The sequence below is a fragment of the Pseudochaenichthys georgianus genome, chromosome 13 (assembly GCF_902827115.2).
Source record: "Pseudochaenichthys georgianus chromosome 13, fPseGeo1.2, whole genome shotgun sequence".
Classification (NCBI taxonomy): domain Eukaryota; kingdom Metazoa; phylum Chordata; class Actinopteri; order Perciformes; family Channichthyidae; genus Pseudochaenichthys; species Pseudochaenichthys georgianus.
In genome coordinates this window covers 13,725,231-13,869,409 of record NC_047515.1, presented here as the reverse complement: position 1 = coordinate 13,869,409, position 144,179 = coordinate 13,725,231, and the positions used below count along the sequence as shown (strand labels likewise).

General features: G+C 42.2%; 1 protein-coding gene and 1 long non-coding RNA gene across 2 annotated transcripts; one reads left to right on the top strand and one right to left on the bottom strand.

Moving 5' to 3' along the window:
• Window positions 1-41,482: 41,482 nt before the first annotated feature.
• nectin1b (nectin cell adhesion molecule 1b) lies at window positions 41,483-122,180 on the top strand. Its single transcript, XM_034098000.2, has 6 exons — window positions 41,483-42,673; window positions 98,893-99,264; window positions 101,221-101,520; window positions 102,141-102,258; window positions 106,825-106,976; window positions 121,522-122,180. The coding sequence occupies exons 1-6, from the start codon at window positions 42,622-42,624 to the stop codon at window positions 122,025-122,027; spliced, it is 1,500 nt and encodes a 499-aa protein (XP_033953891.1). The 5' UTR covers window positions 41,483-42,621; the 3' UTR covers window positions 122,028-122,180.
• LOC117457775 (uncharacterized) lies at window positions 119,736-127,495 on the bottom strand. The gene is made up of 3 exons (XR_004553358.1): window positions 124,914-127,495; window positions 120,280-120,412; window positions 119,736-120,140 (listed from the first exon to the last, which is right to left on the bottom strand). It is a non-coding gene; the product is annotated as an uncharacterized lncRNA (long non-coding RNA).
• Between the last annotated feature and the right edge of the window lie 16,684 nt (window positions 127,496-144,179).

Here is a 144,179-nt window from a genome sequence, read left to right as displayed (position 1 = left end):
CTCTGATAAGCGATAAGGATAATGAGCTTTTCTTCCTCCTCTGCCGAGTTCAAGGAAAATCACATTCTCTATGTTACAGATGTAAGTCTCATTATCTGACCTGAGTTTCTTCACTTCAATTCCCACAGTCTTTGCTCACTAAGCGCATCAGGCTGATTAAAGAACTTTTCCAGGAGACTAAGCCCGTTGTATGCGTGGGTCCAGCGTTATCACACCACAGCCCTGTGCTCTGGCAGTCAAACAGATAGTGTATCCTAAAGCTGGCTTTAACTCAGACAGCAGCTCATCACCTTCCTCCAGTCCTCAGGTTTCCTCGTCTTCAAACAGAAATACACACACACACACACACACACACACACACACACACACACACACACACACACACACATACACACACACACACACAGATATACACCCATCAAAGCATATGCAGTGAAATGCACAACACGTTTGCAAAGCTATACCAAACTGAATCACACAGCAGCTCTCGGATGTCTGGTTTGCTTGTATTTTCACTCATATGTTTAAATATTTTCTCAAGAGGAGCAATAAATGGGTTTGTGCTGAAACCATAATACATGTATCTCCATTCTGCAGACAGATAATACATTTGCATAAGAAATTTGAATCAAATAATAACAACGCATTTGTCAAACTAAATTGCAAAATATTCGTTGGTTCAAGTTTTTCAAATATGAGCAATTTCTGCTTTTACCCCTTGAATATTAAAGAAAAAGGGAATCTTTGTACGAACATTTTAATTTGTATCCAAGCCAATGAAAATAATCATGAATTAAAAAACAATGAATACAAAGATTATACCATTTATAATGTTTGGAACGTTTTTCCTCATCCTGAGGATGTTAATATTCTTGCAGTCAAAAACTTATATGTATTAGGATATTTCTGACGCAATTATCCAATTACAAGTGATTTTCAAAAGAAAATTACTTTCAAAGGCTCTGGCATTTTGATGAAGACAACTCTCTGCACTACTGGGCTTGAACTCAATGCAACAATTAATAATAATAATAATAATTCCTTACATATATTATTACACATATATCATACATGCAATGGTCAGGAGCAAGTTCAGGTGAAGTGTCTTGCCCAAGGACACACCGGCTTTACAGACGCAGCAGCGGCGGGTTTCACCCCTTGATCATTGCACAGCGTCCATCTTCACGCCTCGAGGTCATCGAGGCGCTTTTACAAGTATACATGTATACATGTACTGTGGACAATACCCACAGGAACAAATCCGGGTGAAGTGTCTTGCCCAAGGACACAACGGCCTGACGCAGTGGCGGCAGGAGCGGGTTTCGAACTGGAGTTCCTCAGCACTCCCCCTTGATCTGATGATCGGATGCACAGACCACTGCGCCACACATCTCTAAAATTACACTTTGCAGGCAGTACACAAAGGTTCTGTAGTTGTGTAACTGAACGATGACACATGCAAATTACTACAAAGCAAGCACCCTTAAGGAAACTTTAAATATATATTTTATGTTTGTTGTCATAGAAACATAGCCAAATAGCCAGTCACACAAGGCTGCCAGACGCTGATGGTCTGAGGCTCTTTTTGACGTTAAGCCGACCTGACAGTTTTTTCACTGTCCCCATGGAAGTAGGAAGAAGCCATCACACAGGCTCGATCAAACCGGATCTCCAACACTATTTCACTTAGGAACACTGTCCTCTTTGGAAGTCAGAGAGACATTTGCATAATGACCTTTCCAACAACAGAGGCCGCTGCAAGAGGATGGGTGTGGTATTTTGGATAACTACATTAAAGTATTAACCTCACTTTGGTGTTAAAAAAACATTTGTTAAAATACACATTCTTATGAAACGAAATAGTTTTGCTAATATAGTGTTCATAACTTCACAAGAAATCTATAGATTTTTTTAGCAAAAATACTCAAAAAAACGCAAATCTTGCACTGGTTTGTCTAAAAATGTTGTGGATAACAAACGTTAAAAGACATACATACTTAAGAGATTGATCCTCATTGGACTAGTGTGTATAAATAAAGGATGACATGAATACATCACATACACATAGAATATACAACACTAAAAGAGGTGCCTTGGGAGTAGCTCTATTTAAGGCTTGACTATGTTTTGTATTTGATGAATACATGCTGGAAAGATGATAAATGCAGCTATTGTTCATCTTCCCCACAAGGACTTCATTCCATCAATAGACAGAGTGATGTTTGTTTTAAGCAAAATCACTAAGTGCCCTATTATCATTCCAACTAGAGCAGTGCCCATGCAAAGCAGTTCAAGACAGGCAGAATTATTGGTCTGTGTTATTGCTGCTCTTCTCAAGAACAGCTCATACAAATAACTTCATATTCGACCATGGGCTTCCTCCAGTCCTGTGCAATTCCCCTGCCATGACATAGTTGCATCACACTAGTCTTGGTTACTCACAGTCAGAAACAGAAATGAAATGCACTCTGGTTCAGGGGAAAAACACACACACACACACACACACACACACACACACACACACACACACACACACACACACACACACACACGAGTCACAGTTACTTACTTTACAGTCAGAAACAGCAGTTAAACACACCCAGTGAAAGTAGTGATCAGGGCAAAACGTACACAATTTGAGTTGCATTGGCAGAGTGGTATTGTCCCTTAGGTTAACCGCTCCATGCTCGTTAATTTCAGGACGGCAAAGAAGAGTGCAGTTAGTGAATCGAACATCCATGTAGCGTTAGTGTTCCAACATCCATTTAACAAGAAGGTCCTGCATCAAGGTTAAAAGTTGATACAGGTTGAATATTGAGCTTGATGTGGGTATACCCTTTTGGCCTGACCAAGCACCGCTGTTGTTAATCACATTGACGATGGTGCCATTAGATTAAGAGTAGCAACCCATGTCAGTGAGTGAGCATGCATAGTAATAGAGCCCTGGTTCTGGCTCACCTAAATGGAATGCAGCCATCGTTAATGTTATTAATTTCACTATTACACTGAACAAAAATATAAACGCAACACTTTTGTTTTTGCTCCCATTTTTCATGAGATGAACTCAAAGATCTAAAACATGTTCTACAGTTGCAAGAAAACCCTGTGAACCCTTTGGAATTACCTGGATTTCTGCATAAGTTGGTCATAACATGTTTTCTGATCTTCATCTAAGTCACAACAATAGACAAACACAGTCTGCTTAAACTAATACCACACAAACAATTATATGTTTTCATGTTTTTATTGAACACACCATGTACACATTCACAGTGCAGGGTGGAAAAAATGTGAACCCAGAGGCTAAAGACTTCTTCAAGAGCTAATTGGAGTCAGGAGTCAGCCAACCTGGAGTCCAATCAATGAGACGAGATTGGAGGTGTTGGTTAAAGCTGCCCTGCACTATAAAAAATACACACCAGTTTTGAATTTGCTATTCTTAAGAAGCATCGCCAGATGTGAACCATGCCTCGCACAAAAGAGCTCTCAGAAGACCTACGATTAAGAATTGTTGACTTGCATAAAGCTGGAAAGGGTTACAAAGGTATCTCTAAAAGCCTTGATGTTCATCAGTCTACGGTAAGACAAAGTGTCTATAAATGGAGAAAGTTCAGCACTGTTGCTACTCTCCCTAGGAGTGGCCGTCCTGTAAAGATGACTGCAAGAGCACAGCGCAGAATGCTCAATGAGGTGAAGAAGAATCCTAGAGTGTCAGCAAGAGACTTAAAGAAATCTCTGGCACATGCTAACATCTCTGTTGACGAATCTACGATACGTAAAACACTGAACAAGAATGGAGTTCATGGGAGGACACCACGGAGGAAGCCACTGCTGTCCAGAAAAAACATTGCTGCACGTTTGAAGTTTGCAAAAGAGCACCTGGATGTTCCACAGCACTACTGGCAAAATATTCTGTGGACAGATGAAACCAAAGTTGAGTTATTTGGAAGGAACACACAACGCTATGTGTGGAGAATCCAAAGGGTTCACATATAGAATGGGCCCTATAGGCGTAAATGGATGAACGAAAGGACACAGACCATAGATTAAGGCAAAAAACAAGATTTAATATAATTATTTTTATTTAATATATATATAATAATAAACCCATCTTTATCATTCTTAATGCATTTATCTTTATACACTGAAGAAAAATATAAACGCAACACTTTTGTTTTTACTCCTATTTTTCATGAGATGAACTCAAAGATCTAAAACATTTTCTATATACACAAAATAACCATTTCTCTCAAATATTGTTCACAAATCTGAAAAAACATGTTGTGAATCGAGTGGCCCATGGTGGTGGTGGGGTTATGGTATGGGCAGGCGTATGTTATGGACGACGAACACAGGCCACTCGATTCACAACATTACCCTAACCCTAACCCTACCCCTAACGCTCACACCAGATACTGACTGGTTTTCGGACCCCCCCAATAAAGCAAAACTGCACGTTTCAGAGTGGCCTTTTATTGTGGCCAGCCTAAGGCACACCTGTGCAATAATCATGCTGTCTAATCAGCATCTTGATATGCCACACCTGTGAGGTGGGATGGATTATCTCGGCAAAGGAGAAGTGCTCACTATCACAGATTTTTTCAGATTTGTGAACAATATTTGAGAGAAATGGTTATTTTGTGTATATAGAAAATGTTTTAGATCTTTGAGTTTATCTCATGAAAAATGGGAGCAAAAACAAAAGTGTTGCATTTATATTTTTGTTCAGTCACAGTGTATATTGAATTCAACAAAACGGTAACCTACAGTATACCCATAAGGTTTGTCGTGGATCTGATGAAGGTTTTCCGATATATCAAAGCATGGGTTTTTAGACACCCATCTCTGCATCTGTGTACATTTTAAATGTTGCAGTTGCATATTCTGTTTATCAGGAATATAAAAACGTCGTTTTATTTTACTTGGCTGGTTGGATGGAGACATGGTGAATTAATCATTTGTGTGCAGATTGGTGGGACAGGCTTGGCTTCAGCTGGAGCTATCTGGGCTATGTAAGGGGAGAAGTAGACAGAAGTGTAACAACATTGGTACTTTTTGTAATGTATTATCTCTTCGTTTTACACATGGCATCTATTGCACGTCTGTCCGTCCTGGGAGAGGGATCCCTCCTCTGTTGCTCTCCTTGAGGTTTCTCTCATGTTCCCCTTTAAACTGTGGGGTTTTCTCCGGAAGTTTTTCCTTGTACGTTGTGAGAGTCTAAGGACAGATGGTGTTGTATTGTCATACTGATATTCTGTACAAACTGTGAAGTCCACTGAGACAAATGTAACATTTGTGATATTGGGCTATATAAATAAACATAGGTTTGATTGATTTTTAAGGAATTAATCACAACAACGAAGTTCTAAATCGATATTGTGATAAAAGTCTAGATTTTGTCTTCCTGATTTTAAAGGCTGCAATATGGTGATATTATTTTCTGACCTTACCAGACTGCTCTAGCTGTTCTAAAAATGTTCTTTACCCACTAAAGGTTTGTTGTAGCCACCTTATTGATCATTATTCAATATAACATTATTGTTAAATATATTACGTGAGCACCAATGGTCAACCGTATCGCTGCAATCTGGATTTCGTAAAAATATAGTGATATTTGATTTTTTCCATATGCCAGGGTGCTAACTTTGAACTCTGATAATACAATTATACCAAATACTTCCATTAATAATTTTTAGCGCTTCTCTCTAAATGCAAATGAATGTTTACATAATAATAATAATAATAATATATTTAATTTATATAGCGCTTCTCATCTGCCAAGACAAATCTCGAAGTGCTTCACAACAAGGGATACTGATACACTTACTACTGAGAGATTAAACAAATAATTGTAATAATAATAAGAAATCAAAAAATAAAATATAAAATAGAGTACAAAAATAAAAGTCGGAGATAGCGATAAAAATGGCAGTACTCCAGGTGTACCATGCTCAAAGTTTATTGGAAGGCCTGCCGAAAGAAGAGGGTCAAGGCCGGTTTCCACCTCGGTGGAAGGGGCAGATCTCAGCTGATCTGGGAGGGAGTTCCAGAGGCGCGGGCGAATGAGCAGAAGGCTCGGTCTCCCATTGTTCGGAGACGTGTGCGGGGGATGTAAAGAAGAGGAGCGTGGCTGGAGCGGGTAGATGTCTGGGTATGAATGAGGTCACAGAGGTATTTTGGGCTTTGTCCATTCAGGGCTTTGTACGTGAGGAGCAGAACCTTAAACTGGATCCTGTAGTGGACTGGGAGCCAGTGTAGTTTTGCAAGTATGGGGGTTATGTGTGCGGACCTTTTTGTACCGGTGAGAACTCTGGCTGTGCTGTTCTGGACAAGTTGCAAGCGGTCGATGGATTTGGCTGAGAGACCGGAGAGGAGTGCATTGCAATAGTCTAGTCTTGAGAAGACGAGTGCATGAACCAGTTTTTTGATGTCATCAGTTGAGAGTGAGGGCTTCAGTCGGGAAATGTTTTTCAGGTGAAAGAAGGAGGTCTTGGTGATATGTTTGATGTGGGCTTGGAAAGACAGAGTGGGGTCAAACCTTACACCGAGGTTGGTGACAACGGAGGAGAGAGGAATGAGCTGACCATCAAGGGAGGGGCTGATGTTGGCGGCCTTGGCAAGCTGGTCGGTGGTGCCTATCAGGATTGCCTCCGTCTTGCTGCTGTTGAGCTGAAGGTAGTTGGTGGTCATCCAGGAGCGGATGTCTTCCAGGCAGGTGTTTAGTGTTTGGATAGTGGTGGTATTGGGTTGTGTTTTGATGTAGACCTGAGTGTCGTCGGCATAGCAGTGGAAGTTGATGTTATGTTGTCTGATGATATGACCCAGAGGTAATAGATAGATTAAAAACAGGATCGGCCCCAGCACTGAGCCCTGTGGGACCCCGCATGTCACTGCGGTGTCGTCAGACCTGGAACCCCCCAGAGACACGTGGTACTTCCGGTTGGTGAGGTAGCTTGAGAACCACTTCAGAGCCGTGTCGGTCACCCTGGTGTAGGTCTCGAGGCGGTGGAGGAGGATGGTATGGTCCACTGTGTCGAAAGCCGCACTCAGGTCAAGAAGGACCAGGATGCTGGGTGACCCAGAGTCGGCTGCCATCAGTAGGTCGTTGGCTACTTTTATTAGGGATGTTTCTGTACTGTGTGCAGGGCGGAAACCTGATTGGAAGGTCTCATACATGTCATTGTCAGACAGATGAGACTGGAGCTGTGCGGCCACAACCTTCTCAAGTACTTTGGCAAGGAACGGGAGGTTGGAGATAGGTCTGTAGTTGGAGAGGAGTTCCCGGTCGATATTTGTTTTTTTTAAAAGTGGGGTGACAACTGCTGTTTTGAAATGGACAGGCACCTCACCAGTCTGTAGTGACTTGTTGATGAGTGTTGTCAGGAAATTAACCAGGGTTGGCGAACAGGCTTTTAGCAGCGGGGTGGGTATGGGGTCGAGGGAGCAGCTGGTAGGCTTTGATTTGCCTATGATGGCTAGCAGTGCAGATGACGTCACCTCGTTGAAGCTGCAGAGGGTGATTCCGTTGATGAAGGGAGAGCAGGTGGGTGGGGTCCGAGCATAGAGATAAGCCATCTGAAATAGCAATTATAGCTTAGAATTGATCCCTGCTGTTAATTCACATTGTACATTCTGTGTGAGGTTGACTTTTCCCTGTAGTTATGCTGTCTTCTAAGAGACTGAAAAATGTAATGCGATGGCTGGTTATCCCATGGACAATTATGAGCACTATTGTGAGTCTGTTCAATTGTTTCAACGGTGGGATGCTTCGTCAGTCATTCTGTCCATAGATGCAAGCCCTAACCTGTATAAGTTGTATTTGTAATGGCTGCCAGATTGAGTCAGCCTTGGGGTTGAAGTCTGAGCACCAGCGTCCCGATCATCACCAGCTTGTACGCCATTTCTAGGTGGTTGGAAGCCCGGGGGGACGTGCAGGGAGCAGCAGGGGGTCTTGCCTCACTTCCCCTCTCCATACATGTCAGACACATGCAGAGAAATATGCCTCCAGTGCTGGATCAGTCAGGGGAAGCCCCAGCACTCTCCTCATCTGGCTTTGGGGATCATAGAACATGAGTTAAAACGTGTAAGCACCACTTTTTTTGCAGCCATGATAAATATTTAGAGTGAACATTGAAAGGATTGCAGTGATAGCTGAGTTTTGTCAACTGGCCCTCAGCGCCCATCACGTCCCAAAAGTGGCCCTTGAACCACACTTTTGATTATCATAGATACAGGATGTTACAAGTCAACATCCATTCCTTTCTACTGTGTTGTTCAGTAGATTTCCGTTGGATCAGCAACATTCACATGCTGAGAAAAATTGGTTGTAATCAGTTTCAGCATCCTGAGGTCTTATCAGCTCTGGCAGGTTCCCTTTTTTATTTTTTACTCTAGCTATCTCCGTATTCTTAAATGGTGCTACCTCTGCTAAAAAAAACTACTTTTTCCCAACAACTTCATACTGGTTGTTACCGGGAGGTGAATGCTGATAACCCCATGGCATGCTCAGAGGGTATTATTCAAACTCACGCAGGCACACAGGCTTTAGAGATTGGCTGGCGGACTGTTGGTGTTTCAAACAGAAACCAACATGACAGGATCACGTTTTTCTGATTGAGGCTGTGGATTTATTAATCTGTGGCTGTTGACTGGGTTTTATTTTCTGTCAGATGACTTATATTCCTGCAGCACGCCTGCTCCCTTTGAATCAGATTGCACCTTATCAGAAGGAACAGACTGCGCCGTGCTATCTTAAGATACTGCGGCAGGCTGAGCTCTCGATCCAACACGCCGCTCGATAGGCACATTAGCCACATCATTATTGCAGGCCCAGTGACACTGCTGCTACTTTGAGGTAACCCCCTGTTGTCGGGCTTGCTAAATATCTAATTGAAAACCAGATGTTTCTCTCACATAAGCATTAAAGAGGATTGATCTGGAGCTGATGCCTTGCCCCCACTGTGATAATGCCAACATAAACAAGTCCTCCAGATACAAACAGATTTCCATCTCTATCTCTCTCAAACAGAATGTTTCTCTTCATCTTGTACGAAACAAAATGTTACACCTACTTGTATTACATCCTTCTGAGGTTTTACAGCAGCAGAGAAATGATAATCCTATAAGTTCCATGACTTATTTTACTAATGCTTCAGCCATGATTAAATATTATATTGAAAATTGCTGCTGCACACAGCTAGAATGTATTCAGACAGAGTAATTTTATCCTGTGTGCACCTTCAAAATGGTCCCTTGTTATGAGCCCTGTGTCACTGCCCACCCATTTGCTGATAGCCCACTGGTCATTCACCAACTCTCTCATTTTCTCTCTGCAGGCTTTTGAAGCCCAAGACTGAAATTAAAGATCTCCAGATATTCTCCTTTCTTGCAGCTCTGGGTTCTTCTTTCCTCTTCTTGCTCAGCAATTTAGCTCCTCAGACGCACAGTGACTTTTTTTGAAAAGGTAGGTAACTTAAATGCTATTATTTAATCTATGAATATATGAATAATACATTCATTTATTTTAGTCTTTCACAAGACAATAAAAGCAGATAAATTAAGCTAAAGTAGAAACAAAAAGAACATCAATCACAGTAAAATGGTAAAGTGATGAGAACAAATGTATACACAAATGTGTATAAACATACTGTAGCATACACATAATACATGAATGTACTGATACATCACCACACAAACCGTATATAAATCAACATATAGAAAGATGGATAACCTTGGGAACATGTACAAATGCTATCGAAAAGCTTTTTTTAAATAATCTGCATTACTTGATGCTAGTGTTTGTTTGTTTTTTGCTTGAATTCCCATTCAGTAAACCTTTTCTCCCTATTTTCAATAAAAATAACGCAATTGCAATCATATTTTTATTTTTTTTATTTTGCTCTTTATAACAAATAACTATATAATGTGGTAATGTGTAATTAAGTGCAGTGTATATTGCATTTCAATGGTTTAAATGGTGATATGTTCTTTTTGGTCGAATATCCATTTTTTAAATACAATAATTATAAGGCAGGCAAAACATCATTTCAAAATTAAGTTAATATGATAATGTTCAGGTTTCATATTTATATCTGCTTAGCTGGCCGGCTCTGTTGTGATTGATCAGGTACAACGTGTTTGACTGCTAGCCAATAGAAGTGCAGGGTATTACATAGTGTTGAAACTATGTAACAAAAGCAAAACAAAGGAGTCCAATCGAGGCGTTTCCCGCATGGGGGGTTTGTGTTGGAGAGAATTTTTGCTTTTGCAGACCATTTACATGCACACAAACCTATAAAACAAACTACTGGAAAGGGAAAACCCCCAAAAGCATAACATAGCCTCTTTAACTTATCATAGCTAAAACTAGGAGATCATTAACAGAAGCTAACAAGTCCAGGAAGGAGCAGTCAGGGTCAGAGCGTGCAAATCAGATAAACAGACCAACACATTAATGAATGACTAAAAATGTGTCGAGCTGATAGTAACACACAAGAGGATCTGGCAGGGACTAAGTGAAAGTGAACTGCTGAGGGGCTAATGAGAAAAATATGAGTAGCAGGTGAGGGGTATGAGCAGATTGCAAGTGTCGAAAGGAAGCCTGATCTTAAATGACCGGATAGTTAAAGATAAGGCAAACGCAGATGATAGCAAACTAAAAGTGGGTAGAATCCATGAAAAGCAGAGAGAAAAAAAGTTACATATTCCTAAACATTTTTTAATGTGGTGAGATTGTCGCCGCCAACTACAGATAATAATCCCACTCAAATGACAGAATAAAATATATCTCCTGCCTGCAGTGCATTTCCTGAAAGCTTAACATAACAGCTATTGATTGCATTTGGGTGCACATCTGATGGCTTTTATAATTGTTAATATTGATGGCACTGCAGAATAATACAATGAAATGTGCCAGAACACAAGCAGGGAAATTACTTTCTGTCTGCAGCCATGCTGTTAAAAGCATTAAAGTGTATTCATGGAGTGCAGACATGTCTGTCTACCTTATTACGAGAATAAATCAGCAGACCATAAAACAGTCAAATCATGTCTTTCCCTTACATCCAGCACCGATTGATTCACCTTTTCCTACTCTGATAATATTATCCTAGTAAAATGAGACAAATGAAAGGAAATTGTATTTTTGCTTTGATGAGCAGTTATGGGAAATGCATCTTATGTAAAGTGCAATCCGTAACAATCAGGAACAAAGAGTCCTCTCATGTAATTCATTTATAAATAGGAAGCTTTTAAATGACTGCACATCTCTTCATCTCGTTTAAATCGGTACAATCCTGTACCATGCCAACACATATTGCCACTACTATGCCAGGTACTATGCACCTTTTAAATGGAATGAACAGCAAACTTTCCCCAAAGTATGGTATTCCATTCAACTTGAAGATTTTTTGAACTATTTGTAATTCCTTATTTATTTTGTAGTTGTGTTTCTGTTTTGATGATTGTGTTCTTGTGCATGTGTCTTGCTCTTTAAAATTGTTACACTGGTTTACTGCTGCTGGTTTATAAAGCACTGAATGGTTTGGGGCCCAAAAACACATTTGATGTTCTTCTTCATTATGGACCCTCCAGAACCTTCAGGTGTTCTGGGTCAGGTCTGCTTTCTGTCCTTAGTCAGAACTAAATAAGTAGCCATCAGTTATCATGCTCAATATACTGTATCTGGAACAAAGTACCGGAAAACTGCTGGTCCTTTTATAATGTGTTTTTGCTGCACTATATCTGAATGCTCTTAACGTTTTCATTTTTTGTATAGCACTTTGATAAATGCCTTGTGTTGAAAGATTATTTTTAAATAAAAATATGCCTTGCCTCTGAGGTCTTTACGAAAAACAGATCTTAATCTGAAATAGAATGCCTGAATAAATAATCATCAAATAAAATAAATCATATGAGCAGACTTTGAACACATAGTTAGTGCGCAATGTGACATCTGTTATCTGATCTCTACTACATGTTGGAGCATTGTGTTTGTTGACCAGCTTAAAAATAAAGTCTCATACTTTGCTCTTACTTTGAACCGCCAGCCTATTTAATGCTTTGTGTTTGTTTGTTTTTGCAGTCTGGCCTTTTGTGTCACCCCTTCCAGATAAATATATGCTAATAACCCGTATGGTAAATAAATCATGAAATAAGCGAAAAGCATGTGTCTCTCTGAAAACACTTTTAATGATGTATTCCTTTGAAATAAAGAAATAAAATCACCCGCCACGGGCAATAGTCTGGAGTAGCCTGAGCATGATTGCAGAAAGCTTTTCAAAATGTCCAATCTAGGTTTTTGTACATTTAGTTTGCATTAATTTACATTGTCCAAAGAGGCACATACATGGCAATCTGTAATATGTATGGGAGTAAACAAACCCCCTTATTGCAATAACTGATATTTTGTTGCTCACAAACAGCACATTGGGGGTGCAGCAATCTGGAAACATTCACTCAACAAGGGGTTTGATTTAATGATTGTGTCGTAATTGACACAGCAGATGATAGACAATATTATTATAAACAAGCAATTTGGTTAATGCTGAGTCATCAAGCATCCCAACTGAAGGATTGAGACTTGTACAGTACCACAGTGGCAGAGCAGCTGTGTCACCTTCAGGTGTCCTACCCAGTCAGACAGAAGGATATTTTCTTCCCCGTTATTACTCTATGAAATCGCTGAATTATGTTAACAACATTGAGGAAGTTCTTTCCACATTGCGTTTTGACTTGAGATATTTGCATTAACTCTACCCACTAGAGGTGTGGTTTGTGGGCGTAGCTGATTTTAAATATTCCTGTGGTGTCTGAAGCCAAGGTAATGGACAGTCTTTACTTTCTACAAGGCGTCCCTGGGTTGTTTTCCAGCATGCTGAATCCTTGTACTGTATAGTCCTATATATGTCAGTTATATATTAGGCATTTTATCAGACTTTACAGGCTTGCCACATTTTCTGAAAAATGTGTGAAGCACATGTGCTTAAACCCTGACTTTGAATGCTGACACAAAGCTGGATTCAATCCATTCTCCATTCAGCAATCAATTCAGCAAAATGGATATTCTTTCAAATTCAAAACAGTGAAAATCTTTTGGCATGACAACTATTATATGGAACCAGGAGATATCTGAGAGAGTACTGAACCATTAGCAAATGAGGCAGTTTCTATTTACAATTGAATTGATTGGATTGAAAGCAAATCAACCCCGGCTGGCACATGTGGACATCAGTGACAGTAACCTGCCTTCCACAGCTTAAGAAGGAACAGCTATTCTAAACTACGTCTATATTTAGCCCTGATGAGTGAAATAAATATGGCTTAATGTCATCACGAAGGTACTGTGATTATGAAACCTTGAGTGATTTAGGGGTGGCTGATAGCACCCTCTGAATAATAATTCGTTTTTCATGTGGGGATATTTAGTTGCTTCTGGATGACAGTGGAGACATCCACATTTTTAACAAGGCAGCCAGTCAAAGTGGAGACTGCCTTGGTAGGCTATAGGATGTCAAAGTGGCTTGAAAATGAGCCCGTTGATAGATAGTTAAAACCATGTAACTTAGCAAGTGCTGCCATGCATGTAATCCATGTCATTATCCTCAGAGCAGAGATGTTATCCTGCTGTCGCTGCAAAAGCACCTCCTTGCTGAGATGTAGCTGTTGGATCCACAGTTTGCAAAGATAGCAATCATAACACTTCGGGATACATTTAAACTAGAGCTGAGAGTCGCAAAAAGCCAAGGGTGAATGGATGAGTGTAGCTTTGAATATTGGAAAATATAGCAATCTGAAAAGAGTAAATGTGTGTCCAGAAATTGACACATTTTAATTAGGATTGGACTAGATAAAGCTCTAAATTCAGAAAATCATATAATAATAATAATACATTTTAATAAGGAGCATTTACAAGTATACAAGACAAATAACAACATCTACATGGAGACAAAAAAGTGTGTGTGTGTGTGTGTGTGTGTGTGTGTGTGTGTGTGTGTGTGTGTGTGTGTGTGTGTGTGTGTGTGTGTGTGTGTGTGTGTGTGTGTGTGTGTGTGTGTGTGTGTGTGTGTGTGTGTGTGTGTGTGTGTGTGTGTGTGTGTGTGTGTGTGTGTGTGTGTGCATGTGTGTGTGTGCGCGCGCGTGTGTGTGTGTGTGTGTGTGTGTGTGTGTGTGTGTGTGTGTGTGTGTGTGTGTGTGTGTGTGTGTGTGTGTGTGTGTGTGTGTGTGTGTGTGTGTGTGTGTGTGTGTGTGTGTGTGTGTGTGTGTGTGTGTGTGTGTGTGTGTGTGTGTGTGTGTGTGTGTGTGTGTGTGGACAAAAAGAGAGTAATAAATGACTAAATTAAATGAGTAACAACTATAATAGTCATATATCCGGGGGGGCATACAAATAGTAGCATGACCTTAAAGAAATAGAAAGGGGTGGTGGGTGAAACCGGATTGAGGATTATTAATTACATTTTTCAATAAATGGGTTCCAGATTGCATCAATATCATTGGTTTATTTTTTTATGCCGGCAGATCATTTTTCCATTGAAATGTATTCTATAAGCAGGTTTTTCCAAATTGTGACATTGCTTTTGTGTCGTGATTTCCAATTCATGAGGATAGTTTTTTTTGCAATGATTAGGGCTATGGACAGAATTCTACTTGATGTAATGTTGATGTTCACATTGGAAATGTCTCCTAGTAAACAAAGGGATGGAAGAAGAGGGATGTGGCAGTCCAGCAAAAGAGAGAGGTTGTCGGTGATGTTATGCCAGAATTGCTTAACTGGTGTGCATTCCCACGTGGCATGCATGTAGGTGGCTGTGGTGTTAAGTGAGCAATGAGGAGAGATGTCGGAACCTACAAAACCCATTTTAAACATCCTTTCCCCTGTGTAGTGCACTATGTGAATAATCTTATATTGTAGGAGGTGCATGTTGGTGTTGGTTGATATGGAGAAGATGTTTCTGCAGATTTGAGACCAGAAGTCGGCGTTCGGGGTGATATGTAGATATTTTTCCCATTTATTTGAGGGGATGGACATTGTTAAGTCTGCAGAATAAATGAATTAATATATTTTTGAAAGCAGTTGATTTCGTTTGGAATATTTCTGAGGGGGGATAAGAGTTCAAAGTATTGCTGTTGACTTTGGTTTGAATAGAAGATTTTAAGTTGTAAATATTCTAAATATTGATGTTCCCTGATGCCGTACTTCTGGACCAAACCAGAAAATTGTGCTCATGAAATATATGTTGAAGGTGTGTGATGCCTTTGGCGATCCATGATTTGAAATGTAAAGGTTTTCTGTTTATTAGAAAGTCAGGATTGTTCCAGATGGGAGCAGTGGCGTAGCTGTGGGTGGGCCCGGGTGGGCCTGGGCCCACCCACATGCACGTCTGGCCCACCCACAGCCAATCAGCGTGTTATAGCGCAGAGCCGGGAAGCCCAGAAGGAAGTGCCACAAACTGCAGTTCCTCTAGTGGCCAACAGGGGATGGATGCAGAAAGCAGCAATTCCCATAGACCCCCATGTTCAAATGCCCAACTTTACAGCAGAAATATACGTTGTTTCTAGCCTGGATCCAATAAAACTTATTTTGGATATAGTTAGATTCCACCTTCATGACAATGGAATAGGGAGTGCATTTTTTTACCGTGAGTAAATTAGTAAGTAAAGTAAGGTTTGCCGCGAGTGACTTAAAGTCTTATTTCTTTTTGAGGTCTGCAGTGAAGCATGTACACATTTGCTGAATATGAAAAGACTCTCTCAGTGTGTGCCCACTGTACGACTGTCAAGGATAAACAACCTGTGACCGCCGAGCCAGTCATGTGTAGGGATGGGTACCGAGCCCCGGTATTAAACGGGCCCCAGGGCTGAATTATTAAATACTGTGGTACCATTAAGCTCCAACGTTATTGGTCGGTACTGGAGAGAGACATGTAAAAAATATCTGTCATATGTATTATTACTACACAAACATTATATTGCAGTTTTTGTGTCGCCAACTCCGTTTCTAATATGCAAAAAGACAGCAAAATGCGTCCATGATTATGTTTAGTATTTTAGATCTTTCCAATCCCCATCTGTGTGCGAGGGGGCGGGGCAGTTTACACACACGCAGCTGCTACATGCAGCAACACACACACACACGGAGGAGATGGCGGAGAGAACTAAGCGCTCCAAGGTGTGCCAACGTTACCAACGTTACCCGTCTCGATGTGGACAAAAGTGCAATAAGAGTTTAGCATGTAAGGGCGGTAACACGAGCAATTTGTCTAAACATTTAGCAAAAGTGCTCCACATCCAGACGGAGAAATGCACCGGGTTCGACTGTCTTTCTAGCAGCTCTGTAGCCCCATCCACGAGTAACGTTTCCACGTCAGGTGGTATGCTAGCAGCAACACACAGAGTTAACTACATTATACAAACATGGGCTAATGATTAGAGGTAAGAGTTATTTAGAGTTATTTATTTTGTTAAAGTTTCAGCTATTCTGTTTACAATTCTGTCATCACATTATTTAATACGATTTGTTAAAACATTGTTGTTTCTTTTGATGTGAAATACTATGTATTTAATTAAAATAAAAAGCAATGTTAGTTTTGTTCACAATTTGTTTACCTTCTTTTTTTCTCCAAAAGAACCGTTAAAGCACCAGATCGATAAGCAGTATCAATAAAAGTATAGTAGGCCTACCGTTAAAACCTTACCCATCCCTAGTCATGTGGATGTCAGTTTTACACACATTCTGAGGCCGCCGTGCCTATGTTTTTGTTTTCACTGCTAGTTTATGCTTATGTTCAATTAGTGCATTAAAATCATTAATGAAGTTTCAGCTCAGACGCCACACAAGTCTCCCCCTGGCCCACCTACATTTCTCCAGGCCCACCCACACAATAATTCCTGGCTACCCCACTGTATGGGAGTGTGTTCGGTGGGTGAAATTGTGTTGATAGTTAATTCGTTAAATGTCCACCAGGCTGTCAGAGTTGTGGCTATTGCAGGGTTTTTGAAGCATGGATGACGTATGATGGAGCGGCTTGTGAACGGTAAGACTGTAATATGAATATCTTTGCATAATGTTTGTTCAATGTCTAACCAGGAGGTGTCGGAATTATTAGGATTAGACCATTTGTAAATGTTGCTGGGCAATGAAGTAATGCCGAACGTTTGGTGCTTCTAAGCAACCTTGACTCTTGCGTTTTTGAATAGTAGATCGTTTTATTCTAGGTGTTTTGTTTTTCCAGTAACATTTTGAGATGGCAGAATCTATATATTTGAACCAAGTGGGTGGGGGTTTAATAGGGATAATTGAGAATAGGTAATTTATCATTGGGAGTATGGTCATTTTGACTGTTGCACTTCTGCCTATAAGGGATATTGGGAAATTCATCCAACATTGAAGGTTGTCTTCTATTGTTTTGAGAAGTGGGGTGAAGTTCAGATTTACTAATTCTGTCAGCCTGGGGGAAATGTTGATTCCTAAATAAGTAAAATTACCAGTGCGCAGAAAAGAAGGCGGTGTTGGACCGCCATCACACAGCTATTAGATGAGAGTGGAAGAAGGGTTGATTTAGACCAGTTAATAGTATAATCGGATAATTCAGAAAAGGTGTTTATGAGGCGGATGGTTTCAGGTAGTGAGGTAGAGGGATTTTGTAAATATAGTATAATGTCATCTGCATAAAGGCTAATCTTGTGGTGTATATTATTTGTTTGTATTCCTGTGATGTTAATGTGTTGACGGATATGAGCAAGTGGTTCAATGAATATAGCAAATAGTGATGGAGAGAGTGGACATCCTTGCCTAGTACCCCTGTGTAAAGTGACACATTGTGATATCAGTCATTGGTGGTGATTGTGGCCATCGGTGAAGTGTACAAGATCTTGACCTATTGAATGAAAGACTCACCGAATCCGAATTGTGTTAGTGCTGCAAATAAAAATAAAACAGTTTACCTTGTCAAAGGCTTTTTCTGCATCTAATGATAAAATGGTGAGTTCGTATTAGATGTGTAATGGATTATGTTAAAAAGTCTGCGTAGGTTATTGGAAGAGTGTCTTCCTTTAATAAAGCCTGTTTAGTCTGTGTAGTGTCCCGTCAATTATGTTAAGTGTTGTCATGTTTGTGTTCGTCATGTTCATGTTAGTTTAGTTTATGTTCCACTTCCTGTTTTATTTTGTACTCACCTTGTCTCATTCCAGGTCCCTTTACTTCCTGCTGGTTCCTTTTCCCGCCATGTCAGTGTATGCCCCGCCCCTAATTGTTTCCACCTGTGCCCACTTACCTCATGTATATTATTGTCCTGTCTCGCCTTGTTAGTTGTCGGTTTGTCTTGTTCATTGTCCCAAGAAGCCAGATCCAAGCCATTGCTTAAAGAGATTCAGTGTTTTGCCTTTTTCCCTCCATGAGAGCGCTTTACTTTTGTCTGTTTGTTATTTCCTCTAAAAGAGTGATTTTGTTTTTTTGCAAGTAAAGATTATTTTTCTTCAAACCTTTTTTGTCTCTGGGTTGTGCATTTGAGTCCTCCAAGCTATTGAGTCAAGGTTCCTAACAGTCTCAGGGAATAAGAAATGGCATTATTGTTTCAATGCGACTTGCTAATGCTTTACTGATCATTTTTGTATCTGTATTGATCAGAGATAGGGGCGATAGCTTGATGGGGAGGTGGGATCCTTATCAGGTTTCAATAATAAAGAGATAGCAGTATTCATGATATCAGGAAGTTTAGAATTTTGTTTGATTTCTACTGTTAATCTGTTGAAAACTGGGGCCAAAATACTCCAGAAGTGTTTATAGAACTCAGCAGGGAAGCCATCAGGACCTGGTGATTTTTTGTTAGGCATGAGTTTGAGTGCATTATAGAATTCGGTGATTGTAAATGGTTGTTCAAGTGTTTTTTTTTGGTCATCCTTTAGTCTTGGTAACGCAATATTAATTAGGAATGTTTCAATGTTTTCCTTGGGTTATTTGTTGTAGAATATAAATGACAGTAGAAATCTTTGAACGTTTTATTTATTTCTGCAAGTGCCTGAATGGTTTTCCCTGCTGCGTTCACAATTGTTGAAATAGTTGTTTTTTCTTTGTTTCATTTGATTTGGTTTGCTAGGCATTTTCCAGATTTGTTAATGTGTTCATTCCAATGAAAAAAACCCTCTGTCTGTTAATTCACCTTTCTGCAATAGCTCCATCTTTGTTTAACAGCACATACTCACTTATTAGTGGCAGCTAGCTAGCCAACAGAGATACATTGTATTCCTAATTACATAAATGTGGCAATGCAGTACACTGTGAGTTGTGTGTTCACCCATTTGCCAGCTTCCTAGTTAACTTGTTTTTGTAGTAAGTGAGTAACAGGATGTGACTACTTTATTAGAGTTTGATTTCCTCTTTAAATTGAGAATTGGCATTTTTCTAAATGTTCCCTGAAGGAAAGAATTAGCCAAAGTATGTCTCTCACTTACACACATACATTGCATACACTCATACAACCACACGCACAATAACATCATCCTCCCCTGTCTTGTAAGTGAAACACAGGATTCATAATAAAAAAACAGAATACCTGTTCTGCTCTGGATACATAAATTGCAATGTTGTAAGTGGGGTGAACAGCATGTCATCTTTATTGCTTTGGTTAGCCATCATATTTGGGTTTAAAAACAAAAAACACAACCGCACTGAACTATGGAAGCATATTACATTAGGCTTGACAGAGAAAAATCACTAGGCTTTCTTGCAGTAACAAGGTATTTTGTTATGATTAGGAAATATTTTCTCTACATGACTAAATCTGTTTCCATTCTTAAAGAAAAGGATCTATGTTTTTTCAATTAATTTGTTCTCAGTGTTAAGCTCCTATTTGGACCCTTGTCTTACCCTATGAAACATCAGTGCTTATCTTTAACTCCATTATACAGTTCAATCTACTGAATATCAATAACTTTGACATGCCTTAAGTTAAACAAAAGTATAACATTATTTTTGTTAAAAAACTAAATGCAGGGAAATTACACGTTTTCTTTATGGTTTTTAAGTATTTCTATAAGTTGATTTGTTTTGTGGAGAAGGAGAATCTATGGGAGACCACAGATGCCATTTAAAGTGGACCTATCATGCTATATTTGAATAATATATTGTAGGGCCATACATATATAAAACATGTCTGTTTGGTATTTTTTCAAAATACCAAACAGATCATGCCTCATTTCGCTCTCACTCTAAAAACGAATTCAGGCGACCTTTCACCTCCACTTAATTAAATGCATGGTTGCTATTAGCTTTGTTTGTTATTCTCACGTCTAGGAGAGAAGCTTAGGATAAATGAGACCAATGGAGTCTCTGGCATAAGGTTCAAATGGGTACTTTAATTAAAATGGCGCGGTAATGTTACAAGCAGAATATGGTTCAGAGAGAAAACAGCTGTGTTCTCGGGGTCTCGAGAGCCAAGGACAGAGACCCCAAACACGCACATCAGCTCCTTAAGTATCCTCCGATGGCCCCTCCTCGTGTGCCGGTTGGCGCTGCTGGGGGTCCGCCCTCCACATGTCTTCAATGTCCGTTGTTGCGCATAACAGAGGACTCAGCCATTGTACACTCAATACATAACTAAACACGACTTTTCTCCTCATATTCTCTTTCATGACTTTTCATTTATTGCATTTTAACGGCTGTAATTCATTACTTTAATAATACTGGAAATACTTCACGGCAGTTATCATTTACGGTAGTCCCGGATGTTGTCATATGCTACCCACGACTGTAAACAAAACTTATTAAAATAAACTGTACCTTCATTTAATATTCATTTCAGCAATAATAATATCTCGACATCTATAGATGTAGTTAAAATCAGTAGGTTTCGGTTTGCAACACTCTGTCATTTCACTTCTATATTCACCTCTGTAGGAAAAGGAATATTAGCCACATGCTAAATGCTAACCGGAGATGAAGGACTTTCAGAATAAAAGCTTGGCATTAAGATTGTGCGAGAACTTCTGGTTTTTCAGAATAAAACAGCATTTAAGCTGACGGTATATTTAAACTAAATTATGCCATAAAACATTGATTTTAATTTCTAACATTGCAAGATAAAAATGTGAGTTAATTGATTTAGATAAACATTTTAAGTTGCAAACATTAATTTATAAGTTGTGTTGACGTAATAATGTTGGTAATTACATCAACTTAATATTGTGTGTAATTTGAACTCTGATTTCTGTGTTAATTGACTTAAAACAAAATTCAAGTTATGCAATTGGCTTGATAACTTAATTGTTCTACACCTTGAGTTAAGGATTTCAAGTCCACTCCCACTTAACATGCCTGGAAAAGTTCCAACAGTTAAGACACATAGAAATATACAAAGGACATTTTAAGGTGAGTGTCATCTTTTGTCATTCAAATAGCCTTGTAGTTGCACTGTAGGCAAATTGCTGTTTGACCAAAATTAGCAGCCTTTGAACTGTGAATAGTTCTGTGAGAGGATACAAAGTAGTAGAGGCTACTGTGAGAGTAACAATACCTTGGTTACTATTGTGATATCGCTTTTTATTAAAAATGAATCTCGGTGAAGCAGACCAAGGACATGCTTCTTGAGGTAGGATCGTTATTTAGAGTTGTCATTGAAATGCAAGTTGTTGGCAGTCACCCATTCAGAATATATTAATTTAGGTAATTTCTCTTTTTTTTCTTTTTCAAAAATAGCACAATACAATTGAAGTACTCAGAGAACTATAGCCATCTGCCTTCCTTGTCGTGTACTTTGGAGAAAAGGAAGCGGACCTTTTCAAGGAGTTTAGCGACGTAATTAAAAATCTTGAAATAAAATAAAATCCATGGGCACAGTATAAAGACACAGGACAAAAGCACTCTGTCAGTTACATTTTGAAGCATATTGCACTTTTGGCCACACCCCAATCAATAATATCTTAGCAACGTTCAGCATGGATAGGTGTTGACAGCAATGGTATGGGAAAAGGATTGTGTAATATTTGACAAGTGGCTTCTGCTCTTCACTTAACCAGTTCAAGTATTGTATGGAACCTGCAAAACAGATGAGAAGATACACTAAAACTTGCACGGTTGTGAAAGACAAAATCTGTCCACATGCATTTAAACACTAGGCAAAGTACTCAAAACCACCTCTGTGTGTCTTCAGGACCACATTGCCATGACGACACACACATGCTGTTACGATTATTGTGTTATGTCACATTTTCTATGTCTTGGTTTGGGTGTTTTGCTGTTCTCCTTGTCATGTTTTCCTCTGGGTATATTGTCTGGTCTCTTTTCCCTGTGTTTTCATGTCTGTCGTTAGTTTCCCTGGTGTGTCTAATTTCCTGATTGTTTTCACCTGTCACTCCTTGTGTGTCTCCTGTGCTCATCAGTGTCAGCCCCGCCCCTGATTGTTCCCACCTGTGTCTAGTTACCCTGTGTTTAAATTCCCCTGTCTCCCAGTGTTCAGTGTCGGTTCGTCTTGTGTCATGACCTGGGTCACCGGTGAGTGTTCTGTCTGTCCAAGTTCTATTCGTTATCCTTGAAATAAAGGTATAATCAGTTTAATCTGCATTTGGGTCCTGCTTCCTTCGCTCTACCGTAACATTACGAACCGACCAAGAATGGACCCAGCGGATTCAGCTTTTTTGATGCTACAGGCGGCTGCTAAGAGAAGGAGGCGCAAAGCCAAGCTAGCAGCCATGCCTCCATGCTCCAGTACCGGCCCACGCAGCTTTGCGTCCATACTGGATTACCTGGCTTACACAGCCAGGGTCCAGGCTTCTGCGCCGGACCTTACAGCCAGGTTTCCGGCTCCAGAACCGGACCTTACAGCCATGTTTCCGGCTCCAGAACCGGACCTTACAGCCATGATTCTGGCTTCAATTCCGGCCCCCGCAGCCATGTTTCCAGACCCAGCTCTGGCCCCAGCTGCCACAGTCCCATCTCAAGTTTCCTCTTGAGTCCCCTCTCCAGTTCCCTCTCGAGTCCCCTCTCCAGTTCCCTCTCGAGTTCCCTCTCGAGTCCCCTCTCGAGTTCCCTCCTCTAGTCCCTTCTTTAGTCCCTTCTTTAGTCCCTCCTTTAGTCCCTCCTCTCGTCCCTCCTCGAGTCCCCTCTCTAGGTCACCTCGCGAGTCCCCTCTCGAGTTCCCTTCTCTAGTTCCTTCTCTAGTCCCTCTAGTCAATTCCCTAGTCCCTCCTCTAGTCACTTCTTGAGTCCCCTCTTCAGTCCCCTCTCTAGTCCCTGCTCTAGTCCCTGCTCTAGTCCCTCCTTTAGTCCCTCCTCTCGTCCCTCCTCTAGTTCCCCTCTCGAGTCCCCTCTCGAGTTCCCTTCTCTAGTCCCTTCTCTAGTCCCTCCTCTAGTCCCTCCTCTAGTCTCTCCTCTAGTCCCCCTCTCGAGTCTCCTCTTGAGTCCCCTCTCGAGTTCCCCCTTGGTTCCCCTCTCGGGTCTCCTCTCGAGTCTCCTCTCGAGTCCCTACTCGAGTCCCCTCTCGAGTTCCCCCTGTGTTCCCCTCTCGAGTCTCCTCTCGAGTCCCCTCTCGAGTCATGTCGCAAGTCCCTACCCAATGTCCTGGTCCGTTGGAGGTTCCGCTGAGAGTCCTGCCAACTCCATGTCCTGTCCCGTTGGAGGTCCCGCCGACTGCTCTCCTGCCGGGGGTCCTGCCAACTCTTAGTTCTGTGCCGTTGGAGGCCCCGCCAACTACTCTCCTGCCGGGGGTCCTGCCAACCCTTTGTCCTGTCCCGTAGGGGGTCCCGCCGTCTACTCTCGTGCCAGGGGGTCCTGCCAGCTCCTTGTCCTGTCTCGTTGGAGGTCCCGCCGACTACTCTCCTGCCGGGGGTCCTGCCAACCCTTTGTCCTGTGCCGTTGGAGGCCCCGTCGACTGCTCTCCTGCCGGGGGTCCTGCCAACCCTTTGTCCTGTGCCGTTGGAGGCCCCGCCGACTGCTCTCCTGCCGGGGGTCCTGCCAATCCCGTGTCCTGGTCCTCTTCCGTGGGGGATCCTGCCGAGGCCTGTCCCACCAGCTCCGACACCGGGTCCTGCCCGGCCTCCGGCGCTGTCCCGTCAGTGCCTTCCTGCCCGGCCTGCGGAGCTGTCTGGTCTTCGCCCTCAAGCCCGGTCCTCTGAGAGCCGGAGTCTTCACCCTCGATCCCGGGCCCCTGAGAGCCACGGCCTTCGCCCTCGAGCCCGGCCCCCTGACTTTCCCGGCCGCGGTCCTCGACCTCCTGCTCGGCCCCCTGAGTTCGCCCGCGGTGGCCTTCGCCCCTCCATAACCCCCACCTTGGACTCTGTCTTGCCCCCGGGCCGTCCGCCCGAGTCCCCCTTCTCGGCTTCTACCTTGCCCCCGGGCCGTCCGCCCAAGATCCCTTCCGGGTCCTCCGTGGTGCTCCTGGGTTGTCAGCCCAAACCCGTCCTCCTGACCCCCTCCACCCACCCTGGTGGACATTGTTTTTTTTTGGACGTTTATGGGACTGTTTTGGTGTTTTAGGGATGTCTGGAATCCGTCCCTTGAGGAGGGTGGGTTCTGTTATGATTATTGTGTTATGTCACATTTTCTATGTCTTGGTTTGGGTGTTTTGCTGTTCTCCCTGTCATGTTTTCCTCTGGGTATATTGTCTGGTCTCTTTTCCCTGTGTTTTCATGTCTGTCGTTAGTTTCCCTGGTGTGTCTAATTTCCTGATTGTTTTCACCTGTCACTCCTTCTGTGTCTCCTGTGCTCATCAGTGTCAGCCCCGCCCCTGATTGTTCCCACCTGTGTCTAGTTACCCTGTGTTTAAATTCCCCTGTCTCCCAGTGTTCAGTGTCGGTTCGTCTTGTGTCATGACCTGGGTCACCGGTGAGTGTTCTGTCTGTCCAAGTTCTATTCGTTATCCTTGAAATAAAGGTATAATCAGTTTAATCTGCATTTGGGTCCTGCTTCCTTTACTCGATTACTTACTAGTCAGAACAACTTAAGTAATCAACTTTTGAGTAATCAACTTAAAAAAAATGGTGTTTATGCTACCAATTATTAAGTAAGTGGTAATTAAAAACACCTGATTGTAGAGGAAAAGCCTTCTCCCCTAACTCAAATAACTTTCTTGCTTTAAGACAATTTCATTAGAACTTGTCTTAACTCAATAAACATCGATGCAAACTGTTGCGTTGATTTTTGTTGAGCCAAGGCATTTGTTTTTAGAGTGTATTTGCTATTCCAGCCCTGTTTTTGCAAGGGCTGTTCTATTTCGTATATGGCTTCGCCCTCTAAGGCTATCGCTATTGGGTTATCCCTCTGCGCCCCTGCGCAGCACTGAAACACTTGTAGTCCAAGCCCACCCGCTAGGTGGGCCCCACCCTCGGGCCTCCTTCCGGTATAAATAGGAAGGTGGCCCGGCAATCTGCTCCCTCTTTTCTTCAGCAACCAGCACAGTTACTGAAGCACAGAAAACAGTATGCGAATCCTGCCTGGGGTCAGAGCACGCGTACGCGGCTCTAAACCAGTAGGTAGCATGCACACACTAGCGCTCGTCTCCCCTCGGGCGACAGGAAGCGGAGAGCGGACGCTCTTGCTGCTGTGGCCGAGGAGGACGATTGGCCCATCCAGGCTTACGAGCCCACGGACGGGGCCTCGTCTCCCTGGGGCCGAGTGCCCCGCAGGAGAGCGCGGCTCACACGGTCATAATAAATCCACGAGCACCGTTATAACGCCTCGTGTGGACAGTATACACACACCTCTCATCCTCTGGGCGTGTACGCGCCGCATGATGAGAGACTGAGTGAAATGCAGCGTGTGGAAACTCCCTCGCAGCCCTTTTGCCTAAAAGTGCACAGACAACAGGCCACGGCTATGGAAGCAGCCTACCTCAATCGCCAGGGAGGAGTACGATCTGCGCAGCTTCTGAACGCAGCCAGGCGGCTGCTGTTCTGGGCGTGCACACACGTTGCTCTCCATCAGAGCAATGTATATTCCCGGCGAATTGAACCGAGGGGCTCGCAGAACGCAGCAGCCGTTGTATGCGAGGAGTATTGAGACTCAGACCTGTGTCACGCACACCCTGTGTCACGCCTTAGTGGGATTTGGCGTGGGTGTTACGCGCACTAAAGCAAAGCCCCATTTGAACCTGATCAAGTTCCCCTTAAACTGTGTTCAGCCAAAGTAGTACTACTTTTGGCTCTAACAGAGAAAAGGGTGAGTGATTTGTCTGCTCTCTCGGTGGCTCCGTCAGCTCTCCGGATCCATGATGGCAGTTCAGCCTGGCGCCGTTCTCAGCGCCTGTTTGTGCACTATAGAGAGCGCTCGATCGGGCAACCTCTGTCTGCACAACGGCTGTCACACTGGCTGTGTGAGGCTGTGTCGCAGGCATATGTCTCCTCTGGGGTGGAGCCCCCGGAGAACATTAATGCGCACTCCACCAGAGGAATTCCTCCTCCACGGCTTTGCACGGAGGAATGTCAGTGGAAGATATTTGCACTGCTGCATCTTGGTCTTCCCCCTGTTGATGTATTCATTTTTATTTTTTCCTCTCTGACACACCCTGTACTGGGTGTCCTGTCGGAGTGAGTGACGTCAGGGAACTAGCTGTGCGCCTCTCTCCTGCCTCTCGGCACGCGGAGAGCAGCCCTTTTCCCCTCGTATGAGAGGGATGTTCTTTTTACTCTGACACACTTCGTACGGAGTGCCTGATCAGAGTGAGTGACGTCAGGGATCCAGCTGAGCGCTCTCCTACCTGTCTGACACGCAGAGAGCGGCTGTTCCCCCTCTATGATCGCAGGATAAGGTGGGACCTTCGTCTCTACTTTCTCACAGCGGCCGTTATGTATTGTTCCCAGCCTTCACCCCGTCGGGAAGATAGGCATGTTTTGCTATGTTCCAGGGACGGTGATGCGCCATTACGCATGGCACAACAGGCAGGGGGGTGTTATTGAGCAGGTGTGTCTGTGCTTCTAGTGCCGGGCGGACCCAGTGGGGCGCAGACTACATCATGCTTCGCCCTTAACCCAATAGTGATAGCCTTAGAGGGCGAAGCCATATTCGAAATAGAACTGAGGTTACCTACTGTAACCCAGCTTCTATGAGTAATGGCACAGCCTTCTAAGCACTGGGCCCCACTGGCTCTACGAATAGCTGAAGAAAAGTTATATTGTATGGGAGCAGATTGCCGGGCCACCTTCCTATTTATACCGGAAGGAGGCCCGAGGGTGGGGCCCACCTAGCGGGTGGGCGTGGACTACAAGTGTTTCAGTGCTGCGCGGGGGCGCAGAGGGATAACCCAATAGCGATAGCCTTAGAGGGCTGCGCCATTACTCATAGAAGCTCGATTACAGTAGGTAACCTCAGATTCTGTGGAAAATTAGCTGCAGCTGACTACGCCCCCCTGCAAAGGAGGGGAGCGAGGCACGAGCGTCATGTTACCATGCTGTTACCATGCTGTTACCAAGCCACAGCAACCTCTCATTCCCCTGATAGGTGGAAAGTTGCCCATATAGGCGGAGCTCCCCGTTTCTGAAGTCAGAACAATTTCAAATCTGTATCAGTCTGTATCAGCTCCGTTGCAGCCCTGTTTTTAGAGATTTGGGTATGGAGGAAAAGAGAGAGGGTTGTGTTTTCTGACACTTGGTGAGTTCACACCGGTGAGTTCACACCGGGGACACATATTCATGTATAAAAGACGTACACAAGTGCATTTTGCATGATAGGTCCCCTTTAAACAACTTCAGATCAGCTACAATTGTGCCTTGAAAGCTGCTAAGTAATAAAACTGAAATTGCTATAAATATTATATTATAAAATACTGTTTGGTAGCACATTGTGAGTCACTATATCTTATTAAAAAAAGTACGCTCCGGTAACCCCAAATTCCAAATTTCAACTTTTAAAGCCTCCAACTCAACACACTCTCACTCCCTAAGCGTCCAATAGCGACGTTTGGTCAGTGTCCGTGGCGTCCAATTTTGACGCTCCTAGTCTCCTTCAGCGTCATAAAGGGACGCAAATAGCTTTCAACTGATTGCAATGTATTCCCATCTGCGTCGGGATTTGACGCTCATGGAAGCACGGCATTCGTTTATGCCGGCTGCCCTTAAAGGCAATGTGAGCATCCATTCCCATTGGATAACGGAGAATTTTACACCCGGAAGTAAGTACTCCTCTTACTGTCGATTGATTTTACAGTGATATCTGCACTACTCATCGACTAAAAACCATTTCACCATTCATTCCGATGGCTGGCGTCTATTGCCCCTTTCACACCAGCGCCTTTTCAGCTCCGGCTCGGAGCTAGAGCCTGAAAAGCGCCGGGTTTTCCTGTGCACACCGCAGCGGCGCCGGCTCTTAGCTCCGGAATCCGCTTCATTTCCAGCTCCAAAAAATTGTCGGTCCAGAGGCAAGAGCTTCGGAGCTAAGAGGTGGCGTCGCTTACGTCTCTCTTACGTCGAGGCGTGCAGGAAACTAAACCCACCTCCCCTGAACACTGTTATGCCTGCCTACAAGCAGTAGTGCCTATAAACACACTTTATAAAGTCAGGCAACACTAACCAGGCTTCGTGTGATTCTGTTTATTTGTACCTTACTTTGACCATCCGTTCACTGTTATCGATCATTGTGGAGAGAGGCAGACGTGTTGTTTTGTATTATTGGAGCTATCGGATGCAAGTAGTCAGTTTAGCTTCGGTTGCTATGCTAATATCACCCGTTTTATACCAGAGACACTTTCATAACAGCGTTGTGATACCAAACAGTGTCAATTCAGACTGACACACATTCACTTAGGCTAAGGGGAACTGGGGATATGCATCAGCTGCTTGTGTGAGTCGGACAGTGACTTTAGAGCGGCCGCTGCAGTGTGAGCTAACCGGGAGCTAACGGGAGAATAAACTCCTGTGGAAGAGCAGCACTGCAGCGGTCGGTAAATGCTGCAGAAACACATTAATAAACAATGAACCACGGCACTCTGGAGAAAAGTATAAGGTTGGAGAAGTCGTTATTCAATTTATTCTGGCTTCGTGTGATTAAAAGCAACACGATCATCGACCCGACGCAGTTGTTGTTGTGAGCGCCGTAATGGCTGCCGTTTGGGAGCAAATCAGCGATGTAAACGGTGACGTCATGACGCAGCAGGGGCAGCTCTTGGGCGCCAGTGGGCGGTGTGTACAGAGCGGGAGCTGAAAAGGGAAACCGGAGCTGAACCAGAAAAGCTCCCGCTCGGAGCTAGAAACTGAAAAGCGCTGGTGTGAAAGCCGCATTAGTCAGTGATCTTCAAATTTCTCCCTGCAGAAAAAGAAAACGAAATTCGTTTTATTCTCAGTAGAAAATGCCTATTTTAAAGTTAGTTTGGCCATTAAAATGCGTTTTGATGTCATTTGATGCGAGAAATATGAGTTGTTATTTCAGATTATGTGTGCAGTGGATGTACATGATCTTTAGTTTGCTAGTTATTACGAAGATTACTTCAGGAAATCGCGACGTTTTCATTGTTACCAAGGTGGTTGCTAGGGACGCTGCTATCGATATTATTTCTGTTATGTTGTGTAACTGTTTAATGGTGTTATCTTTATTGCTACCCCCTTCCCCGTCAATGTATAGTGTTGGTCCACAGCCTAAACATATTAGTTTAACAAAATCCGCATCTAAAGATAGCCTACGTTATTTCTCCCCTGTGCAATTCCAGTCTCACATCTCAGAGCACATCGTCATTAACAAATACCGGAAACAGACCAAAATAATAATAATACCTTATTCCGAGTGTGCTTGCTTTTCTCTTTGAAAGTCATCACATAACAGCATTGTAATACACGGTTCGGCTGCATTACATATTACATATCTGCCGTAGTTCTGTATTTATAGAGCCCTGATGAGAAGACAAACATGAGGAACGGAAAACGTGACGTGGATCATAAATATATCAGCCATTAAACAACATCTTACATTTCTTTTCACACAATGCGTCTCCTTGCAGTATCAACACTAATTCGGCTCACTTTTATATTTGATCCAATTGGTAGATAGACTGTATTTACACCATAAAGGTGCACAGCTGATATAAAGGGACACCTGGTGGTTAAAGCATGTTATTGAATTTCAATATTTTTATTATTAGATATTAATACGATCCCTATAAAGTATATTCATTACTCGTTATTCTCTACTAATTGTTAATTAAAGACTGTATGTAATGACTATTTTGCACATCCCGTTCAAGATTTCAAGATTTTCTAAGGTTTATTGACATATCATATAGGCCTACACAACTGTGGTGTAGTTCTGCACTGAATGAAAAACTTAGGTTGCAGGTTCCTCAATAGTGCATTACAAGACATCTATCAATATTTGTGCATACCTCCAGCAATGTTAACTATGTTGAAGCACTTATTTTAACTGATATTATACATAATGTATTACTCTTATAAGATGTATGTAGATATTTCATCTCCGGCCTTGTCAGGTATTGAACAATCAATAAATAAAGAACACAGAATTGTTGAATATAAAACACAGAATTTATGTGATTATACTAAATGATTTTCAAATAAACACAACTGCATATTTAACTGTTACACATGCTGATGTAACGCAAATGTTCCAACTTGGGATCAATAAAGTATATCTTATCTTAAGCTGATCGATGGCTACTGCCATATTTGCAAAATGTGCCTCTGAACCTTGACAAGTGCATGTTTCAGGCTTATCAATTAATGTAATGTAATGTTATCACAGGGGTCACACACATAAGACCAGCTGTTAAATAAAGCTCTTCTGACCTTAGCTGGCATGTGGGTATATATATTAATACTGCCCATATTGGGCACAAGCCATTTTCACCCATTTATTAATTATATGTTTTAAATGTGAGTGTTTCCTGTCCCCTAAACCTCCAGGGATGTACACAGTTTAATACTGGCAACTTCTTATTATGGGAAATACGAAAACGTCTTTTAAAACTACAACTCCCAGTAGAGACGTGCCATAGAGAACATGTTGCGAAACAGAATAGCCAGCGTGTGTAGTTCTGGGGACGGGGTGGGGGAGGGGGGACGCGGTGGACCCGTTCAAATCCAGTTTTGGACAGTCTGCCGTGGTTCCATCCCATTTCAAATGCTGTTCGAGAATGGCTTAACCCTCGGAGCACACTCTCCAATCACAGAGCTTGAGGACTATCACGGGGTTTGTCAAGAGCACATGGTGTAGTCCAAACGATAGCTGGGGATTCTGGGTAGTGTAGTGTCTTCTGCCATCCTTTACTCCTGGGAATGGACGCTCACATTACCTTTAAGGGCAGCCGACATAAACGAATGCCGTGCTTCCATGAGCGTCAAATCCCGACGCAGATGGGAATACATTGCAATCAGTTGAAAGCTATTTGCGTCCCTTTATGACGCTGAAGGAGCCTAGGAGCGTCACAATTGGACGCCACGGACACTGACCAAACGTCGCTATTGGACGCTTAGGGAGTGAGAGTGTGTTGTCCAACTACATACAGTATCAGCATCCACGATTTTTTTTACTTTTTTATCGTCAAAACTTGCAGAAATTAATATATTGATAGCAGCGTGTAGGCTTTGTTCATGTCCCTGCTCCCATTGATTTCCGTTGAGATCTGCTGGACTATCCAGTTTCAATAAAGTTATTTTTAACTACATCTCTAAACTGAATTTCACAATGAGGGGCATTACCCCTGGATCCTGTTGACACACAAAAGGGGAAATGGTATAGATTTAGAGGACCTCTGCAACTACAAAAATATATCCAATCTTCCCTTCCTGGCAAAAATGTTAGAATGCACAATTTCTGGGCAACTCAGGTATTATCCCTCGACACACTCAGTCATTTCATCCTACTCAATGTTCTAGACATATCAGGAACTGCACTGAGGCGGTTTTTATCGAACCTGAAGGTTATGTGTTGGGCCCACTTGTTTTCTGTATCAACTGAAATGTTTTTTTATCAAAAGGTGGAATCTGGGTGATACAAATCTGCTGAAATATATTCCTTCTAAACACATCTAAAACCTGTTGAATAGCAATAACTAACTCTTAACTTGATGAATCCACAACAAGTAGAGCTTAAAGTATTTGTATTATTTGTGTTATTTGTATACATTATACAAAGCTTATTTACATAGGAATGTCACTGGTGTTACGTGTTACCAGGAAGAAAAGTAACACCAGTGACGGTAACACCAGTGACAATTTGGAGAAAACACTACCATTTTAACAAAATGGCTGCCATGTGTCAGACCAAATATGGCTTCAGTCAATATCAAAATCGTTTAACTCTTCAATACAATACATTTTCCCATTCCAATGTTCACCCCTAGGGCTATGCAATGAGTAACACTAATGACAGACTTGAAAGACGCACGTACAATTTGAAGATAAAATGACACCTTTAACAAACAAAGTAAGAAGTATCTGACTTTCCTTATGTCTTTGTCCACTGCACTGCCTCAAATGATCTCTTGTTACAGGAGGCACTTCAGAGAAAGTTCATTATTTCAAAAATAAAAGTGTTTTGTGTAGCAGTAACACCAATGACATAATTTTTGGTGACTGACGTGACATTTATTGGATATTATTAATAATAATTAGCGTTTTTTGTTACCATTTCAGTGTTATAATCAATGTATGTAGCCTAATGTTATGTAAATATGAATGAGATTTATTTATTGAAACAAATTGTTTTAAAATGAAAACTATAGGCTCCACTTCCATGTATGATCAAAGTGACAAGGCAGTTCCTTGAACTTGGCATTTTAAATAAATAGCAATGTATAAAACAATTTTTTGAATTTTTGAATGTAGTACCATTGCAAAGACAATCTCTATTTATTCAACATATATACTGAATGTGAGTATATATGTAGGAGGCGTGTGATGTAGTGGGTTGTGCATTGGTGTTCGGACCAGGTTCAAACCCCACTGCAGTCAGCATGCTGTTGTGTCCCTGAGACACTTCACCTCAAATTGCTCCTGTGGGGATTGCCCACAGTATTGAGTATGTAAGTCGCTTTGAATAAAAGCGTCTAACAAGTGACATGTAATGTATTAGATCAACGTCATGTATTTTGGTGTCTGCAAAAGTAAGTGACAGTACTTCCACCTTTTCTGTAGAATGACCCTTAAGCGAACAACTTCAAACTATTAACAATACTCCAGTATCTCAATTGTCTTGAGTATGAAAATGTAGTGTCATGTTTAACATCCATGTCTTGTATTTATTATATATAACTCCATTGCAAAAATTAGGAGCCTTCTTGTCACCACCTAATGGTGAAAAGTTGGCTAATGCCCTTGTTGCCTCGAAATGTTATTACTGGAAGGCTTTGTTCTTCATCCTTCCATCAACTAGACGTCCCTATGTTCCAAACTTTTTTGCCCATATTCTCAAACATGTCCAACCAAATACAGATAAAGTGTACCACCAACCTTACACTGGTTTCTGTTCTATTCCGCTTTTGGAACAAAATCATAACACTGACATACAAAGTTGTTCACCACTCTGCACTCCATTATCTCTGTGACCCTTTTCATACTCACACTACCACCCACTTTGCTGAAGGCATCATTTACCAACAATGCTGCAATCTTAAAACTACAGACGACGGATCCCCAACTGTGCTCTGCATGAAGAGCTCGGGAATGCACTCTGTCTCCTTAGTGTTAAATAACTTCTTAAAACACACCTTTTAAAACATGTTCTTAGCAGCACTTGCTTTTAAGCATAACATTTTTTTTGTTTTGTGTATCACTGTCTCTACCTACATTGTTTGAGTGTGCTTTTACGCTTAGTGTTCTCATTTTGTAATGTGCTTCATGCCTAACTTCATTGTTTGTGCTTTTGTACATGATGTTTTTTTTTTATATCCTGTCTGGTGCTGGGGTCTAAAAACTAGATTTTTGAACAAAACGTATGAATATTAATTATTGTTCATTTTCTGATATTTGACAGGTCAAAGAATTCCGTTAAATATGCTACATTAAACATAACACAGAATATGATACATTTCATGTGTCGGAGAGCCCAGTCCAGATGTTTTCATTTGCATTTTCCTCCTTTTGAAGTGCAGAATGTGGGCAGAGGTCAGGTATCAAATGTATATTTAAAATACCGTTGTCCGCAGTAGATACCTCATAAACCATTTATCTTTGGCCACAGAGGTATTTTACCTCCAATTTGTCCAACACTGAAGCACCAGAGGTGAGAGGGGTACCAAGTTGTCATATAATCTTTTCTGGGATTTTCTTAGGACCCACTGACAGTTAATCTCTTTATACTTCCTCCTTTTTTATTTCGGTGATTTTAGAGCACTTGGTGCTACACTTGGTGCCAATGCCAGAAAACCAACAGATTGGATTGGTCTCTGGAGAAAGAAATAATGCTTTGAAGAAATCAGCTGCCTCAACCATTGCAGTATTGGATTTTTTTTCTCTAGGATGTGTGTTTCGGGGTCCATGACTGTGTCACCAAATATCTAAATGGTATTTCCAGTTGAGTCCTTTTTTTTTAGCATGTCTTTTATATTTATATTCATTGTCTGTATGGGTGGCAGGGGCGCCGGAAGCAGGGGGGCCAAGGGGCCATTGGCCCCCCCACTTTACCACCCTGCCCCACATTTTCACAGCGGCGGATGTCGCGGAACACAGTACATCCCGTTTCAAGAATTCCCCTCTACTCTAAAGTCGCATCTAAAAAGAACGCGATCTGATCTAGCTGTGTATATTTTGTTATTTTTTCAAATTGAGGGGATGATAAGACAATCTCATTAGCTACAGGCAGCGACAGAGGCTCATATATTGCATTAGGTAAAATAAAGCAGGCACACATAACAGGAAGAATTACATTTTAATCCAATCAAAAAGGACATTGTCACACCATTCAAATGTATCTATGTACATTACAACCAATAAAAAAGCTTAGATTTGTTTCTTTGTTACGTTGTTCTGTGTCAGCCTTGATATCGCAAACATGTCATAAGAACCAGCGCATAATTAAATAAAATACAGTCAAGCAAAACTGAACTTCAACAACTTCAATGTCACATCCCTGACATCCACAACTCCGGAGCCTGGCCCTTCAACCCTAGATCCAGCGCAGCCAGATGAACCCCAAAGCAGCAGCTCTGCGACCGCTGAGACTGTCAAAACCGTCGGCATCGTTGAACCGAAACAGGCTGCTTCAGTGAAATATGCAGATTTGCTGCTGTCAAACGGCTTGTAACTTTCTCCAAATGTGGAGATGACAGCTTTGTAAATTCCGGACTTAATAACTGGAAAAGGTGCCCAAGCCTCCTGGACAGCCACGAAAAGTCTCATTTTCAAAGAGTGTGTTAAAAAAAAGTGCATAAATTAATGTCGTCTTCTTCTGTTTGCTTTAATACAGGCTACGTAGTTATGCAGCGCCCCCCACTGCCAGTAAATGGAACTACTACAAGGAACCTTGTTAATTATGTGCAGTTATTTGACAACTTTTTGGCCCCCCCAATTCTGAAATGAATCCGGCGACGCTGACGGATGGCAGTATCACTCATAGGGCTTTCAGACCAACGCGATTCCCGTTCTAGCTCCGTGCTAGAGCTTTTCTGGTTCGGAACCGGTTTTTCTTTTCAGCCCCCGTTTTGTTCACACCGCCCAGAACCCGACTGGTGCTGCCGCTGCTGCGTCATGACGTCACCGTTTACGTCGCTGATTTTCTCCCCAACGGCGATACGGCGCTCTCTACAACAACAACAACGGGGGACTGCGTCGGGTCGATGATCATGTTGCTTTTAATCATACGAAGCCAGATTAAATTAAATAACAACGTTGATTAATGTGTTTCAGCGGCATTTACCGACCGCTGCAGTGCTGCTCTTCCACCGGAGTTTATTCTCCCGTTAGCTCCGGATTAGCTCACACGGCAGCAGCCGCTGTAAAGTAGGCCTATTCACTGTCTGACTGTCACACAAGCAGCTGATACATATCCCCAGTTCCCCATAAGTGAATGTGTTTCAGTATGAATTGACGCTGTTTGGCATCACAACGCTGTTTTCAAAGTTTCTCTGGTATAAAATGGGTGATGTTAGCATAACAACCAAAGCTAAACTGACTATCTTGACTACTTGCTGTTGCCATCCTATTGTGGCATAAGCCGTTTTATACCGGCATATTTTTCATTATGATTCTACTTGTGATAGTCGGACATGACAACCTGTGCAGCCCATGTATTGATTCCATCCGATAGCTGCTATAATCAGGGGCGCCGCCAGGGATTTTGGGCCCCATGAAAATATATCACATTGGGCCCCACCACCAGGCCCAGGCCATGCCAACCAAGCACAATTGCTGTAACCTCACCTCCAGAACCCAACCCACTCATTTATGCTTTAAATAACTCTACCTGTACAGGCTTGCATCTATCTTGTAGTCCAATACTAACTGCACAATATTTACTGACACTGAGCGGTGAACATATAACACTGCGCAGACGTGCAACATTCTACTGCAGTATAATTCACTATTAACACTAACATTCCTGACAATAGACCTCAATAGTCATCTTTTATGGTGTATGCCTTTTTATTAACATTTTTGAATGTAACATTCAAACATCAAAATAAATGTAACTTAAATATACATGACCTCTTAAATAAAAAATAAAGTGAACATTAACACCAATATTATCATTTATAAAATTCAAAAATAACATAAGCAGCAGATTTTTTTATTAAATATACATACCAACTCCTACAAAATAAGCTGGTATTAAAGTGTAAACGGACAACAAAATGGAAATGGAAGTGAAAAGGTCTGATGGTGGTGCTAAATCAGAGCCTATTACCTGTTCTCAGTCTTTTTCTCATCATGCATCTTGTGTGTAGTGATCCAATATCGTTACCATAGCCTTGCCCTTCAACAGTTATTACGAGCCCTGGCTCAGCCTTACTCACCAAGAGCCCAGCGCCTAGCCTTCTTACAGGCAAAGTCACTGATCAAGTCCTTAAAGTCCAGCTTTCTAACCAACTGGCTTTCAATGGACAGCATGGCAAGACTGCAAAGCCTTATGGGGGGTCAGGGCTGCGGAGCCTAAAGATGGATCTGTTGGTCCTGGCATCAGGGGGAGGGACAACTGATTTAGTATGAATAGCTGCTAAAAATGTACCTGCATTTATTAAATGTCAGCTAAAAGAGGAATGAAATGAAAAACCTCTGAATTTTCTGTGAAGATATTAACAGTACTTAAAGGTGGGGTAGGTAATTTTGGAGAAACCAGCTCGAGTGCTCTAGAATTTGAAAATACACAGCCGGAAAAAATCTGCCACTTCCTTACAGAGCCCCTCCTCCAACACACACGAACGCGCACATGACCAATGAGGGCACGAGATAAGTTTGTGCCCCGATGGAAGGCTGACAGGCAGGTAGGCCATCCAGTTACTTTAGCCGGGCCGGCTCAGATGATTGGTCGTGCTTTTTACAGTACTACGGCTTCCACAGATGATATTTTTTGATGGATTTTTTGTCAAAGCATTTAATATATTCATTGCTATCGGGATGTTAAGAGCATTCCATGGAATATAACAAAAAGTGTATCTCGAGCCGGTTTCTAAAACTTACCTACCCCACCTTTAATGTCAGCAAAACATTACAATTATTATTTACAATGGACTACGCTTAGCTAACAGACTAATTTCTACCACTCATGGACCACACGCACCTTTTCTTTTGAAAAACTGGGTGACATACTGTCGCCCTTTAGTCCCTCTTTCTTGTCTTTCTCTCCTTTATTTTCTTTCTTGAAAGCTTGACTTTGTTAGTCGTTGAGACATTGTACACACGTAAGTACTAGCATCAATCCTCACATGCTCGCACTAGTCTCTCTGCTAGAAAGGGCCGGTGCTGCACAGCGTTTGGAGGCAGGACCAAACCATTACATATAAATAGAGGGGGTGTTCGATGCTTTGGATAATTAACTTTTGGAAGAAAATAAGTTAAATGAATCATAAGTTTAGTGAGTACATCATCAATATGACGTTATATTAATGTTAATTATTGATGATTGATGAAAGGTTACTTAACATTTTTTTCTTAATGTTCTAAAACGTTTTGGGGCCCCTGTCAGTCACGGGCCCTTAGAATCATCCTAACTTTTCACCCCCTTACGGCGCCGCCGCTCCCCTGGCTATAATACAAAACAAAACGTCTGCCTGCTCTCCACAATGATCAACAGCGAACGGATGGTCAAAGTAAGGTACACATAAACAGAATCACACAAAGCCTGGTTAGTGTTGCCTGACTTTATAAAGTGTGTTTTTTTTGTGTGGTTGCGTTCTAGTCACTTTGCTCAGTGGTGCTACTGCTTGTTACAACTTGTATTTGCTGTACTCACCTTTAACTGTTAGCTCAGGTTAATCTCGCCCCCTCGACGTAAGCGTGACGTATGCAGTTCTTGCTTCTAGACCGACAATTTTGTGGTGCTTGAAACAAACCGGATTCCGGAGCTTAGAGGCGGCTACGCTGCGGTGTGAACAGGAAAAACCGGTGCTTTTCAGGCTCTAGCGCCAAACCGGCCCTGGAAACGCGTTGGTGTGAAAGCCCCATCAGTTAGAATCATGGTCTGGTTTGGGTTGGAGCTACTGGCCTTAACATTGTTATTCCTGTAATAGTACTTCAATCTACAAATCATATGATAACGTCTTTAAAATGTGACTTTAAAATTAACCATTTGCTAATCCTCTAAGTGTTTGCCTTTCAGAAAAGAAGACATTACCAGTCTATGTTTTGTGGATGAAACAATTACCATCCATTGCATCAAGTCAATACATTTGAGTGGTTTGCAACCATATAATTGCAATGTAACAATTATATACAATTATTAGGCGAATGAGGTAAATAAGCCTATAATTGCAATGTAACAAATTATTATGCTAATGAAGTAAATCAGCCTAGCAGGGATGTACTGTATGTTAATTCAAGATGTGAATATGAGCATTATGCTTTATAAAATATGTACAATGTGAAGTAAGAATATAATTTGTTCCAACATTATCAGATATTATATACAGTAACATTGATGATCTATTTCAGTTCAAAACAAACACAGTTTCTGAGGACACAGATTTCTCTGTCACTGTTCATTCATGCCAGGGGAAGTAATAATTTGGATCAAAAGAGTTGTCTGCTCTCCAGGGAGGAAGACTTGGGTCTGGCCCAATGCAGATGTCATGCTACTCTGGACTGCCAAATCCTGGATTGCGTTGCATGCTCATCAGCACTTTGCCAAACTACTGCCATTCTTTTTCTGCTCAATATTGACAGCTCATATTAGGTCACCAAAACCACAGATGCCATGTTTTATATTTAAGTCAGTTTTTGCATCACTGACAGAGGTGATGACAGAATGTGCGACTTAAGCAAATTAGGCTCACACCCTGTGCAACAGCAGTTATTGATATACGTTATGATGTAAATTAATTTAGTCGTTTTTCTGCATGGTTTGTGTTTATAAAATGTGCCTTTTGAGTTTCATGAGATCGATATGAATTCAATTGTAATTTTGTTCCTATGTATCAAGTGTGAATGGGATTGGAGAACATTGTGTATATCCAAAAAACATCACATGCTATCTGTGATCATTTTCACAGGTGTCTGATTTAACTGAATAGTCTATTTGTCTATTTGCTGTGGAAACTAAAAGTGACAACATATAAGTGCTTCTCTATTTCTTAATTAATGCACTAGTAATCATCATCAGCAAAATATCAGTAACTTTTCTCTCTGCAGTAAAATAAATGCAGCATCACCGTTTATTCGTAAGGGATGTGTTAATTAGTGAAACCCCTCATCTGTTACTTTCATTTATTTAGCCATCAGTACTTTTTTTTATGCATCTACAAAATGACTATGCAGAACAGTTCCTACATCTCCACAGTGGCTCTGTCCCGGCCTTGAGCACTGGCAAAAGCTAGGAGTATATCAAATGTTATCAGCTAGCCTGTAAATCAATCATAACCACAGACACTCAATAAAGAGGGCATCAGAGATAATGCGCCAAAGGCAACTTGTTAAATGCCTTGCTCAAGGGTACATTTAAGGCAGTTGTCTTTAAAGGAGTGAATTTCCCTTCCTCCCAAATTGCCCAAATCTCAAATCAGATTGAGACTACCTCATTTCTGCTGCGCTGACTTTTAAAGCTTTTTTGAGTGATTATCTTCTCTAAGGTAAATAAGTAGTATAACATCGAAATTGTAGATTCATACTGTGTATTTTATTCATAATCCTAGATACTCATGCTACCTTATGGGATACCATGAATGTCTCTTTTTCCATGTGTGCCTGTTTCAGCTGCACACTAAATAGCACATTCAGTTAACATGATTCCATTTGGCTAAAACCACCACTTTGGGATAAGCATGCAGAATTTCAAGTAGCAGTGGTTTCATTTTTCTTCGCAGTTTTTAATCTGGCAAAATGTGAAGTCTTGCAGCTTATCTTTATGCTCCCAGTTTGGTTGCTCTACTCTGGTTTTTATTGTGTTTAACAGGATTGTAGGCATGTTTATTAACCACACATCCTTCACTTAGATAGAGTGTGTCTCATGTGGTATTCCACTTTACACAGCATGATTTATGTTGCCGTACACTATACTGACCCTAATAACCAATTGGCCTAGCCAGCGCAGTGCTCATTTTGTCATGCCAGGTAATTTTTCTTGTTGTTCAGCAGATAATTCCGTGGTCCTGATAGTGAATTACAGCCAAAGACAGGATGTTGACCGCGTGGGAGCAAGCAAGATGGTATTGGCATGCTGTAATTATCTGAACTATTGTCCACAAGAGGGAAGTGTTATCACATTCATCCTCCCATTCATTGCAGGCAGTATACCTGCAAAGGACTGATGTTGTTTCTGGAGAAATGGATGAACTAGCTTGGGAGTGAGGAGGAAGGAAGGAAGGACATAGGGGGGTTAGTACTGTTTGTCAACTCCATCTTCCATGCACATACACACATAAATAATTTGAAAAGTAAGAACATTCCCTCCAAAAGCACCATCCAGTTATTCTTCCCCTATTTTTAATTGACAACGTTACTTCACTATGAGAACATGTAAGGATGGATCATATTTTAGCTTTCAGTGCCCCATCCTGACATGCTTGTCAGACTTGTGGATCACATGAGGTCTGGGGTGCTGCAGGGGTCATACAGGGTATCCCTGATGTTTCGTTGCAAATTAAAAATACAACACTTTCTTACTTGATGAAATAATGTAAAGGTTATGGCATAATGGGTGTTTTATTTTGAGTATATGCTTCTCTTTGTCTCTGTTTGCCGATGACATTTAAATTTCATAATTTAATATTTTCCTATGTTTTACCACTTGGGATAAAATGAGGGAAACTGACATAATAAACAAACAAGTTCATTCTTTCTTTGATACTTTTAACTTCAAGATCAGTCAGTAAGGGGTGTTAGGCTTATTCATATGAGGGAGGATGTTTTTTTTCTCCTTTAAGAAATTTGCTTCAGTCTCGACTCTCCTCTATGTCAGTTTTGGTTTTGATTCTCGTTTTCCTACAGTCTCACTGCATTTCAGGATTTAGTCATATGAACCGTATTTCACTTCTGCATGACTGTACACGCTGCTGTTGTTCTGTTCCCACTCCGTACCTTCAATGGATCTATTAGAATCCTCCTATAATTGTTTTATCCATTTGCGCACAATGTTATCACCTTCTGTTACAGATGGAGTCATTTTGACCTGCTAGAAAAGTTTGAGATTCACTTATTTAGGGGGGCTACCAAGGCTGATGTGTTTCTTTCTTTCAGACGATGCATTTGCTTTTTTCGCAGTACAATCCAGGCTCCTCCCTTGCACAACGTCACCCGATCCCGATCTCTCCGAAAGCGTCAGCGATAGTCAGGAACACACTGTAGAGGCACATCAGCGGGGCGGTGCGCATAGCAGGATAAAGCTACACTGTATTTCATCCACATAAAAAAAACGACTGAGGAAAGGGGGGTACATCCCACCATATTCCAGAGTTACAACAACTTCACCGGCCTGCTGTGTCTGATCACTCCGACTGTCCGTGTCTGCAGACAACCGGGAACTTAAGGAACTAAAACAGGGACGGTGCCAGCAGAATATCTGTTGGGTGCTCTGTCAATATCAAACAGGGAAGATCGAGGCGACATTTCCCCAGAGGAACTCTTCCAAGTGTTGGAAACTTCCCAGCGCAGCATCGATCGAGGACCTCCCGCCCACTTTACCTCTGATCCACAATCCTGGAAGGAGAGAGAGAGTCCTGCAGCCGCTGCAGTGGATGGAGCAACAAAGGCTAGAGCTAGATGGTTAAACTGCTTTGATAAGAACACTCAACACAAGACTCCATCACCTTATCGCCAAATCTGCAGCTGTAATTGGATCTCATTTTTTGGGAGATCCGGCCAGGTTCCACTTAGTGCAAACTCTGCTTCCACAAAAAAAGGAAGTCGCCGCAGACGTGACATTGATGCTTTGGTACGGAGAAGCGCAACACCGATCCTCTAGTTTTGCGAAAGTCTCATACTGATCAGTGAGGGACTAGTTCGAGCCGTAGTGGGATTTGCAGAAGTTGCATGCTTGGTCTTTGTCGTCTCGAGTGAGCCTCGTTCACCCACTCTCGGCTTATCAGACCGGATCCGGATAGTTGAGGTGCCATGGCGATGTGTGTGGGGATGTGGATAATCCTGCTAGCCCTGCACGTCCAAGGTAAGCCGCAGAATTTAAACAAGGAATCATTCGAGACATATGTGCATTATTATACCATCCCCTCCCTGCTTCTCGGTGTGTGTGTGTGTGTGTGTGTGTGTGTGTGTGTGTGTGTGTGTGTGTGCGCGCGCGTGCATGTGCAGCCCTGCATGAATTGGTGGATCGATGTAATGTGGTCTAGTTTGGAACAACAGTGGGAAAATAAATGAGAAAATTGGAAAGTGTGCTGATTGAAAGCCACTCAAAAAAGCACTGCAGAATACTTATTTGGCTACAATACAATGAAGTAACCCCGGCAGCAGGCAGATGGCGATATGCGAACCGTGTACTCTCCAAGTTTTCCAATATCTTATTGTGATGGCAAGTCAGAGTGCTTATGGATGATAATTGAAACTTGTGGCCTGTTATCATCTGTTCTTCTCTCTCAGATTTATACTACAAACTATTAGAATGTAAGTTGATGATGTCCAATTCATTCATGTGAGAATCAAATCCTAAGGCCTTTGCTGTTTGTTTTTAAATTCAATCTTGGTATTGTCTGTGACTCATAATGTGGTGACATTTGTCTTTCCAGTTCTCTACTTTGCCCTGAATACATAATAGATTATAGCAGACGGAGAGAGATGGAGTGTGTGTCTTCTGGGGGCGCAGGATGAGGTGTTGAGGGAAACACTGGTGGTTGATAAATGGAGTGATAATTTGACATTGATCATCCTGACATTAAAGCTTCCTCAAGTGGGCCTAATCATTTAAACGCTCAGGAGGAGTATTTGACTATTATCAGAAGAATAGCCATTATTCTTATTCAATTTGACACCCTTCGAATTGGAAAACACAACAAGCCAACAGTAAAACATCATGTATACGGATAATACGCCCAACTGTGTTTGTGTGTGGGTGTGTGTTGTTTGTCATCCATTATCCAGAGGCGTTTACAGGCTTACTCTAAAGTTTACTCGTTTGTTTACATCATGGACAAGTATACTCGGTCTGGTGCCTCTATTTTAAGAAAGGAATGGAAGAGGGTCAAGTGTGGTCAATACATGTTTTGTATGTCACTGATGTCCTCATTTTCTCTGACAGGCTGCAGCTTGTACATGTTAACGCAATCTTACATTTTGGTGATTTTTTTCTAGTCGGAAAACTGTTTTCTAGGGCAAATGTTTTTCGTCACATCTCGGTTGTTTTGTTCCCCAACTCTTATGAGCCGGAGAACAAACCAAGATGGTAAATGGTAAATGGTAAATGGACTGTACTTATATAGCGCTTTATCCAGTCTTTAAGACCCCTCAAAGCGCTTTACATACTACATGTCGTTCACCCATTAGATGTTAACCTTGTTCGCAGCGAGGCTCCTTGTGGCATCATGTGTTTAAGACCGATTGATCAACAGCCATGTCTGATTTACATTGAGATGATCCCTTTGCTTGTGGAGAAGATCAGGATTAACTGGTTCCCTTGGGATTCATAGTGGAAATCTTTTGAAGCTGTTCAATCAAGGGAGTGGAAAAATATTTCGAAAATGGCTCTTAAAGCGTCCTGGAAATGTCTTATTTGAGCAAAGCAGGAGGTGTTTTTTAAGCCTAATTAGACATTGCATGAATAACTTTGCTCTTCTTTTTTTTATGGCTGAGGGTTATTTCAAACCAAAAGGACTGCACAATTCATGCTTTCAGACATCTTCTTTAAGGGAAGGGCTTGGAAAACGGTTTTATTGCAGCATTTGGTTTGGACCAATTTCTTTTGTGATGCAAAAACAAGAATCTGGTCTTTCACCCTGAGGTTAAAGGGCGTTGCCATAAATGCCCACCGTCTTTGATGGCCTAATTGATATACAGCATGTTCCAGACTCTTCCCTCATTACAAATGCACAAACAAGTGGTAAAATGGCACTAACAAATGGAAGTAGCAGCAACACAACCCTGTTGCAGCTATCCATCAGGGAAATCCATTTGTGCTTGTCGTGGCAATAACCATTTGTAGAAAACACAAGAGTGCCAAATTCATAAACAGAAAATATTCCGAGCTTCTCGCCAAATAGATTATCAAATAAAGGGAACGTTGAGAATAATGGATCTGTGAATAGTAACAGCCGCTCTGCTTTCTTACATTATCCCTCGGCCTCTCCAGTCTGATATTTAATTGAGTGCGAATTGAGTTTGCAACCAGGTGGTTGTTTATGGCATGGCTCCATCCTGGGGTCCTGGTGCTGTGCGAGCACATATAGATATCACTCTCAGCGGTGGGATGAAGAGATTTCCCAGCTCTAATTCCTAATTTTAGTTGGCTTAAACATTTGGGAAATGAATGCTGAATGGTGGAGAGCATTAACTTTGAATGTAGTCTGTTCTTCAGGAAGGGAAATTATGCAGTTGTGTATTATAATCTTTGTAATGACTTGGCAGGCGTAACTCATTCGCCTGGAGACCCCTGTTGTTCAGTTCTGTCAGTCACTCAATGCATTCTCTCATATGGTGCATTATCTTTTGTGTCTCTGCCCTTTTCTGTGTTTACTTGACTCTTTAGGGTTAATTGCGCAGCTAACTGCCTGATTTCTATGCACAAGCTTGTCACTGTAAGCCTGACGCACATGAGTTCATTTTGACTTATGACAAGCGGCATTCACATGGTGTGCTGCCCCAGTGTGTATGTGTTGTTCAGACTCCTTTTAGCAGCACTGAAGTCTACCTTTGTGTATGAAATGTCACATACTTCGCTAGCATTGATTGATTGAACAGTCAGGGGGTCTGAGCTAGGGATCGACCGATATGGCTTTTTCAAGGCCGATACGATTATTAGTAATTAAGGAGAACGATAACCGATATTTGGAACCGATATATACATTAATTTTGCAGTAAAATCAGAAAATCTTGGTGTCAAAATGTAGAATAACACAAACTCCAACACAACTCAACACAACTTCTTTGAAATGCATTTAAGCATATATTATGTTTAATTAACTTTTAAACATCTTACAACTGGTTTCCTCTCTGTGCCCTTTTCTTTAGTGCACTGCAGTCATCTGCAATGAGTTAGAGAGAGAGACAAGAAGTGGGGCTGCAGGCTGACATGCTTAACTAACAATAATGCTTAATTTATTAGATCTGTCTATCTAGCATAAAATCCCAATAAACTGCTAGCAACTGCAAAACACTAGTGCTAGCTAATGTTTTGCAAACTATTAAAAGTGAGGCTATTACAGTCGACCTAACGTTAGTCTAGTAGCCTCACTTCTAATATTTTGGCTAAACATTTGCTAGATACATGTTGGCTAGCTAATGAGCTTCACATATAAAAAAAACTGCGTTTGAGTCAAAAACTGTGAGGCTCCACTCGCAGCCCCTCCCCCCCCCCCCCCCCCCCCCCCCCTCCGCACCACAGTTACGGAGCGTCCACACTACAGCTTCAAAAAGCTGGAGCTGGGCGTGTCTGAAGCTTGGGGATTTTATTTAAGCAACGCGACCAACAACCAATCACATGGATCTCCCGCCCCCGACATACAAAGCAAAAACCCCCGGGGATTTTATGGGAGCAATATATATATATAAACTCCCCAAACAGGCGAAAACCTACCAGTTTCACCCACTGTCTCTGCCACCTCCCTCCAGGCCAAGCCGATTATCGGTCGACCCCTAGTCTGAGCACAATGGTTGGAATGTTCATAAATAGTCCTGAAATAGATGTCTGAGGTTGAACATTGAAACAGGCAGGAAAATGTTTCCTCCGATTGGGCATGGAGCGATGACCGCCAGACTATAGTAATTATCATTTGGACTTTCTCTCTTTTGAAGAAAAACTGTAATTGTCGGTCCATGGCATTTCACATTTCCTTTGGATGACAGTTGTGATATAGTGAAATAGAAAGAGTCACTGTGGGATTGTTGGGCCTTGATGGTTTGAGTGTGAATGCAAATTGCTCTGATCCTCGTGCCTTTGGGGAGTCTCCCTTTGGTCCCTGTTGAGGTGATGGATGGGAGAGAGAGCTCCCGAGTCCTGGGAGACTAGCTTGAGGGGAGCTGACAGGAGATTAAGCTTCGCTTTCGCCGTAGAAACTAATGGAGCTACTTGGCCACTAAAACTTCATCTCTTTGAGCATTTAGCTCATTGTGGTTCTGCTGTCAGCTCTTTAGCAAATCCTCCCCCAAACACTGCATGAAATGTCTCTGCAAAGTGAAGTGGCTCTTTTTTTTGGAAATTGCCCTTCATTATTTTCATTGATTTCTTTGGCAACATTTTTAAATGAGCTACGTTTTGTTGCGGTTGATCCAAAAGACACATTTTCAGCTCTCTTCATATGTTCACAATCCTCATTTTAAGCCCCTTTGGTCTCTGCATAAAGGCTGCGTATTACACAAAAGATGAAAACACGAACATAAGCACTGAACCTAAATAATGGAAAGGTTATGACAAAATTGAGTGTTCTCTGCGTGAATAAGACTGCACAAATACTATGTAATGAGTGGCCTCGAGTGAGGTGCTTACGGTATGTCTCTGTGTTGATGAAATAGTTTGGATCTCTGAATAAAAACTATTTTAGGGGATATGAACAGATAGTCAAATATCAAAGTACTGTTTGTCCCAGACATTGGCTGTCTAGGGTTACATGATATCTTGTTTTGTCAGAACATGCAGTTCAGTATCATATGTTTCCATCGGGTTGTTATTTTGGCGTATAGTGTCTGTTAGGTGTCCTCTCCTTCTCCTCTGATTTCCTCACACTACACTGTCACCATGTTGGATCAGGATGGAAAACACGTTTATCAGGAAGCGGCAGCTGCAATTTTCTGCTTTTAAATCCCTGAAATTTGTCTCTGTTTCAAGTCGAAATGCAGGATTATCTAAGTAAGGAAAAAGGAAATCAATAACAGGGCTCATATCTCGTCATGAGCTTTTCTGATTTGGCATTAATCTGTCGGGTCGGTTTCTTTCTATTTAGCCGACCCTTGTTAAGGGATTAAATGGTTAAATTCTTGTTCTGCTCTTGAGAATGAGAATGTCATAGACTGAATACACCTTGTTCGGTATTTTCATTGCAGTTTGTCAGATAGCTGTTCCAACATTGGAGGATAGGTTTATTATGGTTCCTGAGTCAATGTAAATCTTCCTTGAAGAAAAAGTAAATAATCTCACATGTCGGAGGGATTCTGACAGTCCGCACTGTTTCCATGTGACTGCTTGGCTTGCCAATAGCTTTTTGAGTTTATTTGCACTATTCTTCCCCTGGAGCTCCGTTACTATAGTTTGTACTTGCATAAGTCATATCAGATAAAGGCATATCATAATTATTTCTTTACAGGAACTGCATACGTATCTGTGTCTTCCCGAGCCGTTAAGCTGCTTTTTTAATGCATCATTTAGACATTTTTATGCAGTCGTCTTGTATTTTCTGCTTCACCGGTTTAAAATAAGAAATCTTTTGGGAATAGCATGCTTTGTGTCTGGGTTTACAACTGGGGCATTTAGTCACGGGTGGATCTGGGATTGAGAGAGTGAATAATTCCTTGTCTCTTCACTAAGGGAGTTTGCCTTTAAAATAAAGCAGATCTGATCAGTGCAGCTCCCATCTGACTGCCTGAACAAGTCAATTTACAACAGGCAGCTGGGCTGATGGGCATCCATAAAACAGTAAAGGAGTGCTGAACTTTTCTGTGAACCACAAACTGAGGATGGTGGTGGAAAATGTATCCTACGATGTAGAAATAAAGTTTACAAGTGCTGAGTTTAGCACATGATCATACTCTCTCCGGTCATTTAGGAGTCCGGAAAACCTACCAGCGGGTTCTCCGTTATTTTTTCTGGCCTGGACTTAAGTCAGATGTTGCTAAATTCTGTCGTTCTTGCCATACCTGTCAGATGTCTGGTAAGCCAAACCAGGTGATTCCAAAAGCCCCTCTTAGACCGATCCCTGTCATGGGAGAGCCGTTTGAGCATGTTATTATTGACTGTCGGGCCGTTACCTAAAACAAAATCCGGTAATCAATACATTCTTACGGTGATGTGCGCTGCTACTCATTACCCGGAGGCGGTACCGCTGCGTTCGTTAAAGGCTCGCTCTATTGTGAAAGCGTTGGTAAAGTTTTTCTCCACGTTTGGCCTCCCAAAAAACATCCAAAGTGACCAGGCAGTGTGCGAAAAAGTACACGTCCCACCGTCCGGGACGTGTTATTTACAATATCGGACAAGTAGATCTTTCAATTGACTTGTCCGGCGGACAAGTGACGCTTTTCGCCCTGATTTATTGACAAATTATTGATACATTCAGTTTACAAAAGGTAGAACTCATTCACAAATTGTACGTGTCCGCCATTGTTCGTTTAGAAATGTTAGTTTCGGTTCTGCTTGTCGATTCTTAAGGAAATGCATCTCGCCGCTTTCTGTACAGTTAGACGGGGGCGGGGCGGAGCGGGGTGGGAACAAATAACAATTGTCCGGTACCGGGATTAATAAGAGTTGTGAGGACAGGAGGCGAGGCTGAGCCCCGCGGACCGCAGCTCTCTCTCTCTCTCTCTATGCTCCGTATCAGCTGATCGCTGCGCGGTGTAGCTCAGCGTCTCTCTCTCTCTTTCTACACACAGCGGATCCGCAGCCCGTTTAACAGCCTCATCTTTGTCAAACTTTCTTATGTTCTTTCTCTAACACATAATGAAGGTTATTAAGCGTTTTAACTCCTATGTTGTTAATATTGACCGCCATTTCCTTTATGAAGTAGCCTTCCTGTCTGTGTCCTCGCGCTGTCCTCACATCCCCGGACCCCCAGACTCGGAGGAGCACAGGGATGTCAGTATTGTTTATGAAGCAGGGTATAGAAAGTACATTACTGAAATGAAAATACTATTTATTTACTTTTACAAACAGTGAGCAGCTGGGCAGCTGCAGCATGTGTATTGCAGGCAGGGCCGCCCCTGGCCAGCTTGGGGCCCCAAGCAACATTGTGAGATGAGGCCCCTCCCCCAACCGACAGGAGTGAACTTTTTTTTTTTCTCTCGAAACAAAGTAGGCTAATATAAATATAATTCCTGTTTATTATTATTATCAACACTTTTTTATGCAGTGAGGTAAATGGTTGTGCATGTATGTAGTTCAGTATGCGTTTACAGGTGAATACGTCTGCATTTCCTGCCAAATACTATTCTCAAAAAGATTAAAATATAATTAATGCAAATAAACAACTTCTATTAATAATAGCGGCCCTGATTGCAGGACATGTGTAAGCGTGCAAGCGTCTTTGAGTTGTAGAAAAGCACTAGGCCTCTAGGCTATACATCTAATGTGTCATTATTATTATTGTTATTAGGTTATGTCCTATGTGTTGGACATGTGTGGTTGGACTCTGTCTCACAGGCAGGTTGCAGTGTAACATCAAAGGACACTGGGCCAACTGTACATTCTCAAACTGCACCACTTAGAACTAACTAAACAATGCAGAGATTATTTGTATACAATTGTATTCAATAACTGAAATAAATTAAACAGTATGAAGTGTAAATAGGAATACTGATTTGACTTAATATTTTCATAAATATATTTTTCTCCCAGTTTTCATGGGACTTATTTACCCTCTCAAAGAACCGGAATCGAGAAACAAAAATAACCGGAATCGAAAAGCAGAACCGGAATCTTTAAAATCCAAACGATACCCAACCCTATGTGTGATACAGTAAAATCTTACCGCTCACTTACGTTATCGGTGTCGTAAAAACCGTGGGAAAATGTAAAATACGATGGCGAAGAAGAAGATTCCAGTGGCCCCACATTTTTGTCCATTCTGGACAAGTGAAAAATGTATTCGGACAAGTAGATTGCCAAACTCACTTGTCCATGGACAAGTACTCTCTAAAAACTTTTTCTCACACTGCCAGGGATCAAATGTTATATCCAAAGTATTCACGCAGGTCATGTCAGAGCTAGATATCGGACACCGTACGCCAAGTGCGTACTATCCAGAGAGTCAAGGCGCGTTAGAAAGGTTCCATCAAACGCTAAAAAGCATTCTTCGCAAATTTTGCACCGAAAATAATCGTGAGTGGGATGAGGGGTTTCCGTTGTTATTGTTCGCTATAAGAGAGACAGTACAGGAGTCTTTAGGATTCAGTCCGGCCGATTTGGTTGTTGGCCACACTGTGCGTGGCCCACTGCGTCTGTGGAGGGAGAACTGGCTCTCCGATAAGTTAAAAAAAAAAGACAACATTTTGGACTTTGTCAGTTCATTTAAAGAAAGGCTGCATCATGCCTGTGATTTGGCCCGTGAGTCTCTCCGGACCTCCCAGTCTAAGATGAAATCCCAGTATGACAAAAAGACAGTTGTGCGGGAGTTTCAAATCGTTGACCAGGTATTAGTTCTGCTACCCGTTTTAGAAAGAAAACTCGGGTGTGTCATATAAACTGTACAATTAATCGTGAAAGTGGCGCTGCTCAATCTCCGATGGTAGCGCCTATCGCCTCTGTGTCTGTTACTCAACCACCTTACAGCCCCAGTGATGACGGGCTGAGTAACAGGCGCACTTCTGTTTCCTGTGCGCCTCGGTAATTCAGCCATATTGTCCGATCTTAATGAACATCTAAAACATCTGCCTTACTCGCCCCGGGCTGATATTCGCAGGCTCATTAAAAATTATCCGAGTTTGTTTGGGGATACTCCTACTCAAACGACTGTATTGGCTCATGATATTGAGGTAGGCGATAGGGCTGTACCCGAATATTCGACTATTCGAATATTCGTTCGTTGGCCAACTATTCGGGTTTCAATTTCATTATTCGGATATTCGTTTTTTTTTTTTTTTTTCAAACAAAAAAATATTTTTAAAAATAAAATATTTTTCAAACAAATTTAATATATTTTTCTAAATGTATGCTATTAATAAAGGCGACTTGCCATATTCGTATACTATATTTATACTTTTGAATTGCACTGTTAAAATGCGGAAATATATACAATCTCAGCCTGTGCACAGTTCACAGTCACGAACGCAAACGGCACGCTTCACCTCGCTTCACCTCGTTTCACCCATAAAATGCCGAAGACTTCAGCTGTGTGGGACCATTTTAAATTGGACGACGGTAAAAAGAAGGCAGTGTGCCAAATATGTGATAAGAAACTGGCCTACCACGGTGGCACAACAACTCTGAAAAGTCACCTGGATGCTGTAGCCTAGCTTAGCTTAGCTGTTGTGAAGTTGCCATGATGAAGCTGCTTTATCCGCCGTTTAAACAGTAACGTTAAACATGATAAAAACGTGCACTTACTTTGCTTGGAAAATAGTTGCAAGCAAGCAACCGCATTGTTTTTTTATATTAGTTTTTTAATTTTATCAGCATAGTGAAAATAATAGGAGTAATGTGGGAACATCTGGGGCTAAGGCAATTATTGGCATAAAGTTGAGTAGCTCAGCCTAATAATACATTGTGGCCATAGGTGCATCCCCACGCATCCCAGCCATCAACATCCTCAACAATACAGCAGACCCTACAGTTAAAAAAAACGATAACGGAGAAAAGAAAGATAGAGATAACAGATGCCATAGTACATTTCATCGCTATGGATATGAGACCCATTTACATAGTCGAAGGCGAAGGCTTCAGAAAATTAATGAAGAAGATGGAGCCCGGCTACACTGTCCCCAAACGCTCCAGTATTTTAGATGCCATGTCTCTGAAGTACAGTGATCACCGAGACCAAATTGTAACTCAGATTGAAAACTCAACTGCCGTAAGTTTTACAACGGACATTTGGACCACCTCGGTGCGTATGGAGGCGTATATGGCTGTCACCTGTCATTTCATAACTCGCGAGTGGAAACTCTGTAACTTTGTTTTGGAAACCAAAGTAATGGAAGTAAACCATACGGGAGTAAATATTGCAGAACAGCTTGGAGAAGTGGCGGACGCCTTTGCCATTCCGAATTATAAGCGAGTAGCCGTTGTCCACGAGAATGCCAGCAACATGAAGCTGGCAGCTGAAATATGTGTTTTGTATCTTTGTTTGACTGTTCAGGTTGTAAAATGTTATAGACGGAATGTGGAACCAGATTTGGTCCCCGGGTGCTGCGCTGGGTTAAATGCAGAGGACACATTTAGTTTTAATGTTTGCGAGTACTGATACAATAAATACATATAAATCGTAATAGTATGCTCTATCTGCGCTTCTGCTTAACAGCGTGTTGTCAGGTGTCTCGGATTCGGAGCGTGTTATGAAACCTTTTGGGAAAAAAAAAAAAATGTGAAAAAAAAATGTATTAAAAAAAAATACAAATCTCTCCGCACCGAATATTCGAATATTCGCTGCTGATTACTACCGAATATCCGGAGCCCGAAAAATGGTATTCGGGACAGCCCTAGTAGGCGAACACAAGCCTATTAAGCAGCATGCTTATCGTGTCAACCCGGCTAAGCGAGAATTGATGCGTCAGGAAGTGAAGTATCTCGTTGAACACGGTCTCGCCGTTCCAGGCAATAGCCCGTGGAGTTCACCATCGCTCCTGGTCCCTAAGCCGGATAAGACGCCGCGTTTTTGTAACGATTACCGTTAGAGATGTCCCGATCCGATCACGTGATCGGAGATCGGAGCCGATCACGTGATTTTCAAAAGATCGGGGATCGGGAGAAATTTTTTTTTTTTTTTATAAAATATTTTATTTTATTTTAATGTTACAAAACAAAAATGACCATGTTCATGTCTTAAAGTCATCCTGAGGACTTAGTTTTGGTTTCAAATTACACAACATCATGTATGTGTTGCTTTCTTTGGGCTTGTTTTCATAGACCTGGTTGCTTATTTCTCTGAAATCTGGCAACAGAGTGGGCAGGGCGCAGTGTCTAATAGTAGCAGTAAGCTAACGAGAGGCTACGTTCAGCTGGTGACTCGGGAGTCGGGACAGAGAAAATGTCAGGAGTTTGGAAGTATTATGAAATTGAAAGCGAAGGCAGTGTAACAGCCAGATGCAATGTTTGCAAGGCGGAGGTTCCGCGTGGTGGAAAGAACAGAGCTACGTTCAACACGACCAATCTAATACGCTACCTGAGAAACAAACACCAACAACAACACGGCGAGTACACAGCGGCCACTCAGGTAACTGCACTGAAACAACCGACACTTTCAGAGACTTTTAAAAGGAAAGAGAAACTGCCCCAGAACAGTGAAAAGGCCAAACATATAACTAGATAGCTGAATTCATCGCATTGGATGACCAGCCGTTATCTGTTACCTTTTTTTTCTCTTAATGCATTGCATAAAGATCGGATCGGGAAAAATCGGTATCGGCAGATTGTCAAAATCAAATGATCGGAATCGGATCGGGAGCAAAAAAAGGTGATCGGGACATCCCTAATTACCGTAAATTAAATGCCGTTACTAAACCAGATTCCTTCCCGCTTCCACGGATTGATGACTGTGTGGATCGTGTGGGTGCTACTAAATATGTCACAAAGTTGGACCTCCTAAAGGGATATTGGCAGGTTCCCCTCACTAAGCGTGCTGTTGAAATCCGTGCATTTGTCACACCAGACTGTTTTTTGGAGTACACGGTTATGCCGTTTGGGTTGAGAAATGCACCTGCCACTTTCCAGCGGCTGATGAACAGGGTTTTATGTGGGGTTGGGAACTGAAAAGTTTATCTGGATGATATTGTGGCCTATTCATCCACCTGGCTTGAGCATCTGAAGACTGAGTGAAATATTTGATCACTCAATTTGGCTAAATGTGAGTTTGGGACGGCTATAGTGACGTATTTAGGTAAGCAAGTGGGACAAGGTCAGGTCTGCCCTGTGGCTGTTAAAGTGCAGGCTATTATAGCCAAGACGGTAGCCACATTTTGATCCAATACCAATGCTACATAACCACCTTTAAGCAGGTTCAAACGTATATTGTATTCCTGTCACCTTATTGGCTTAATTCCTGTTACATTGGCTGCTCCTCTCTTGCGGCTCTACCTTGTGAACCAGTTGACATTGATTCGATTTAAAAACTTGATGGACTAGTCCAAGCTGTTGCCATGTTTTCTGACTCAGGTGAATTTTGTGCTGACTTGTGCAGCCTTTTGACAAGAGCTGGCCTGCAGCTGCCTCTTACGGCCCGTCCACACAGCAGCGTGCGTTGACGCTTTCCGGCGGGCGTGTCTGACACTCGACCAACAACCAATCACATGAATCTCCCGCCCCAGACACGCAAGCACGCGGTTTGATTGGCTTGAGCTTGTACTGGCATATGATTCGATTGGCTGTCGCGTCCGTCGAGGCGTCAAAAGTTGAACATTGCTCAACTTTTGAAGCGAGCAACGCCAGCAACGCTCCACGTCGCTTCCCAAAATGCAGTTCGGCTAAAAGTGACGTCACCCCATTCAAAGTGGATGGGCAGAAGCGTTGGAAGCTTCAACGCACGCCGCTGTGTGGACGGGCTGTTACTGTCCTGGGTCGGAATCATTTATCAGCTGCCAGAGGTATTGGGCCAATAAAGGCCTTGAATTAAACATGTAATGGCGGTTTCTCCCTGACAGCTGTCTATCTGATGTTCTTTGCCACTTTTATATAGATAAATATTATCAAAGTCAAATAAAGTTTCGAAAGGCAATAAAGTATTAAAAAAATATGTTATTGTCCGTTTATCTTGACATTTCTTGAACTTTTGACACTCGGCTGCTGAATAAACAGCTTTCCCATACTGTAAAATAAACTTCTGCTGAAATTTCAGACTTTGTGACCGATCTAAGAAGGCATTCTAAACTGCCTCCAACCGAGAACTTCCGTGCCGCCTTCACAAAACATATCTGCCTGTCAATCCCATTACATGCCTTCCAGCTCACCCACATGCCATCCAACGATAGATATCCTCCAGGGTGAGGCTTAAATGGAATATTAGCTTGCAGAACACATTTGAATGAAAATATCGAGCATTTCTATAATGTAGCAGCAAATGTTCAGAATCAAAGTCTTATCAGAATTTCCGTCACTGTTACAGAGCACCCGGGGTTTCGCGAGGCTCAGGGCTGATCTCCTGGCAGAACTTTACATTTTTCCCCTTTTACTTTATACCAACTTGGGTGAATTCCCCAGCATCCCCCTCCCACTCTATCTCTCCTCTCCCCTTCCCTCCTTCTCCTGTTTCCTCGCTATACCTTTGAGGACGCTGAGAGTCCGCTTGCTTAGCACTTGATACAAAGGGGGGTTTGTTTCATGAAATGTTTCCCTTTTTAATGAGTGATGGTGTTGACTCATTTAATATTCCGCACTGATATCTCTCCAGGAGCTGACTCTGCTTCAAAGCAACAGCGTGGTTGTAAATGGGAGAAGGGGGGGTTGGCTGCAACAGAGGTGGTGTGGGTGATCTAAAGGGGAGGGGGTTGCTTGGAAAACACAAACACAGGTTTATTTATTCTCTCTGACATATAGCTAAGCTTCCCATGTGCTGCAGCTTGGTGCAAAGCTCCTTAGTGCCCTCATTCTGTGCAGACAGACGAGCAAAAGATGACTGATAGCAGGTCAGCTCGTTGTCTGTCATATTCTGCTCTGTGTGCGTCTTTCATTCATGCCTGCTCCTTTCGCCCGCTGTGATCGACTTTAAAGATAATTGCTTAATTCAAAGGGATCTCAATTGCTCAGGTGTAAACATTTCAGAGAATATTTCAGCCATTATATGTCACTCCACATGTGCCACAGCTGACACCATAGTTTCCCGGTGCTTGCATTATACTGAGATTGAGGTCAACCAACAGGAGTGGTAGACATTCTCAATTTTTCACAATGTTTGTTAGTGCACATGGTTCAACTCTGCTGTGAAAGGGATGCATATGAACAGAGATCGACTGAGGTTTGGCATTGATCCTTTCTGTTTTGTTTGTGGCGTCTATTGCCAAAGCAACTAATGTAGTCTGCTATTGATTCCCCAGTTTCAAGCCTGGCTGAATTTGACTTCAATGTTGCATTGTTTTCAGAAAATTAGCTGTTCCAAATGGCCTTCTCCTCCTTCCTGTATGCCCCGTTTGTAAAAAAGTTGGACGAGTGAGTAATGAAACTACTAGTCCCACCTCCTTGCGGGGGAAAGGGTTTCTGTTTATCCTATTTATCTCGAGCTGTAACACACTGAGTCTGCGTCAGCACTGCCCCTATTTCAACTATTGACTCATGCTTCAAGCAGAGCTGTGGGGAATGGTTGTGCTGCGCTTAAACTACATTTACTCCTCTAAATGCAGTGCACTTATCACATACACTATCCTATATGCCAGGAAAGAGAAATAAACAAGGAGAACATGCATTAAGTTCACATAGAGAGTGCTCCTGCAGCATCCCTAATGCATTTGATCAGTGACAGGCAACGTCATGACCACCTGCTGCGGGACCAGTCTGACCTTTACAGTCCTTTTTATATTCTAGACCCAGTCCAATGTACGGTACAAATGTGTATAATATGTAAAATAAATTAGTATAACTTCAGCTGAAATATCTTGTTTTCTTATGAACAACTGCAACGTTATGTCAAATGAGTTGCAATATTGATGTGACTAAGGCAGGATATGTTACAGTATAGAAGGAGTTAGATTAACGTTGGCCATCCAATATGAGATAATAGTAGATTTTGGATTGCAAACCATAACACATTTATGTAAAATTACAAAGATTTGAAAATTACAAAATACAGGTCATGATTTTTGTTATATTATTGCAGTTTATGTTAATTTGCAACGGTTTTGCATAAACCCAATTTCCTAGTGTTCTTTAAAGTACCAGACAGAATGATCCAACTTTCCAGAATTACAAAATGTCACTGTGACATTGTCACTTGTTAGTGCTTTTATCCAAAGCGACTTACGTACTCAATACTGAGGGCAATCCCCACAGGAGCAATTTGGGGTGTCTCAGGGACACAACGACATGCTGACTGCAGTGGGGTTTGAACCTGTGACCCCCGGATCCCAACACCAAGGCTCTATCCACTGCGCCACAGCCTCCCAATTATAATAAAAATGTATGCTATATTAACATAAAAACAAAAAACCTTTGCTTAAGGTTATGGAATGACCTGACTTGGCATTGATGTTTTGTCGGTGTTACTTTTTCATATAAATACAAAAGTTGCCTATAAATGTCCAGCGTACCCCACCCATCTCTCTCCTCCTCGCTTCTTTGTGTTTCTTGCTGCTGAATAACTTTTACCATGGGTTTCCACATGGGAGCTCCCACCCTGCAGCACACGTCCTGCTTGGGATGCCGGGCAGCGTTTCCGCCAGGGGGGCGTCTTGCCGTCATTTGATAAATATTAATAATTCGAGAGAAGATCGAGAGTTTTTATCGCTTGAAATAACAAAAAGGAAAAAGGACAAGGACATCCCTCTGTTGGAGGGGCAAAGGAGTCTGGTGGGATTATTTTCGGAGTATTGAAGATCGTTTCCCCGACATCGGCGGTGCCTGCTACAGGACAACACGGAATGTGCGCGATATGGACGCGATGAGCGGTGCTAGCGGAGCACGCGTGTGATCTGCGAGCACCAGAGCCTCGCAGCGGCAAAACTGAGGCTCCGTGGTAAACTGTGGTAACATGAAGAGCCGTTTGCCGGAACAGCCGGCGCTTTAAAGAGAGCCGAGCCAAATGATCCGGCTCACTAACGTAAAAAGACAGTATCTATAAGGGACGGCTCAAGTCAAAATTAAAGCACCTCCCCCCCCACCCCCTTCTCGGGGTGGATGCCCTCTCAGCCCTGGTCTGGCGGAAACACTGGCTGCCGGTCTGCAAGGGGAATTAACCAGTCAGGAATCTGGAAAGGACTTTGATACCAGTAAAGGAATCACGCAGGGCCATTTTGTAGTTCACAGCATTTGTCAGGCCAGAGAAACAGAAGGTTGGAGGGTCAAGGGTCAATGTGAGTTACACCATTTGTACGATAATAAGTTATGCAGATATAAGTGGCAACAAGAACACCCACTCACTGACCCTGCACCCACGTACTGTAGCTCTCACCCACCGAGTGTGAACAGTGCAGTTTCCTGCCTTTATTGATGTATCTGAGTAAAAGATCTCCTGCTTAAACCATATGTTCTCGGAGAATGGTAATATTTATATGGGAACGGGAACTGGCATCTGTTCCCGGCACTGTGTATCTTCTTTGTCAGCATTAGAAAACTTAAAATAGAAGGTAAAGAGGTACAAATATTGGAATGAGAAACTTGATATACAGTCTGTTTAATACCGCAGCAAAACCCTTAAAATACTTTCCCTCTTCTGGCCAGCAGACTCGTATACCTCAGGATGCCAAGTTTCAAATGGTTCTGCAGAATGGATTTAAGGATTCTACTTTCCTTCCTAAGTCGTGGAAGAACATTTGCAAGGGAAAGTAACAGACTAAATGTAAAGAGGAAATGGATATTTACATGTAGACCATGAGGGGGGATGGGAGTTTGCAGAGGGTCATGCTGAATGAGGCTATGTTCTTGGGGTGGTGGGGCTTGTAGTTTGCCTTCAACTAGTGTTCTTGGCACTGAAGTTCTCTTTAGGCACATTGGGTCTGGTTGCTAGAAGAAAAGACTTGTGCAAATAAGAGTTCATTCAATTCTTTCCAGCTCATTAGGCCTTTTTTCTTCTCCTATGCGGGAAGCCGGTGGACCCCCGACACCAATTGATATTCTCCATTAAAGCTATCTTCAAACAAGCGCGTTGCCGGTTGCATAATTGAAGAATATTATGACACATAAAACAGTAAATTAAATTAAAAGCTCCGTAATGTGGGAAAGATCATATTTCCTCGGAATTAGTTTGAATAAAGCTTTCTAAATTTGAGTAATGAGTGATTCAGAAGCTCAATCAGATCTTTCAAAGCATTGGGGTTCAAGTCAACATTAAATTGAAGTTCCTTTTTCAATAGACTGCTCAGTATGGGATTGAAGTTCCTTTTTCAATAGACTGCTCAGTATGGGATAGTAGTGGCAAATTAATCTGATTGGAATTGCCCTTCGCCAGGGATGTTTCAACCCTGCTGATGGTAAAATGTTGGTGAAGCTAAAAGAAAAAAGAAGAAGCAATTCCTTCCAGATTGAGTGGCACTCCAGTGGAAGTAATTCCAAATAACTGGGGGCTGACTCTGTATGTCGTTATATGGGATTTGAAGAGTTAATCCTATTGATTGGGTGGTGGGATTTGCCAATGTAATTCTGGGGGGAAGTTATTCTGACTTCTCACCATGGAAGAGATTCATTGTGTGAGTTTCGAGGGCAATCCTCTGTCGCCCTAACCCCTCTTTTCATTCCCACACGGCTGACGCTTGGTTACTGGCGTGGGGTGGGTATTTGTTTTTGCTCCGAAGACTCTGGAAGGAGTTCACTGAGGCATGAACACACGTGTGTGTGTGTATGTGTGCGTGCATTGCAGAGTGCACACATGCATGTGTCCGTGCGCAGGCCCAAGGCAGAGGCAGCTTCACGTTGCCTGCCCTGCTCCCCCCTGATCCTGACCCACTTTCTTTCCCCCCGCTCCACGCTCCCTCTTTAATTGCCGCGCGGCACACTGAGGCCATCTGCTCAGCTGAGGCCCGTCGCCATGGAGATGCAGGGAGGCTTTTCGGATTTGCTCTGGACTGACCAACAGGGAAATAGAGGTCAGGGAATGGGGGTAGGGTGTGGGACAGTCATCGGGGCACCAGAACTGTCTGACAGAGACTCATCTGACAGTACAAATGTACAACTGTATTATTAAAATGAAGCAGTCAAATTAAGATTTTCTTAAAAAAGCATATTGTTATCGGGCAAAATCAGCTTTTCAGGAAGTGTGATCCAATGTATTAAAGGTGGGGTAGGTAAGTTTGAGAAACCGGCTCGAGAAACACTTTTTGTTATATTCCATGGAATGCTCTTAACATCCTGATAGCAATGAATATCTGAAGTGCTTTGACAACAAATCCATAAAAAAATGTCCTCTGTGGAAGCCGTAGCGCTGTAAAAAGCACGACCAATCATCTGAGCCGGCCTGGCTAAAGTAACTGGATGGCCTACCTGCCTGTCAGCCTTCCATCTGTGCACAAACTTATCTCGTGCCCTCATTGGTCATGTGCGCGTTCGTGTGTGTTGGAGGAGGGGCTCTGTAAGGAAGTAGCAGATTTCTTCCGGCTGTGTATTTTCAAATTCTAGCGCACTCGAGCTGGTTTCTCCAAAATGTCCTACCCCACCTTTAAATGGCATGAGAAGTCTCCTAAAATGCAGGGGCTTAAAATATTAGATTTAAGCCTGACACCAATTTGAGTTATGTCCTGAACATAAAACATGAACTTCTTCACATACAATTGTATTACTAAGAGTCGAGAGTGGGAAACACACTTTACTGCAAATTACATTTTCATTCAATTTTGCCGTGTTAAGATTACTGTGTTGTCTCAGTCCGATGTGTATTTAGCATCGTCTCATCTGCCTGATTCGATCATACTGAGCTGTGTTCCTTCATCCTTGTGAGTGTCTTTGTATATTTTGATGCCCGTGCTTATTTCCTTCCCAATGACACGCCTCAGTGATGAAGCTTTGTGCTGTGTTTCCAATTAACACTCAGGCGTTTTTCAGAGCCGTGGTCCGCACGGCTAGGCCGCCTCTTTCTCCTTCGACTGTCAGCTGCACTTGCATCAAGCCCGCTTCGCTGTGTGTTGTTTCAACATTCAGATATTCCATGCCTGTTCCACAGGATCATTTGGCCAAATAGCTAAATGTGGCCTTTTATTCCAGGAGAATGTTTTACTTAAATGGCTCTAATGGAGTCGTGGTTTTGACCTCGGGCACATGCACAGTGTCGAGCTTTGGGAGAAACTCCTTATATTTACTCCTCTTGTAAAGGTCAATATTGGTAGCTGTCATTTCTGAAGTGCCATTTATAGGTCAATAGCTCATTAGTATTCGGCAGAGTCAAATGCAGCTGCTGTCTTGTCTAAAACCAATTCCACTTTCAAGTTCAGAGCAAAGCCACAGGATTCAGTTGCACTGATCCAGGGCCCCGATATGATTAATATCACTTTGAAAATCTGGGTTTATAATACTCCAAAACTGTAACTAATGATTATTTCCCCAATGTTCCATTATAGCTAAATTGGCTGATATTCCATTATATATTTATTTAGCTATAAAACTGAAAGAAATAATGAAAACTCCAAATTGGAAACACCATTTTTGGTATTTCTTCATGATCACCCAATGTGTTGATTGTCAGTTCATTTTCAGTGCTTCATTTTAAATAAATTGACACATTGCTTCATCACTATAACATGAAGTGCGCTACAGACATTTCTGTTGCTGCAGGAGAGCTTTAGTTGGTGCGAATCACACCATGTATGCGTGTTTGACTGTCGTGACAGACAAGCTATGGAGGCAAGTGTACGCCCCCTCCATGAAATTCTACTTCATGGTGGTGTCTGAGTTACAGTGTGTTTCTACCAGATTGCTTAACAAGAGTCAGACCTCCTACGAAGGCTGTCAGAATCCACAGACTTCGAAGTCCTCACTATCTGCATAGATGCCTCACTCACACCTCTGACAGCTTATTTTGCTCCTCCATCACCTGCCAGTGACAGAGTAACACAGGAGGCTGTGACAGCGGGAAAAGTAGCTCTGTCAATTTAAACCCCAGCGAAGGCTTGATCTCTGAGGTGCCCAAATGTACAGTCGAACAAGACAATGTGCCTGTAATTGGACCAGTTATTTTTCAGCAGTGTGAAAAGATAGAGACACCGTCAGTCAGCCTAATGCTCTCCAGCCAAGGTCACAATGTCGAGGGCTGAATGTGATGTATTTGCTTCCATGCCCTTCGTCCTATCACAGCTTATCCAGCTGCTGCTGTGCAGAGTTGGGGTGGGAACGTGTGCGCTCTGCACCGTAGATTATCTGCTTTGAGAGATTAATCAAATCGTATGATGGTATGCTATGAAAGAGTGACCGAGTAAAGTTTCATCCAACCTGTCTTGACCACATTTGCCCTTTAAGCTTTGTTTACTGTCGCTGTGTTCGTCTGGTCGAGGGAAATAGATTTATAGCATGACATGAACTCTTGCAATGATGACCAAAATGTGGTAACCGTGACTGAGGTTGCCATATGTAAAGCTAGTCACTGACAACGCCACCTCCTGCTAAGGGGCAGGAGGAACCCGTGGACCCTAAATGTAAGTCGTAGATCGATTTTAAAGCTTCCCTTAATCGGTTCAATTATGACAGAGGCATGAATTCCAAAAACATAACACAGCTTTATTTAACAAGTGTTTGGAAACCGTTTAAAATATCGATTCATGTAAAGTATAAAAATGGCAAATATAATTCAATACATATATAAGTTACCCTCCTCAGTTGGGCAGGCCCGGTCCGCTGGGTTGCAGTGCCTGCTAATCGTGAGGGACAAAAACAAGAAAAGCCACACACCAAAACAATGATAAACTGTCTTTCCAAAGGATTATGACATGGCCAAGCACCTTGGATGGACCTAGTTAGTTGGAGTGTTTTTCATAGTCCTTGTTGTGCCAAACTCCTGATTGCAGCTTGAATGGAGGCCACGCTAAAGGAGGACTCTAATTACTCTCCTGAAGTGCACATACTGACTACGCAGTGGTGTCTTTTTGATTTGATTAACAAGGGTCTGTTTCCTGCTCGGTCCCCATTTGAACTGAGCTTATGGTATCATCCAACAGCGGACTCTACTCTGTAGCCAAGGCTGTTTATGCTCAGGATGCATATACTAAAGAGATTTGTATTCCCTCTTTATAGACAGCAAGGGGAAGAAAGGTTATCCACAATTCACCAGAATGTCATCCCCTCCACCACTCAGCAGAATATGTATCTATTTCCCCCCCCTCGATGCCATTTTGGTCTGCAAAATCCCTGGAGAGAAAAAATGCATTAAGCCACTCACTGTATTTACTTGTGTTTGATTGATGCTGATGTGTTAGGGCAAGCCAGAGGATGGGGGATGGGCAATTGATCATCACTGAAGGACTGTCAGGGGAATTTTGACATCCACAACTGCTTTTCACACTTTGAGCTTTGAGAACCCATCAAGCAGAACCTCCATGCCATCTGAGAATACATCTACTTACCAAACAGATTAAGATGTTGCTGTTTATTCAGTCATACACACTTCAGTGTTGATTGTATGGAATAATTAACTCCCTCCCGCTTGTTTTAGTAAACCCAAGCAATTATACCTGGTTACTGAGCCCTGGTACACTTGTTAGTCATGTCTCCTCTTGCTTGTGAGAAGTGCCAAAATTGTCATGCAGAGGGACAATCTTTTCTCAAAAAGTATTTATTTGTGAAATAATTGGATGGATTGCAAACGTATAGTACCTCTAGGAGTGGAGTGTATGGAATTGAGTTGGAAACACACAATGCAGCCGTATTGGCTCCAGTCAGATACACATCCTAATGGTGCGCAGCAGTAGCATTTGCCGGCATGGAAGATTTTCATAATTCCACTGCAATATATCAACTCCAAATCAACAGAACATTGACGTTTGGCTTGTTTCGTTCAAGGATAAAGATCTACATTTCTCGGTGAGTAGCACAATTACAAGATACAAATAATCACGACAATCATAGGAGGAGGAAATATATAGTTACAGATGGCTCTATGGATGGCCACATTGGTATTATTGAAGGAAATTAGGCTGAAGTATTACCTTAGAACAAGGACGTGTGAAAAGTGATGGGTGGATTAGTTTTTTACTCTTATCAAAGAGCGCTTTACAAAATACTCAATTGCTCATTGTGGAGTGTGGGAATGGCGCATTTGCAAGGTAATCCCTGGAGCAGAGGTCTGGTTTATTTAACATTAACACAAAGAGCGTTTCAAAACTAAGCACAGCTAAGAGTCTGTGTACTGAAAAATACAATTTGAATAATGAATGATATCCTTTTAAAATTCCATGCGAGATAAACAAAAGCCAGGAATGAAAGGCTTATCTGTGTGCCTGTTGAGGTCTGCCTTCCCACACACCTTGAAGAGAGTTCTCATCCGACAAATCTTTTGTATTCTCTTTTTTTTATTTGAAAAGGCCTGCATGCATTTAAGAGGAGCGCCAATGAAAACTACCATTTAAAGGCTGCGTTATATTTTGAATTAAGGCATTTCAAGGTTGGGTAGGAGGATCTCCCAGGAATGAATAAGCCCTTTGTGCTGCATGTGTAGACTCATTTGTTTAGCTCCTCTAGATGCAGACAGTACTGATTTGCACGCGGTAGATGAGAAATTAGACTTAACGAGGGGATTATAGGCATTACTGTTGCATGATGATACAAGTTTGTTTGAATGCACATAATTGTTGAATATGTGTCAATGTTTGCGGGAGTCTAAAACTTGCTCCCACAGGTTTGACGCCTGGATATTCAGGCTTCAATTTGGCAAGTCATTATTGTAGGTGAAATTGTGTTCTCAGATTAATTCCCTGGTTCAACAATCGAGAAATGCTGAGACTGAATTGGGTACACATTTTGATGCAGTCCCTTTTTAAAGTTAGGACGTTAGGAGACGACATCCTGCACTAGTTAATTTACATTTTCCCAATTAATATTCTTGACTGGTTATGTCTTTCAGATTATTCACCACCATGCCTTAAACCTTAGATGTATCATTAATATGTATAGGACATTGTCAGGATGTGTCAGCTTCCTGTGAATCAACAAGGTTCCGAAACTCAGGAGCCGGTTGATGTGCAATAAATCAAAGAGTGATCTAGGAACGAAATCCCACCCAGATGAAAAAAAAACATCCATTTAGAAATGTGTAACCTTCCTGCAGAGATACTTACTCTGTGATTTATTAGCACTTGGAGGTTGGCTCCTCCTCTTTCTATTATATGTTTTAAGTATTGGGGGAAATGAATATGTCTAAAAGACTGAATGAGCTCAGGCAGCATGGCCACAACTCATGCATCACAATGGAGTGTGTGTGCAAGCTTTTTTTCTCATGCGTAGTCCCCCCCCCCCACACACACAGAGCGCTGAGGTGCTACTATACAATCCAGTCCCCCAGAGCTTACTTGCATGTGTGGAAGTATTTTTAGTAACATGCACATACAGCGCTCCATGTGTCCAACTCGACGTGTCAGGACGGCATCATGTTAAGGATTCAGTCAGATGGTCCTTAACGTTTCGCCCAGAGCTCTGCAGAAGGGATGTGTTTGTACCCAGCGCTGGAGGCGGGTCACGTGCTGACCTCATTGTGTGCACGAGTAAGTGCACTCTGCAACATCAGTGCGCAGCTCCCTTCCACATAATGAGAAAAGCGATGTATTTCTCATAGCTAATAGATTTGCCTGCCACGAATATCCTAGACGTTTTTTTAAGAAGTCGGTGAGAGGCAGGAGTAAAAAATGAAAATGGACCTCTTCTCTGTAATATATAATTTTTTCATCCCTAGAAAGGAACTGACACGCTGTATTACTCTTCGCCTCACCACTCCCAACCATCCCTCACAGAGAGCTACAGTAGTGCTGCCCGGCTATGGAAAAGCACTTTGCAATGGGAAAAACACATTGCTCCTTCGTAAACACAGAGGTTAATGTCTTATTTACAGGGTGCACCCCCCACGGTTGACATGTTGGCACAGATGTCTCCCCGCCTACTTTGAAACACCACAGGCAAAGGTGATCCTAGACAGGCAGATCCATCTTCCGCCCTATCTCGGTGTTTTGGCCTAACGGAAGTCCCATATCCTCCTTCCTGGACCTTTTAAAGATTGCAGCTGGCCTGCTTTCTTCACCGGTACATTAACTCCTGCTGCCTGCGTTGCTTCACTGGAGCAGATGCAGCCAGAAGAAAACAAAGCTGGCAGGCCAGGGGGTTAATCACACTCATCTTGAGGTCTGGCACGTTTTTGCCAGGTGTGTCACACTCAAAGTACACTTGGCTTTTCCTTTTGTTGCTGCTCTTTGACCTCTGCCTTTGACACCAAGTGCAGTATGTTTTTGTGGTCATGTAAACAAAAAACAGGATCTATTGAAGATGGATTTTTTTACAGCCCGTATGTCAAATCTACTTGCAAGTCCTGCAAAATGGGCAGGAAGTGAGTCAAGAGAAGTCGTTTTGGAAAAAAAGTTAACATTATACTGTTGAAAAGTAAACACATACGGTGGTCACAAGACACTCGGATATTTCGTCTCTGGGTTTGACTGAAGATCATCAAATGGGCCCCTCTATAATTCTACACTCCGAGGGCCCAGTTGTGAAACAACAAAATACAGCAGTAACTGAATTGTATTGTAAGACGATTGACAAAACTCCTTGAATTTGTTTCAGATATGCTTCTTATTACTTTGTGGGAACAGTTGCAGTTCTTTTTTGGGATAATGTTACAACTTTATATGACATTTGATTTCACATAGTGTACCAGCATGCATCCATCTTAGATTGTTATACAATACACCAGGGCTGCCTACATACACAAATATGTCTCTCTTCTCATTCACTGATTTGTGACATTCATATTGTATCTCAGAAAGTATTTCTTGTGACAGATTGTATTTGAGTAAGGTCTGAGTTATACATCAATATGCCAGTGAGACTTTCTACCCATATCACTCTCGGCAGCGCATCTACTGTTTGTAAATGTAACCAGCAGGGAACAGACTTATTTCTTAAAAAAACAAATCGTAAACAACTACTTCTGGCATATTCAAGTCATTTGAGAATGAGATTGATACCTAGAACATCGAGGTTGTCTTGTGGCCTTGTATTGTCACAACACAAAATGCGGAATGTTCCGAGCGGGCGATGTCGCAGTTGAATTGTTATTAAATCTGTTAGACGCTTATCGTTCCTCTGATGCATGTGTGTGGTAAAATGCCAATTCGCTCATGTGAATGCCTGTCCTAAGACACAGCTGCCTACTTCGATAGCCAATGGCTGTGTTTTGTGCTGCAGCGTAGTGAGCCGAGTGTGGCGCCATGGCATTTGTTCTGACCGCCCAAGGCCTGGTCTGTCATGGTGTATCAGGCCAGCCAGTGGCCATGACTCACATATGAACCCCTGTGGGTGCTGACGCTCACAGAGAGAAGACACAGGAGTTTAATGTTCAGCGCCCGGAAATACATTTGTCGTATTTTGGGCAAGGGGAGGAGGGGGTGTCAGGGCAGTGCTGATGCGGAGGTGTTGGTGAATATTTTCTTATCACAACAGCCAGTCCTGCACAGGTTTTTTCCAGAGAGTTATAGGTGCTCTTGTTTTCTCCGCGCATCCCAATCTCCAGAACCATCATGATGTTCCTCTGCATTTGGCAGAATTCCCTCTTTGAGCAAACAGCATGTCCAGCTCTGCTCTCTTTGGCATCTGCTTCTTTGGATTTTATGTTGATTTAGCTAATGTGTTTAGGCATTGGCCTTTTCTTTGTCTGCTCAGTCAGTGCTGTTCATAATAAACCGCCATCTCACTTGATTGTTCTGCTATTGCTAATTATACTGCGTCTCTTTCGTCCTTTTTCTGTGAAGTGGCGTTCAGCACAACAAGTATACAAGTTTCACAACCTGCCTGGCTTTTGTATTTTACAATCTAAAAATAGAGAACTGCAGAGAAATAGTTAAACAACTTTCCTCGGATAATTACTTAAACCTGGGCCTCTGAGACGTTCGCTGATATTGTTCCTGTTTTATTCCCTTTGCCTGCTTTTCTGCTTCCTCTGATGGCTTCATCTCACACACTTGACATATTTTCAGAATCATATCCATCAATTGCGGCCCCCTGTTCACTGACAAAAACAGTGGCCGTTGTATAACATCATCTATCATCCCGGGGCCTTTGTTCCGCATCCTGTCTCATATGGGGGCTAGCAGCCAGTGTGAGGGTGGCATTCTATTTGACAGGCCAGTGCAGATGCTAAATGACAGTGACACAAAGAGGGGGCCCACCACGCAGGTCCTGACAGGGCTGTTTTCCATAGAGATGAGGCTTGACTTGACTTAAAGGCCCAACCCAAAATCAGATTACTCCACCGCTCTTGACACCTCTTTGGCCTGGTTTTGATGTTTGTAATTTCCCTCGATAGGAAACACTTTTCATGTGACTTCTGAATGTCAGATTAAATGTTTCTTTGAAGCTCACACTGATTTCTTCCTCTTTGTGTTGCTTGACAAATTATATTCATCAAGAGCACTTATGATGGAAATGGGTTAATAGAAATATCAGCTAGTCACCTTTTTGTTTTGAAAATTGGACACAAACCATTAACTTGACACCATTACACTGCAACGTATCCAACATGTAACATCAACTGTGTGTCCTGTTGAAGTGTCCTCGAGCTAGAAACTCAACCATTGTCTGTTTTCTTAGTCACCCTGGATTAGAGCATTTGCCTCAAGAGTAAATGTAATGGTAATATTCATTATGGTGTTTCGGGTTTACCTTGTATCCATTCTCTCTGACGCCCTGCAGGAGAACTGCTGCTCCGGAACATATTGTTTAACTGAGAATATAAAACACATACATATCTGCAGTGACATCTATTGTTAGGATACAGAGATTTGTTTTACCACTGCATTCAGATTACACAGTCTTGCCATTTTCAAAGTTGTCTTTCTTGCTTAGGTGTGTCGTGCTGGTTTTGGATTTGGATCAGCTTTGTTTGTGCTTGTGCAGTTACTGTATCAGTCGCGGGCTGTAATCTTGCTGGATTAGTGCTTTTTAAAGCTTTGTTGTCTCCAAAACTGCCATTTCATGTGACATTGGCTTCTATTTCTCCAAAATCTAATGTAAAACGTTTACATTTGGATGTCTGTCGAATGCTAATGAAGAACAGGTTGTTTTGCACGATCAGAAATGTACAAATTACCATCATAATGTGTTGCAAATATTCATCCAGCACCAGAAAGAGAATCATTACATTAATGGGCTCATTTCAAAGCTCTTTCTAGGCAACTTTGATGTCCAGTCAGACTCATTGTGTGGCATCCATTAGAGAAAAGCAAAGCTTGCCTTGATTGGCCTCCTAGTGAAATATATGGAATATCAATGCAGGGTATTTAGATCTGAGGGGTCCCTGTGAGGATGTGCCGCTTTGAACCTGACAGTGATGAGAACACAGATAAAAGGAGGACACGGAGTGTTACACATGTGACTGGTTGTCCACCTGGAACAAACACGTTGATACTTGCGTAACACTCATTGACGGTTGTTACTCATGTTTGTGTTTCCTGTGGTGGTTCTTCAGGGCTGAAGTCACGTTGTGTGTTGCATCTAGGTTCAATCCTGGGATTATCTAAATATAAAAGATACTACACTGCAAGACGTTTTTGAAATGTTCTCAAGAACATCCACCCTTGTTGGAAAGATAGTATCAGTAAAGCCTTGATGAAGATATGAGCTGAGTTCTGGGAAGCATTACGTAATATACAACCTCTATTTACTTAAAGCGAGATCCAAATGGAGGAATAACAACATCACCAATACCTTGTTTTCCCTGGAACTTTCCCTCTTCACCTTTCCAGCAGCACACAACTAAAAACAAGAATTGAGACACCTGAAATGTTGGATCTTTAACTTAAACATCTTCAACAGAACCATGGTTACAATACATTGGGAGAATGCTGTGTTTAAACTGCTTTGCCCTTTATTTTGTGGACGAAAACGGCTAAACGCATAGGATTAACGCAAACGCAATCGCAAAAAAGCTTCCGTCCACACGCAATAGTTATCCGGATAGTGTCTGTCCACACGAGACCGCTCCGTTTAGCTCCAACCGCTGGAGAAGCTGCAGTACATATGCAGGAGCCTGTACGTGGCGCTGTAACTTCCTCCACAAAAGCAGCGAAGAAGAAGGTTGTCATGGTTGCCCTTCTGTTTATTCTCCGCGGTGAGGGAACCGGGCAGAGTTTTTCGCCAGTCAATGTGTATTCAAGTTTAAATCTTCCGGACAAAATTATAAAAGTGCCGGTCAAAGGTCTTCTTTGTTATTTATTGAGCTTTAAAACAAATGAATAACGACTCTATATATTATAATAATAAAATACACGGAGCCTCTCTTTTTCCTCCCTCTCTTCGGACAGCGTCAGTGTCTGTCTCATGCAGCAGCTGGTCCAGTCATGAGTGACCCGGCCGACAGTAAAAATAAACATATTTATAACTAGTTTAGGGAGTTTGAGAGGTAATTAAAATAGCTAAGGGTGATGATCTGACTTGAAGTGTGTGTTTTGCTGCAGCGGGAGGAGCTGCAGGTGAGCAGAGCTGCGTGTCTCCGTCCTGTCAGATTAGACTTCACTCGCGTTTAGGTCCATATCGAGAGAAAGATAAATAATCAGAATTCAGGGTGCAGTTTACTTTGACGTGGGGGTGAGCAGCAGAGGTGGGGAGAGGCGGGGCTATTGCCTCATCATTATTGCTGTAGATGTTGCACAAACAACTGTAGCATGGTCAATAGCGTCCGGAGCACGATAGCAACTCTGCGATCCGCCATTGTTGTTGTTGTTGTTGTTGGTGGCGAAACACTTCAGCAATGGCGCGGGGTAAGCGGAGGTGAGCAGAAGAGGTGGGGAGAGGCGGGGCTATTGCGCAATCACTATCAGTGATCTGAAAATGTTCGGATAGGGCGTACACACGGAGCCGTTTGACCCCCCAGAGAGTTGCGTATGCCTTTCTATCCACCTTGGGACCCGTTATCGTTTCCTCAGTCGTTTAGTGCCGTATTCGGTCGTCCTCGTGTGGCCGAACGGTCTATATGACACTAAACAGTAACGCAAACGACCGAATTCGTCCTCGTGTGGCCGCAGCCAAAATGGTTGAGGCAATTGTCCACCTGTTTAGTCCCTGAGTAACCACTTGTATGACCTAGAGCCAAAAAGCTTTTGTTAGGGAGTAGCACCGAGCTTTTGAAGCTGAATTTCCCAACAGACAAAGCATAGACACTGATGGCTTATATAGCTGCCATTATCTAAATGGTTAAAGGGACACCGTGAAGGTGAGGGGTCTGCTTTCACAGAACATGTTGTTTTAGCTCAGCACAGAAAGAACCTTTTACTTGGTTTTGAATGGTGGAATATCAGACTTCTTTGTCTTTTATTCTCTAAAGAGGAAATAAAAAGCTTCTTTCGCTTTTTAACGGCAGTATTTCAGACTCTTTGGGTATGACACCACATTCTCCTTTTAAAATGTACTCCACACTTGCCATTAAGAAAATAATGGATTTAGTGTGCAGCCTTGCGATTCGCCTTGAAAATAAAATGAAGCCTCAGTAGAACTGCCAACAATTCCTAATGTCTGCTTTAGCTTTGCGTAGCTTGAGCGCCTGACATTTGCTCCGGCATTAGCCATTTCTGTGTGGACTACAGGTCCTGCCTTGATGCGCACTTTCTATAGAAATGTTGCGAAACTAAACTAAACGCCGTTCATATCCTGCTTACTACAGGGTAGGCTGACTCATCACAATGAGGGCTCAGTTTTCTCCTCCGGGTAGACGTTAACTATTCTTTGTACGTCCAGCCTTGAGTCGTTTATTTATAGTTATAACCCGAGGAGACTCTGTCAGAAGTCCAGCGTTGTGTCAGTCCGCATCACCCGATCCTTTAATGTAACAGCATCCCTCACTACTCCGCGCCATTCTTTGCTGCTGAGCTGAAATTCCACCCTGATCACTTTTTTTTTACATGCCACTGCACACTTGTGTTTGAAGAACAAAACTAACAGCGATGACATAACATAAATGATGATAATACCATAGAGCTTGTTTTTTGTTTTTCAGGAAATAAGGATTTTGAAAATGTCAGTTGTAGCACTCTAATAGTCGACAGGTGAGACGCGTCTGAAAAGCCTGCTGCAGAATGCAAGCTGTTTCCTGTGAAAGCTTCATCTGTGAAACCATATTCTCCAAGGGCTCAAAGCCTGCCCAGGGATCACTGGGACCGTTTAAGATTACATGTCTGCTGGCAGATAGGTGAAAATAATTGGCTTTGTCACCATCCGCCCCTACACCTCCCCTCCCCCTTTTTACTCCGTGCCGTGACGGCAAACAGAGTGACACGGCGGGGCAAGAGGAGCCCAACCTCCCAACTCCACCTGAGCTGCGAGTGCAGTCTGCATCGATGCTGCTGTGGCATATAATCAAGAGAGGGAAGCCTTCTGCCCTCTCTGATTGGTTGTAAAAGAGGTTGCAGACCTAGTTTCATGCAATTAGTGGAGGGATGCCAGACACTAATGAAACCCAGAAGTGTTGGCAAAGCATTATGATGAGATTGTTGCGGCACAGGAACTACAGAAAAAAGAAGACTTTCCCAAAGGAAGGGTAGCACTGTACAGTATTTGAAACAATAAACTGGAATGGACGTGGGGGAAATGATCCACACACAGCAGGCTTCTGAGTCCGGGGCTTATTAAGGAGGGGCATTGTGGGAAAGTGAGGCCGCTCAGTATAACATGATAACTATTATTGAAGTGTTGCAGATGGTTGGGCGCAGGGGAGCACTCTTGTGGGGAAACAATAGTGAATAGGAATTGCTGTAGTAATTAAGCTCTAATTTGTGTTGACGGTGTTGATGCTTTAGCAAGACGCTCGGCCAAATCTGATTGGTGACAGCAGAGAGGAGGAGTCCTTTTGTGTTGACACAAAGCCTCTCAGAGGGGGAGTGGGGCTGAACATCGCAATTTAGGGATTTATTACGGCTGCGTTAAATGTCACCTTTTGAATATGGAGACCACACAAATGGCCATGCATAAGAAAGACTGTATGCTAACGCTGTACTTCAGACAGGACTCTTAACAAGATCTGGCAGGTTTCCAAGTCGTGTAAAATTAGTGCTGGAACAGTCATGTGCAAGTCATTTGGCTTGTTTGTGTACTTTAGCATTAACAAGGCACCCTGTTGAGTCGGTAGAGCAGTCACGTTGGGATGTATTTCAGTTCACTTTTAGTTGAATTTAGAATAATAAAACAAGAGCGGCAACTCATTCTCATTTCATTTATTGATTAATCCGTCAACAGTTTGTGTGGTAAGTGGATTAATAGTTTGTCCATAAAATGCCTTGCCTTTGATATGTTTTGTTTGGTTGAGTCAACAGTCAAACGATCAAATATATTCAGTTTCCAGTGATGACATTTAAAAAGGAAAGAGCTAGATCCACCAAATGTTTTCCATTGTTGCTTTGCTTCAAGAATACATTGATTTGCAATATTTGTTCAGCCCTAACCTAAACCTCAAAATAAGGACTTCAGAGAGCTGACAGAAAGCCAAGTTTCAGTGTGATTGTGAAAAGTGATATTCGTCCGTAAGGTTGATATATTCTCAAATCTCCGATGTTTTATTCATGTCATGTCTCTTTACATGGAGTCGTGCAATGAGCAGGCGTTGCAGAAAAAGGTGCAGCATGGGGCAGAAGTGTAACTCTGCTAGTTCAGCAGTACTTGGATAGAGGTATGAGCCTTGGTTGGCTCAGAGCGGGGGTCCCTCTGTTAGCGAACCAATTAGAAGACACAAACCATCACCGGTAAAGCCAGCAAACATAAATTGGGAAATGTCTGTAAGTGTAGCAGATGCTCCGAGTTACAGGGGACTTGAATGTCTCCCCCCCCCCCCCCCCCCCCTCACTCTGCAGCTATAGGGAGATCTGAACAATATCTCCGTCAGTCTCTTGAGTATTCTTCTTCCATTTTTTTGTCTTTGTTTGCACTTCCCCCTTAAGAATGCTGTGCTGCCAAAGTGTCACTGGGGGTTTTAAATAAATGATCACGATATCCACTTATCAGATGACAGCTCTGCATTCTCTGCACAAGCCACACTCCTCTCCTGGAAGTTCAGGTTTGAGCTGTGACAGGAAGGACAAGTCCCAGCCTGCACCAACAACGCCAAACCAACCGTCTCTATCGAAACAATTACTCATAATACCAGGGGCTCAGCCCACTGAATAGGGCTCTTGTTTAGCTGTTGCCATGTAAATATCCCTCACATGAATCACTCTCGATACTCCTGGACCTGTACTCTACACAGACCGTAACATCTGTTCACTGTCAGCGAATAGATAGTGAAGGTAATATCCAACTAAACTGTCACCTTGAAGGCCCTAAACATAACGCATAGTAAATCCATTTGCTCTTGAACAAAAGGAAATGGATGCAGGAGCAAGGAAGGCAAAGATCCCTTCATAGTAAGGCTCTATTCTTGAATGTGCTGTTCATTCCCCAGAGGCACAGTGTCCTTGTAAAGATTTGGGGACTTAATGTGTGGTTAGAGCTTTAGCTTTTCTGACACGCTGCTCGTAATGGACAGTGGCAGTGGATGGGCTGTCAAACCTTGAAGCTTGTTTGCACAAAGCAGAGACTGAGGCGTGTTCGCCTGGCAGTGGCGAGCACTGGGGTTTTCAAGCGTCTCATATTGGCCATGTTCCTGGTTAGTGAAATGTGTAGAAATTATACTTGACTCTGGCTAGAGAGTAAGCTGCGGCAGAGGCGGCCACACCCGGCTCACCCACACGTCTGCGACAAACCGGAAAAAAAAAAAAGAAGGAAAAGAGAAGCATGGACATCATCTGTGTACCAAGCTGTTTAACCGGTCTGTGGATGGGAGTCGTAATCTAGAAAAGCCGTTAAACTCACCCGCAGGTGGTTAGGACTGGTGTGTGTAAATGTGTACATGTGTTAAAGAGGGAGTGTTTGTTCCATTAGGGATTTGTTTGAGTTTGGGAGTGTATTGACTGTGTTATTTAGACACTATGAACGCTGAGGATTAGTCTGGTCAAGTTTGCACAAGTGGACCCGGCCATTGCTAAATATGGGTCAAATTCTTAGTATTATGCAGGGGTAGTGATACATCTGTATTTCATGTCATGCTTGGAAGCAAATGCTTTGAATAGAAAGCCTGAAGTATGTTCTTAGGATAATCCCAGGTGGATAAGAGAACCAAAAAGAGGATTTTGCAAAACAAAAATATCCTAACAAGTCAAGCCTTTTCTCTGTTTTTCTTAAAAATGTGATTGACATGTGCACATTTCAGTGACTTCATGTTTTGATGTGGGTAAAACGTGCTTCCACTTGCATACAGGCAGTGAGCCGCTGCAGAAGTGACAGTGAGTGTCCCCTAGAGGAATAAAATGTGCTCACTTTCAACCAAATTTAGCAGAGTTTAAACCTAGACGTCAACACTTCTTTTGACCTGCCAATCATCACGGATTTCTGGGTTTCCTCTCATACTCCCATCTGAGTCGCCGGCTTCCAAAACTGCAACATGCAGCTTTGATTAAACAAGAAACATTACCCATTTACCCTATTTAAGAAGAGTTACAATTATTATTTGATATGTCCTACATGACACCAATAACAACAATGTTTTTTTCTCAAGCTTACAGGGCTGTGTCAATGCCAGGTGCTGTGAGTGTGAACACACATGTCTTAATAGGGGAGGAGGATCAGGGCCAACAGATTTGAATAGAACTGTTAAAGTAGAGCTAAAGACACATGAATGCACTCATACCTAGTTTCACTGCTGATATGTTTACCTAAAACAAACATTATGTAAATGTGAAAACACAATGAGTGTCCTTCCAGTTTAAAGGGCATTCGGGTCAGTAAACACTTTTATTTATCTAGTATTGTATTACTGTTATTAATTATTTGACTTCTGTCAAACAGAAAAAACGAGTCATCCTCAAAGAGAACTCAGAACTCCAACGCTTACTGGCAATTTCACTTTCAAATAATGTGGCTTTTGAAAGCAGGATCAGTTCTGAGTTATATTACGTCACCATTCTGAAATATTATAATTTCACACTACAGACCATGAACCAGCCTTATCTCACCAACCAGCCCTCGGGATTGCTGAGGTGTTCACTGCTCTCTCCTGTCTCGTTCATAGTCCAATTAGTATACAACACTTTACATTTAATCATATTTTCTATACTATGTGTCCTGGGTTCCTGCTCTATAGCCTTTTTCTCTGTCAACTAGCCAACAGTGTATTGCTTTATTGACCTAAACTAAACCAAAGGCTACCTCGCCTCTGAGTTATTGAACAAGGAGAAGATATAAAAAGAGTTCACATGCCTCCTTTGTTGTTGTCTTTTTGTTGTTCACACATTTTATCCAACAACGTTTCCAAACAGCCTGCCCACAATAAAATAAAATAGTTTTATGAATGTTGTTATCCTTACTCATCTTTTTACACCCACCTTAAACATCGCTATTTCTTCTCAATGGCACATCTGCTAACTGCATCTGTGAAGCGTGAGCCAAGGCTGGAAAACAGCTGTGCCACCAAACAAGACCCGAGATTACACTGAGACTCCTTCATTCATATATTTTGTATAGGATGTATGTTATGTTTATGTTTTCCTTTCAAACTCCAGCAAAGACAGCCTTTTCAAATAGCGTGACAAAAGATGTCAGTTTTGTCTTTTGTTTGTTTTTTGTTTGCATTTATTGTTTTTTAAAATGGATGCATCCTTTTACTTTCTTATGTTATGCAAAAGCACTCTGCACCACATTTTTCTAGATGCAAGTAAAAGCAACAAAAAGAGACTTTTGAGATCCATATTAGCCACTATAAAAACAGTTCGTAGCTTAGAGGTATGTTACAGTGAACGGTAAAGGGAATACATATTTGTCTTTGCATTCCATAAGTGTTCCCTCGCCATATTTTTCTTTCACAAACATTGAAAACATCCTCAAAGACATACCCAGGGTCCCACATATATGGCTGTGACTACAGATTGTATTTACAATCAACAACACCTCCAGTCCTGACACGTTGCTAGTTCTTTCAACAGTGATCTCCATAGAGAGCCCACATTTACTCAACATCGAAGTATAAACAGCAAATATTGCTGGAATAAGGTTCTCACTTTATACTCTGCTTGGACATATTGAAGTGTCCTTCGCTTAGTAATTGTTAATATGTGCATAGAAATGAATGGATTTAAGTATATGTTGTAATATAATGTGGCACACTACAATATAAACGCACATTTTGCTTGATGGCCCTTCACTGTGCTTTTAATTAGCTTAATTCAATCATTTAGCTGTGTTCTCATCATGGTCTATGAATAAGCCACATTTTTATTCAGCTGTTCCTCAAGGATATTTTCTGCTGCTTTGGTTCCATAATGCAGTTCTAAGCTGTGCACTGATGCTCATATGAAAATGTGATGCACTACACGCTTGGTTCTCCCTCACCGCATCGCTGGGACAAAACAATCCCATCCCTCTCTCACTGATCTGGCAACCCAGCTGTTTCCCTGCTCTCTGTCCTCTACCTCCTGGTTCCACTTTCCCTTTTCTCCATGTTGCTTTAAATGTGGGGAAGAAAAAGCAATAATCTAGACTTAGTTGAGCCTCTTTGACATTGGTGGGGTATTTCCTTCTAGATTTCAAAAGAGGCCAGTAAGAAGCTTTTGTGTCCTCTTCATGAACAATTCAGTAACCTTGACTGACCTTTGGTATGTCAGGAAGTGCAGGAGCAGAGCAACATGGATTCTGGGGGCTTTTAAGAACTACCCAGGGGAAACTGCAGCACCGTCCTAAAATGCACTTAGTGCGAAGCTTGGTCTTTTTTGTTTCATGTTAAGTATTGATTTCAAGAGGCAAAATAGAATGGAATAAATGCATTTCTTCTTATATTATGGTCTGAAACTATATTATATCCCTCTTAAACCAACAGTATGTTTCCTTTAAGGATCATCCAAAGATATTGTCGACTGATCAATACGTTTATTTAATTGAATAATTTGTCTCTATGGTCTGATTGACTAGGATTTATTTAATCAATTTTGCTTTTTTCATGCTGGTTAATTATTTCCAAGAAACATATGAGCACATCTCAGGTACACACTTTAAAGTAGTGCTATTGCACAGTTATTTGTGGAGAAACACGGTGTTGTCAATGTCAATTAAATCCCCTAACAGATGCATGGGTGTAAGTCGCCTCAGAATTTCCTTATTTAAGGACGGTCGATCTTACTATCCCTCTCATTCCACTCTGCCAAACACAGATTCTTTCATCAGGAACTTCTCTATTTACAGAGTGGGCGTCGCAAAAGTGCAGTATCTTGCTAAACACATAAAACGAGACAAAGGAGGCACAGCGAATAGAAGCGCTGCCTGATGAAATGAATCTCTGAGGAAAGTGCTCATCTCGGTCTTTCTTATCCCGCCGTTTGTCTATTTTTGTGTATCCCCTTGTCTTTCTTGCAAATCTCCTCTGACTTCTTTCTTTGTGCTAGTACTGTATGATACAGTCGAAGGATTCCTCGTACCCTTAGATGTGTGACATTGTTTTGGATGTGTGAATGACAAATTAAAACAAAGATTTTCTTCTCTGTCAGTTATTGGGTTTTTCAACTGTTGGAGAAGGCCTTTTATCTTCATTTCTCTGTTTCTGGATCTCCTGTCAGCGCTCCTCACAGGGTCTGCTACTTGACTCAGGCCATATAGTGTATAAACATGTCAGAGTAAAAGCTCAGGATGATTGCCTGAGCAAGGTCAACCAAGGACAGTGTGGCCTCAAGGAGAGGACACAAACCGCAATATTGCTGAACTGCTATTTTATTCATGCTCTGGGTTGAGCATATTGAATAATTTGCCAAGATGACATATAATGCATCCCCCGCCCGTTGTTTTTATTCATTAGAGGCCCCGTGTTTAGAAGCAGTCCGTTTCAGGTCAATTCATTCTAAATAGAGTTGGACCTTATTTTCCCAACTTTAATCCAACCTGAAGTTGTTTGAGTCTAAATGACTCTTTTACCGAATCATGAACTGCATGTAAAACATTCTACTCATTTCAGAATGATGTGCAAAACACTGGGAAGTATTTCCTGTAATCCATAATCTTGAAAAGTCTGCATTAATGTGGCGTTTTTTTTCCCGTAAGCAGCTGGTTCAAGGGCATCTCTGCTAGATCTTTGAAGACGAACTACAACAGCTCTCCAGGAAAGAATAATCAGTTATTGGCATACTGTTATGATAAGGAAGAAATATGGACAAATGTTAATGGCATTAACCAAGTGACAGCAACATGTCTGATTACTTAAACCGTCAGCGTGGCCAAAATAGAAATGTCAGCTCAGTCTGTGTCAAATTGTTGCCTCAGATGCGTCGTGAGTGCCAAGCGCTGCAGATTTATATAATTCATGGCACAGTTTCAGAACTTGTATTACTTATAGTGACAAGTACTGAGCTAAACAGAGCCCATTGCTGCAACTGCATGTCCTAAATTGTTAAACTGCTCGAGTCCTCCTCCTCGAAAAAGTCTCCCGACTTGGCTCACTAACTCAGGATCCCCATCACTTAGGGACACACCAAGGCCCAGTTGATTAAAAGGCCATCATTCTTTTTGACATTGTAATCATCAGTATAGCATTCCATATGAAACACTTTCACACTTTATGACCGGGGATATCATTATATTCTTGCCAGTTCATTTATCTCTCTTGGTATTTGGAGACTGTAGAAAATGTAGATGCATGTATAAGCTGCTTTTCAAAATTAAAGCAACCATTTTTTTAATTTTGCATAATTACTTTTTTATATTCAGTAGCCTTCAACAACATATTACATTTCTATGTGTATTTTATTTTCACTGTTTATTTCCATTGGCAGCTAAACATTTCGTATCCAACGCCAACAGTCAAGGAAAAATAAAATAGGACATTGTTGTGTTTTCCAGCAATGAGTAAAAATGCAATTCACAGCTGCTATGATTTACAATACTGCACAATAATTGTGATATTTATGGATATCAAATGAAAGTCATGTTTGCATCAATTTCCCGCCAGCTGGACCAGACCTGTGCAGACTTTTATTACACACTTATTGTCCGGGAAAATACATTGACAATTTATGAACAGGAAGGTGCTACTCCAACTCCATGTTAAAGCCAGCCTGTCTAATACTTCTGAATAATGGTCAGTAAAGCCACAAGTGACACATAACCTCCTGGGTTAATGGTAAAGGATTCCATTTAGTGTTTCAGTAGTTCAAGAGTCATAAATCAGCAAATTGACTACAAAACATCACTTTAATTGCAATATCTGTCTAAAGTTGGCTACTATTGCTACCAGAAAGCACTGGTCTTACCAGAAAAAGTGAGTCTGTACCACTTTTGGAAAAGCAGCTTACCTAACAATGTTGTCATTTTATTTCAGTCGAAACAAATCGCAATGTATTTATTTCAACATTAACATATTCATTTAATCTACAACCTCTCTACCATTATCACACAAATGAACAGGCTCCTCTTTTTGTACGCAGATAGCAGCCGTCCAGCTGTTATCCAATTATACCGCCATCTACCCTACGGCTAATAAAAGTTTTTAATTCTCTCATGGTGCCTCATTTTGTAATTGGTTTATGTAGTGAAACCAACAAAGAGTGCACATCTAGACTAGTAATCCCCTGACAGCCACACATGCTGAGTTTGCTAAATTAGCTGTTAACAAATAAACAACAACAACTTCAGAAAAAGTTTTAGGTAACCTCTCTTTTTAGTTGGATGTAGGAAACCATTAGAGACCTGCCGAGTATTTGGAGAGGAGTGCGGTAACTCTGAGGGATGATTTGCTTAGCTTGAAGAACGATTATACAGTAAAACAGTAGATTGCAACATAATTGTGTTACTTTGTGCTTTTCCTACCACAACCTACCATCACAGAGAAATGATTACTTATCTTTGTTTTGAAGTGAAAAAAGCGATAATGTTAGTTATTTGCATTTCTTTCATTTTACGACATAAATGCTTGCTTGCTTTCAGTCAGTTGTGTGAAATTTGACTTCTTTGAGATTGGGAATGGATCTACTGTTTGGAGCTGATCCCAGTGGTTGGCTTTTTATAGTCTACAGCTTGTTAGATTGCAATAATAACACAGTGGTTGTCAAAAATATATTGGATCTACTGTAACTACTAGGTGTTTTATCCCTATAAAAAGTTAAAAGCAAAAACAATAAAGTGAGAAGGTTGCGTAAAGTTTACTTTTCAAGAAGCAGTGGTTCGAAATATGTTCTCCGTGCCGTAACATGAACAAGAATTCATCTTGTGGGAATTCATCGCAGCACTTTAAGAGGCCTCTTTGTTTGAAAAGCATGCAGAGGTTTTGGCTCTCCCACTATGGGCTTTTGTCGAGCTCCCTGCTAAAATGTACAACGGCCTCACTGATTGCTATTGTGGCAGCCGCTCCATGACCTAGGCAGGTCGAGAGTTTACAGTGCTGCTGGATTCCTTTTCAGCAAAAGTTAAGGAGTTCTTGAAAGTATAGTGACTTGTTTCTGACTTGCTGAGAGCTGAAAAAGCGGCACAAAATAAGAACCGCTCTCGCACACAGGAACACCTTTTCAGTTGTGTAGAGAGAATAGCCACCAAAAAAAACAGTTTAAGGCTAATTTTGATTTGAACGTCAAGGTACATTGGCTTGTAAGTGATGGGAACGGTTTGAAGAGTATAGCAATCTCTTCACACACATTCCCTCACAACCTTTGTTAGATTTGACCTGTGACGCAAGTTCCCAGGTAGTTCAAGCGGTCCGTTTTCCTGCAATCACACGACTGACTCAATCTGAGTTGTGTAAGGTAATGCATGTCGGGGCAGGTTTGAGACGTTGTTTACGCTCTTCTTCTTGTATCACCAGCAGCTGGCTGTACAACCGGCGACTCTTACATCCTGACAGTGTGGCTCTTTCAGGTGTTCAGCGGAGTGTGTCACCCGAGCCAGCTGATACGAAGGTTGAGAGCCATCAGAAGAGTTCAACAATGTTTCACACTCCTGCTTTGACTGGCCTGCCTTCTGGTAACAACAAAAAACCCACAAACAACCTTGGAGTTGTGTCCCGTCACAGTTCATGAGCCAAGCTAAGGCTGAGCTGTGGGAAAGATAGGGAGCGTCACCCCGGCCTGTCGGGACCTGCTCACCCTGCAGGGGAGTGGCAGCACATTAACAAAAAGGAGAAACCTGCAACGAAGAGCGAAGGGTCTGTCCTTCACGTAATAAGCCAAGGCTTAGGACACAGACATGGCTGCCCTGCTAACAAACCGCATTCCCGTGCTAAATATTATATTATTCTCTTTCTGCTTGGCTAGTCTCAGGGAGAGCGGGCGAGCTTTGTCATGTGGCATTCTTCTAACTAGGTCACAACAAGTTTCATTTTAGTGCAGCCGAGCGAGATCTGCTCGTAGCTAGAAAATGGATATATACATATTAAACAGTTTTTTTTTTGTCTCTTCCAATATTAACAGGATTAAAAAAAAAAAAGACATTTGTATTCATAAAGTAAAGTGCATTTCAAAACTATAGCAAAATTATGCCGTGCGTAATAATTGCTAACTGTTTGGGGAATAGGAATTCAACACACTGTTAATTGCTGCGCAGCATCCATGTTCCCACCTCTCAGGAAACAAATGTGTTTGATCATTGCTGGAATACATAAAGAAGTGCACTTAAATCTAAATGCATCTGCTATTAATGCTAGTTTGTTGGTTAATCCCCCTTTGTTAGAAACAATAAGCTGACATTTTAATAACCTGCTATTGTTATGAAGTCTCACAGTATCTCCATTGTCAAAAAATGGTTTATAGATATGCATTTTTAAGTTAAGTTAAAGCCTTTTATTGTCATTATACACAGAGTATAACGAGATTCAGAGTGCAACTGCGACCTGGGGCCTGTACTACGAAGCTGGTTCAACCTAACCTGGATATGTTTGAGTTAGCCGGTTGGCCTAATCCAAAACAAACACGCTGTCGCTAAACTGTACTACGACGCTGGTTATCAAGTGGATCGCTCAAGCCAGCCGTGTCCTATCTAGTTAGGTGCGCGTTCACATGAAAGGGGTGGTATTTGGAGCATTCGACCAATCACAAACATGGAGAAGCGCACTGACAGCGCAGCGTCATACTTCCTGAATGAAAAGTGAACTTTAATACTAGTCAAATATGAAGAAGTTAAACTTTAAACATCCATGACTTAAACACTTTATCCAGGATCAAAGCCTCAGAGCTGCACCTGCAAGGTGAATACAGCTGGTAACAGAAAGAGTGTTTGAATGCGTACATTAACAGGTTTATGATATCACTGCCCCGTCCAAGACACGAGTGGATCTGACTTTAATTACATTTGTCTCGAGTGTTTCGTCAACTTAATGTGTTGCTTAAAATAATACTTCTGCATACAGTATGCGACACTGAGTGTTGCACGGCCAGATACGGCTCAGCTGACTCAGATAAGGAGATATATGATACATTATGATGTGATATGATGTGATATGAATGATAATGGGACACATCGACGTCTGCACTCAGTGTACTTATGTTGTGGCAGATATTTAAGTAAGCTTTCTTAACGCTAATGTTATAATAGTCAGATTGCTCTGAAGATGGAGGTGATATTCTATTAATGTTCACGTTCACACAGTCGGTGATTTTTGCCGGCCGTCTTTCCTGCAACGGCAGCTTTTCTGTATTTCCTTTCTCCTGTAATATGACTTGATCGCTTTAAACTCCGCACACTGAGCTCTGATTGGTCTGATTGGCAGGCGGTGCTTTCACTGAGTTGAGCTCTTAGCCTGCAACCTAACCTGGTCCCGACCAGGTTAGCCGCTAAGCATAAGTTACCATGGAGATCTAGCCCACTAAAAAGAGAACCAGCTTCGTAGGATCATACGGGGGAATAAATAGTTAAAAATATTGATGTAAAAATAGTATATAAAGTGCATTAAAGTGTGTGTATGTGTGAGAATGGTTACGGTTATTGCATTATGTGTGGTGGTTGAGCAGCCTGACGGCCCAGAAGTAGAGACTGTTTTTGAGTCCGTTTGTCCGTGACTTGAAGCTCCTGTATCTCCTCCCAGAAGGCAGGAGAGAGAACAGTCTGTGACCTGGGTGAGAGCTGGGTGAGAGCTGTCCTTTATGATTTTATTAGCTCTGCTGAGGCAGCGGGAGGTGGCGATGTGTTCCAGAGAGGGCAGGGAGCAGCCGACGGTTTTCTCTGCCATCCTGATCACTCTCTGCAGGGCTTTCTTGTCCGCAGCTGAGCATCCTGCATACTGTACCACCCCGAGATGGAGTATGACAGCACGCTCTCGATTGTAATATATTTGTTCCAGTTTTTGTTGCTAGAAATGCAAGCCTCACCTCAGCAGCAACCATTTAGATACAACATTAGCCTTCATTCTGTTACATCCATCCACAACAATCCTAGCGACAACATTAGCATGATACATATGAACAGTGTCGCTGGGAGAGGCGACTGATTAGTATAAAGCATTCTAGCTTGATAAAACATTGGGATACAAAAAAAAAAAAGTATGTATTGTCTCTGCCCTGCACCAACACATAGCCTCGAGCCTCTGCATCTCCATGGACACCAACACATCTATTATGTATGAAGGGTCGGATGTGTCACTATAGCTTGTGAGCATGCGTTGCAGCGAGCAGGAACAGATAAAAGCAGCTTTAAGAGACACTATTGAAATCCTTCAGCCTTCATCCATACATTGGATTGTATTCCATGGCAGTGACACAGTGTGTGATGGGTTCACTTATATTTTACTGCTGTGAAAGGTTTTTATTTTATCACCATCCGTTGTGTAAAATGTTTCTTTATTTCTAATACCTTTCGTCCTTGCTGTTTTGGCTTGGAATAGTAGCGACACGTCTTTCAGTTGTTTTATTGCAGTAGCCTTTATAGCTATCCAAACTCTCATAATAGGCTCAAGTGGACCCAGAGATAAAATGATTAATGTGAATATTTGCCTTGTTTTCTTTTGTACTCTAAACCTATCCATCATTCTGAAGTGAGTAGTAGCTGTAATTAGCACCCTGATATGCATGACAGATTAACGCACAACACAGTGTATATTGCAGTAACTTGCACAAATGCAGTTTTGTCAATTGTCAAGACACTTTGTGTTCAAATGTTTGTCTGCCAGCTCGGTGAGGCTGGGATTGCAGGTGAGTGAGTTTGGGAGCACAGGGTACACTTGCAATCTGTGAAGGGCACAGAGAAGATGAGATATTTTCAGCCAAGATACTGTCATTTGTAGGCAACAGATATGTGCACTAGTGCTGAACACACTGGCATTTATAATCCTGGTGGCAGTAAGTGCTCCCTGGGTGGCTATAAACTTACCCTGGCTGCAGGGGAAAGGTGTGATCCTTAACTCATGACAAATTAGTGTTGCTTCTATTCTTCCAATTGTCACTATAGGAGACAATAATTAAAGGTAATGCTACAAATAACAGGGTATTACAAGTAACACAAAAAACATAGTAGACACAACAATGATTTTACAGCATTATGTTTTTGTAAACTTCACTTTTATTTCCTCATCATTTTGCAAAATGTCAAAACTGCAGAACTGGTAAAGACAGAATGATTCATGTTTATTCAGTATATAACATGTTATTCAAAAAGCTTTATATTTGGCAAAAAATATACAGAATTATTGTTTGAATCAGTATATATAGAAAACCATTAACAATCTTACTTTACATTCAATGTAGTGTTGACACTACCTATTTAAGTACTATTTCAGTACGTAAATAAGCCAAACTCGTCCTATAATGTCCTTAAAACAGATCCCACACACTCAATTTGAGTATTGCCACGCTTCAGGACATTGCACCACATCTTCACTCCTGTCCTTTCTGACCTTGTTTGAAACCAACTCCTGTGAATAACAAGAACAAATGCATCCATGGGAAGGGACCAAGGAGGAGCTGCAAATGGAGATGAGATTTAGCACTTCACCCTTTTCCTCCTGCAAACCCACCTTCACACTTAAAACCACGGCTGGAGAAGTGTGAACTCGCTTCTATCACCATACGCTTGTGCTACATCGGCTTTAAATATCGACATTTGAAATAAGTGGAATATTGAAAAAAAGAAAACATAATTGAAAAAGTATATAAATAACCCCAAACTGCTTTTGAAGCAAAACACTGAATTGTAAGAGTAATGATTTCCTTCTGTTGTTTTGATAATGCTTGATGTGCAAACCATGTTAGTCTGCTACTTGATTTTCAGAAACAAGATTACAAACCATGTTACGTGATAAAAGCTGCAACACAATGCACCTCTGTGTTTAGCCACTGAATCATATCAAGATAGACCTGCTAGGTGACTGTATGGAGGAGGGATCCAGACACTGCCGAAACTGGAAACACTCTGGAGATGAGAGTATTGATGAGTGGTTTGTGGGAAACGCTTCAAGATACCTTTTGGCGAAAGTCAACCATCGCTTAAAGTCCTAAGCCATGGCATTAGGTATCATTTTATAGATTATTGTGGGATTCAATGTTAAAAGAATAAAATGTTCTCCTCTGTGAAGCTCTGAGTGGAAAGCCTATACCATGGAGGATGACATTGGAAAGGTATCCATAGGAGCAGGTATCTTTATTCTCTATCATCCAAGCTCGGGCTGAAGTAAATTGAGATGTCCATTTCTGGATTATGACTCCAAAGAGCATGACCAGTTGTTGCGTTTTTCTATTAAAGATTACAGCAAGAGAGAGGGAGAGAAAACGTGGCAGAGGCACAATAAACTCTGTGATTCGAGTAACTTATTTGGAGAGACTTCAAGTGAACTTCAAATATCTCTTTAATTATCTGTAATCCTTTGGCAAATCTTCAGTGAGCAGCCGGGCTTTCAAAGTTATTTTTACCAGGATGTGGAAACCCATGATGAAATTAAGTCTGAAGCTGGATAAAGAATACATTCTGTGTGCTTGTCTCTCTACATTTTATTCCGCTATTTTTGATCCCCTCCTGAGAACAACACTTTCCATTTTTTGATATGGCGACAAGCAGAAGGAAGTAAAAAGAGGAAGAGCCAGGTGAAAGGTTCTTTGCAAGCCAAAGTAGCGCTGTCAGAAAAAAAGTAAACCTTGGGTCTTAATGGAGCCATTGATCGTGCGCCAATGGAGGACACACCCAGTGGGGGACTGGCTCACAGCGAGGAGACAGGTGTTCGCTCGATATCTGTCCCACTTGTTTGACCTTAAAGCTTTTAATCAGCTCTGCCAGGGAGCTTGTCAATCCTGTCAAACAATGAGCAGCCCACAGTATAGACACAGGAAGGGAGGACAACTTGAGGGTAAGAGCTCCGAATAATACTCCTGCAGCCCTGAGCAAAAAAAAAAAGCCTTACATGCAGTGTACGGCGATTTTGTTTGGGCTCCCAATGGACAGACCCCGGTGTCAGCTACAGCGGGAGTCCAACTCATGTCAGCAGATTTCAAAGGCTATTAATGTCAATGTGAGTGATTTTATGTAGGATATAAGTGTTTTGGGGGCTACATAAAGCTTTGGGTGGACTCCCAAATAAACACAAATACAGCGCAATTGAGTTGTTGAATCACCCTGTGTGACTGCCTACTTCACTTTCCCTGGTTCTGATCAATAGTAATACACTATTAGTATTTGTCAGCCATACTTTATTTCTTCGTTTTATCAAAGCCCTCCGTACTCCCATGCTCATTTCACTGCATCCTTCTGCATTACGAGGCCGAATTGGCACGTTGTGAAGTTTAACTACAGCATGTCTTTTTTAACACGGAGGGTAATTACGGCTCTGGCGTGATTGCAGTTAATAGCGCAAGCTGTCAACAGAGCAGGCACAGAGTCACAATTTGACCACACTGAAATTACATTGAACCGCGTTGTTATCTGCAGTCACTGGCAGTTCTCTTAACTATTGTTCATTTGTACTGGATGCTTCTTAGTATTAGGTTTTAAACTTAAATATTGAGATTAGAAGCAAGTGATTGTTGATCCCACTGCTTAGAATCTGGGTTCAGTTTTATTCAACGCTTAATATGTGGCTCAACGCATTCAATCCTAATCCTTGATTTTCAAGAGCAGCAGCAACATTTAAAAAAGAAAAAGCTGTGAGTTCATTTCCTGACTTTTTGTCATGCCACAAACCCACAGCCCACCTAGTGTTCCAGCGTTTTTTTTTAGATGAAACTGAGAGATACCCACAGTGATTTTGTGATCACCACCCCCATTCTTTCTCTTTACACTTCCATTTTGGATGGGCCTGTCTTATTTTTGTAGGTACGTCTTTGAAAAATACACCACATCTCTATGTCAATACACATTTGTTAGGCATCCACCGACCAGAGGAGACTTGAGTAACTCACACCACCCGCCTCGGCTTCCAGGCTGTTCCTTTCTGCTTGCTGTGGCTTTGTGGTTCTTTACTTATGTCTCCATGCCAGTTGCTTCTCTCTTGAAAGGCCAATTTCAAAATGTGCAGACCTTTAAGTGCTTGTATTCTTTGAAAGCTTTCAATCAAAAATAATGTCACATATGAAGAATGAAAGGCCCAGATGCCAGAAAGAAAAGGGTGCCAACAATTGGCTCCCCTGATGTTCTTGTTAAGTCTTTAAAAGGGGTTTGGTGGTGGCGAAGTCCATAGGGACTTGGCTTGGCAACTGGAAGGTCACCAGTTCAAGTCCCGGAAAGACCAAGTGCTACAGAAGTGTCCCTGAGCAAGGCACCGCTCCCTACACGGGTCCCCGGGCGCCGTACATAATGGCAGCACACTGCTCCTAACACTAGGATGGGTCAAATGCAGAGAAACCGTTTAAGTTGATTCTTCTTCTTCTTCTTCTTCTTCTTCTTCTTCTTCTTCTTCTTCTTCTTCTTCTTCTTCTTCTTCTTCTTCTTCTTCTTCTTCTTCTTCTTCTTCTTCTTCTTCTTCTTCTTCTTCTTCTTCTTCTTCTTCTTCTTCTTCTTCTTCTTCTTCTTCTTCTTCTTCTTCTTCTTCTTCTTCTTCTTCTTCTTCTTCTTCTTCTTCTTCTTCTTCTTCTTCTTCTTCTAAAAGGAGCTCCATTCACCAATATTGCTCATTCTTTCCATGCTGTAACATAGGCATACAAGATAAATGGGCAAGGTGTCAGAATGACATATAAGCTGGGGTTCAAGATATATCATAATATCCCGCATGCATGGAAGATGCCGTATGGAAACATACTGAGCTGTGAGAAAGTACTGTGTATATAGTGAGGCTAGGGGACGTGTGGGAAAGACAATACTGGATCACAGCTGGAAAGCACATGCAGCAGAATATGAACATGGTCCTGAGATGTGGTGAGCATTCCAACGGTTATATGTATGTGGAACATGGAGCCTTACTCGCCTTGGAAAGATAGGCTGTGGTCGTGGTTTAGGAAATGGTTCAGTCCGGGTCTCGGAGTTCTGCCGAGAACCGCTGGATTTCATCGAGGTTTATGATCAGAACACACATGAAATAGGGGAATTTGGCAAAAGCCAGGAGCCAGTTTCTGCTTAAACATTGCGTGTTCAGCCTTCCCTACCACATGTTGGCATCAATCAATGTCATACTTGCTCTTAATGCTTCTACTGTAACTTTTGTGTCACATTTTACACAGCTTTAGAGTCAAGGTTACAGAGAAACTCAGGGCAAAATGATCCTGAACAAAAAGCCTGGCGACCGTGCAGATGCCCCATTTTAACTGAAGCAAGGCATGACTGTTAAATATGCACATGCATTACCAAGGTGAAGCATGATTTACATAACAAGATAAGATAACATGTCCAGGGATAGAATAAATGTACCATATCTAACTTTATCAGTAACTGTGCACATTCGTCCTCCGGTGGTGAAACCAGGATGCTAATCCATGCCTAAATGATGTGACTGCAGGGCAAAAATCATAATCGTATTTATTTGTACTTAATTCCTTCAACGCGTGTATATACATGACCGGTTTGTCACAGTATTAGGTAGGTGAGTTGATTTTATAGTTTTCAGTTGCATGAGATATTGTTGCATGTGATACCGGGGCTGGTAATCCGCTAAAGATCCGCTATTGTGACAACACTTGTTTGTCAGAGTCCCATGGTGATCATGAGTCAGACACATACTAAGTGTGCTTGTTAATTGATAGCAGACTGGGGCTCCTGCCCACTGCCCACTCCAGCTGGAGTGTGAATTCCCTCTCCTATATGTTAATGGTCTCGCTGTATAAATGGCCTGCGCCGGCAATGCTCGGGAAGAATAGCTTGGTGCAACACGGAAACAAGCAGAGCCGTGTGCACATTGCCCCTGCTGTCCTGTTTAGGTCCCAACCACGATTAGAAATGCACTTTGATGACAGCCAGTTATTTTATGTTATTCCCTCGTGTCTTTAAAAATGTATGATATGCACAGCATTGGTTTCATCTTTGGAGCCCGCTCTAATCTAACGCAGAGTGTAAATGTCACAAATCACAAGTGGCTCTAATCAAATATTGATTGTTTGTATGTTCTCTTTTTCTTGGTTTAATAAACCTATGGTCATGCTACAACGCTTCTCGCTATACTTATACCGGACCTATTAACCCCCCCCCCCCTCCGCCAGGCTTCCCTCTGCATGCCTGTATGATATTAGCTGGCCTTTGTCAAAAGAGGCAGAAACACTCCAGTAAAGGTCGACACAGGTCGGATGCAAAAAACGATATTCTATGCTTTCACTGAGAGTTTCAAAAGGTCATCTTTATGGGGTGTATGGATTCCCACCAATTTCCACTGAGCATGCTAAATCTCTCCACCCCATTTCTCCTTATGATTGATCGTCCCATTTCAGCCTCGTCTGATTTCTGAAATCTCAATGTTTTATACTGGATCCAACACAGTGCTTGGCATGCTCACATGGTAGTATTCAGTGTTTGTACTCCATGCAAGACTTATCTTTACTTGTGGACAATGGAACAGATGGTGTGAGAGAAGGATTTGTCATGCATGGTTGTCCGGGGCCAGACTCTTTCTCAGCACTTTTTGGCAGCATTTTATATGCATTTCATGCTGTATTTGCTGAGTGCTTAACAGAGGTATAGGGTGCTTCTGTGGTGCTGGCTCAGACTGATCCAGCCCCGTCCTATACATCCCACTCCAAAAGCATTCTTATAGATAATCCTGTGTGCTGCATTGTCCAGTGCATATTCTGGAAGAATGTTTGTGGTTTGTAGTTCGATAAGCGGCATTAATAGTGACTCATGCATGCAAAGTGGGCAAACAGCAGGGATGAGGGGCTGCGACAAATTATTATTTTCATCACCAATTATTCTATCACTTCCTTTTTCTGCAAATTCTTTAATCTGTGAAAAAAGTAGAAAACGTTCACAGGGACCAAGAGGATGGATTCAAACTGCATTTTTTCCCCAAATAAGAGTCCAAAATGAAAATACATCAAAGGGTTTAAAAAGCCATAAATCCTCTCACTGTAGTGGTGGTGGGCCAAAACATTTCTGACATTTCTACTTCATATGTGTTTCAAACCAACGATAGACATTTAAAAATAGATGTTTGATTTATTTTATTTTTCCGCCATTGATTATCACAGCAGATTTGAGATTACGTAAACTCATCAGTTTAATTTGTTTAACATTTCAAACTCAAAGAGATCTTTTTCAGGTAGTCACAAAATAAAAAAATGTGTGCATCTAAACGTAATATACATGGTTTGTTGGTCCTTTCAGGTGACATGTCAGATGTCAAACTAATGTTGATCAATATTCATTTTCATTGTACTAAACCATTAAGGAGACTTTCATTCAGATCCTCTCTGACCTTTCCCAAGAGAGTTGCATAACACACAAGCATCTTGAGGAGCTTGTGTTATTGTAGCCGACTGTTTAAAAGAAATGTGGACGTAGCCTCAGTGTCACCCTGCGTTAATACGGATATTTCCGAGGGAGGTGTGTCGCACAGCATCGTCTCTCCTTCACTTTAATATCCTGAGTGCTATAATCTGCTCACAGCGTCCGACCCACTGCGTGTCACTCTCATTGCTTACCCTCCCACGTAACTCCCCAAAATCCTCTACATCACATTTATCCAACCCCACCCCAGCCCTTAACTCATCCGTGCTTTTCGAGCCAATACCTGCAGCCGCCGGGGCTCTCGCTGTCTGAGACCATAATGCATCACTTCCAGCGTGCCTGCCCCTGCGGCCCCCTTTTTATTTATTGATCAGCTCTCTCCTATTAAGACGTCCAACAGCTGCTCTGCTTTGAAAGCCCAGGAACACTTTTGCATTATTGAAAAAATAACCAGGGCGCATCTCGGTGCGCACTGAGCCCATTCTGTGGAGGAGATGCTCTGTTGACTAATTGTCTGGGCGCTGAAAGTGCTCCCCAGTGTCTTGGCTTCAGATCTGTCTCATAAAGTATAGTATTTTCTAGCTGTTATTGCTCTCGCACCAACATCTCATTTCTGATCCCACACTTTGACGTTCGCAGTACCTGGATTTGTTCCCTGTTTTGCCCCCTTTTAGTTTCGCTGCAAGGCTTACAGTTATTCATTTACCAGACAGGGTAACTCCCCCCACTGTTAACTTGTACCAGGGGCCTTTTGTTTACTGACAGTTGCTTGCTATCTGGTATCAGGGGGTGATGTCATCTCGCCATGTGGTCAGGTAACGTCAGTGTTGTTTATTTTATGTCGTTGAACCGAAACTGTGGTGGCCTTGTTTGGTTAAGCTGCAGGAGGAGGGTCAGAGCTCTCTGATTCTGTGTGTACACTCGATACGTGCCATACTCTCTCCCTCTCCCTTTCCCTCACCCCTAGGGCAAAATCCTTTTTTTATTTTCGGCCCAGCTTTATTTGTCATTGCCGCAGTCAAAGACAAATTAAAGTCCCAGATTACTTCTATCATATTTCCTAATAGACAGAATAAAAAAGCTCTAATTACAGGAAATCCACAGGCAATGTTACCCACACTGTATGTGTTAAATAAAAATGAACATGATGGGAAGCTGATACTAAAAAAAGAAGCCTCTGTGCCATCTTTGTTTGGTTTCTCTGAAATAGTCTATCAAAATGGAGGTGCGTCGTTTCCCTTTGTTTCTTTCATGGATGAATCATGATTATGCTGATATAAGATGAGAAGCTCCGTTGTAGACGAACTGATGGATCCCCTTGACATTTGAAACGCCTTAGAGCTGCTGGAGGGGCTTACGTGTGTGGGCTTGTGCTTCTTAAACTCGCTCTGCCTCAGAAAAGTATGGATGCATCTACGTTAGGTGAGAATTGGTGCGCACAGTTGACTGGCCCATGCTACGCACCGCTAACCTGGCAGTTGTAATTTTCCAACCCATGTGGAAAACTCACGACTACTGTGCTACTTCTACCCCAAAAACAAACGGCCAATGGGAATAGTTCAAATGAAATGAACAGCGCCTTTCAGAGAGCAATCCCCAGATTGGGAAATTGCCTAGCATAATAAATATTCCCGATAATCATTAACATTTACAGCGCAGCAGATGTTACATTGTGCTCAATGAACGAGTGTGTTGTATAAAAGACTATTTCAAATTTGAACCAGATAGTGGACAATTAGGAACAGGTCTACTAACCATCTGTTCCCGTTTCGCTTGCCTCTGCAGTCAAATGTTTGCTCGGGAGGAAGAGGGTAAAGAGAGCTGGTTTGGCAGGTACACCATTGTTTACCCAAGAGACCCAGCTGATGCACCATCAAACAGTGTCTGAGTAGATTATAACAAATTGTCTGCCACATACTGCTCCATCTCAGAGAGCTGAATGGCCACGCTCAACAAAGAGCAGCACAGAACACGGCTGCTGTTGCTGCTGCTGCTGCTGCTGCTGCTGCTGCTGCTGCTAAATGAAGTACCCTATCTGGAGGTATTAAAGCCTCCATCAGAGGGAGATAGCTAGCAGTTATCCTGGATAGTAACACCATCGTGTATTGTATAAAGCATTTGAAAAGCACTCTGTTGATAACGACAACAAATTGCTACTGGTTGATCTCCAAAATACTGACATAAAAAAGTGTAAAAACGTTCCTCCCTGGGAATAAACAAGCAGCTAATGGATGTTTGTTGTGTGTATGAGACAGAAGATTTGGACTCCCCCCTTTGAACACCCCCATGTGTGGTCATGATTATGAATAGGGGAACACAGAGGCCTGTACCATCACCGTGGGAACTAGGACTACGTTAAACAGTCATTATCAAGTAGCTCAAGCCAATGTAAGTAACAATAGTTAGGTAACAATGGATAACCAAAGCATATCAAGCTTGAGGGGATGATGTGTATTGTTTTGATGGGCTTTAAATATGCATTTGGTAAGATGTTTACACCAAAATACGCTTGATGTTCCAGCTTGACTCACACAGTGGAGCTGCAGTAGCATCTATACAAACAGAGATGTCATAGATTTGACCTATTTGCCTGAGTTAAATAGAAGTGTTGTGGTCGAACGGAAGCAGAACATATTCCCTTTCTTCCCAGTTTAATGACATCACAGTTCACCCTTTTCTGGGTTTTGAAGTTTTCAAACTCCAAACGGGGACGACTCGCTGCCATTTGGGACTGACAGTGTTCCAAGTTGCTCGCTGCAGCTTTTAACAGACGACATTAATGAGTGCCTCTTCTAAAATATGCATTGAGTCCCATTTGATCTTTGCCTTCTCACATTTAAGTGGCTAGAGATGATTATTCTGAACTTTACTTGACTGAGGCACAAATGGATTTCTCTTGGATGAACTTTGCCCGAGTAATGCTAAATGAGCCAATCATTGTCTTTTGAAATATTGTTGGTCGCGGGCCAGTTCAGCTCAAGAAAAAACAGGAACACTAGTGTTACATATCCATTACGGGATGAGCTGCCAAGTAGCAGTTGTTTTATGGGAAAGAAGCTTCCTAGGCTTTAGGGGAGGCACCCTGGTATTCAATGTAGGGCTTTAAAGTGATGTTATTGTTTTACATGTAAAGCAAGCCCTAGTTTAACATTGTACTGAAGAATATATGGGATTAAAGGGATGGATGAATGCAGTGTTTTGAAACTTTAATTTGATATGTTTCTCTCTCTGCTGCAGACACGATAAGCAAATATAAAATGTTAATGTCATGTTCCTCATCCATTGTTTATATGTTACAGAATAATTTAATCTGTTATTCACGTACTGTGTTATTTTCCCTTGCGGGTAATACAATCTATGATTGATTTATTCTGCCCTTAGCTCTTTTAATCATCAGAACTCTTTGCAGTGAAGTGTCCAATGCAGGTTTATATTGTGTGGTGCATTGTCCACAGACTGAAGGCTGTTATATAGTGCATGACATTGTCCACAATGCCATATATGCAAACATTACATTACATTGCATTTAGCTGACGCTTTTATCCAAAGCGACTTCCAATAAGTGCGTTCGACCAACAAAATACAAACTTGAAGAAAACAGAATCATATAAGTACATCAGGCTTCATAGTGCAAAAACATTTCAAGTGCTACTCAACTGGCTTTCGACACAAAACGGCCCAAACAACACAAAGCACATTTTATTTCCTTTCTGCCACATCTTATTACAGTTGAATGTTGTGTGAACGGCTCTGTGCCTCGGCCATGGGTGCCTCGTCCTATCAGAAGGCCAGATGCTGCAGCAGCTGTTTTAATAGAAAACCTGATGTCTCTCTTCATCCAAATCAGCTCACCTGGTGTGAATCAAGCGACTTGGCCATACTTTGTTTGTTTGTGTTGCCTTCCTTCCAGAAATAGGACTCCTCTTTCTCTCAACTCTCAAGGCAATGTCTAGCCCCAGGTGTATTAAAGCATGACTGCCCCCCCTCTTGTCAGGGTTAGAACAAAGCAGCAGCAGCACAAGCGACAAAACCCACCAGCCCCACAGCACACCTACAAATCTCCCTAATGCTCCGCCTTCCTCTCTGGCTGTTTTGCATCTGACTATGTGTCCTTCTCTTCTCTCTATTTCTGCATCACTGGCTCTCACAGCCCCTCACAGAATCTACCTTATTGCATGTGGCTCTGCCCTTCTATGGCTTTGCCGCTCTGTGGTGTAGTCTGTAATTACAGCTTTATTCTGTGAGCTCAGCCAAGGACTCCTTGGTTCTTCAGTGAAAGGGGTCCCTGTGGGCGCCTGGGGTCCTTCACGGAGGGGATTTAGGCTCTGTGGCTGTGTAATTATGCCTATTCCTCTGGTTTCCATTTGCCTGAGCTGCTGTTTATTTGGTTCAATCTGAGTGGGGAGCATCTGACTCAAAGGAGGAAGGGCAGAGGAAAGGAAGGAGGGAGGGAGAACGGGAGGGGCTGGAGCTTTTCACAAAGCCAGCCCTATTGTTTGAGCATTCAAGTGGGTGAGATCTGGCCAGGTACATATTTATGAGGGCTTTACGGTCCCCTCCCACCCCCACTTCTATCCAACTCAAGATTAAACTTTAACTAGTGTCGCCGCACAGTAAATTGTGTTTGCTATTTCAACACATATCACAGTACAGCTGCCACGACTGGAAATCTAAGCTGTGATAAAATAGAAGGAAGAATTGCCCTGCGGTGCATGAGGACACAGGTGTTCCTCAAGGTACACATGACAAGGTTGCCAGTCCTCCCTGTCAAACTGTATTAGTAAATCAATCTGTCATCGTCAAATGCCCCCCAAGTTTAAATCTCTATAGAGAGGGTCTCGCTGATGTGGTCCGAAGGAAATGAAAGATGATGTGAACTCAGTAACTTCAAAAGGTTGTCACTTTGGTTTTTTATATCATTTGATGTAGGCAGTGAAGGCTGTGCTCGAGTGGAGGCTATAGCAATGCCCTTTCTCTCGTAATGCTCTGCTTTTGAGAGTCGTGGACCTTGCTGTGAAAGATTGAAAGAAATACGTTCAACTATACATAATAGGAAACCAAATATGTCCTCTCTTTTGTGCATGTACGTGTCCTTCAGATGGCTACCTATAGTTTTTACTGGAAACATTTTCATTACAATCGCTGCCGCTGCTTAGAAACCCCCCCCCCCCCCCCCTGTCTGCTTAAGATTCATGTAAAGTTGAAGTTCGACTACATCTGATACTGTATTCTGTGGGTGTACACATATATGTATTCTTACACATTTTAAAGCCCCCTGTGGAAGGTTTATCTCTGAACACAGCGATTATCCATCATCGTGATGCAGTTACTCAGCGTTAAAGAGCCTCTCTGTTTGTGAGCCATGTGTGTAGGTAGGTCCCAGTCCTCCACTTGAGGCCACAACATATTTTCTCCCTGTTTGTGACTTTATTCACTGTTGGCTTTATGAGTGCAGTGTGATGAACGGAGGAATTTCTGTCTTTCTTCCTGTGGGTCCTATTCTATCCATAGGAGATAATTATAGTGGTGACTGGTTGTAAATAAAAGCCAAGGGTTGTCTGACCTGGGAATGAGACATCATCAGCCCTCACCTGGAAAGAAACATAAATCAGAGGCTGAGGTAAAACAGATGTGAGGAAGACAACAGGAAGCTGCAGTCCAACGACAAATCTGTTCAGATTGCTATCATTAAGACCATGGGCCAGGTGTGAGTGGAAGTTGGTTTTCTGCAGACTCAGAATAAAGGAACAACAAAGGGCAATACATGTTTTTTGTCAATATTAATTGTAATGGTCATACTAATCATTATTAAATGAAAAACATAGAAAACAACAGATCCTCAATTTTGAGAGGCTAAAAGTAGCAAATGTTTAGTATATTTGCTTAACAGATAACACAGAATGATCATCATCCTTTTATATTCTGTCAATTAGTGAATCACTAGATAAAGGCAGGCAGATTGAAAGGCACAGCTAATGCCAGCATGTCGACACACAATGCATCAAGACATAAAGCCAAAGGACATGAGGAACAGAGGTTTACTCTCTAGAGTTTAGTTAAAGGTCAAGATATGCATAAAGACCAAACCACAAGCGGGATTAAAGAAGGTCCATCCTTGCTAATTGACCCTTTGTTCTACCAAACCCCCTAGCTGGGGAGAGGGGCATAATTGCTAGTGTTTTTTATATGTATGTTTTGAGTGCTTACTCTTGCATTGTTTCTTTAATAGCAGCTCCAGGCACTCATTGAAGTATTTGCGAGTAAAAAGTAATTAAAATTACAATGGAGTGTTGCGGGGTAGGTGGCAGGGCGTCGCAGCACACGATGACTTGGCTCCAACTCACTGCCCTTGTACTCATTCATTACGGATGCATTGGTTCTCGCTCGGTCCTTCCATCTCATCAGTTACAGTACCCCCATGGACAAAGACAGGGTTGTAAAGAAGTGCCCATTATGTTAATAACCCCCTGAGTTTTGACATGCAACCTCCATGTACCAACCCTTTACAATGATGTAAAGGGTGCCGACGTTGCTTTTGTAGCATACTGGGTATTGTGTGGCTCAATCCATGAGTTTGTTTGACTGTGCGTGCATGTGCTACCTAGGAGGCTGAATTGACTCGTTGACTTTCAGTGCATGTACTTGCTATTGACGAGTGCTCTGCTTGGTCTTGGACACTTGTTAATCGTAATTAAATGTTGTTTTTTTCTGTCTCTTTCTTTTACTTCTAGCTGGCGACGGGCAGATGGTGCAGATGGACTCCAGTAAGTCTGGCTTTGTGGGATCACAAGTTGAACTGCGCTGCATCTTCATCAACAGTAACCCTCCCGTCAAGATCTCTCAAGTCACCTGGCAGAAGCTCCTCAACGGCACCAAACAGAACGTGGCCATAGCCAACCCGGCCCTCGGCGTGTCAGTCCTGCCGCCCTTTAAGGAGCGCGTTACCTTCAAGCAGGCGGCCGTTCGCCACCGCACGCCCTCGCTGGAGGACACCACCATCGTGTTCTCCAACCTGCAGCTGTCTGATGAAGCTGCGTACATCTGCGAGTACACCACGTTTCCAGCAGGAAACAGGGAGAACACGGTCAATCTCACTGTATTTGGTAAGAAATGGTGTTGAATATGTTACAATAATAGCATTTAATAGTATTTTAGAGAAGAACAATGCCTCCTTCAAGGGTGGACATGTTTACCCCGTTCGTGAGAAGAGACCGTGTTAATATTCCAATACCCTACCAGTGGTGTTCCCATGATTTAAACGCTTTCGTATGGTTTGCTACAACTTCCCATTTCGTAGAAGCAAGTTGGCAAGTTTCGTTTTAACAAAATATATCAAAAGTCCCCCTGCATAGATTTGAAGTTTATTAATCTAATTTCAGTTCTTCTTTAGCTAGATTGTATTTGCCTTCATTGACACAATAGTTGCACATTCAGCACAGGTTTTTTAATGCGCGTTTGTGGGCGAATGTAAATGCCTGCCTTATCAAACAAGTAAGTTACAAACTGTAACAGCCTTCTTATGATGATATTTTGTTAGTGTGCTTTTTTGTGTTGTTTAGCTTGAAAAGTAGGAGAATTGTCTCAATGACTAACTTAATTAGGAATGTTTGCCACCAAACATCTTTAAAAATGATCAAAATGTGTAGGTGCACTGTTAATAAAAAAACTAAAATGTAACCACATTCAATACCACAACCTCTTAATGTTGGTAACCAGGGTTTTTATGTGCCTTAGTCAGCAATTAGTCATTATAAAGCTTCCACACGAGGAAAACACATTTGGGAAGTGAAAGACAGATATCATCACATGTCAAGCCAAAAAAGAGAAGGTTAGGTTGTGCACCCTAGCCAAGGAGTTATTTCCTTGAAATTCTTATTGTTGGCATGATAAGAAGTCAGAGGGATATAAAAGCTGTCATCTACATTTGGTTTATCTTCGACTTGAGGCACAAAAAGAAAAATGTTCCAAATCAGATAACACAGGGTCAAACTAACTACTTCCCTTAGTGAAAGCCAAAAAGAAAGCACCTTCACAGCTCTGCTCTTCAGTGTGACATCGCCACAGGCAGTGTTGTAAAGTAGGTTGAGTTTCTTTGGAAAAACTAAAAACCAGATGCTGCTCTGGAGCTGCTGCTAAAATCAAGTTGTTTACAGTTAATACCATTGCCACCCAACACGTCTATCCGTTGAGGACCTTGTTGTGTATACATGTTCATTGTTGGGGTGTCATTTAACACCAGTCCCAGATTGGCTCATGTGGCTTTTATAAAATAGGATACCGCTGAAGAGAGCAGTCAATAAAAATGGCAGGTGAGACGGAAATCAATAAGGCCACTTCAGAGTGTGTCATTGGGCTTGAATAATCTCATCTAGTGGGAAACAAAGGAGCGTCTGGGACTTAGTTTACTTTGGCAAGAGGCAGCTTTGAAAAGGTTGTACAATGACTTTGATTAGGGATGTAATTAGAAATTAAGTGTTGCTGTGTTTTCCATTAAATCCCAGTAAAAGAAAAAGCACTTGGCTTAAGTAGTCCCTGTTGCCGGGGGTTCTTGTCAGCTCTGAGTCCCCGTTTTTGTGTCACTGAGCCTCCCAGGTCTTTTTAGGCTTCTGTGGCTCAGTGAATGTGAGGAACCTGTGTGTTGATACCAACCGGCAGCGTTCAAAGAGGCCTCTTCATGGCTTATCTTTTCAGTTGTGCATTCGCTCAAGCTCAAGCCTGCCTTTTGATGTACCAAGAGTAGATTGCTAATTGGCAACTCACAAAGGATTTCAAATTGGATGATTGTGCAATTTGGTAGGAAAGTGGGTTCTACAACTGTGAGAGCTTTGACAACTGCTTCGGCTTTGAGAAGGCAAGAGGCAAAACATTGCTGTTTTGATTTACAACACTGTTTCCATCTCTCATTCCCTTAGTTAGTTTTACTCTGAGTTCAAAAGGCTGATAGTAGACACAATTAGACACTTTAATGAGATGGAAACTGAAGGAAAAAGCACACAATATTTGTTTAATGAGCTTGACTTCAATTCCTTTTGATTGTTTAATCCTTTTCTTCTCGATAGCCCGGCCTACGACACGCATGACCCTGACAACCCCCACGATTGTGGCCAGGTCCACGAAGCGCAAGATGACTGTCGCCACTTGTATATCGGCCAATGGGAAGCCCCCAAGTGTGATCAAATGGGACACCAGTTTGAAGGGTGAAGCCACTTTCCAGGAGACTCGCAACCAAAATGGCACTGTGACGGTGAGGAGCAACTACGTGGTGGTGCCGAGCCGCGAGACCCACAAACAGAAGCTGATGTGTATCGTGACGTACCGGAGTGAAAGGATCACAGAGAGCGTGGTGCTCAACGTGCAGTGTAAGAATCTGCTCTTTTAAAACTGCCCTATTGAGAAAGTTTTAGGTTTGTTTTTTACAGATGTAAAAAAAAAAATGTCCTTTAAATGAGCAGGTTGGTTATCTTCACCTGGATTTAATGTTCTTATGAAATTATGTTTTTGGTTTCCTGCTGTGTAAACCGCTCACCATTGTTTACAGTAAACAAGGCCCGCTTGCAAAACACAGCTCAGACCCTTTTCCAGTTAGACAAGTCAAGAAAACAAATAAACATGTGCTGCTAAGTATGCAGTACTAAGAACATGTTGGGATACTTTTTATATACGTTTTACAAAAAGATTTCCCCTTTTTTCCCCCTAATTATTCACACCATAAAATGTCAAAATGATTAAGAAAGATAATGGAACAATGGAGGACTTTTATATGAAATGTCATTCTCCTATGCACCACAGGTTAGAATATTCTGTTGTCCTGTTATAAGTATATATATACCTCCAAGTACAGCGTTCTTTTTGTGTGTGGTGAAATTGTTTAAAAGTGTAAACACTAGTTAAGTTGCTGTGACAGTGGTGCAATGATGCAACAGTGTTTTGGGATGATGTGGTAAGGTGCTGACCTGACTGTGGTGTGCCTTCCTTGCAGATGAACCCGAGGTGACGATCGAGGGCTTTGATGCAAACTGGTACCTGAACCGTCAGAATGTTCAGCTGACCTGCAAGGCCGAGGCTAACCCCCCTGTCACCGTCTACCAGTGGAAACTGTGAGTCTCACTAAACCCCTCAAGGCTTAGAAATGAAGACAGCATTGCTACGAGTTGTTTCACTCACAATAAAATTAAGTGTTTATGTGGAGTGCTTAGAAAGGCAATTTTATAGAATGGCCTAGTCGAATGTCTTTTACAACATTTGTTTCAAGGCAAATATAGATATACATAAAAGAAAGTAATCTCTAAAGATAAAAACACTACAGAAATGTTTCCCCGTTTATTTATTTGTTTTAAAATGTGTAATGAAGATAAGCCTTTCAACCTGAGGCAGACCTCAGCGGTCCTATTACGTCTGCAACACACACCCCTATCTGCCCGATGGTCACAGATACTGGAAGATGAATGGGAGCAGAACTCGCTTTGCTTCGCTTTTGGGCTTTTGCTTTGAAGTGTGAGGACCAGCATGCAGGTAGAGGGCTAAGAAAGCGCAATTGTTAATGCATGTGTGCTCATGAGGGCAGCGGTTTGTCCCTGACACACAGAGAAGAGGGCTGAAACTGAAAACCGGAGTATGAGCCGTGGATTAGGCCGGCATTCTGCAGGGCTGACATCAGTGTTTTCGCCTGACTGTGAATACATGAGCAAGAAGAGAACATGTTTTGAAGGCCTCTGGTAATCTCCCAGAGGCCCCGGGTTTGATCTGTTTTTAGTAATTGCATGAAAGTCGGTCACGCAGAAATTATGTAGTTTGCATATGAGCACCGACACATGGAAGGAATACATCCAAAATGTAGATGTGTTACACCATCATTGGCCCTGATCAAACACCATGATTGGTTTTGGTTGTAGGGTGCACAATTAAATGTTAAGTTAACGCAGCTTTTTGGATACAAAGCAACTATTGTGAGTGTATCACGGTTTAAAATGAATGTTTTATATGGTAACATTGAGAGATAAATGTAGCAATTTGTCGTGTCATTGGTCCGTGAACGCTGGGTTGAGAAATATGTCACTGGACTTGAGTGGATGTGGATTAATAGACCATTGTGCCCTCATTGTATCTACTCTACAGCCCGCTGTTGGATTTTAATGAGGCATGGGGAGTCTTTTTCCCCCCGTATGCATAGATTCAGCTCTCGGGGCAGACACACTGATACACAGCAGCTAAAGAAGACGACAAGATAGGGAAGCTTTGACCTGCTCGGAGTATTTTTTCCCTTTATCAGAGGCAAAGGGAGATTTAAGGAGATAGGGGAGGCTAGCGAAGGAATAGGAGGAGGCTGAAGAGATGTGATCTAAAAAGACGAGGGCACTGTGCTGACAGATAGGAGGCGACGGCCATTGCTGCACTGAAAATGAGATGCCAAATCTGTTGTGAAGGTTCCCCTGGGCTCCTGTGTGGAGGTCAGCACAAGGCTGTGACGGAAGGATCCGGAGCAGGCTGGCAGGATTGCGTCACACTACACCACAAAAACACACACACGAGAGGTGTAGCCAAATCTAGTAAATACTAATATATCTGTGAGGAGGCCCACATTATCTTTACTGCTAAATGAAATGTAAATATGATTTATCTTATTGAATAGATAATAATAAAGGTTAAAGGTTCATTTATTTTGTAATTCATTGGGTTCATATGGCAGCTATTTGTTTTTCTGTTTCCACACTTGCTTTGTTTCCCTGCATTGTGTGAACAAAAAAAAAAAATCATCTGAGTATCTTTGATTTTCTTTGTTTTTGTAATAGAACAATGCCAGGGCTATTTCTCTAAATGGGTTAATTGGGAGCTGCACAGAACTAATAATGGAGACTCTACAAAACAAAGGACACACCCTATTTGAACTTTATTGTTTTTTTTTTAAAATGTTTGCTTGTAGGGCATTCTTCACTCACCACGCTCGTTTCCAGTGCGCCTAATGAATACTAAGTAGGGGTAGTGTTGTTTTATCATCAAACATAACTATTACTTGTGTGCTAGGATTTATTTTCTTTGTTTTCCTGAAAAGCCATATTCACACACACACACACACACACACACACACACACACACACACACACACACACACACACACACACACACACACACACACACACACACACACACACACACACACACACACACACACACACACACACACACACACACACACACACAGGGCTCTGTAAATAAGAAAGCAGTGTTATTCTTATCACTGCGTTTTGCGGTGTGATTACTTCTAACTCCACTCTAATTAGCTGGCTTACTTATCTCCATTGTAAAAATGTGATTCTATTATTCATGCCGATTAAAGGCCACAGTAAGGGAACTGTTGGTGCGATTCACCAATGGCTGTGGATAAAACGCACAGATCACTTAATATCCCTTTAAGGCAAGTTTATTGCCTCTTTTATTTACCATAAGCAATTAGTAAGTATTGCTAATGCTTTCTTGGTCTCATCAAAGACAATGAAACCGCACGCTCGACACAAATACACAAACACATTTAGGCTAATTAAACGGATGTATGTTTGATTAAAGATGTCCTTTATCGCTACTTGTTTGTTTGTTCCATGTCCAAAAAGTATTAACTTTTTCTCTTTGAAGAAGATTTTAATTTCCTGCAATCAGGCCTCTGTTTCCAATGTAAACAATCTTATTTTGAGACCTATAGACTAGATTAAACTATGAATAACAAGAGCATTGTAATTGTAGGCATTTAAGCATACACAGACTGTTTTATTTTCAGTATTGAAGTTCAAAGCCACCTCCACACAATGTGGGTTCTAGTAGCATGGCGGGATGATGAATGGACTGTCCTTGATACTCACACACACACACACACACACACACACACACACACACACACACACACACACACACACACACACACACATTCAGATGTCTTGGTACAAATGCTCAGGTCGCCGCAGAATCTGTGGTGAATAGCATTTAGCCACCTTTCCCATTCTGCAACAAATCAATTGGGCTTTGCAAGACTCAGCATTCGATAGAGGCTCAGGGTAACTGATTATTGAATCGTGGCACACTGTACTGTGGGTTGTTCGCAACTCTCTTGTACACTGTCACCAAGGTGGCCAATGAAAAACAGCTCCACCACAGCTCTTTCTATTACCCTTTTGTTCCCAGCTATGGACACTTTATCATTGAAAAATGTAACACTTCATATGAAGGTCATACTGTATCTGTAAAGCAGTTTAGCAAGCCTCATTCACATTTGAATGCATATAGGGCTAATTCAAATGATGTATACATACTATAATCATTCATGAATATGTACAGTTTTACACGATTTATATACTATAAAAAAGTGGCTGACATATTGTATTGTAAGTTCAGCATTCATTCTGCTTTATATGCTTTTTTTGCGATTTAAATATTGTATACCCTCTCTTATTATGTCTACCACTTTAAATACTGATGAATATGCTTGCAATGCATACCTGAAGACAGGACGTGTCTTATAATATATATATATATTTTTTTTAAATCTCCAAGCTTTTCATACTGACTTGCCTAGAAATTCTGCTCTATAGTCAGAATTGAACCACATATGGATAGGCCGTTTCTAAGTGACATGTTATTACCATGCCACTGTGTCTTTCCCCATGTCAGTGAAGAGCCTTGTTGAAGGCCTGTTTAGTGCAGCTCAAGTGCTTGATGTGTGGCCTTTGTTAGCATAATACCTTATTTAGTGTCCTCTCTTATATTACATTTAATTGTTTTTCTCTGGCTGTAATCAATAGAACTTTACATATACAAAGTGTAGGGTGTAACCTCTTTTGCAGAATCCTTAAACAGCGTCACCCACACCCAGCATCCCCACACAGTCACAGCTATCTGATACTATCACAGTCTGTAGCTCCACTTGAGTAGGATCCATTCACAGCAGCTGATGAAGCTCATCGAGGGGAAGCTAACAGGAAACGTCTTATTGTTGCACAATTTGATACCTTTTTTCAAGCCTCCGGGCGCCACAAAAAGGGTCCAGATAATAGAAAGGAGGTTTAGTGAGCTCGCGATCCCTGACCTCAGAGTGTGCTGACCTGATCAAAGGACATGAGCAAGCCTGAACGCGGGACATAATGTGAACCATGAAGACAAACACCTCAGGCAGGGAGACGGGCTCCACTTCTCATTGACAGCCCAGCATTTGGTCGATTCTACATTTATCGCTTGATCAGCTGCCTCTCTTGACAGGCCCCCCTGAGTCTTCAATCCAGCCATGTGAGCGGTGCCGTAGTTGAGCAAAGAAGCCCCCGTCCTCCACCCCCACCCTTCCTCCTACCACTGTCTGTTTTGTATTCCACCTGCCAAGAGAGCCTGTGTCCTCAGGCAACAACTATGTCTTGCCTGTTTGGACCTGCTGGGATTCCCTGTCCTCATAATTTAGTTTGGACTTGATGGATGATGGCTGAAATATAGCACTGTCAAATATTTCTGGTATATCTTACCCTCGCACACACATCCAGGTTTATTTTTGCACTAGAGACTGTATTTTTCATGTGCCTTGAATTGTTTTTGCTGCTCCTAGGGGAGAGTTTTTTATTATTTTTTTTATAACAGGGTGTAATTCTGCCTTTTTATAGTGTCTGTATTACCGCCTCTGTCTCTCCCCACAGCTTGAATGGCTCCCTGCCCAGTAATGTGGAGATCAAGAACAACACCCTGCTCTTCAATGGACCTGTGACCTACGACCTGGCCGGCACCTACGTCTGCGATGCGACCAACGGCATCGGGACTCGAACTGGCATTGTGGACGTCAACATCACAGGTAGGTTGATACAAGCGCTCGCTTCCGTTCTCTGTCTCTTAAGTAACTCCGGCATGGCTTGCGTCAATACAGTACCCTGCTAAAGAGAACCATCAAACCCCCTATTCAAGCAAACATTCACACACACATGATGGAAGATGATAGTCTGGGGTTTCTCGATGCTACTCCCACCTGGCCTGGCTGTGTGGCCCCCCCACTGCACTGTGAGGAAGGTGAGATGAGCTTAAAAAAAAGCCTCTGTGTTTGTGTATCATCGCTACTCACACACACTGTGAGAACACAACAGCCGCCCCCTCTCACCCTGCCCTGTTACGCACCCAGGCGCATGTGTGGGAGTGATATAAAGCAGGTCTATTATCAGCGCCTAAAATAACATCAAGGAATATGGGGGTTTGAGGTGAAGGTACTGTATTGATCCTAGTTTGCTCGCATCACGCTCCCATTTCTCCGAACAGCCCGTGCCTCTTTTGTAGTGGAGCTCTGCCTTCGTTCTTTTGTCTCTTCTGTCTTCTGGGGAAAAATGCTGAACAAAACTGATTCAGTTCCCGTGCCTTCCACATAATTGTTGGCACACACGCCCAGTGGTTCCTCTGGGTTTTCATCCATAGGAGACATATGTTGCACTAAAAGCCTTTGCTATACCAGATTTCACTATATGAACTGTTAATGTGGGAATCTTTTTCTATTGCTAGCAGCTGTGTGTGTGGTATTGGGAGACTGTGACAGTTTTGCTCTGGTCGGACTGGAAGGACTTTTTCCCTTCACTCTTTGTTCTACTTGTTTTCTGGGAAGCGGGGGTGTTCTAACTTGCATTGCTTTGCATGTTGACTCATGTTGTGTCTCTGGGAACGCTGGGCTTGGTGTGAAGTGAACAGCTGTGCCTTACAGTATCATTCGATACCTTTTTTTCTTTTTTGTTCCTGTTTCCTCTTTTTCACTGTGTTATTCTCTACTGCTTAGGGGTAAAGCTAGGAGGAGAAAGCAGCTCTGTATGGTGTGATGTCATTACCTGCGTTGTGAGCAGTTGTCAAAGGAGAATGAATAGCCCCATACTTATCAAGCAGGAAAGTGAGGAAGTAATCTACAGTCTGGAAATCACCCAGCACCAGCTTGTGTTGAGTAATTGTGTTCCAAAGACATTGTACTCTTTGATACTGTATCCCTTTAGAGTAGGCAAAACAAAGGCACCAAAGTAATTTTCTATTTCTGCTTTTTCATTGATTGCTTAAATTAACAAACCACACTGACTTTGTCCCTGTGGTCTTTCTGTTTATTCTCCTCATTTATGTGTTTAATTGTACTAAGTGACATTTGAGCACATTCAATTTCAATTTGAATGTATACATATGTAAAGCCAAGCAAAGGTTTGCAGGGTGTTGAGCAGGTTAAAGGAAATGTAATGCTTGAATTTGAAGCTGTGAAAACACTCTTTCCTCTCAGCGGGACCTAGCTTTTTCTCCCTGCTACTCTGCATGTTTACCATAATTAAAACACTTTAGTTATTACATGTCATCTAGAGACCTAGTATTATGTCAAAGAAAGGTTTTTAAATGTGTTCTTGAGCTAAAAGAACTCAATCTTTGATATCTTGATATTTACTAGATATGTAGGTGTTGTCATTTCCGGGTCTCCTGTGTGTCTTTGCTGCTGCATGTTTGTCTTGCTTATAGCTTAACTTAGTGGATCTTGTTTAAACTCTTGGTCACAGCAGTTACTTCACGTTGTACGTCTAATCACAGGTGCAGTTCAAGAACTCATAATCCTCCTTCTATGCTACCATAGCTTGATAGCTGGCGTTGATAGCTAACGATAGCTCTCATTTTAAATCGTATAATGTCGGACTTTTTCTCCTTCTAATTTGTTATTATTTTCTAAATAACACACTGTTATTTACTCAACAATAACATACAATTATCCTTGTTTTTATTTATTTGTTTGATTCCATAATCTCGGGCTTTTTTGCCGCCCGTCAGGAACTGAATTTCAAAATAAAATAACCAGAAACAGATACACAGCCACTGAACTGATTACCCAAGGTCCTCAGCTATGGTTTAAGCTCGGTGATTGGATTTTTTTGCCGCAAAACACGTTGGGATATGATGTTTATGCGATATGAAGTCCGAAAAACATTTAAAAAAAATTAAAAAGATAATATTTATTCCGAGTGTTCTTGCTTTTCTCTTTGAAAGTCATCACATAACGGCATTGTAATACACGGTTCGGCAGCATTAAATATTACACATCTGCCGTAGTTCTCTATTTATAGAGCCCTGATTAGAAGACTTCTGGACAAACTGGAAGAACTGCCATGGAAACTGAATACGTGACGTGGATCATAAATATATCGGCAATTAAACAACATCTTAAATTTCTCTTCACACAATACGTCTCCTTGCAGTATCACCATTAATTCGGCTGACTTTTAAATTTGATCCAATTGGTAGATAGGCTATATTTACACCATAACGGTGCACAGCTGATAGAAAGGGACTTGTCGTTTTTAAAGATATTACTGATTTTCTTTGAATATAAGAATGTAAATACTGAGTTGAAAGAATAGTCAGGGGTTTTGGGTGATGGGAGACACATCTATGGAATCAGAATTTCAATAGCTTGCCATTAAATGACGGATATACCTTTCTGTCTGTGATACAAATCAGATATTAATGTGTAGAAGTAAAACATGTGAAATAATATAGCAATATCCTGTAAAATTATGTGAAAACATAAATAAAACTACACATCTTTAGATGTTATACATACATAAGTGTCCTACACTAATAATACAAAGTCATTATGGCTGTGTGTACCTTGTGTGCACCGCCTAGTGGTTAAAGCATGTTATTGAATTATTGATTTTATGTGTTATATTTGATGAACAAAATATATAGATGATGGACATATAGAATATAAAATATCAAGAAGATACTGTAAGTGATCTTTACAATAAAACAGTTCACAGTGCTTGATGTACACACATATTAATAGGAGGATGTGCAAAACTGAAAAACTAATTAACCTTTATTCAAACGTTAAATAATACTTTAGATTAAGGTCTTCTTTTAAATAAGAAGAAAGCTTTGGGGGTATCTACAGATGACAAAGTACCGTCTAATATATCGCTTTCCTGTAATGTTAACTATGTTGAAGCACTTATTTTAACTGATATTATACACATTAATTATACTCTTATGTATGTAGATAGTATAAGAAATGTGCAGAATATGACAGTTTAATGGTATACACACATATTGACAGATGTCTTGTAATGCACTGTTGAGGAACCTGCGACCCAAGTTTTTCATTCATTGCATAACTACACCGTAGTTATGTGTATGATTATGTCAATAAACCTTAGAAAATCTTGCAATCTTGAAAGAGATGTGCAAAATAGCCATTATATACAGTTTTTAATTAACTATTAGTAGAGAATAAAATAGAGACAATTAATATCACATTCAATATTTCCCACTCTAATTAACAGAGCACTGCAGAGCACTGACACTTACCATGCTGTGCTGAAATCTTTCAAATGCAGCCTAAAAACCTTTGCTTTAAAATAAAACATCTCTCTGTATAACAAACTGGCTGTATGCTAGCTGCAAGATGGATTCTATGTTGTTAGATTGGCAAAAGTCGAGATTTTTTTAGAGAACATCCCCTAATGGTCCCACACAAGCCTTAAAAAAATATATTTTTGCCAGTTCCCATAGTAACAGTGACAAGTGAAAGGGAGAGGAGCCACCCTCGTAAAACACAGTTCAGAGCTCCAACATGGCACCCAGTCAAATCGCTGCATGGTCACAAAAGCTGGAGTAAACTGTCGAACATTAGTATGGTTAAGGTTGCAGAGTGCAGAAGCAGCATGTTCAAACAGGGGCCGAGCTGTCCCTGCGTCTCATGCAGGTCCAACATGGATACATTACAGTGGGACGGCGCTTGTGATCTCTGCTGATATTGTGAAATTCTAGTCCGTCTTGAGCAAGCTTTTCAGTATAATCTCCCTCACTATCAAAGAACATCATTACGTTTCAAGGATGTAAGAAATGTTCCTTTTTAGAAGACATTTCTGTGAATGTAATGGCATACACTGCATCCGTTATGAAGACATGAAAGCGTCTTAGAGGTGAACTTGAGGGTGGGCACGGCGTTTCCTTCTAATTATTTTTGAAGTCTTCTATGCAGTCTTGACATTGGCAGAGCTTAATGACCCGGTGGTGGAGTTAAAGAAGTATGCTGATGCTTCATTAACTTCAAAGAGCATCTTTGTGCCTCCCTATAGCCTGAGACAGGCCTGGCTGAGACGTGGCAGGTGAGAGAGCCCACTGCTGGCTGCTGTTCAAGGCTGCACCATGGGGGCCTCAGTAATGCTAGCTAAGTGTTCTCCCTTCGTAGAAAGGGAAGGTGACCAAGCCGTTAGCTGCAGGACATGCTCAGCAGAGCGACCAGAGCTGAACATTTCTAGACTAGTGCCAAACATGAGTATTTAATTTCCTTGTTATAGCACATTGCAATGTTTTTGGACTAAGAGGCCATCCACAGTGTTTCTACCGTCAATAAATCTTCGCTAAACCGTATCTGAGCAATGGACATCTATCAAGCACTTTATGCCACTATCACACAGTGTTGTCACTATAGAGACCTAGATGTATCCAAATGCACTACTACTAGCTGTATAATGCATGGGATTGGCAGCAAAGCTTTTTGTTTTCATTTTGAAGTTGATTTTTAGATTGACACGGTGCTTCCAGTGTCACAAAGATAACATATCCGTGACAACTTGTTTGTATCACAGAAAAGCTATTTCTTCACGGTTGGAAACAGCACTGATGGAGCACTTAAAGAAGGCACATTTTAATCAAGCTCCTCAGTTTTCACGGACAGATTTGTGGGAGCCGCATAACTGTCACCTCGGCAGATAGCGGGGCCACGGAGCACCTTGTTTCAATTAGTTTGGGGATAGTGTTTGCGGTGGAAATGGCATTGCCTACGGTGAGGCACATGGGCGAAGACGGCTTCTCCAAGGACATGTGTTCTGCAGATATGGTGTCGCTTGTCTGAATCTAATGAGCCACTCTCCTATTTTAATCAATCCTCGCTCTCAGGTAAAAAAGAGGTGAAAGAGGAAAGCTGAAGGAAAAAAGAAGAGCGAGAGAGAAGAGCTTCATGGAAAGGGCCTGTTCTTAGCAAACACCTCTCTCATTCATATTCAGTTCAGAACTCTCCCGAGGGATGGTTGACAAATCGTCAGGTCTGATTAATCAGCGAATTACTAACAGGCATCAGAGGCCATGTTAAAAAATTGAGATGATTAAACAGCCTCACAATGAAAGATAGTTTTGACGATTGATTCTTAGCAGCTTTTCAACCTGCCTGATAGGAAAACATTTAAATATTGCAGCTGACAAAGCCACAGGAAAAGAGCTGAATAATGCAGTTTAACCTCAAAGATCCTCCCCAACTTAAGAGACTCAAATCAGTCTTTCATTAAGATAATCAGCTGTCCCACCATCACACTCGAAACAATTCCAAGCTGCCACCTTTTCCAGCTCATAATGATGAATGGCGGTTTTGTCAGAATGGCCTTGCAATTATGTAATTATCACCCCTGAGAAAGAGGATGTGTGTTTCTTTTCTCTCAACAGCAATGTGACTTGTGGGAACATTCCTCTCAGTGGAGCAGCACATTGACCGCAGAATTAATATATTACTCACTTGAATAATCTTTTGAACTTGATAAGATATTATTTAACCTTGACTATCCCACACAACAGCGTTAATCTTTGCGAGTTGGGGCCGGAGTGAGTCAAAGACAATGCATAATTCTCGCCACATTAGCAGGATCAGCTGTGAAGGATAATATCAAATCAGCTCGGGGTCAGCCAGTATGTGATCCTTTCAGCCATTCCACTTTTGTCGAGGCTGTGGCGCAGAGTTGCTTTAGAGAGCAGAGGTGCAGTCAGCTTTGCTATAGGGCTTTACCACTCGGGTTAAGCTGGATGGAGTGAGAGCATTCTCATCAATTTAGCTGGAAAGATCCTCCTGCAAGCACCGGTGCCGAGATCTGTTCACGCTTGCATGAACCTGTGTTAGAAAATGAAGTTGAGAGGGACCACACAGTGAAAATGAAATGAATAAAGCATAGGCAGTCCAATGGATTTATAAATAAATAACTAGATCCATGTGACAGAAGGACATGCTTCAGTGGATCAGATTTTTGGGGGAGAATTTAGATTCCAGAAATGGACTCCAAAGCAAACAGGAACTAGAATTGTTGTAAAGGTGTGAGTATGTAAAGGTCAGTGTTAAAGACAGTGAGACACAGTAGTAGTGAAATGTTTTACACATTGTGGGGGAAACGTCTGAAGCAATTGGAGTCAGGACTCAGAGAGACACGAGGAGGAGAGCTGGAGCTTTGATGGCAAACACTGACGGTTTATTCGGAGCTTCGGCCGGAGAATTCACAAGACATGTCACGGGCCACGAGTTGACCACACGGTTGAGATGCCACAATCAATTCTGAAGCACCGTCCTGTAGCTCCAGGTTTTAACTAGTTCAGAGTGTAATAATCAACATTCTTCAATAAACAGCTGAGGACACTGAATCACAGTTGTTGTCGCTTATGGCTCGGGGTAATCTACACCCCGAGAAGGATGTGTTCCAGGTGTCCCACAACAATAACTATCTCTGACCGAGAGTTGCCCGGTCACAAACTGGTAACAACAACAAAATGCTAGGGCAGCCTCTCCTTAAGGGAGATAGCGGCTGCCTGTTGGGGCATCTGTATCAGAGGGCGAAGGAGGACATGCAGGGCAAATTACTCCTTGACACAGTCTTTTTTTAAACGTATTTACCAATTTCACTTGAATTTATTTTTGGCTCCACATTACCCTATTGAATTATACCCTATACTTACAATTGATTCTTCACCAATCTTGGAACCCAGAGGCAAGGGGCTATATCTTGAGATTTTTAGCAGATATCCAGGTCAATAATTACTTTCCTTTGGGCTGCTGATTGTTTCCATTCCAATAGGAGCATAAGATGCAAGAACGGAGTTGGATTTGAGAGACAATAAAGTATACAACTTGCTTGTTTGAGTAGCCAGTTGACAAGCTAATATTACGCTAGTCAGATAATATCCTATGGCTGGTGGGATTGCATTTTTGCCAATAATGTCTGCCCTTTTGTTCCCCAAACTGACTGTTAACCTGCCTTTAACAGAAGCCTGCCAAAATGCAATTGGTCAATAGTACTTGGACATCAAGCAGAAACCAGAATGCTTAAAGTGCCGAAATGGTGTCCCCTTGCCTCAAATATATCAATTTTCTAAAGTTGAGTTCCTAACAAGAAATACACTTTGAGGATAAGACGGTACATTTTCATGATTTTTGAAGAAAGACTCTGTGACGAGAAGTCTACCGTTGTAATACTCTAAGCTTCATCTGGTCCACCGGGGCTGCCAAACACCAAAAGCAATACAAAACTGCAGTTAGTGGCTTTAAAAATAAACTAGCAAACTGTAAATAACATTAGTTGTTGGTGGCATGGTTCACTTTTATCAGCTGCGAAACAGACTTTTAGCTCTGTCTGTCACCGTGACCAAGGTGATTGCTTCGTGTGATAAAACTCGTGAAACCGCGACGGGAACATCCTTGAATAAAACAAGTATCGCAGTAATCGCACCATATATTACTGACATCTAACAGCAGAGCTGCTCCAAACAGCCATTTGTCTCCTTTCTTTCCTCTGACAGAGACAAGAGACATTATGATGTCAGCTCTGCACAGGCTCCTCCAGCAATGTGAAATGTGTTTGTCTCCGCCTGTCATGGTGGAGTCTGTCTCAATTGCTGCTATAGCTGGAGCACATTGCAGTGTCGCTTTCGTGCATTATTCATAGATTCAAAGGCCACACGCGTATATCTTGTATATCATTGCACCCTCACTTCAAGTGCATGCATGCTGGCAGTTGAGGAGCTCATCCAGTGGCTCGGTCCAATGCTCTTAATACTAACTTCTCATCACCCTTGAACCATCTGATCCAGCATCTACACACCAAGATGGATTTCAGGTCTGCAGGCTGATAGAGGGACTGCGTAGCCCCCGACATCCTCTCTACAGGAGGGACTGCTTTCTGCTCAGATCATGCCAAGAATACACCTCATTATCCAAATGAGACACTAGCAAGAGCCGCTCCCGTGCTTGCGCACTATAGGCCGCCCCATAAAGCCTCCGCTGTGTTCTGCTCTGCCTGTGAGAGCACTGAGGGGGAAGATATTGTGGCTGCAGCTCATTTTGCATAAAATGGAGGAGGGGGATGCTTACTGTGTAAAGGGGGCCACTTTTTATTTTTTTGTTGAGGAGAAGAGATAGCCCGGCTGTGAGAGTGAAATGGAAATGTCACTAGGGAAGAGCATGGGAGAGCAGAGTAGCTGCGATCCTAGTGATTTATCTTAACATTTGTTTCTGCATGGCTTGCTGTTTCTGCTCTCCGGAGGATATGCAGAGGAGAGGGATGTGGCAGCTCTGCTTCTCTTCCTCCTCCCTCCTCCTCCTCCGATTCCTCACCGTCCACCCATGTGGTGTTGGATCTGTCACGCCTCCCTGACAGCCTGATGAAGTAGGTCAGACGCTGTCCCAGGGTCTGACCACTGGCTCCAGAGCTGCTGTGTGGTGATTCACTCATTACACACACAGCTCCAAAATAACAACAAGGAGATTGAAAGAAAACGACAGAGGATGGTGCAGGGAACAAACATGGCCCCGACCTCAGCTGGCTTAACGCGTTCTAACATGCAGATTTGTCTACTGCATGTTTGATGACCCAATAAGGTGTGCTTACAATACGTAGCACTGAAGCCACATAAAGGCTAGCAGGGAAACAGAGATGGATTCATAATGGTGCCTTTTCTGCAAACATGTTTCTTAAGAGCATAGGTGTTTAATTGTTTTAATATTCATTGCTCATTAAAAGCTAATTTGTGTTGAGTGTTTGTTAGGAGAGAATGACAATATTAATGTGCACCAGAAAGGGCACAAACATACTTTCCTAAAGGAAACAAGTATGTTGCAGTATTTTCAGCCACAGTAGCGGTGTTGAATATATTTGTTTGTGATCTTAGTCATGCTTCTTCTCGATGACTTTTTAGTTTATTTCAACTATAAACTACCGAAAGGGTAACGCAAACATTGTCAACGTTGGGAATCCTTAGTCACCAAATGAATACAAAAGTCAGAGATTGCTGCTTCTGCTTTAAAGAGATGAAAACATGAAGCGTTTCCTGTTTCTCTGACTGGACTGTCCTGCAAGTCGTTGCATGTTCACAACCCACCAACGATGATGTCACGAGCATTTTGATGCATGTTATCTCCTTCAGCGCATCCCATGCCTGCCATCCTTTGACTGGTTTGTGGGGAATCACATTTGAATTACTAATCTGAAGTTGTTATGGCATTTACCTTCCTGTGAGGCAAGCTCATGCCTATCAGTGATAGCAAAAAGCAAAAATATATGTGTACAAATGGGAATAAATGGCAGATATTGGAAGGCGGGTGTGTGATGGGGTGAAAAGGAGCTTTGCCGTGTCCTCTGCTTCCCGGCAGCATATTCAATTCGTGTCAGTGATGAGCTTTTATTCGTTGTGGCAGCATTACATTTCCATGACTTCACAACCACTGGCAAATTCAGACAGGGGAGTAATGAGCATCGTTGAAACCACTGAATACTGAATACATGCGTCTTCCCCGTTTGTCCCCTTCCGTCCTCATTACGCCATTCTTTATTTGCCGTTGTCACTCCCCCGCCTCTCAGAGGCATCTTCCTTGTTCCTCCTTGTTGCCACTCGTCAAACTCTTAGAGTAGCCCTCTGTTTTCTTTTCACCTTCTGTTGTCTGCGGCGTGTTCCTCATTTAGTCGTATTTAAACACCACTCACTGCGCCGCCCTTTGAAATCCTCTCCCATTCTCTCAGTCTCTCTGTCATAACACCTTGTCCGAGAGATTACTCTAAGACTCAGGAATGTTTGTACCTGTCTAGTACTCCTTTTCTTCGTGTGCAGACATGACTGGAGCACACCCAGGAACAGTACCTGCAGGACCGAGTTGGGATACCGTTTCTCTCCCTTTTAAAGCCCCCTATGAACAGTGTGCTGCTGGCTTGTGTTGTGCTCCATCCTACATTAGAATTACAAAACCTTGCTCTGAATGTGTGTTTTCTGAAGCCACCAATCTGGCAAGAACCAGAGTGTGCATCATTTGTTTACCATGTGTTTCTCTTAAAGACTCCCTCCTGTTTTACACAAATGAGTCAGAGTGAGAGCACTTATCGGATTGTAAAGGAAACAGATTTTGTCAATGAAAATGGTCCGGGGTTGTAAATCATCCACTCGATCAAGTTAAATGTGAGTGTTCAAAATAGTATGATTAATGCAAGACTAAACCGCATGGTTGCAGCACCTAAACGGCCGCAGTATGTCATGTTGTTCATTACCTATACATCTTTTGGATTGAATCATAGCCTTTCATAGCACATCCTGGCATCTATTAATCTCAATGGTACATTTTAGTCGTAGCAACTCAAGGTTACCCCCCGATCTGCGTTTGTTCTGCGCGGTTTTAATAGACACTGCCTTTGTGTTGCCTGGAACAGTATCAGAGCTGCTGTGGTGCTGCTTTGAGCTATTTGTTATCTACGTGTTGGCAGGTGTTGCCTGGAGCGATGGCGTGCTGGTGGAACGCCTCTTCCCTCCTACGTACCCCAACCATTTCAAAATGTGTTATATTATTAGCGTTTCTGTAACGTTCGCAGATACTTTTATTTCACATTCTCATAGTATGTACGTAGTAACAAAGGCACGGCGCTGGTGAAATTGATAAATACTTCCTTATCTTCTCTCATACAAGGCCAAGGAGGCTGAATGGGAGGTTGCTATGTGACCTTGCAGATGGATAATACCGTGAGAACAGGCACTCTTCTTTGCCAATGCACCTCTTTGAGTTGCAAAACTAAATCAGCATGCCTTCACTGCACTGAAGTGGTCTGATCAGCGTGGCGTTTCTTAGCTTCTTTCTTCTGCTTTTCAAGTACCTCCAATACAGAAGTAGAGCCACCTGAACATTCTATCCTCCATGATATCCCTTTAGCAACACGTCTTAATGGCTCCATTTCTAAATTCCTGCATCTTCCGAGACCTCCTTGGAGGTGGGTGAGATGGCCAAAGAGTCATACAAATACCTGCATGTTTACATCTGCTTTCATGTCTGTATTTTGTATGGACTATAACCCATTCTTATTAGCTTTGACATTCTTTGAAATATGGGTGTCAGGAGGTGCTGTCACCTGATCCTTTATAGAAATGGAGGTGATGGGGAGCACCTTTGAAGGCTCACTGCATCTTCTTTTACTGCCTCTGTTCTGTAGTTTTTATGACCCCGCCTTGTGTTTCGCACCTCTAAGTAGTCCATTTCAAGGCAACTATAGAAATGTAAAGACAGGGAGCTGCCTAATGCTAATTACCGATGAGAGGGAAGACATAGCCTAGCATTAGAAGGCAGTTGCTGGTAGAGGAGAGGATTATGGGAGAATTATTTTTTTCTCTCTGTCATCCTCTAGATTTTCACCCCGTCTTTGAGCTTGCTGGAAGGATGTGTTCTCGAGCAGGGGTGACCTGGCCCTGCTCTCTCATTCATGTGTGTAATGAAGGCCTCTGTCTGAATAATCCCATTAGGTAGTGAGATTAAAACCTGAGCTGATATTTGAAACTGTGCCCAGCACCGCTTTAGAAATTGGAGAGCTTTGCTGCCGGCCCTGGGAGAGAGGGGGCCGAGGAAGATCAACCGAGGAGAGTGTCTGTGTTCGGGAGGTCGTCGCTCCTTTGGACCGATAGGGTGCCATTGTAATTAAAGGAGAGGGGACGGCTCAAAAGCTTCTCTCATCTTCGCCCAAGTCCATCCCTTTCTTCCAGAGTTATGCAGAGATTAATCTTTTCCACTTAAAAGCAGTTCTAATTGAGTATAATGGTTTTGATCTAACCAATAAGGGCAGTCATTTAAAAAATCATTCTCTGCTTATAAGGGAATTTGTCTTTTTGATTGTGCTTGATGAGTAGCAGAGATTTTCAGATCGGCTGGTTGTTTTTGCCGTAATGTTCTGATTCAACTATATATGACTTCCTGCAAGGCAGCAGAGAGAGTTGTATATCTCTAAGGAACGTTTAAGATCGTTCAACTCAAACCTTTCATTTTGCATCACTTATGATTAGTTTCCAATCCCAGAAAGACATTTCCACATCACCGAAATTGACTATATTAAACAGTTTCTTGATTAGGGCCATACTGAGGAAACCGTGCTGTCTGACGTTTGTTGCCTTTACATATTGACATCTTCCTAAATCATTTGTGCAGTTTAGGAATGGGAAGATGATCGATGCGTTTTAAGAAACTTAATTGATAAGCAACTAAAAACCTGGATAATGTTACGGATGAAAATAAATCCTACACAAAATTGTCTCAAGTGGAACGCTGTATAGCTCAGTTGGTTGAGCTGGCGGTCCATGACCTGTGGCTTGGTCGCCAAGCAATGGACCCCGGTCTAAATCCGGCTCGGGGCCATTTGTTTCATCCCCTCAGTCTACCGGTTTTAAGCCTGTCTCTACAATGAAGGCACTGGTTGCCCAAAAAAAGGAAAATGTGTGATTGGTAAAAAAAAACACGCTATTCCTTGTTGAATTGGCACATTTGTATACTAAAAAAGCTGCTTGCCTACCAACTGTAACAGGAATAATTAGGATATTTTTTGTATGAACTTGCTATTCTTTCAGAAATGCTGAACAAATGTTTTTGAAGTGTTTCTTTGTTCAGGTTACATTTTGTTTATATTATTTCAATCGTTTTTTTTAAATATAGAAACTCCATCTTAAACACACACATGAATACTTATACTTAGATTTAATGCCATACGTTTCCATATAGCGTACATCAAATTGTATAAGAACACAAATACAGTATACACATTTTCTTAGATGTGTTACATTTTAGGCTGTGACATGATGATGTTTATTAATGTAAATGTAAGTCATGGTGGATCAAGAATGAACATGATGTCAGTCAAATCTTCCTCCTGAGAATTGCAGAACCCGTTTGATCTGATCCATCTTTTTTCATCTGATGAACAGAGATAATATATGCTTACTAGATTATGTGTCATAACAGGATGGTAATACATCGGTACAACAGAAGGCAAAAATAGCATCATGGCAGTACATCTCTATCTCATCCGACTGTGTCATGCCTTGTTGCATACCAAGTCTGTAGTTTTCCCTGCGTGAGCTGGGCTCTCCCTCCTTTCTTCCTCGCTGTTTCCATCTCCTTTGTCTTCAGTCCTCTCCCACACCATTTCTTCAGTATCTTCTTTTGGTTGTGTCTTTTCCAGCTCACTGTTGAGGACTTGAAGTTAAATGTGCCTGTGCTGTGCAGGTTTAGACAAGCGCTACCTGTGCGCCTTGAGGCTTTGATCATGTTTCATAAAGACGTATATTTTGTCTGTGCTTCAAAGAGCTCTGCATTTTTATATTTTGTAGGTGAAGATGCATATGTAAGGGACATAGCTTTCAGCGCTTTGATTCACTGTAAGCTACAGCTGTGCTCGTTGTGAGCATTGTTTCCTTCCCGTGAGGAGGCTCTAAAATGGTGGAATGAATGTAATGTTTCAGTTTAGCTCCAGATATGGTATGACGCTGGCAGTTCTGAATTTAAAACATGTCTCTTTTTGAATTTGCAAGGCTAAATGTTAGCCGTTACTCTCTTGCATCTTGGGTATTGTTTGTCTCTTGCAGGCAATTATTCATAGTCACTCTGTTGTCTTTATAAGAGCACGTCTTTGATACTTTTCTCTTTACTGAATGATGTATATTTTTATGTGCCGTCTGCTCTGCTGCCTGACTGCAGGAGCTTCATGTTTATCAGCTCTCTTGATGCATCATGGCTGTGTGTGCTTGGCTACTAATAATCATCTCTGCAAGTGTTCTTCCATTTCATTACTGATGCAGTGATGATGAAGATGCTTATAAGTCATGATGCACTCTTTCATGCTGGACTGTACTACAATATATCATTATATGTACTACTAACCGACTAAGCTGAATGTATTAACTGTAAAGTGAATTAATCCTCAGTTTTTTTATTAAATAGTTTCATTTTCTTCCACCTTCAAAGAGAAGAGAAAAAGCTACGGTTGATGCATGTTGACAAACTTCATTCACTTTTATCTCTTCAGTTGTTTACTCTCTGTTTGAACTGGCTCTTTATTTCATCTCTAACACTGCATGTGCCTGTTACCAACGGAGCCTTGCCACACTTGGTGAGGCCTCCTTTTGGGTTGGGGGGGTTGGGGGGTTGTCAAGGCGCCGGGGGTCCTTCCTTTTCCCTTTGCTTTTCCGTCCTTGTCTCCCTTACTTCATAAAAAAAAAAATCTGCACCTGCACAAATGCACCTCCTCCCACCAGAGCACTGACACACTCCCTTCCATCTGTCTTTTCCTACCCAGAATTCCCTAACAACCCGCCAACCAGGCTCCCTGAAGTCAAGACGAGCCAGCACAGTACAGGCGCCGCCATCGGGTGCGCTGTGGCGGGAGTCGCCCTGTTGGGGCTGGCGGCCACACTGCTCTTCGTATTCCTGCGCCGCCGCCAGCGCACCTTCAAAGGAGACTACAGCACTAAGAAACACGTGTTCGGTAACGGGTACAACAAGGCCGGCGGTCTGCCCGCACACCCTCCGATCCCCAAGAACCTCCAGTACCCGGACGACTCAGACGACGAGAAGAAACCCGCCCAGATCAGCGGCCCCGCTGGGTTTGAGGCGAGCGTGCCCGATTTTGACCCAGAGCAAGAGGACCTGAAGAGGCCCTATTTCACTGTGGACGAAGGGGAGAGCCGAGATTATGATGAGCGGACTCTGAATTTCCAGTATGATCGTGAACCTGAGATAGCCGATGATATGATCTCTCAAACCGACGGCTCTGTCATCTCTAAGAAAGAGTGGTATGTTTAGTGGCATGCTACAACCAAACCCTTTGGTCCCCCTCACCTGCATTCCACTGCACCCTTCACCTCCATCACCACCCCACCCTCACATTCGTCAAGCTGCCCCCTACACAGCCCACTATCCTCAACCTAGTACCCCCCCTCCCCCCTTGACTCGACCCCCCCCCCCCATATCAGACCCTATCCAAACTAATCTCAATTAGAAAATCAAGCGTCTATTTAAAGTGCTAGCAAAACATCAACTTCTCAATATGACAGCATTGGTATCAGTTCCATCAGGTGAATGGGCAAAGAGTACAAACTAAGGTATGTAAACGGACTTGAGTACGAGTCCAGACAGGTGATTGGTTGATTAATACTGGTGTAATATTCTTTTTGTGTATTTTTCCATGTTATAAATGTATTACATGTATAAAAAGAGACTGCAGGTTGAGGTTTTGCTGAGCACACTTGTGAAAGTCCTACACTGGATGTGCGGATTTATTTCTGTTTTTTTATTGCCATTGCCGTTTGTTATTTTTATAAAGTCTTTTTGTATGATTTTTAAGTGAGCAGAGATATGAGGGTTAAATGTTCGACATAATTACAGGTGGAGTTCTATGTGTTTGTAATTGTGTGGTCAAATGTTTCAGAGAAAAACAAAAAAAACGCCATAAAGCACTTGTGTCATTTCTGTTTCTCACTGGGGTTAGCGTCCATGAAACTCATTTTTGTACAGCATTTACAGCAGATGTGTTATGTGCCGTGTTCCAAAGACATGCTTAGTATTTCTTGCTCCCCCCTGTGTGTATAGGCTTGGTTTAACTTAACTGAGAGGGAGTCGGCCTACTGAGCCATGTGGCAGATACAAATTGAGTATTTTCAATAATTTTCCCCTTAAATTTTAATAACGCTAAGAACGTTTCCACATCAGTGAATAAGAGTACAGCAGAGAGAAGGGCTGCAAAAATGTCTACTTTTCATTGGTGCATCACAACCACGTCCAAATAAGGTTTGGTGAGTCTCGGAGTCATAAAAACACCTTCAATAATGCTCTGAAATATCATGATTGTCACTTGACTTTAACAGGTTGACGAGCTCTTGATCTTACCACTATAATGAAATGTCTGTTTTTTTTTTTCTATGTTGAGTTGTCATAATTGTGTTGTTCTAACCCTTCTTTTATCAAATGTCAGAGATGTCAGAGAAAAGTGTCTGAGGAATTTCCCAAATATGACTCTGCCTCTCCTTATAATATGTGACTGTGTGCTGAAAGAATTGGATTGAGCCCTTACACCAACAGCATGAGGAGATGTCCATGGACACAAAGGACACGGATAGGAGAGAAGTGTCAACAGATGCTTACATTTGTGACTTTGAGAGAACATTTATCATGTAAAGGGAATTGAAAAATTAATGGTGGCCATGCTGGAGTATAAAAAGTCACCTGCTGCTTTCATTGGGTTTATTTTCCATCTGTTTATTTTTTTCTTTCTAAAATGAAATTCTGTATGGGGGATTTTAAAGGAATGAATGGTTGTCCTTTTCTTAATCATCTGAATCTGCCAATAGGGCTGTCAGAAGGCGTAATATAGGCTGCATCTTTAAATCCCTATTAATAAGTGCCAGTGGATGGATAGAGTGCAAAATGCATTTCCTTGGAACAAAAAAAAAGTTCAATGTGAAATATCCGATAAAACCGATGCAAAGGAGTAAATCGGTGGATATGGGCATCACATCTGACTCGCTCTGAACAATATAAATACGTTATTAAGCCTTATTTTATGCATGTTTTGTGTTGGAGTGGATGTGCGTACGTTTGAAATTTCGTTTCGGTATAAAATCCAGTGTGTTTGTCCTCATTCGCAGCTCGAAAGACGACACTTTGTCAGTGCTGTCGTTAACAACAAAGGTAACAACAATATTGCAGTTAAACGCTAAAAAAAAGTATATAAATATATATATAAATAAAGATGAAAAAAGAACATCTCCCTGGGAGCAGATCGCTGGAGATGTGAATGTTTTACAGTCCATGCTTGTCTACTGTGCGTTTTTAGATGAGCATGTTAATCATGAGCCTCAATTTCTATTGTATTTTCAACACAAGATTAACATTACAGAAGTGGGAGATAAAAGGGTCTTATCAAAAGCCTGTTGATTTCAGTTAAGATTCATTTTCTACAGCCTTATTTTTGTTCGGTGTATCCACTAGAGATTGAGAACATAAATGGTGGCTTACAGGTTTTAGCGAGAGAAAACTAAACAACAGCTGCGTCTGGGTTGCTACTTTCCAAGTGCAAAAGCAAATCCCCAATTATATTGCCTTTATTTTATCGTTCACTTGATAAAAGGTGAACGGCTTTGCTGAAACTTCTTATTTTAAAAATTCTACAGACATATCACAGCATAAGACACAAAACGTTTTTATGTTTTTGTGCATTCAGTGCCTATCAAAGACAGGAGACAGATGCTGCTCCAGCGTTTTAAGTTATTCATGCAGAAGAATAACAAAGAGTAATATTGAAATATGACAGACTGCAAACCTCTTAAAATCAGACAAATGATCGTTCTTAACTTGCAGTGAATTGTAGTTAGTATAGTGGGGATGTTATTTCCCCCGAGCTCCAATTTGATACTAACAATGTGTCTTGATCTCAAAATCAATTCATCTCTTAAAAGCCCTTTTAACGTTTAAGGATTGCTTCACGGTAACACAGCACTTTTTCTCACTTATCAATAAAGACCCTAAAGAGATCAAACTGTGTCACATATCACTGACTTTTCAAAGCACAACAATTGAAACATGAAATCTAGTGAAAAAAGATTGAAATCCAATTTGAAAAAAGCAACTTTGGCCCCAAGTAGAGATCAGACCGACTCCTTTTTAAAGCACAACTTTAGGGTTTAATCTCACCTTTTGTCTGCATCCATTAGAAAGCCACTGCCGCACTTGCTTCTAAAACGGTAGAGAAAGAAAAACATTTTGGAGTGGACATTCTGTATACTGGTAGATGTTAACATTGTCTTCATGTTGTCAGGGTGTTATGAGTTTCTATTTTGTAATACTGACTGTAACTTCATTCCATCCTAATCTACTTTTTGTATTCAGTATGTTCAACATTCCACTGTAAATATTGTACATACGGTTGAGATTATAGTTGGGATTTATTTAGGGACAACTGCGTAGGGACCCTGTCATGTAAAATATACCTATTTTGACTGCAAACATAGAGACTTGGTGATGGATAGATGAAGTCGATGGATAGCTTATTTCCAAAGTCCAACCCTAGAAACGCTCCTCCGGTACGTTTTTTTAAAAATGCCACTAGCAGCTTCACTGTCATACAAAAGGGTGACGCATACAGTTTGTCGATGTAATGTTATTGGAAGAAAATCAGCAGAGAGAACGTGTCTGTATGCAGCCATGTGAATGTATATTTCTGAGGGTGTTACAAATATGAAAAAAAAAAAATCTATTGTTCAATTGTGATGACCCAGTGAAGTAACTTGTATTTGTTTTAAGCATTAAATGAGTTCAATAGTCAACAATGTTCTGTCCAAGTTTGCTGATTGGACAGATGTACCGAATATGGTTCACGTCTGCAACACATTTACTATCCCTGTGTATTGATTTTGGTAATTGCAGCTCTTGTATCCCTGTCGCCTCATGCAGGTGCTTATTTGGATTTATTTGTCAGCGAAATCACCTTCTGTGAGCCTTAAGTGTAAAACATAAAAAGGTTTGTTCTTCAATTAAATGTTCCTCTGGTTTGACAATTCAACACATGGTGAGGCCAACATATAAACCCATATGTCGCTCTGCTCCTATCCAGCTATGAGATGAGTCACAGTGGTGTATTCCACCTTCATTGCTGTTCCAGTTTTCAGAATCAAAATCAACTTGGGATGCATCCACGCTACCCTCCATTGTTTGCTCTGCTTTTAAAGCCTGAGTGCGAGACTAAACAAATCATTTAAAAAAAGCCGATACAATCAGTCATGGTTAGGAAATCCCCTTAATTCAGACACCATTTCTTAAAGGTGTTGACAAAACTGCTTTTGCCACAGAAAAGGTTAGTAGTATAGGATCATGATGATCATTTTAGTCAGGCTAATACATTAATATAAAAAAGGATGCATATAATCTAAAGCAAAATGTCTCCAGTGGTTATAACTGTACCTTTATAAGTGTTTTTCCCTTTTAATTGGAGAGCAAAAACCGCCAGGCAGATGTTGGTATTGAGTTCAGTGCTTAATGAAGCTGCAATGATATGATGAGAGGCTCAGTGTAGAGCCAGACAGATCTGTCTCAGACTGTGGGACTCAAGTGCAGACATCTGCACCCTGCACATTAAGAACAGCCCAGAGTTTGCAGCTGCTGCCATCCATTTGCTAAAAGAACCCTTTGTAGCCCAAGGGGCTTTAATGGAACATAGGCTTTTAACATGCATGGCCATCAGTTTTTCCCCCCTCCTCACAGAGCTGGGAGTGGAATTTTACATGTCCTCTATCAAAGTACTCTGAAGATGAAATATGGCTGGATTTGTGTTTTAAAATATGTTTCTCATGGGCCGTAAATTCAAAAGTGAATGTGTAAGAGCACCTCATAGTGATGCTACTCCATTCAGCACAGCGTAACTTCACAGAATACTAACCACAGCTGGGCCGTATTAAAGTAAGTGGGGACAAGTGAGAAGTGATACGGCTGTGCCCGCCGTGATTTTGTGTGTAGCTCACATGTTTGGATTATACTGCTTAAACTTTATGGTGCTCATAATTTCAGACCAGCATTGAATTTGAAGCCGAACAGTAGTTCTGACAAAGCAGCCCCAGTTCCGTCACACTTTTTGGTGAAACACATTAGCATTCAAATTTCGTTAAGCAGTCAGTTTGATTTATAGGCCACAATAATCTCTAAACTTGGGAAAGAAAGATTGGTAGCTTACGTTGCAAGATACTATTGGCTTCTGTGAACCGTTGAGCTGCCGATAAGCTAAGAAAAATATATCAATATGAAAGACTTTAGGAAAGCCAGTACCACAAGTCGTTAAACTACAGTGATTAAATGGTTAATTAATATTTTGTATATGCGTTACTAATTTCTTCAGGCTGGATACAGCAGGGAAGTTTTACATATTGATCAGTAAGTTGGTTTTTTGCTGCACTTTGTTGCTTTGAGGCCAGTTTGTAGACATCTCTAAATACTGATATAAGACATCTGATCTCTTCACAGGACTGCGGTTTCAATTCAAGACTCATATTCAGTGGACTCATCTGTGTAAGCAACATGAAATGTTCTCTCAGTTGTTGTCACAAGAGACACAGCCTGCAGAAACATGCATATGTAATGTAAAAATACCCATGATGTGTTAATGCATAATTACTTCTTGGATCATCATTGTTCATGGCTTCTAGAAATATGTTGGGTTTTGCTCTTTCTATCTGTTTTCAATGTGTACAGTCACATGAAGTTGTCCATAATAAAGATGTATTACTGTAAATGACACTCACTCTTGTGTACAATTCTCAAAGATCCAATGGCAGAAATATCAACTGTACACTTCGCCATGGTAACGTTACAGTAATACACAGCCTTCAGCCTTTCATCAGCTACACCCTTAGGAAAAGGTTTCATAATGACATTTAAGTGAAAGGCTCATGTACTGAAGATATGTTGAAAGATACAAATCTATACTTAAGGGATATGATAAACGCTAATGCGCTCTAAAGTGTCTTGTTAAATGACAAGATTGTATTGTATTTTGACACAAGTTATAAGTCAAAACCTACTAAAAGTACTTTTATAGTTCGGTTTTCAGCCACTGCTGGACATTGTATCTGTATGTCACTGAGGTCACCTGACACTTCATTTCTTAGCTGAGTGACTCGTCCTTTTTCTTGGAAAAGGTATTGTCAGCTATTCCATACTGCTACACTACTTTGTTACTAATCTTGACGTTACTCCAGAAAAAACTGTAGCTCCGTGATAATGATCAGTGAAGAGTTTGCCCACTTAAGCTGCAGATATTGTTCCCCTCCCTCACTTGCGGTATTTTCTTCGGTTGTCTGATCAAAGATGTCCTGAAACTACATTTTCTACATTTCAACTCGTTCAACTCTTTTTTTTTATTCGTGCCTTCTCAGATGTTGTCTCTCAGGCAACAACTAGCTCGACTAAAGTTGACACATGTTTCACTTGGAGCGCCAAACAAAACCCAAGACATATAATTAGGGAAAATATTCCTGCCATGACCAAACCAGTCAAATATACAGACAAACTCACATTTACAATCATCCCTTTATTCTCATAACTGGGCTGTTTTTGCTCGGTTATGTTGCAGCTGACTGAATGTTCAAACACCAGTATGGATGAGTATCACAAGTGTTGTTGAAACACTGCGCTGACACCTGGCTGTGTTGCTGACATGATTATATCTCATTAGTTATTTGCCATCCATTTAGGCCTTTTTCAATGCCTGGGTTTATGCTTTACAACAGTCTGTGAGTACAGCTGTGTACACTTGATACTTTAGACTGAGAAACGTAATGTATTAAACGTCACCTATTATGCAAAATCCACTTTTCCATGTCTTCCATAAATCATCACGTGTCCCCTCTGTTTAAGAGATTCTGAAAGTTTCAGGAAAAAAGATTCGCTCACTTTTTGTCCTGATCCATTTAAATAAAAACCTGTCTAAAAATGAGCTGATCAGAATTTGGCTGATGGCATAATGGTTTTTTGGCTTGTGTAACCATTAGCCAATCACCAACCAAGCTAACCCCCGCCCACCTTATCACCTGAATCTCCTCCTAGAGCACCATTGAGTTCTTTGTAACCAAATGTCTCTCAGAGGGGCGTGGGGAGGGGCTCCTTATTTTCATCTAAAGTAACAGACAGAGAATCAGCACTTTAGAAACAGGGCTGAAACAGAGGGGTTTATGGGATGCTACAATGATCCGTTTGGTATTTCGAGCCAAACACTTCAGTCATGTTTTGTATATAACTAAGAACTATAATATATTGATGAAAAACAGTATAATAGGGGACCTTTAAATGATACACACAATGCATTTGGCTTCTCTATCACACTTTTTATTTGGATTGTTTATCCTTCAGCCTGTCCGTTTGTCGGTTCCATTCTTGTGTCTGTGATATCTCAGAAATCCTATGAATTTCTCCAGATGTTGCACACACATCATGGACTGAAGGATAAACATGTTACATTATGAAGGACACTGACCTCACATCTGTCAAATTTGTTACGATGTGTGTAGGAAGCAGGACCCAAATGCAGATTCAAGTGACAAAAATAATTTCAAGGCTAAACGATTTAACAAAGACTGAACAGAACACTCACCGAAGACCAAGTCATTACACAAGACGAACCGACAAAGACAGACAGAAAAACCAGAACTTAAATACACACAAGACTAATCATACAAACAAGACACAGGTGAGGAGGGAGGAGAAAACACAGGGACACCAGGTGAACACAATCGGGTAAATTAGACACACCAGGGAAACTAACGACAGGGAACCACAGACAGATCTAAACCAGACAAAACACAACGTAGACAGAAAACCAAAGACAGATCTAGACAAGACACAACGCAGACAGAAAACCAAAGACAGATCTAGACAAGACACAACGCAGACAGAAAACCAAAGACAGATCTTGACAAGACACAACGCAGACAGAAAACCAAAGACAGATCTAGACAAGACACAACGCAGACAGAAAACCAAAGACAGATCTTGACAAGACACAACGCAGACAGAAAACCAAAGACAGATCTTGACAAGACACAACGCAGACAGAAAACCAAAGACAGATCTAGACAAGACACAACGCAACACAGACAGATCGTGACAAAATTATTGCGAAAGGGATTCTTCAGGAAGCTCTTGCAGGAACTTAACCCAGGTCCAAGAAATGTTTCACCCCTAAAGTCTCCACTGTGATGCACCATCCTTGGGATCTTAAAATAAAGAGCACAGTCCGCTTTTTTATCACTCCAGAGAAAAGAAGAACTGAATCAAAGGCGGTAAAAAAAAAGATCTTCAGTGTTTAGATGATAATCCGGTGGGCATTGTGGCTGCAGGCTACTTTGGAAAAACCAACAGGGGTAAAATAGATTTGAAAAGTATCCAAACAGAAAAAGTCCAGAGTTCTCCAGAGTCATTCCCCCAAAACATATGACTACTAGCTGACTACGGCTGGAGCGTTGGAGAAGGAAAACAGCACATCTTAGTCATGGCCAGAAGTATTCAACTACCCTTATGTCGCCTTCAAGTGTGAAGAAAACAGATTATCCAAAATAACATGGCAATTGTTAGTACTAATTGCTGTTGACCTAGCATGGTAGTATTGGAAAATTGTATTGACCTAGTGTTGTGGAAGACTCGGGTCATGCGCAAAGATTGCCAAATTATACGGTTGGACAGGCTTATTATAGTCCCGACACAGCCTCAGTGTCCAGGATGTATTGATTGCTTTTGGGTCGTAAAGGCATTTATCGACAAATGGTATAAACAAAACAAAAAAATTCAACCCTAGCTTTAACCTTGACAATACATATATACATGTCAATAAAAACATCATGTCACAATGTATTTTTTTCTTCAGTATACTTTACCTAAAATAAATAAATCAGACTGACATTTCATTACAAATCCTATGGAACATGTAAGTCGATTCATTTGAGTCAAACAGCATTTATATACATCACATATTGCTCATATTTTTGCATCATAGGATAAAAGCAATATAAATAAAGAGTTTAGTAAGATAAACACATATCTATACACTACTTTTCTCTTCTGTCAAAACTGAGCACGTACTAAATTATTTGCTACTTGCGTCATCAAAGAAAGTCATAAAGCACAAATCTAAAACCCACCAGACTCTATTGATCATCTACAAAATGAAAGTAAGTTGTTTGTAGAGAGAATCTCAGAATGATTTGTTCCCACCCAAGGTTTTTATGTTGTGTATCGACTTGTCCTGACACACTGTTATTTTTTTATTATTTTAAGACTTTAGAGGCCTCTCTCTGGATTTAAATGTGATACAATCATGCAGTGTAGTAGTTATCCATTTAGTTTTCCATTCTGAAAAATAGTTTGACATTGTTTGCTCAGTTTCGCCTGTGTTTGAAAAAAACATGTTTTTCACATTACCTGATCGATTAGGCATGCAGTTTGCACCCCACTCATAGACAAACAAGGCAATTCTATTTCCAGAGAATGTGAAATTATAATGAATTGGCAATTATTTGGATTAACCCAGGATCAATCCACTGAAATTAGTATTGGCTTATTATTTTGTAAATGAGACGGCTCATAAACAAAGGGCCCCGATCCCATGAATACATTTGGTGGCATCTTGAGGAATCCCTGCAGTATGGCATTGCTGTGGGGACACACACACACCAGCCCCTGCTTTCACGCCCTCCCATTTTCAGAGCCGGTCATGGCATGAGCAGCTCTGCTATCCAGCTGCGCATTAGCGTTCTCCAATTAAACTCAGCCATCCCAGAGCAGAACGAAAGCTCTAAACCCTCTGGTGAGAAAAGTGCTGACAACCCTCATCTACAAAGTCCTGCTGGGAATACTGTGTCCCTGCGACCATTTACCCAGCGTCAAATACGTTGTGTGTGTGAGTATGTCTGTGTGTGGGTGTAGGAGGGGCATAGTTAGTGTGCATACCCTTCATCCGTTTGTTGACTGATGCTTTTTCAGCACTGAGCCCGAGTGACCTTAGACACACAATCACTTTTAATGAAACTAAAACCACACATTTATAATTTCAGTGAGAACAAGTGTGGAGGAATTTGAGATATTTGCCGTGCATATTTGTGGTGAAAATCTGCTGAAAATTGTTTGTCGAAGGCAAAGTCCTGTCTTGTCACAAAATGAAAACCTCTCGGAATATGAATTCCCTCTGGGAGCGGGATGATGAAAGAGATTATAACTGACATTATCCCTGAGATCCTCAATTACACAGGCACTGGGCGTGGCCCCAAGAACAGAAAGATAGATTTCAAGGACATGATTTATAACGAGCACATGATGTGAATGCATATACAGTCACAATGTTCATCCTGTGTCCTCTTTAGAACAGCTACAGATTGTTGTTTCATAAAAAAATAGAATAACAGATTAATACAATAATATACTCTTCTTGTTTTGGTCGGGTTTACTGTTTACATGTTGTCTGCTTTCTTTGAGTTTTACTTCAAAACACTATTTATGAACATAAAGCTGTGCTAGAAATACAAAATCTTCCTACATTGACATTTTAATTAAAGTATATGAATATTGATCAATATTCATATACTGTATGACTAAAAATGTGTACAGGCTGATACATCTTTAATGCAAGGCTCCACAATGCTTAATGAGGTTTCCACAGATTTGTGAAAGTATGAGGTGTAAGTATAAAAAGGCTTTATTATATTTTAGAAATAACATATATTTAGGTAAAATGTGACTTTAAAATGGGACATTTAACTGCCTTTCTTCAAATGATATCCCATGAGTAATCGTGCGTCTGGGTTTGTAGGAAGCTTACCATTTCTACTTTGCAGCAATACCTAAACATATTGTAAACTGAAGATGTTTTTGTAACTTCACCACAGGGCTGAACCTGGTGGCTGGGTTTGTCAGACTTAATGAAGCAAGCACACAAATGTTTTAAATTTAGCTTCCTTATTTCCTGTGCTGATTTATTACATTTGCCTGATCATTAGTTTTACATTTACATATATTAACAGTTCTCGTTTAACAATTGTTAGACTGAAATATGAAGTTACCTTTACTGTTTAATACTATTGGCCATATTCTTATATAAAAGACTGATTTCAGTGTGATGCAGTTTGGAAAGAGGATTTTTAGACATATGAACATGGTTCCACCAGGAGTGCAATTTTGTAACCCTTAAATGGGAAATCACATATCACAGCTTTTTGGAAAATTCATTATTGCCATTTTCTAAATAAAACCCATATGGCACTGTTGTTACAATGTTACTACACCCATTTTACAAATGGACACAGTCTGTCAAATGACTGTATCCCCAAGGATACAGAAACCCTTTAAGTTAAATAATGTAATACGAAATTGATATTTGTTTTATTCAACAAAAGGAGCAACTGTATAGACAAGGTTTATTTGCAATCTGTATTGACATGTTTCTATAGGACTTATACCATCCTAAAGCCACATTAGCCAGTGTCCTTGGTGATCATCATGCATGAATCTGCTGCTCTCACTGGGAGAGAAAATGCATCACAGGGTCAAATCTCCCTCAGCATCATTATGTCAGTTGAAATAAAAAGGTCTATGGTCCTCAATTTAGCTTGCCAATAACTGAACCTTCACCTGTTAGGAATCACCATCTGTAAGGAGAGCTCTCCCGTTGTGACAATGTGAGTTCCCGCGCCTGACAAATGGGACAAAGAGGTTAAATTAAGAAACCACTGTCCCCCCCTCCCCAACCCTCGCTTCCCTGACTATTGACTCTCACAGCTTTATCAGTGTACATTAGTGTCAGTGCCAGTCTACATTTAGACTAACAGTGCCAGAGGAGGCAGCCCATCAGCACATACAGGCATGTCTGTCGTCATGCACAGCCAATGACCCTTTGTCACAAACAATTCTCATCAGCGGAGCCACCAGGCCGAGACTGTGAGACAAACAAATAATATTAAAGGCTAGTGTATACATTCAAACTGTATAGCTGCACTAGGCAGGATACTTTTTCCCAAATACACCTATATTATTGGTCAAATTCATGAAAAAGTCTCGCTAATTGAGTAAATGCCCAAATTAAAGTGGACGTTGGGAAGACATTGCGAGATTCATAAAAACTAAAAGTGTAAAACAAAAATATATAAATGATTTACTTAAAGGTTGGTTTTTGCCTCATTGACCAACACAGTCTCACTCCCTGATAGTCCAATAGCGACGCTTGGTCAGGGTCCTTTGGCGTGCAGTTGTGACGCGCCGAGGCTCCTTCAGCTTCATAAACGGACGCAAAGAGCTTTCAACTGATTGCAATGTATTCCCATCGCCGGCGGTATTTGACGCTCAGGGAAGCACCGCATTGGTCCATGTCGGCAGCTCTTAAAGGCAATGTGAGCATCCATTCCCATTGGATAACGGAGGATTTTACACCCGGAAGTAAGTATTCTCTTTACTGTCGATTGATTTTACAATGATATCTGCACTACTCATCAACTCAAAAACACCAGATTATCCTTGTTAATTACACAACATTGATTGGTTTAAATGGTGTGCAATGCTTTTGTATTTTCCCCTTTCGATTCGGAGAAACAAATATTTGTTCGGAGTTTAGGATGGCAGAAGACACTACACTACCAAGAATCCTCAGCTATCGTTTGGGACTACACCATGTGCTTTTCTTGACAAACCCCGTGATTAGTCCTCAAGCTCTGTGATTGGATGTTGGAGTGGCAGTGTGCGAAGTTTAAAAACTTGGGTCACAGGTTCCTCAACAGTGCATTACAAGACATCTGTCAATATGTGTGTATACTTCCACCATTAAACTGTCGTATTCTGAACATTTCTTATTCTATCTACATACACCTTATAAGAGTATAATAAATATGTATAATATCGGTTAAAATAAGTGCTTCAACATAGTTAACATTGCAGGAAAGTTGATTGTCAAGTTCCAAAACAAACCATGCAATTATTAGACTTTAAGTACTTTGTCAGGCTTAATATTTATCTGTATATACCCCTAAAGCTTTTTTCTTATTTAAAAGAAGACCTTAACCTAAAGTATTCTTTAATGTTTGAAGAAAGCCTTATTAGTTTGTCTGTTTTGAACATCCTCCGATTAATATCTTTTTTAATATCAGGCACTAAACGGTTTTATTGTAGAGATCACTTACAGTATCTTCTTGATATTTTCTATTCTATATTTATATCATTGACCTTCTACTTTCCCACTATTTTGTATGTACTCTTAATATTTAAATGTTTTCATCAAATATAACACATTCAAAAGTGCTTTACAAAACTGAAAGACATTAAGAAAAAGGCATTTTAAAAAGCAACACAATCTTCCTGCATTGCAATTACTCTAAACGTGTAATAACGTGCTTTAACCAGTAGGTGGTTTGGGTTAAAAAGTCAAGTTTACAGTGTTAACAAAATAAAATGTCCTGCTGTTTCTGGTTTAGTTTACGACGGATATATTTTAGTGCTGTCAAAATTATCGCGTTAACGGCGGTAATTAATTTTTTGAATGAATTGCGTTAAAATATTTAACGCATTTAACGCATGTGCAGAATGGCCCGCCCCATACGTGCCACCAGTGGCAGCGCCAGGGTATGGCTGGGGAAGGCTACACCCATACCAAGAAATGGCTTAGCCCCACCATGAAAAATGATGTTAAAGTAAGCAAAATAAAGTCTGCCAACTCGCGGAGTAAATTGCACAGACAGCAGTTAGTCAGATTGATTACAGTAGCCACGGTTTTGAAAACTTTTGTCACGTAGTGATGTCTTCTCAATAGAACATCTTTGATAACGGCGTGGTGTTGTTGCAGGAAGTCCCGACGGCAACACACTCTCACTCCCTAAGCGTCCAATAGCGACGTTTGGTCAGTGTCCGTGGCGTCCAATTGTGACGCTCCTAGGCTCCTTCAGCGTCATAAAAGGGACGCAAATAGCTTTCAACTGATTGCAATGTATTCCCATCTGCGTCTGGATTTGACGCTCATGGAAGCACGGCATTCGTTTATGTCGGCTGCCCTTAAAGGTAATGTGAGCGTCCATTCCCAGGAGTAAAGGATGGCAGAAGACACTACACTACCCAGAATCCCCAGCTATCGTTTGGACTACACCATGTGCTCTTGACAAACCCCGTGATAGTCCTCAAGCTCTGTGATTGGAGAGTGTGCTCCGAGGGTTAAGCCGATTCTCGAACAGCACTTGAAATGGGATGGAACCACGGCAGCGCCCCCCCCCTCCCCCACCCCGTCCCCAGAACTACACATGCTGGCTATTCTGTTTCGCAACATGTTCTCCATGGCACGTCTCTACTGGGAGTTGTAGTTTTAAAAGACGTTTTCGTATTTCCCATAATAAGAAGTTGCCAGTATTAAACTGTGTACATCCCTGGAGGTTTAGGGGACAGGAAACACTCACATTTAAAACATATAATTAATAAATGGTGCCCATTATGGGCAGTATTAATATATATACCCACATGCCAGCTAAGGTCAGAAGAGCTTTATTTAACAGCTGGTCTTATGTGTGTGACCCCTGTGATAACATTACATTACATTAATTGATAAGCCTGAAACATGCACTTGTCAAGGTTCAGAGGCACATTTTGCAAATATGGCAGTAGCCATCGATCAGCTTAAGATAAGATATACTTTATTGATCCCAAGTTGGAACATTTGCATTACATCAGCATGTGTAACAGTTAAATATGCAGTTGTGTTTATTTGAAAATCATTTAGTATAATCACATACATTCTGTGTTTTATATTCAACAATTCTGTGTTCTTTATTTATTGATTGTTCAATACCTGACAAGGCCGGAGATGAAATATCTACATACATCTCATAAGAGTATAATACATTATGTATAATATCAGTTAAAATAAGTGCTTCAACATAGTTAACATTGCTGGAGGTATGCACAAATATTGATAGATGTCTTGTAATGCACTATTGAGGAACCTGCAACCCAAGTTTTTCATTCAGTGCAGAACTACACCACAGTTGTGTAGGCCTATATGATATGTCAATAAACCTTAGAAAATCTTGAAATCTTGAAAGGGATGTGCAAAATAGTCATTACATACAGTCTTTAATTAACAATTAGTAGAGAATAACGAGTAATGAATATACTTTATTGAAAAATATTGAAATTCAATAACATGCTTTAACCACCAGGTGTCCCTTTATATCAGCTGTGCACCTTTATGGTGTAAATATAGCCTATCTACCAATTGGATCAAATATAAAAGTGAGCCGAATTAGTGTTGATACTGCAAGGAGACGTATTGTGTGAAAAGAAATGTAAGATGTTGTTTAATGGCTGATATATTTATGATCCACGTCACGTTTTCAGTTCCTCATGTTTGTCTTCTCATCAGGGCTCTATAAATACAGAACTACGGCAGATATGTAATATGTAATGCAGCCGAACCGTGTATTACAATGCCGTTATGTGATGACTTTCAAAGAGAAAAGCAAGCACACTCGGAATAAGGTATTATTATTATTTTGGTCTGTTTCCGGTATTTGTTAATGACGATGTGCTGTGAGATGTGAGCCTGGAATTGCACAGGGGGGAAATAACGTAGGCTATCTTTAGATGCGGATTTTGTTAAACTAATATGTTTAGGCTGTGGACCAACACTATACATTGACGGGGAAGGGGGTAGCAATAAAGATAACACCATTAAACAGTTACACAACATAACAGAAATAATATCGATAGCAGCGTCCCTAGCAACCACCTTGGTAACAATGAAAACGTCGCGATTTCCTGAAGTAATCTTCGTAATAACTAGCAAACTAAAGATCATGTACATCCACTGCACACATAATCTGAAATAACAACTCATATTTCTCGCATCAAATGACATCAAAACGCATTTTAATGGCCAAACTAACTTTAAAATAGGCATTTTACACCCAGAATAAAACGAAGTTCGGCCATGTTTTCTTTTTCTGCAGGGAGAAATTTGAAGATCACGTGACATAGACGCCAGCCATCGGAATGAATGGTGAAAAAAACGGGGTTTGTCAACAGAGCACATGGTGTAGGCCAAATGATAGCTGGGGATTCTGGGTAGTGTAGTGTCTTCTGCCATCCTTTACTCAGAAAACATATTTGTTTCTCCGAATCGAAGGGGAAAAATACAAAAGCATTGCACACAATTTAAACCAATCAATGTTGTGTAATTAACAAGGATAATCTGGTGTTTTTTAGTCGATGAGTAGTGCAGATATCACTGTAAAATCAATCGACAGTAAGAGGAGTACTTATTTCCGGGTGTAAAATTCTCCGTTATCCAATGGGAATGGATGCTCACATTGCCTTTAAGGGGAGATGGGTCTGTCTGCAGACCGCAGCAAGGAGGCGTTTCCTATAGGGGCGTTTCCTATAGGGGCGTTTCCTAACTGTTTTTATCCAGCTGCTTTTATAAATCCTCGCAGAAGAAGTCATTGTTCTAGTGATGGGAATTCCGGCTCTTCTTGCTGAGCCGGATCATTTGGCTCACCAAGAAGAGCCGGCTCTTTCGGCTCCCAAAGGGCTCTTCAGTTTACCACATATTATACCTTTTAATTAAATCAAATGTAGCCCTGTTTTGACTAATGATTTATATGTGTACACATATATCACTTAATTATTCAAGACATCCTTTGTACTAAAGTATTCAAAAGTAAAAATTACATGTTTAATATAAATTATTTGCTGTGGCCAATTGTTTTCATTGCATTTACAGACCCGTCTAACTCTCTGATACCACCCAATTAATGCATTGACTTGCTTGTAGAACCACGCTACACAAAACAAATGGCAACACCTATAAAAACTATTTAAAAAAAGGGGCTACTGTATCAACCTATATAAAGTATATAAATATAGTTCTATTTCGTCCCTACTGACCGCCAGAGGCGGTGCTTTAGCACTGGATATGTCCATCGCGCGCATGCGCAGCTCGAGTACCAATAACAACAAAGTCACCTGTGACCCACGTGACACCGGCTATATCAGCCGGTATTGTCAGAGGATCTGTTCCTTTTCATCTTCTTGCTGCGCGAGGGTACCGTGGCTACGTTTTCGTAGCCTACAGCGTTCAGGTTTGAACGTTTGATCTGAGGGATTTCTCTGCAAACAGCTGGCCGCGGGGAGCTTCGTGACTGACAGTCGGAGCTACGGGTCGTTAGACGCGTCCTCCAGGAGCTGCGCCGGCTGTGCAGAGCCTCGACAGACAGGTTGGTGTCAGCTTGTTGCTGGTGACGGCTGTGTTTCCACACCCGCTCCCAGCCAAGTTGTCCTGATTACCGTCTTATTGTTGTGGCTTAGACTTTCTGGTGACGACAGTGTTCCCGCTTCCTCTCCCATAAAGCTGCCCTTATGCTCTTTTTGAAAGTTCTGCTTGTGGCGTTGTGCCCGAGCTATCATTAGCATTTGCATGTACGGTTAAGCTTCATTATTTAACTCAGCCAGTGAGGGCAGTGCTCTCGCTGCTGCTCCCGGTAAACGCATGGTATGGTTGCAGTAGCGCTATATCGTGGTATTTACTGCTCCTAGTACTAGACTCCTAGCACTAGGACGATATGCAGAGAACAATCTTCACTGTGTGTGCCGTGTGCTCTGCATGTATGGCCATTAAGGACGATTTCATCCTCCCAATATTATATTGTCTAGTGGGCAGCCGTTGGCTGACACTTTTAGGCACCGGCCACAGTTACTATTGTAACTAAGGTCCTAAGCCGTAAGTACTGGCCATAATTACTACTGTAACTACGGTTCCAAGCTGTGTAAGTACTGGCAATAGTTAATACTGTAACTACGGGGTTAAGCCGTAAGTACTGGCCATAGTTACTACTGTAACTACGGTTCCAAGCCGTGCACGTACTGGCCATAGGCAATACCGTAACTACTGCTCTATGCCGTGTAAGTACTGGCCATAGTTACTACTGTAACTACGGTTCTAAACCATGTAAGTACTGGCCATAGTTACTACTGTAACTACGGTTCCAAGCCGTGCAAGTACTGGCCAGAGTTACTACTGTAACTACGGCTCTATGCTGTGTAAGTATCCAAGCCGTGCAAGTACTGGCCAGAGTTACGACTGTAACTACGGTTCTAAGCCGTGTAAGTACTGGCCATAGTTACTACTGTAACTACGGTTAGATGCCGTGTGAGCCCTGGCCATGGTTACTGCTGTAACTACGGCTCTGTGCTATTCTATTCTTTAGAAGCTAGTTATCTGGTCTTAAACATGTGTGTTATTTGACTTGATCTCGCTTGATCGTTAGCAGCAGCCGCTCGGCTAACGTCTTGCGTATACTGTTAGCTTCTTTATTTTACCCAGCTAGGTGAAGGCAGTGCTCTCGCTCCCGCTCCCTCTACCGGTAATGCGGATGTAGCTACATCCCTTTTTCTGTTCGGCGAGTAGTAGCACCGCTCTACTCTTCCCGTTAAGCAGGTAGCCGGTGAAGGCTGTGTTCTCGCACCCGCTCCCGGTTACACTGCATCTGGCATTCGTCTCTAACTCAACCAGTGAAGGCAGTTCTCGCCCCCGCTCCTGGTAGACGCCAAACCGCCTTGTTTTTTCTGTTAAGCAGGTAGCTGGTGAAGGCTGTGTTCCCGCACCCGCTCCCGGTTACGCTGCATCTGGCATTCGTCTCTAACTCGACCAGTGAAGGCAGTTCTCGCCCCCGCTCCTGGTAGACGCCAAACCTCCTTGTTTTTTCTGTTAAGCAGGTAGCTGGTGAAGGCTGTGTTCCCGCACCCGCTCCCGGTTACGCTGCATCTGGCATTCGTCTCTAACTCGACCAGTGAAGGCAGTGTTCTCGCCCCCGCTCCTGGTAGACGCGGAACTGCCTTGTTTTTTCTGTTAAGCAGGTAGCTGGTGAAGGCTGTGTTCCCGCTCCCGCTCCCGGTTACGCTGCATCTGGCATTCGTCTCTAACTCGACCAGTGAAGGCAGTGTTCTCGCCCCCGCTCCTGGTAGACGCGGAACTGCCTTGTTTCTCCGTTAAGCAGGTAGCCGGTGAAGGCTGTGTTCCCGCACCCGCTCCCGGTTACACTGCATCTGGCATTCGTCTCTAACTCAACCAGTGAAGGCAGTTCTCGCCCCCGCTCCTGGTAGACGCCAAACTGCCTTGTTTTTCTGTTAAGCAGGTAGCTGGTGAAGGCTGTGTTCCCGCACCCGCTCCCGGTTACACTGCATCTGGCATTCGTCTCTAACTCAACCAGTGAAGGCAGTTCTCGCCCCTGCTCCTGGTAGATGCCAAACTGCCTTGTTTTTCTGTTAAGCAGGTAGCTGGTGAAGGCTGTGTTCCCGCACCCGCTCCCGGTTACGCTGCATCTGGCATTCGTCTCTAACTCAGCCAGTGAAGGCAGTGTTCTCGCCCCCACTCCTGGTAGACGCTAAACTGCCTGGTTCCGTTAAGCAGGTAGCTGGTGAAGGCTGTGTTCCCGCACCCGCTCCCGGTTACGCTGCATCTGGCACTCGCCTCTAGCTCAGCCAGTGAAGGCAGTGTTTTCGCCCCCGCTCTTGGTAAACTGCCTTATTTACTAATCCAGCTAGGTGAAGGCAGTGATCTCGCTCCCGCTCCCTCTGCCGTAACGTGGGTGTAATTACATCCCTCTTCTGTTCGGCGAGTAGCAGCAACGCTCTACTCTTTCCATTAAGCAGGTAGCTGGTGAAGGCTGTGTTCCCGCACCTGCTCCCGGCTACGCTGCATCTGGCTACCTACAGAATGGTTCATTCATGTAGCGCCTTTAGGGTTTCTCTTGAGCCCGAGGACGGCCACGACCGCTGCCCCTCCTGCCTCGGCCGCTTCTGGCGGGCAGTGGGGACGAAATTCGAGCATCTGAGGGAGGTTCTCACGGTAAACGCCTGCATGAGCTGTAGCTGCATGCCTCGGGTGCTCAGAGTGGCTCGAATCACTGAGGTGGAACGTCTGGCAGCAGCCAACAGACACCTCTCCTTGTCACGTACTCCTCCAGATCAATTCGGCCGTTCCCGGCGACTTGAGGGAGCGATGGCTTTGTGTGCTCCCCCCAATAGAAGGACTAGAAATGGGCTGTCCTCTAAAGTGGATCGGCTAGCTGCCGATAGGGGCATGATGAGGTCGCCTCTTGGCCCTTCAGCCTGGGCTGAAGGGCCAAGAGGCGCCTCCTTCAGTTGGCGCCCCTCCTTCGGTTGGCGCCCCTCTTTCGGCTGACGCACCTCCTCCGGTTGACGGAGAGTCCTCCGTCGCGTACCAGTCGAGCCAGGGGAGCTGTTTAGATCAGCTGCCCTGGAGGCACTGGAGTGTGCCGCCCAAGCTAGGCAGACCAGGCAGCAGCACTCGGGTCCTCGCAGACCTGTGCCCACTCCCAGCAGGCCCAGGGGCCGCTCTAGCAGCCGCACTCAGCCGCTGGATTACAGGGGTGGTCTGCAGAGGTCTTAGCGGCCCACTCAACCGCCTCCCAATGACTTTCGTGCCCCATGTCGCCCGCCTTCCAGGCGGCCTCGTTCCCCAGAGCCTTACCGGAACCCCCCAAGAGGCTCCAGGGTCCGGGGGGCTGGGCTCTGAAATCCCGGGGGTGGTCGGCGGCTGCTTTCCCAGCAGCAGCTCAGTTTCTGGGCAGTCTGTACTTCCGTCCCTTGGGTGGTTTTCACCTTAACCCAGGGGTACGGACCGCAGCTCCGGCCCCTAGCCTTCGGCTGGGTCTAATTGACAGTCGTCAGCGATCCGGCAGGGGCCCTACCTCTGGGCCAAGAGTTGTCCGTCCTTTTGTCCAAGGACGCAATCAACCCAGTAAGACCCTCTGCTTAGCCAGGGGGTTCTACTCGGCATACTTTCTCGTGAGCAAGAAAGTCGGCGGATTTCGCCCGATCTTGGACCTCAGAGGAATCAACAGATTCCTGAAGGTGCTGCCATTCTATATGCTGACTACTGCATACGCACAGGTGGAGTGGTTCCCAACCGAGGGATGCCTACTTCCACGTGGGCCGGGCAAGAGGGTGCCTTATATTCAGTTCCTCCGGCCCTTGGGCAGACTGGCAGCTGCCTCGGCCGCTGGGCCCTTAGGCCCGCTGTCGTTGTGCCCCATGCAGATGTGGCTGAACAGCCTTCACTTGGACGCCAAGTGGCACAGGCACAGTGAAGTCAGGGTGTCGCAGCATTGCTCCACTCTCCGTCACGCTGGAGGGGCAGGGCCTATCTCTGGTAGGTGTGCCCATGGGCGCCATCCCATCCCGCCAGGAGACCATCACCATAGGTGCATGTCTCTCAGGGTGGGGTGCAGTGCGGCAGGGCAGGACTGTTCAGGGTCAGTGGTCTGCCCAGAAGAGTGCGCGCCGGGTCAACGTGCTAGAGCTTCGGGCCGTGCAGCTTGCACTCACGCACTTTCTACCCCAACTGGGGGGCAAGAATGTGCGTGTTCCTTGGGGACAGCATGTACATTGTTGCTTAGACAACAGTCCCTTCTAGATAGTGGACGTTCTCACTCCACTCTGATATAGCCGGTGTCACGTGGGTCACAGGTGACTTTGTTGTTATTGGTACTCGAGCTGCGCATGCGCGCGATGGACATATCCAGTGCTAAAGCACCGCCTCTGGCGGTCATCCGGGACTCATAGAACCGTAGTTACAGCCGTAACTATCGTTTTTCTCCCTGCAGGAGAGGGGAGCGTGCTTTGAGATCAACTGCTAGGCTGCAGCGGGGAGAAGAGGGGGACAAAAAGTAGGAAGAGAAGTAATGGGTCAGAAACCCTCCTTTTTGCGCAGCGGTCCAGACATAGGGCATTAGGGCAGAGATATCTTTCAAGGTTTGACATAATGAATTGTGCTACTTTTAAAGCAAGCAACGATGTTTTCAAATCTGTAATCAAAAACACTATAGAAGCAGTTCCTGCCGTTGTTACGTTAGTTCAAACAGTAACAACGGACTACTTTTCTTAGCGGATGCATGTCAATTTAAATCAATACAAAAAACTATTTTTTAAATCAATAAAATCTTTTTCTAAATCCATATAAGCATTTCAATTATTATTGGGAGTCATGTCGTTACTTTGTTGAGAATGTGGCCATGTGTAATAAGCGGGATAATGTCCACATTGCACATTGCATAATGTGCCTTCATGCCGATCTAGATCCCTCCGCAAAAAAAAACAGCTCGTTCGCGGGCGAGAGCCGGCTCCCGTCGTTCACTATAGGAAACGCCCCTATAGGAAACGCCCCTATAGGAAACGCCTCCTTGCTGCGGTCTGCAGACAGACTCTATTGTTTAAGGGCAGCCGGCATAAACGAATGCCGTGCTTCCATGAGCGTCAAATCCCGACGCAGATGGGAATATATTGCAATCAGTTGAAAGCTATTTGCGTCCCTTTATGACGCTGAAGGAGCCTAGGAGCGTCACAATTGGACGCCACGGACACTGACCAAACGTCGCTATT

Coding starts and splice junctions, on each gene's coding strand:
- nectin1b (XM_034098000.2), top strand. CDS start 42,622: ATGGCGATGTGTGTGGGGATGTGGATAATCCTGCTAGCCCTGCACGTC. Junction 101,521..102,140: donor CGTGGTGCTCAACGTGCAGT/GTAAGAATCTGC, acceptor CCTTCCTTGCAG/ATGAACCCGAGGTGACGATC. Junction 102,259..106,824: donor ACCGTCTACCAGTGGAAACT/GTGAGTCTCACT, acceptor CTCTCCCCACAG/CTTGAATGGCTCCCTGCCCA.